We start from the raw sequence: 131,940 nt of genomic DNA, 5'->3' as shown, positions 1-131,940 counted from the left end.
TAGGTAATGGAGTGAAGAGTGTGCTTTTGAAAGCCTCCAGGAGGAGGCCCTATCTGCCTAATTTTTAAGTGCAAGTTAAAAAACTCAATTAGGGGCACTGTGGGTCATGTTCCATGATTCTCTGGACGCAGAGATGCGATATTGTTTAGGCCTGTACTTCCTCATCTTAAGACTACTAAAATTGAATTTTCTTTCTTCCTATCCCTCTTTTATGTTATTGTCATTGACATTTCAGATGTACTTTCAGTAACTCGGATTTCCAGCTGTGCAGTTCTCTGACCTGTCTCATGCTTCTTATGGGAAGCTTTACTTTTCTAACATCCTTCAAAATACATCCTTTTCTTTACATCTCCACCAGCAAAACATCATGGCATTTTTTTATTTTTTTTTTAGTTTTTCCAAGGTTACAGTATCCTCCTTGTACTCCAGTCCCTCTTGCTGAACATTTCCTTCTTACAATTGTTCAGCTTGCAACTTTCATTCAATTCTGCCCTAAATTACAACTGACATGAGTTCTGAGATCCTCAGTTGGTTCCTTACCTCTTGCAAGATAAAGCATTAACTCTCTCGTCTGCTGTCGACAGAACCCATGCTAAGCTACTGCGTAACTGTGGTTCTTCTCCGCATTTGACTGCCCTTCTGCCATTGTACTCCCTCTCTGCTTTTCTCTGTCCATTTTCCTATTTTGTTTCTTTCTTTGCCTTTTCTCCCTCTTTTGGGGTTTTTCATGTAGCTCTACCTTAAGGTGGTGGAGGTGGGGGTAATGCAGAAGACATGATGGTAGGTTCCTGTTCTTAGCTGGCCTGGAAGGATCCTTTTCCTCTCTCCATTGACTATGGCGAAGACAGCCAGCCTCTGTTGCGCCAGTCACCCACTGTGTCTTCTCCTACACTCTTTGCTCTGCTTAGTGATTTTCTTGTCGTGCATTAAGGAACATCTGTCCCCATAACTCCTTCCTATCCAAAACCTGTTTCTCTGTCTTCAGCCTTCCAATCCAACAATTGCATAGTGGATAGGGGCAACAGTATCTTCGAGTTGGATTGCTATGGAGAGTGGAGGAATTTATCCTTTTAAATCTGAAGGATATTGGTAATTGTGGCACTTGTACCAGATGCTGTCATGTGCAGGGAGTGCTTGCTTCAAATTGTATTTTTTGCATAGCTGTTATTTCTACAAGTAAGATTTATTTTTAATATCAAAGCATTCATGTCTGGAGATGGTTTTTAACCTTCCTTGGTTTTATGTTTAAACTGCACTGAGAGTAATATTTTCATTAAAATATTTGTCTTAGACTTGAATGACAGAGGAAATATTAATGAGAGATTCTGCACCACAAGTGCTGCAGAGAATGAAACAGTCTTTACAAAACACATTTTTTGTCCTTCTCACTTGAACAGTGGATGATTACACTACCTGCCTGTGAATTGCACTTTTTGTCCTAATTGTACTTTGAGTTCCCAGGAGAGGGTCACAAAGGACAGAAGACACCCATTCATTCCAGCATGTGTCAGTTTTAGCGGACTTCCACTCCATGTGAAACAGCATGAGCTGATCAGTCATCTTCCCACAGAAGTCCTTTGCACTTCCACACATATACTATCATGTCTCACTGACCAAAAATTCTGGCCTTATTGAATCTGTATTCTGTCTGGAACACTATTGACAGCAAAAGGCAATAGAAGACTTTAGTTACCTGTGCCTTCCTTTCCCTTCACCGCTCTCTCTTCACTGACAGGTATTACGAGCTCAGTATGGAGAGAGGGGTCAATCCTGTGTCTATATTCAAGGTTAAAGATGGGAAAAAAAAAGGACGAGAAGACTTGCTATATGATCTTTTTAGCTTGTTCCACTGCCACTGCAGAACTTTATTTCTGCCACACAAAACTCTTAAAGCTTGCCCTGTCTGACTTCATATGATGGATTACTTAAAGTGAAAAATTATTCAGAGATAACACCTCACATCACTCCAATGCAATCTCACATGAAGATAAATGCTAGAAGTGCTCTGAGCTGAGACTTGTAGAAAGAGGCTGAGGAAGTTCAACAAAAACAAAAGCCAACATGAATGGGCTTTCAACAGAAAGATGAGAGTGGAAGTGTGAAACAAGATGTTACAGCACTCTGATAGAGAGGACAAAGCCTCGTTTGTGTCTGGTCAGTGGTCCTTGCAGTCTAGGAATGAAAGGAGAAGAAACATGACTATAAGACTGTTTTGTTTGAGGACTGAGGTAAAGTAAAACTAAATACTAGATAGCCAGATCCCTGGCAAAGAGACTAACATACCTGACATGAAGCAGCTTCCTTAAGATCTTAGCACTGGAAGTTTCCTTTACATGGATAGCTTCAGATAGAGACTTCCAGTGTTTGTTCCACTGGGTTTATGGCATCCCCATCTAAAGCTGGTGTCAAAGGCCTTACAGCCAAGAAACTGAGCCTAGGATTTGTAACATCTCCTGCTGTTCCTTCCACTTCTCCTGCTGGTCTGGGACATCTCAGTGGTAGAGTTGGCACAGATAGTAGTTTTCCGCAGTGTTTCCACACTGGGTGATGGCCTAGAGGTATCTCTCAGAAACACAGCAACAAAAGTGGGAAGACAGTATGGTGCAGGAGCCAGGAAACTGTGTCCCAAAAAGGTGTCTGAGAGCTAATAGTCAGAAGTAGTTTTCCTTCTCCAACCGTCTCTTTGCACACAGAAGTTTCCTGGATGTAGCAGCTCGCATGTGCCTAAGAGAAATTGGAATTTGGCACAGGCTCTGAGCACTTACAGATACAGAGACATCTGTGGCCAGTAGGTCGAAGGAGGTCATTCTCCCCCTCTACTCTGCACTGGTGAGGCCACAACTGGAATACTGTGTCCAGTTTTGGGCTCCCCAGTTCAAGAGGGACAGGGAACTGCTGGAGCGAGTCCAGCGAAGGGCAACTAAGATGATTAAGGGATTGGAGCATCTCCCTTATGAGGAAAGGCTGAGAGAGCTGGGACTCTTTAGCCTGGAGAAGAGAAGGCTGAGGGGAGATTTTATTATGGCGTACAAGTATCTAAAGGGTGGGTTGAAGGAGGATGGAGCCAGGCTCTTTTCAATGGTTCCCAGTGACAGGACAAGGGGTAATGGGCACAAGTTAGAACATAGGAAGTTCCGTTCAAATACACGGAAAAACTTCTTTACGGTGAGGGTGACAGAGCACTGGCACAGGCTGCCCAGGGAGGTTGTGGAGTCCCCTTCTCTGGAGATTTTCAAGACCCGCCTGGATGCAGTCCTGAGTAATGTGCTCTAGGCAATCCTGCTTTAGCAGGGGAGTTGGGCTAGATGATCTCTAGAGGTCCCTTCCAACTCTGAAAACTCCGTGATTCCATGATTCCGTGATCTGAACACCCCATCAATAGGAGAGTTTCCTTGCAGAGACACCACTACTAACTCTGGAGGGGCCATGCATGAGACTACAACTCCTGGAAAGGTTTCACTCAGTTGTGAGTGAGGAGGTGAACAGGGCTTTGAAGACATCCTGGAAGGGTAGTGGGAAAACCTTTGGTAGCCAGTACGTAGATGTCCTGCTTCATAGTGCCATTCAGCCATGGGGTCACTCTGACCCCATATGAAGCACCTAACCCCCATGGAGCTTTCTCCACATGAAGAGAGTGAAGGTCTAGTTGTGTCCTGGGACTTGGACTTTGCAGGGCTTGAGGCACCTATGGAAGCTGGGATGTGGGGTCAGAGGGGCCTAGCAGAGATCTGGGTGTAATGTGGGCTGTCGAGGGGTTAGCACATGGTAGAATAAGGGAGCCTGAGAGTATCATGTGCTGACTGTCCCTGGTGGGGCCATTCTGTGTCATCTAGCCTGCTCTGAACAGTGTTTCTGACACATTTGACAGCATTGATCCTTTGTCAGGATTAGTGTCATTGTCATCTGGAACTTAATTCAGTTACCAACACATATGCATCTAGCACCATTCCTTATGCCTTGGAGTGTCCCACTTGGCCTCTAGTTACCACCCCAAGAAGGGCATGCATCCATGACAGTCGCTGCACTGCATCTGCCTCCCTTGTAGAGAAGTTTCAGACACCCGAGGGCAGCATAGGTGGCATTAACTGTCATTGTGTGAGCAACTGAACCCAGCCCCTGTGTCTGTGGTGACTCAGGTTAGATTTGGCTTGCTTGGCAATGTCTGTCATGGTATTTAGTCGTGATATTGAGGTCCCCTTTGTGGAGGGCAGGGCCACACTGGACTACCCTGGTGCTCTCCAGGCATTACGAGCCAAGCTCTGGCTGCCGTAGAGATGTGGATTGTCCAGCATCAAAATTTCTGTGCAGCAGGGAAGGGTAGGAGCCCCTCCTGGGAGTTACCCCTCTGATTATGGTTGCTAGCACACAGAGATGGAAAAGCTGCATCTTCCACTTTGAACCTGTTGAAAGAATTGCTGTGCATGAGGGTCTGGGCCCCAAGCTAGAGCATCACATCTTGAAAGGGCATTGGGACAGCCTGTGGGTGTGGTGAGCTCCATGATGTGAGGTTGTTGAGAGGACATGAAGGGAGGGCCAGAGACCAGATGCCCAACTGTACAAAATCAGCCACTCTTCAACATTCCTGCCTCCCCCCAAAACAGCTTCAAGGCCAACACGGGCTGCACATCTTCATGTCCTGAAGGTGTTTTTGGAAACTCTCCTACAAGATGTCATAGCCATAGCCCATACAGTCCAACTTCAGTATTTCACCTTTATGTAAGTGTCTTTCTCACCTGAAGTAAAATCTGGTAGCATGTAAATATTTTTAATTTTGATACTATGCCAATGTATCTATCCAAATGCTTTTTCCATACTTACAGATCATTTCCTAGAGGAAGATGCTCTCTATTCTCTCTGAGCAAAAGCACGTCTTTGTCTAAAGTCAAGCAAGAAAGAGGAAAAGAAATGCAATAAACAACTTCAGTTCCTGCCATGCAGGGTTGTTTCAGATGTCAACCAGTAATCAGTTACTGCTCTCCAGTTAGAGTACTTGTGGTCGAAAAAGTTTCAACCTTAGATTTTACAATTAAAAGAAATTAAAAGCCAATATTCCTACCCAAATTTTGTTTCAAACCAAGTAAGTTTCATAATATATAAACTGACAGTCAAGATTTGTTATATAGGGAACTGATGTCAGAACCAGCTATAGCCAAAACCTAAAACTGACAGAAAAGTTTGTTATACTTGTATTTTATGACATGCTAGAGTAAACAGGATTTTGACTGACAGCTTCTCAGGGAGATAACCTTTATATTGTGAAAAGTATGCTAGCAGTAGAGCACAGTAAGTGGTATATGTTCCAATATGCAACAAAACCTGTTCAGAATTTTTTGTGCTACCTGAAAACAGGTGACATAAAGACAGTTCAGCTTTTGTGTGTTTGATGGATTTACAAGAACATTAGAAAAATCAGATAAACCTATTTAAATTCTTTGAACTATAGTAGATTTTTTCTTGAAATGCTGTATTTTCTTCTTTTTTTCTGGTTTTCAGGTTAACAGATCTTTGATTTTGCAATGTTTTGTGTTGTACAAGCCTCATCTTTCTTCTGTTTTGTTGTCACTTTTTGTACAGTTTGTACTTTAGGTATGTCTAACATATCTGAGCTATAATAAGGAAGCTAGAATTCATCATGGTATTCATGTTATATACTACTATTCAATATGATGCATTTTTTTAATACATATTTTCCAGTCTTCTCTTACAGACCAGCCCTTATAGCTTTACACAGGCAAGTTAGGCTTTTCCCAGTACCGTACTTTGCAAGATGACAAATTGGCAGACCTCTCTATTCATCACCAAAGTGGCACCACTCTAATACATAAGTTCTGTAGTTGAATGTAATTAAGATATGCATTATTGATGTTTCTCTGCAAGAAAAGAAGCAGCAAAAATGTATCTTTGTCGTTCGGATCAATCTGAATATGATGGCATCTGTGGATGTCAGTCCTACCTACTATCTTACATGAGCAATTCTGTTTTAATTAACTATCTATCTGAGGTAGTTCTTTCCTCCATTTGTTTAACAGGCTTCTCTGGTTTCCCTAACAGGATTTCTGTGCTCACTTTTCTCATTAATCTCCCTCCACATAGTCTGAAAGTAACTTCACTTTCCTTCCCTGAATTACCCCAATCTTTTCTCTGTTCATTTAAACTTAGCTCTGCTCACTATTTCTTCCCCTTTCCTTTATCCATTCTTTACATATGAACTCTTAATTACTGTTTCCTTAAAACCTTGCCCCTCCTTTCCCAACTGCTACAACTTAGTTATTTCCAAAATTTCTTCCTTTTGAAACATCTGGAAAGTTAGGTCATTCTGTATTTGAGGACTCCCAGCTGTGAACACTTTGCTTTCTCAAGCACTTCAGGACTACCTAGAAGACTCTGCTGGGCTCAAGGCTCATTGCAATGCATGATTCTACATGTCACGGAAATGTCATGGTGCCGAAGACCATTGCCTCTCAATGAAGAACTGAGGTGCAGAGACGAGAGCCTGTCCCTGCAAGCTCGTGGCAGAACTTGGAGGTAGCAGGCAATTTAAGGCCTTTACCACCAAACCACCTCACCCTTGTAGCTGGTAATACTGAGTCATGGTTATCAGTCACAGAGGAATTACAGATGATTCAGAGGTTCGTTAATGAAACACTCTTTGACGTAGTCAGAGGCTATACTAATTAGGTTCAGCGATACAGCCAGATGATTCAAGAATCTTGGTTTTTTTCCTTTTGTTTGCTTGTAATTGCTGTTCAGCAGTACAGCAGTTTTCCATGCTAAAGAATTTATTTGTAGTTGCTACCGAGTATTACATTACCCTTTAATGTAACTCTCTGGTGACATTTTTAAATGATTCATACACATTTTATATGTATCAGCTTATTTTTTAAATGGAAGATGTAGAGGAAAATCTTAAAAGACACACATCTGTACCGGGAGCCTTGCTGAAGACATTGATTTGTGGAATCGGTGATCTTGGACAGGCCACATCTGCTCTGTTAGGGCTTGTACTTAGGGCTCAAGAAGTCCCTATGATATTAATATAATCTGCAGTTTACAATATAACTTTGGGAAAAGTAACCTCTACATGGATCAAGGGGTGGTATGTATTGATTCTGGCCAGGAGAGCGCTGCTTGTTGAAGAGGGAGTGAGCCACATCATGGTTAACCTCAGCAGGCACAGGCCAGTCCTGCGCTGGGCTGCACATCCAGTGTGGCCTTCAGGCCATGTCCAGCGTGGCCTTCAGGCCATGTTGTGCTGAACATGCCCCTTGGCTGCAGGATGAGCTCAGCCAGCTCGTTGTACCAGGGGACCCCGCAGGCAGTTCCCACCCGGTACTGGTGATCACACCACCTGCCTGGCCTTGACTTCGTCCCACCCGGTACTGGTGATCACACCACCTGCCTGGCCCTGACTTCATCTAGAAGGGTAGCAAGAAGTTCTTGTGTCAGCATCCTTTAGGAATAGAGTTGTTTTCTTGTACACAATACAAATACCTCAAATGATCAAAGAGGGAGAGCTTCTCTCCACAGACAGGATCTGCTCTGCGCAGCATGTTGGAGGAAAATCCATCTGGGCTAGGTCCAACGCTGCACGACCAAGGGTGCCCTGCATCTGAAGGGACATAACACTTACTATCTATATTCCTTTTCCTGTTCTGTCTTGTCAAAGCAGCTGTCTTATTAAGGCTTTTGTTGTCAGCCCTTTCATATTGAGATCCAGGAGAAGCCCTGCACTGGCTCGCCCTCTCTCTCAACCTCCCCCAGGACAACCTCCCCATCACTCCCTTTACTGCTCTTGCACATGCAAAGTCACTAAGGCTCTTAAACAAGCACTAACCTGATTTTTAAAAGATAGCTAAAGAGTGATAGCTGAAAGCAAAAAAAGAGGAGACTAAAACAGCTTTCAGTAGCTGAATTCAGGACCTCTCTCTGAATTATGTATAGATTTCTGTGGTCACTGCCTACAAAAAACAGTGTTTTCAGTCATACACCTTAGTAACAGGAGACAAAGCAACACAGAGGAGGAAACAAAATTGGTGGTATATCTATTGCTAAAATATTACTCTGAGCTTGGAAAACCAGCACTTGAGGACTCCTGATTATTAGGTAAGAAATTTGGTGGGGTGTCTATACACTTACAATAATACTTAGATTTCTCAGGCAGAAAGTCAGATGATGATATGATTAAATCATGGGAGCATAAATCAGGATTCTCATCCAGGTGACTTTCATGAGAAACTTTAATTAAACTTTGATTAGGTGTAGATTCAAGAGGAGAGGTATTTTTGTCTTGCCTATCCACCTCTGCGTTCACTTCTCCATTTGTTCGCTGTCTAATAATTTTTGAACCTACCAGCCGATTTCAATCAAATTTCACAGACTGGTCAAGGTGTTAAATATATCAGGCAGTAGGCAAAGCAGCAGCTGAGTAGAAAAGGGTCCCAACTAACACTGCCATGAAAGGAAAGGTAGTGATTTCTCAGCCTCTTATCAATCTCCAGGAGCTGTTTGCTGTCCCCTGGCAAACAGCAAGTGCCCGAAGGGCAGCCGGCCAGTGCACGACAGCCCTGAGCCCAACAGAACTCGGACTGAGCACCTGGGAGCTGGGAGCATGGTCTGCTGCACTGATGTCCCGATCCAGTATTGGGAAGGTTTCGTTATAGTCCCAAGGACGAGACTGAGACGCTGAAGTCAGTCGAATGTCATACAACCTTTTACTTAATTCTCTTAACAAACCGCAAAGGAATGGTAAAAAGGGAGGCAAAGGGGAGGCAAAGGGGAAAGGAAAGGGGGTAAGGAAGAAAACAAAGAAAGAGGGAGAAAGTTCACTACTACCACCCTGAGTGAAACAGTTTTCTGCTGATTCTGTCCGAAGTCTTCAATCGTTACATGTTTTGTATAGTCCGGTGTCCGGGGAGGCACGCTACCATTGCGCGGCCTCTGGCAAATGAGCATCATGGGCTGGGGAGTTAGGGCTGGGGCATATTGGGGGAAAGCAGATGAGGGGACAAAGGATACAGTAAATTGGTTGGATTACAGACAACTTGTTTCAGGGACTCCTGCTTGCGTAACAACAAAAAAACTACAAAATACTTACAATTTTGTCACTTCATCTTAGTTATTGTGGAAGAAAGGAAGAAAATGCTCCCTGGCACCGTGAGAAAGTTTGTACAGAATATTTGCAGGGAGTGACTCCATTGTACCAGCAGAAGCTTTAACCAAAATAATTGAAGTGTTTATGAATTTTTTAATCCGTGTAAACCAGAGTAGTTTAATTACATATAAAAAAGGATTGCATAACCTCCGTAAGGTGTTGAATATTTCATCTCAGCCTAAGGATGCTAGAGTGCTCCATTAGTTGAAAAAGCCCTTGAGGATGTGTGAAATTGGTGTGTGAGAGTGTCTGTCTGTATGTTAGGTCAGGAATGCATGCACACATATGTACGTATATGTGTGTATACATAGGGGAGGAGAGAATATAGCTATGGGCAATGCAATATTGTGAGGAGTAGGCTGTATCTTACTGAGAGGAAGCAGGTATTTATAGGGAAAGATACAATCAGCTTTCATTATAAAATCCTATTTTAATAGTATAATAATTTAGATGTGAAGCATTGCTGTGCCTTGAGTCTTCCCTTTGATTTCCTTTAAAGAGAAAAGGGAATGCTTATATAAAGTCTGAATAACATTCATAAACTCTTATCTGAGCATCAGGATGTTAAACAATACCCTGTTTGTAATATTTGGCATTTGCCTAAGATGTCTTTGTTTTTATGAAATCAGCTTACTGCTGAACGTTCAAACTCCTTGTGGCTATTTGAAGAAAACAAGATTTAATTTAGTAAGGTATTTATTGTTAATTTGTTAGATAATTTGGTCTCCACTGACATAAAGAGACTTTATTCATTTAGTCATTTATTTTGCTCCTGGATTTAGCAGAAGCACACTATAAAACCTATGACTTTTGCTAATTGAAGTTCATGGACAGCACATACCACGTTCCCTGTAGCTCAGGATTACAGGTCCACACCTTCTGAAAAGCAGGGACTTGATATGAGTTCAGTGCCCCTGTTGGGTTTACTGGTAAGAGGGCAGGCTGCATGATAAGGCTGGTCCTGTTTTCCCTGATAAGAAAAAAAGAAACTCATTCAGCTTTCACAGGTCTGGAGAGAAGTGCCACTAAAATCTAAAGTATTGGCTGATGTTAGAATTAACCTGAGTCTTTCTTTAGATAAAGAAGATTTAGGAATGGCTCCTGACCCATTCAATCATAGGGTTGGCTACAGCATGCCAGCTGTTGCGCTGGGTGGTCCATCAGCCCTTAACCAGTGTGTAAGTGAAGGAAAGTTCAGCTATCCAGCCACGCGTGGTTAAACAAGAACATCCCTCTCTCAGTAGGTACTGAAAACTGCTGCTAGTACATTAGTTTTATTCATCTGTCCGTGCCATGTCTCCTAGATTAACCCATTAATAGCATGTAAGAGTTTAATCATTTAAAGCTGTTCCATATTTAGCCCTTATAAAGAATAACACTCGGCTTTTCTCACCCATCACAGACCTGGAGTCAAGGTCAGCTCTGAGTTAGATGGCAGTATTTTAGTGAGGTCCAGAAACATGGGGAGGTGCCTGGTCCAGAAGATGAAGGCCACCTGCCCAGGCACAAGGATCGCTGCTGCGATGTGTCAGAGGAAGAAGTTCAGCAAGCACTGTTGTCGCTTACAAGACAAACTGCAGTTTTTCTCCTCTGTCCGATCTGCTAATAAACCCATCTCTCCTCCCATATATCTTCCCTAATAGACAGAGTCCCTTGTGGAGTGGGAGTCTGGGACAAGCTTCATGGTATAGGCAGTGAAAAATCTCTCTCCAGAAGCCATGTGGCCAAAAAAACCCCGTTTTATAAAATAAAAAGCATGTTTAACTAAAGGTCTGTAACTGCCCAGGGAAAGGCTTAAAGCAATAAATGGCTGGTCCTTGCCATTTCCCTGTGAATGTAATGAGGTTTGACAAGCAGCCACCCTTTTCCTCTGCTGGCAAACCAGACTGTCGCTTTCCTGTCTCCTCTTTGATTTAGTCTGAGCTGTCCACAGTGCTCCTTGGCCCACTTTTCATTCCAGTGCCATGAGATGGAGGTTGGCCTGAGCTCCTCCTCACCAGGAAGGCTGACCAGCCCACCCTGTGTCCGTGTGTGATGTTTCCTCCAGAAGTGGCAGACCCAGCTGAGCCCACCAAGCCCACCCCTTTTGTGCTGCAGTAAAGGCAAAGCCCATTTGAAGTGGCAGCAGAGGCCCAGGCTTTCCCCTTTAACATGTCCCAAAGCACCTCAAAACCCTGAGGCTTCACGTCATGTTGGGTTGGTGCAGGTGCAAGACAGGATCGGATCCAAAAGGACGCGGGCCCTTGCTGAAACACAGTGTCAGCTTAACCTTCTCATCTGGTATGAGCTCAGGGTTATATTTCATTTGACAAGTTTAAAGACATTTTTTAATGAACATTGGCATGGGACTCAATCACAGAGGCAAGCTTTTCTGAGGTAGCCCTGGGAAATGCCACCAGTGTACCTGTGCAGCAGAAACTCTTTTCCCTCTTGGTGTGGGGTTAGGAGTTGTAGGTCTCCAGGCCCCCAGTCAGCACCTGGTATATAAACACACTGGACATCTTCTCAGCAACAACTGCATCTCACTTGGCTTTAAGGGTTCATCTCCTGTGTTAGGGGTGGTCTCACAGACAGTTGACCTGGTATTATGGCTTGTCACCACCAAAAAGGAGAAGATTCACTGCTCTGTCCTGCTCCATTCCTGCAATGATAATTAAAAAAAAAAGAAAAACAACCAAACAAATAGAAAAAAAAACACCTGGTTGCTTTATGCTGCAATTGCAAACTGAATTCATTTTCAAAAGCTCAGCAGGAAGAGTATGCATGCAGGAGAAGGCAGCAAGGCAGACAGAAAAGGATGCAAGTACCTATCAGTCGGCAGTGGTAGATTTTTAAACCCGTTCACCCCATCCTGTGAAAACTAAGTTATGAATGTAGAGAGATGAGTGGCTTCTAGCCTAGCATCTTTAAAATGGATCTTACCTAACTACGGTCCAAGGCAGTTTAACCAACAACCCAGTGAGTTCATTTAAAAAGCTAATTGCAGACAGATACTCATTGAGATTGCTCAATGCTTTAGGATTGCTTTGTCAGTGCCTCACACTGTCCATACGAGGAGCGTACCCCAAACACCATTTCTCCAAAATGGCTGCTTTTAACTCTCATTTTTTGCCTTTGAAAAGATAGCTTTATCAGTCCTGGTTATCACCCGGAAGATATGTCACTCAATGGATTTCAGCTGTTCCCACAACTCCTCTAGGCAGTTTTTCAAGAGATATCTCATCTTTGCTCTGCTTACTGCCCTCTTTCTCCTAAGCCTTTTCTTTAATGCCGTGTAATCAGACAGAATACTATCAGTTAGTCAAATTACAGCACAGATGACACTCCATCAGCCAGAAGGAAGAAGAGGAATTACAGGGGCTGGTCCAGACACATGCCAATATCTAATTAGCTGACATCTTGTGAAATACTGGGAGATTTCTGGAGAGTGGGGGTAGGGAGTGAGAAGGGAAGGTGCTAATAGGTGTTGGTGATCATTTTTTCCATTAGTTTCCAAAGGAAGCAATTGATGCCCCTGTCTTTGAGCATTTTTAAAATTGTCATGGGTAGAGCATTTTTCTATCTCTAAGTATTTTCCATCTCTACTCTCTGTGATGCTGCCAGGAAGCACTTCAAAGTTAATTAGAGAATATTTGTAAAGCGCTTTGAATATTCAAGTGCTGTGTAAGTACCAAGGTATTATTAACTACGATCCCAACGAATTAGGGAGGAACTTTAGACTCCAAAAGCACTAAGCAGTCAGTGGTGCCTGACTGGCTTCAAGAAAAGAGGAGCTGGATGGGGAGAAGAGGGCTTCAGAGATGTATTGTGAATTCACCGGAGACTTGTGAGTAGCACCATGAGGAGCTGGCCATCCTAGCCATGCTAAATCAGCAGTCTCTGGAACGGCTCACAAGTATAATTCTCCGTTACGACAGGTTCCTAAACACAAATCTCTGCAGCACAGCATTAGCAGTTACCAGTTCCTAGCTGGGAGGAACAACCATCAGCTCCCTCTTTGCTATGCTGTTCCACTCCCTTTTCACACAGAGGATGAGGAACTCAGGTCTTTTGGTGTATGACCATTTTTATGTTGACTCTTTGATGTTACACATGGAGCACCTCACACATTCCCAACACGAAGGGATCGTCTCTTCTTCTGGGGCTCCTGCTGAGTTGAGCTTTTCAGATGGATCTTTTCTCTCACCTATCCATGAGCACAAGACTGGAAGTGATGAGGTCTGTGATGCTTTTGATGGTTTTTTTTGGTAACTTCCCATCACCCTGAGTTGTATGAATAAAACTCAGCAATGGGTTGCAGCTCACTGAAGGAAAGAGTCTGGAAGACTTCTAAGTGGATACATTCCCAATATTATTCCTCCCCAGTTGTGCTGCTAAGCTGGGCTACATAAGCTTGAGGGATCACAACTTGAGGCCAGGGGAAAAGCACCTTCTTATGGCAGTCTACTGCTCCATTAATGTTCACTCTTTCCCAAAGACACAGTTCATTTGAAATCCCTCCAGCCTTGTATGCTTTGGACCAGAGATCTGGTGGCCTGCAACATTAAATTTTGAAAAACACTTGATTTCTGTTGTTTCTTGGATCCACAGAAAGACAGGTAAGCCATTTTACTTACCTTCACTCTTTAGAGAACCATGGAGACCCTCATGGCATGGATTCTTCATTCTCTTGGAGTGAAAACGGTGATTGGTAGCTACAACCTGCCTGAGCAAATGTGTCTTACTGCACACACAACGGTCTCACGATCCATGGGAGCTTTGACTGGCTAGCAGTTTTTAAAATCGTGCCTTTTATGTTCAATGAACATAAAATATGTAGCTTTAGACACCCAATAAAAGTACTTAGAAATCTGTTTTAGTGCACAGCTTGTAATTTTCTAGCCTTTCTTATCCTCTGCCCTTGCTCTCAACAATTTCTGAAAAATTCAAGGGAGAAGGATAAGGTTAATCAAAAAAGAAAGGTAGCTTCTCTTCAAGACTGTTAAGGATTAGAGGTGATTGCATATTTTATATAAACAATGAGACAAGGTAAAGGTGATGAGCAGGCCTTTGAACATTGTTAACTTCAGGACAATTGCCACTGGTTTTAATGGTATGTGAAGTTACCTAGGCACTTGTTGGTGATGAGCATTGCCAAAATTTCTGTGCTTAATTTTAAAAGTCAAGAAATTGAATATTGCATATGCCAGAGTGACTGAAAAGGAATTGTACCTGAGGTTTTGGGGTTAGAAAATGTGCATTTAACATCTATTAATAAATTTTACATCTTTTCTCAGAGAATAGGCAAGCAGAACGCCCACACTGATCCCCGGCAGACTCCACTTGACTTAGGAGCATCATGCCAGCACGGTGCATGGGGTACAGTTGCCACATGCCCATGCTTTGGCTTGGAGTTGTGAGTCCGCAGGCTGAAAACTGAGCGTGTTTCTATGGGAAGGTCGTGGTCCTCAGCCTCTGCAATGCAGCCAGCTGGTGCCTTGCTTTTCTTCCCGAGCCACTCCGACCAACCAACCAAGTTTTACTGCTCCGGGTGATGAGCCCTGAATATTTTAGATGTCCAGCAGTGACTAAGTAATTCATTCAGGCCTTTTAACACTGTTCACAGATGGGAAGCTGCCCTGGGTGGTGAATCACTTCTGTTCCAGTAGGGCTTCAAAGGGTTTGGTCACAGGACTGAGAAATACTACGGGAAGTGCTGGGATTAGAGCTATTGCTCTAGCTGGCAGAAAAGAAAAAAATCCCAACCCGGTGACAGTGCAGACTTCACAACACACAAGGTTGGAAGATCCTCAATGGGATGTTTGGAAAAAAAATCAGGTTTAAGCAAGCTCATAAAACGGAGAAAGTAACTATTGATTTTATCAACGGGTAAATAACATCATTTCTTTTTGCCCACGCTTCTGAGCAGCAGTGAACACTGGAACCTACGTGATGTGGAAAGGAGTGACACTCCTGCCCCTTTTGCCTACTGCTGTTTCAAACTAAATACTTATCTCTTCTGTAGGACACTATTTAACCCTATGAACATCAGGGTTTCGTTTTCAAACATCTAAGAATATCAATGTAACAGTAGCTTAAGCTGCCAGCTACAATCCTGTCAGATCAAATTGTACCACCTGGGCAATAACTTGAATGAGTTTAAACAAAGGGTTTTGCATCAACAGTGCTTTCTTTGGGGAAGGTATGTGGGGAAAAGAAGGCTGGCAAACCGACTGTAGCACCAGCCTAGGAAACCCAACCATTACTAGTCTGTGGGACTGCTGCTCTCACCTCCTGACGGACAGCAGCAACCATCCCTCCTCTTCCACCCTTCCGTCATTGTAACTCGCTGTTGAGTCTCCAGGTATCACCCTTCTCCACGCTTATACTCAATGAAATCTGGACCCCAAATATCAGGAAGATCTGTCTCTCACCCATGTCGAATGGACAATGTGTTGGGGCCCCATCACCTTCCTGGGTAGCTCTGGTGTCTGTTGTGGCTCTGCCACACAGTAGGGATTCCCACCAGGAGGTTTCCTGCACTAAGTGGTTGTGGCCCCATTTAACAACCATTTCTGTCACCACCACTTCACTGCTGGTGGCTGCCTGTGCTCCTCCAATTGCCAGAACTCTCTTCTTTGACAGTGGCATCATCTACGAACACCACTACTTTCCAAATTCTTTCATTTATTTTATTTTAGAAAGAAATAAGTGCAGTACAGCTCCTGCCTGTACCTTTGCCACAAAAAGGGAGACAGCCTTTGATGGCCTGGTTTTGTTCCACTTCACTTTCAAGGCCACAGCAGCTAACTCCGGTGGCTCCTTCCCCTAGATATTTTTACCATAATTCTCTCATTCATATATTTTCAAATAACAATACAAATGTATGATTCTTCACTATATGCTTGTATGTGTGTATATATATATGAACTTGTATCTATAAATGGTGTGCATGTTTAAATGGTGTGTGTATATATATGGTGTGTGTGTACATATGTATAAAATGGTGTATGTATATGCAGAAAAGGTATGTGTATATAGGTATGTGTATATATGCGTATATATTTGAGGCATATTTTAGGAAAATGTCCTAAACTATAACTTAATTGCATGGCAAATAAGTCCTAGGTGGCCAGGTCAACAAAACTTCTCCAGTAAAGGCTGATTCCAGCTCCCTTCCCTACTTGAAGTTCATCAGGACTTTACAAGATCCACTGGACACCTCCCTGTCTTCCCAAAGGGAGGTGAACGGTAACCTCCTCGGCAAGGTGTCAGGCTACAGGCTTACATACACTTCAGAAACAGAGCCTGATATTTCTCTGCTTGAAGCCTAAAGTTTGCAACTTGTATTAAAACTGTACTGAAGTTGGCATTGAGAATGCTGATCTCCTGGAGCAGTGAGGAAAAATGAGATCTACTTTTTTTTTCATGTTTATCTCTCTGTTTTCATTAATACACTAACCTGTCTCAAGCCGATCACAGCAATCTTTACTTGGAGCAACAGTAACACATTGAGCCATATATATTTTTATTATATTATCAAAAACCTACCAATGACTCAAATATTTTCAGCATGCTAATAAGAGTTTTGCCATTTGATTGCACTCCATTCCATATCAAATAACATATTAGTGTAATTTTATAACAGGCATGAAATAACACACATATAGCTTAAAGCTGGGGCAAACATGAGTATTTCTCAAAATTAAACGTTCTATCAAAAATATACAAAAACTTTAATTGCAGTTAAAACACTGAAAGGGAGAGGAAAGAGAATTGGATCAAGCAGTCATTTCCAACTGATAGAGCAAAAAACTTATTTCTGAGGGAGAACCAGTAGAATTACCTATTTCCTTGCAAGGGGTCTTACAAATCATCTTGGCAGCTGCGTTCTAGTATGCAGTCTCCCAGTCTCCATCGCAATCTTCCAGTAATCATATGGCTACACAAATCTTAGTTCTAAGGCAGCTAGTTGTTCTGCATATAGTTTTTTAAAAATTAAGAAATAGCATTTATATTAAATTAGTAATTATTTGTCCTTATGATGCTATGTTACATCCTATTTTTAAAGCAAATTGGTATTGTACAATTTTGTTACAAATTTATTATTTTTTTCTTGTAATGCCTTTTAACAGGGCCTTCAATAGTCAGGTAAGCAATACACTTTTGAATTTGCCTGTGGTAGGGTTTATCTACAGAAGTCTCTCTTCATTCCTTCATATTATCTGTATTGGTTAAAATTATGAACTAAGAGTGGTCACACTGGCTCAGACTGGAGGTCCCTTCAGCCCAGTACGCTGTCCTTGGCAGTACCAGGGGAGGATGCTCAAGGAAGTATGGAAGAACAGGACAAATATGTAGAACGTTTCTCCTGTCCAATATACTCTTCAACTTTTTGTGGCCTGTAGACTCAGTGGTTTATAAGCATTTAATAACTGTTACTTGACTAAGAACCATGAGTTTTCTGAAACCATGTATTTTTAGTAGCCACGCATCCCATGAAAATGGATCCTACAGCTCAATTATACTGTGTGCAAAGATATACATCCAGTTTTGTTTGCTGCATGGTAGGTTTTGTACTGGGAGATACAGAGAGGAACTTATTCCTATTCACCTTCAGCAGGTTACTCATTCATTTACAGACTTCTGCCTCATGCCCCTCATTTCTCTCTTTTCCAGACTACTTCCAGCATCCCAGTTTAATGAGAAATCCATGAACTTGCTTATCTTTGTAGCTCTTCTCTGAACTTCTTCTAGTTCTGTTTTCTTGTTTCTCCTGTTTGGACATTTTTTGTATTCTTCCCTTTTTGAGATGAAGCAAGCAGAACTCCATGTAATAAACCATGGAGCTGTGACATAATGGTGTTCTGCTTTACTCTCTGTACCTTCTGCTAATAACTCTTAACATTTAATTTGTTTTTTATGACTGCTGTCAGGCACTGATTTGATATTTTCATCAAAGCATTGAGAAAAATCCAAAATGGCATTTCTGAGTACATGTACACATACACATATATATATGTATAATTATGTATCTTATATATAAGATACACTCTTCCTTTGCCCTCATTTCCCTGAATGATTTAGTGTTATCTGAAACCTCTTACCTTGCCACATCCCCTTCTCCAGGCACATGCACATGTCCCAGCACAGATCCACGCAGAACTCACTTATGACTTCCTCCCATTTAAAGAGCTGAAAACTTATTTCTGTGCTGTGTTTCCTATTCCAATCAATTACTTGAACACGAGGCACCAGCATCACCTGGCAGCAGACAGCCAACAGCATCCGGCGCTGCATCAGCAGGAGCACAGCCAGGAGATCGGGGAGGCATTGGTTATCCCCTTCTGCTCAGCGCTCACTAAACCATATCTAGATACTGTAGACATTTTGGGACCCCCTAATACATGAAAGTTGTTGCTAAACTGCACCGAGTTCAGTGATGGTCAGGGCTGGAGCAGTGTCCTTGAGGAGAGCCTTGGGCAGGGGGCTTGTCCAGCCTGGGGCAGAGATGGCTTTGGGGACACCTCACAGCCACCCTAGTGCCTAAGGGGAGGTCATCGAGGAGATGGAAGTCAGACTCTCCAATCTGGTGTGCAGTGGGAGGATGAGACAATAGGCATAAATTTAATCTTCCCTAAAGTCTCACCTTTTCTGCCAACCAAAAACATTTTAAAACCTGTGGACTGTCTGAGCTGACTTAAACCCCAGTATGTTATTACCCATGCCTCACAGTCTCTTAAAGCTCACAGAAAATAAGTCCTTTATTTTTGAGGATTCAAGAGTCTCGGAGTCCCATTCTGAACTGGTTTTCACCTCACAATGACTTGCAATTCCCCTTTGTGACTCCACTTTCCTGATTGTATTTGTATTCCTCGTGAATTCATGGACAAGGATAAGTAGAAGACTGACTACAGGAGACATTTTGGGCTACTTATCTGGACAGGACAAATAGGTGTTAGGCATCCCATTGGTGTGATATGGAAAAGGATCAATACATTTGTTGAACTTATTATTAATTAGGCCTAAGGGTTATTTTGGAGTTGGAGAAAATAAATTAGCCATTGAAAAGTCTTGTTTTCCAATTTCCAAATTCTATCTGAACTGTAAAATATTTTGAGCATCTAATCAAATCAAAGAATCAAAAAGCATCTAGCAGATCTTCCATACAAACATCTACTAATTTATTTTTCTACTACCAATTTATTTTTCTAGAAAGAATGTTTCTCTTCTAATACAAATATCTAATTGTTAAGACTTCAGAATAATGAAATAATGTATTTTCATTGCTTTACGACTTCTAAGGTGTAATTTTTAACAGAAATGCTTACTGTTCAATCTATAGAATTAAGGACACAGTACTAGAAAGCTATAGAGTTATCCCACAGGTTTTTTTTAAAGGAAGGACAATTTAGAGCAATGAATGATGCTTCAACTATGTTTACGTAGAGCAACAGTCACATCTAGTGGTCATAAAGTTAATTATTTCTATATACTTTGTATGGCTAATTTGAAAGGTGTTTTTTTTTTTTTTTATTCAGTATCATATGCTATTATTTTCTATTTACATCATGTGCATCTTAATGACATTTGAAATACCAATATAAGGAAGACATGTATCTGTGTACAAATATATACTTTCTAATTCTGAATTATGCTAGAGCAAAAAAATGCTACAACAGTAATGGAGGGAAGAAGGAGAAATTGTGAACGCATTTGAAGATACTCATATGGGTAAAGAAACCATTTTGATTTTTGGCACAGGAGGATGCCATTTGTGAATCCAGTCAAATGTAACATGTAAAATGGTAATATAGCCAGAATTATCAAGGAGCGGGGCTTTTTATACCCTTGAAAGCAGAAGGACCATCCTGAGGCTTGCCATATATGACAGCAAACAGCCATTTACAATGTTTTACTAAACCAATCCTTCAGGGCATGTTAGAGCATATGGACGAAAACCTTTCCTCTCTTGGCTAGCCCAGACAAGTTGCTCTTATGGTGGAAGAGAGATCTCCCTGGGAAAAGAAAAGGAAACCCTCCTGGAGATCAGGTGGGGGCTCCATGGCCACCACTCTGAAGGACTTCGGGGAAGCTATACTACTTTCCCCAGCTCCCCTAGCACAGCCACTTACCATAGCACTTGGCCTTCCTGACTGCTCCATGCTGGGCCACCAGTGCCTTAATTCCCAATGAGGACTAATCAGCAGCATCCAGGCCTTGAGTTCCCCAATCAAAAGATAGGATATGGCACTACGGATGGACACTTGGTGGATAAGAAAGTGGCTGAATGGTCACACTCAAAGATTTGTGGTTAATGGCTCGATGTCCAAGTGGCCAGCAGTGACAAGTGGCGCTCCTCAGGGGTCAGTACTGGAACTGGTGCTGTTTAACATCTTTGTTGGTGATATGGTCAGTGGGACTGAGTGTACCCTCAGCAAGTTTGCCGATGATACCAAGCTGTTTGGCAAGGTAGACACACTGGAGGGGAGGGATGCCATCCAGAGGGACCTGGACAGGCTGGAGAGGTGGGCCCAAGCCAACCTCATGCAGTTCAACAAGGCCAAGTGCAAGGTCCTGCACATAGGCCAGGGCAATCCCAAGCACAAATACAGGCTCGGTGGAGAATGGGTTGAGATCAGTCCTGAGGAGAGGGACTTGGGGGTGTTGGTTAATGAGAAGCTCTACACGAGCCGGCAATGTGCTCTCGCAGCCCAGAAACCCAACTGTATCCTGGGCTGCATCAAAAGAATTATGGCCAGCAGGTCGAGGGAGGTAATTCTACCCCTCTACTCCACTCTTGTGAGACCGCATCTGGAGTACTGCATCCAGCTTTGGAGTCCTCAGCACCAGAAGGACATGGACCTGTTGGAGGGGGTCCAGAAGAGGGCCACGAAGGTGATCAGAGGGATGGAGCACCTCTCCTATGAAGACAGGCTGGGAGAGTTGGGGTTGTTCAGCCTGGAGAAGAGAAGGCTCAGGGGAGATCTTATAGCAGCCTTCCAGTAACTAAAGGGGGCCTACAGGAAAGATGGAGAGGAACTCTATCAGGGAGTGTAGCGGTAGGATGAGGGGAAACAGTTTTAAACTGAAAGAGGGTAGATTTATATCAGATATTAGAAAGAAATTCTTTATTGTGAGGGTGGTGAGACACTGGAACATGTTCCCCAGGTAAGCTGTGCGTGTCCCATCCCTGGAAGTGTTCAAGGCCAGGCTGGATGGGGCCTTGAGCAACCTGGTCTAGTGGGAGGTGTCCCTGCCTATGGCAGGGGGGTTGGAACTAGATGATCTTTAAGGTCTTTTCCAACGTAAACCATTCTATGATTCTACAATGCTTCCTCCTATGCTGATCTTGTCCTCTAGCTTCTTCAAGGGATGATACAGGCAGAAGGGCGCTCCAGCAACAGGGTCTTACAGACAAGTGAGAAGCTGAAACAGCTGCTAACAAGAGTCAGCCATCCCAGAAAGTGATGGGAGTAAGTCCAGCCATACAGATAGATGGAGCATTGAATCATACGCTCTTTCACTAACCTGTAGTTAGTGTCGTTCATCCTGCATACCATACAGAACAACCCTGCAAGGTCAGGTCTCCTTCCTAAGCCTGAGGACAGCCCTTCCAGGAAAGACATGCAACATCCACTGCCTTTCAAATCAGCATGAGCTAAATTATTTTGGTCTACATTATATTGCTTGAAGATCCCTTCCTCAATTTTCCTCTGCCTTACAATGAACTGGTCAATATCACCACGAGTGAAGAATCTAAGTATACGTCAACTATTTGGGGATTTGAGGTATGGGATTTGGATAATGCATCCAGAGTATATGTTCTTGCTACGAGACTGCTAGTACTCCTGTAGAGTGTAGTTTGGTACAAACCAGCTACAATACCTTGAGAATGATATCCATCTTTCCTGGGAGCTGGAAATAAGCCACAGAACAAGCAGAGGACAATCAAACTCCTTCCATTGCTCCTGGGAGCTCTACGTCACTCTCCAAGTTCAAGGGCATTATGTTTTCTACTACATGAAGTAAATTCAAGGGGAGCAGGTCAGGCATACTTTCTGGGTCAAAAGCAAAGAGAAAAGTTCTCAAACACAGAGATTCTATTAGTAAGATCAATGTAACAGTAAAATGAGACATGCCAAGGTGCATTTGTAGCATTGGCAGCATGAAAGGTTACGCTAAGACTTCTCTGATTTACTCTTTTATCTAGCTTCATTCAAAGATTACACAGAAGTCACAGTTAGCTTCAGTAGTAAATATGGCACTAGTTCAAACTGTTCTTGGTAGCTCTTTTCTTAATTAGTGAAAGAGGAGGGAAAGATTGTTCCTTTTAGTCTTGCACTGAATTTGATAACCATAGTTAAGAGAGTTTACCCACCCTTGGTGCAGCACGTTGCACCGATACAAGAAGCAGCAACAGCAGGAGTTGCCTTGAGGTCCAGAAATACTTCCTGAAACCTGTCGCAGACCTGCAAATGACTGCAATCATTTGCATTTACTTGTTCTGCAGCATGAGACCGCACTGAAGAGTGAAGCCACATGGGAGACACACGAAAAATATACATGCAGACCCAGAGCATACACTAGTAGTTTTTGATATCTTGTTTGAAGTTTTTTCTCTGTTTGAAGGCATAGCACTACCTCCACGATAAAGACACAGCAGACAGCACATAGCCAGAGATGTCATTTGTCTTGGCTGGGCATGTGTGAATATGCTCATGAATCACCAGAACTATCCAAGGCACCCAAGCTTCTCACACAGCCTTTGGTTGAGCTCCATTATTATGAAGCCATATTTTAAAAGCTCATTTTAAACACGATCACACATGACTGGCATTAGCTGCAACAATCCACAGAAAAAAATCCTGCTTAATTTTTAGTGGATGTCCACATTTTTACACCTGACCTTACATCAGGGGAGAGATTATGAAGTGTAGGATATATTTCTACGTCTCAGTTACTCTGTTCTCGGTTGGTTTATAAGGTGAAGCCTTGGATTCATACACTGTATTTTTCACTTAAGCTTTCAGGCTTTGTCCTCTAGTATAAGAGCTGTAGAGCTTTAAGTAGAGCTGTACTCTGAACCATGAGGGCCAACCAGCAAGCTAACCCTGGCCTATCTCAAATTCAGGGTATTCTTTATCACACCATTAAGAAACACGAACAGCTTTTCGTTCTGAATGTTTGCTGCCCTCAAGAGGACAACTTTAACAAATATCTAATTCATTATATTACTCTACTAAAAGCAATGTCTGAGGAGTGGTGTTTTATGTTTTGCAAAACAAAAACACATCCCAGTCATTATATCTCCAGCTGACTGGAGTTTGCAGAGTCTGAAACACTTAACTTCAGAGTTATTCATATTTTTAAATCAGATAAAAAGAAATAACATACACTACATAGCTGTAACACCACGAACAACAACATATAGTTTCAAGGGGAGACTGAATATGTATTTGTAGACAGACTCATGTAAGGTTACTAACTAGACAAGACTCATCAGGTTGAGGAAGTCCCCAGAGCTGAAAATAGTAGAAGTTTTAGGAGATCACTCACAAACATCATTTATATTTGCCCAGACCTTACTCCTCCCTTGGTGTCTGCTAACGGGCTTCACTGGGAGACAGGATACTGGATCAGATGGACCCATCAGGCACTCTTAGGTTCTGATATACAGTCTTCAGGTATTGGTTAAGTAATCTAGGAAAATACTTTGAGGAGCCCGGTGTCCTCATTATCTGCAGAAGGAGCTCTGCAGCTCTTCAAAAAAGGTATTTCCTGGAAGCAGTCAAAAACTTTCCAGGAGATTCTCGGTGCTTTGTTCTTTTAGCAAAACTCTACCAATGGTTTTACAAATTTCTTTGAAATTCCTATTTATCCACATCTTTGTCTTTCTGGGAACATTGAAAAGTAACTAAAAATGGAATTAGAGAGCAACTTAAGAAAAACAAACAAGTAAAGGAATAGTTTGAGTATTTAAGTTAAAAAATAATCTGCTTATTTTGAGGTATCAGTCAAGCCTTCTTTTGTGAAATACTTTCCTTAATTGCTAGATATTCTTTTAGCCTTGTTCTCCTTAAGAAATTCCATTAAAGGCTTATATGTCATATACAGTTAGCACAGAGAATGTGCCTGTGATACTGTTTAGCTGCTGATGGGGATCTCAACAGCAAATGTTGTACCAGATTTCTGCACCTGCATATAAAACACTGGAGGTTGAGACAACAGTACCAAAAAAGTCAAGAAGAGGATAGGTTATTATGGTTTTTGTCACCCACTGGAAAACAGAAAATAAAAGACCATTACCTTGTACAGGACCTTGTAATTTTCTCCTGTGCTTCTTTTTCTCTTGTCAGTCCAGGTTGTCACATAACTACCTCTATGACTCTGAAGAAAGACAGCAATATCCCCATGGGGGGCTACTAATGTGTTCAAGTAGTCATTAAAAAAAAAAAAAAAAGGGAAATTACAATATGTAAAAAGTTGCTACATGCTATCACTAGTTGGTATGAGGTTTGTAGCTGCCTCTGTTTTAAAACAGAGGTAAACTTTCCCTGAGTATTTGTGCCACTGCATTGTGCACGACAACAAAGAAAGATTTAGCAGGGGATACAGACACCACTATCTTCAAGGAAAGAGCTGCTCCTGTTTGCAGAGATTTGTCACAAAAAGACACCCCTACATTAAAGGAAATTCACACCAACTTCTCTCACCTTGATGCAGAGTTCTTTTTCTTCTCTTTCAGGACAAGCTGGTACTTAAAGCACATTCCTTAACCTGGACTACTGGAATGTAATGGCTGCTGCCCATTTCTTATTCACGTAAGCTAAAGAAAGATCCTTTGGTGTTCAGGTTTGTCCCTTAGAGACAAGAGCTAGAATGGTAGAGCTCAGATCACATCTCTATTTTAGTTCAGGCTCATCAATAATAAAAAGCATTGCCAAATGATGTTGTAAAAGTGGTTACAGGAAAAACTGGAAATATTCCTAGTTTGCTTATTGTGTAGTTTCTAAGAAAATATATTCTCAAATGCCTCTTATATTTACTTCTAAATGAACAAAGCGTTTCTCAGACAGAAGCGTCTGAGTTCCATCACAGGGAATATGTAAATATTTCATATATGTACGCAGATACATGACACATATTTCAACATTTCTAAGGTGGAGCTTTAGAGTTTAAGCAGACATAAGAAATCTTCGGCAACAGCTTGTAAGGATGTATGATTTACATTCCATCATAAATAAGCATGAATTGCTGTACTTAAATCTGTAATAGCATGTATTGGTTTTGTTTGGGATAGGGTTCATTTTCTTCACAGTAGCTTCTACAGGCTATGTTTTGGATTTGTGATGAAAAGAGTGTTGCTAACACGGGGATGTTTTAGCTGTTGCTGAGCAGCGCTTGCACAGCATCAAGGCCTTTTCTGCTCCTCACACTGCCCCACCAGCGAGTGGGCTGGGGGTGCACAAGGAGCTGGGAGGGGACACAGCTGAGGCAGCTGAGCCCCACTGACCAAAGGGATATTCCGTACCATAAGACATCATACTCAGCATATAAAGCTGGGGGAAGAAGAAGGAAGAGAGGAACATTGAGAGTTATGGCATTTTGTCTTCCCAAGTAACCCTTAGGCCCTGCTTTCCTGGAGATGGCTGAACACCTGCCTGCCCAGGGGAAGCAGTGAATGAATTCCTTGTTTGGCTTTGCTTGCACGTGCAGCTTTTCCTGTACCTATTAAAGTGTCTTTATCTCAATCCATGAGTTTTCTCACTTTTATCCTTCTGATTCTCCCCCCCCCCCCCCCATCCCAGCAGGGCGAAATAAGCGAGCAACTATGTGGTGCTTAGTTGCTGTCTGGGGTTAAACCATAACACAGTGTAACTTGCACAAGAGTATTTGCATTCGTAAATTTAAAATGCATGAAAGCTGTGGTGTCTTACAAAATTCGACTAATTAAAAGCCTAAAAATCCTGAAGTGCCTTTCATGTAACAGAATAAACACTGTTGCAACGCTGACTGCTTTAGCAATCACCCTACTAACATAGTATTCCTGTGACTGCAGAAATTTAATACAACAAAAATCAGTGTGAAACCACCTGGATGAAGAAGGTGATTTCTATTTTAAAACCCATTTTGATCATCTGCATTCATTATCTCATAGATTGTTCTCCTGCACTCACACGTTCACCCGCAGCAACATGTGTGTTCCAGTGGTCTGGCCAGTTTCACTTATACTTGACACAAGGGACAAGGGACATCAGCTATCAACCCCTAACTAAACCTCTTGGATTTCTCTTGCTGACAATGGGGTTTAGACATAGGTTTTATTCAGTTTGCGAGTTAGTTACTATGGCATGAACTTTTGCCTCAGAATCTTGCTTAAAGATTTCTCCTCCATAAGCTAGGGAAGGTTGCTACCTGTGGTCTGTGTACCCTCACTGGGGCATCTATTTGGCTACAACCTTGGCTGCCATCGTCCTGTTATCAGAGTTCAAAACTTCTGCTTAAGTGTCATCATGCTGTGGCCCCATCAGAGCTCAGGCCTTATGGTCTTGCTGTAAACAACGCATTCCTTGGTGTTCCCCTCTTTGACTGATGTCAACCATGTCTGTGGTTATCAGTATATGATGGTCTTCAACCTTTGCTTGGTGTTGTTTCTTCTGGCACTTTTACATACACACATTTCCATCTGTAATTCATCCTACTAATCTTTGTATTTCTATTACAAATCTCTGCATGTTGTGCAAGGCCAAGTCTGGGAAAAAGGCTCAACTCTGTTTTGAGCTTCAGAGAGACCTGGAAGATGAATCTGCGTTCTCAGCTCTAGAAATAGCAAGTATATATTTATTTTCAGCAATTCCTTTGCTCATTTCTGCATCATAATTAAAGAAGACCCCACAGGCCTTCATGCATCTGTCCTCCACTGATGAAGGCATGGCTGTCTCAGTTTCATTCATGTTCTTAAACAGAACACATTACCTTGGTTTTGAATGCTCTCCAGCTGAAAAACAGATCACGGAGGCCACATTTGCTGTATCCTCATCATTTTGTGTTATACCATTCCAAACCTCAGCTGTAAGTTAACGAGAGAATTACGTTCTCTCATTCCATTAAATGACTGTCTCATCGCCCCCATGTGCAGCAAAAAATGCATGTCTAATTTTCTTAGGGAAGAAAAGTTTCTAGAGCATGTCACTCTGCAATTGGAACACAACCTCCAATGATTCAGGGGATTCTGAATTAGGAATTCAGGGGAGGAACGCTTCCGATACGGTCAACTGCCAGCTGTGCTGAGGGCCTGCGGTGGCCCTCAAGGTTCTTATGTCTGGGGATGTGTCAGAGCCCAGTACTCTCTAAACAGATTCTTTGAGAGATTGTACACAATGAGGGCTTCATGTTTAATACCAAATTTCCTTATTTGTAGATATTTGATGTTGCACAGGATTTTGATTTAGCAGAGTGATACACCAATGTGCTAAAATCACAAGTGCAACACAGCAATTGCAATACATGGTTGGATCACAGTACAAACCCGACTGCCATTACCAGTCCCTGTACACTCATCGTTATGACATTGGGCATCCCAGTCTCCAGGGAGGAACACATAAGTTGAAACCAGATCAAGTCAGTCACTGCCTTCAAAGTTCATTTTCTCGGTTGTTCAGCTTTTATACTTAGAGGTTTGGCTGAGTCACCTACACACTTCTCCACCCATGCTGTTTCTCTCCCCTAATTATTTCAGACAAGGCTGTTTACACAACTCAAAACTCCACTGGTACAGCTGGATATCTAAAGCAAAGGTCACCCTCAACACCCTTTGTGCTGAGACAAGTTCAGCTTTCCTTACAATAATTGGTGGCCATTCCTTATATTCTCCCTGGAGCCCATCATTCTTGCCCATCTCCTCTGAGCCTTCTTTCATTATAGGTGTTTGTTGTCACAGGGTATGATTCTCTTCTTTTTTTCTTTTTACTCCAAAAAAGCAAACTTGAAAAATATTCATTAACTACACTGAAGACAGAAAGTGAGTATGGCATTTGGTTTTGTGCCTCTGTTCTCAAGGAAATACGTTTTTTGAAAGCAACCCTACTAATAATTTTGCCACAGAAGACCACTAGATGTTTGAGGTTCTACTCGTACTGAACTTCAGCTGAAGCTTTTTGCTGAGGCCAGTGTCATGCTAAATGATCCTAGCTTCTTAAATTTTCAGCGCTAATCAGTTCTTTGAGCAGCATTATTGAGAAAGTGTTTAAAGCAATATATGAACAGCTCTCCGTATGGATATAATTTCAGACACTTTTTAACAAATTTGCAAATTACAATATAACCTAAAACCATTAGCTGGGCCTCAAGAGTCTGTGACAGAGAACAGAAAGAATTAATTTATTTTAGCTTCTACTAACTCTGACAGACATATTTGAAATACGATTATGTTGGAGAGTGACAGCCAGCTGTTGTTGACTAATAATCTCACTGTTTTATGTGTATACAATGATCTTTGTACTTTATATTTATCAAGGGACGAACATGGCAAACTGACCCAACCAGGTAAAAAACTTTGTGAAGACAAAGCTGAGGATACATTGTCCAGGAAGGAAGATTTGTTATCAAAATGAAAAGATGGGTATGTGTTTTTCTCTCCATGAAGAAAGAGTATCAAAGCGCACCCTGCCTAGATCTCATACCTTTGTCCACACTGAACTGTTCTGTACTAATCAAAGAAAAAAGTACTAGGATTAAACCTTCTCTGAAAATCTTTATGAAATAGATTCACCAAAAAACTTGTAGCAATCCAGGCACTTTGCGGAAGTCTCAGTACAGGGCCTAGTAAACAAAATCTAAATCCTGTAAATCCGGCTTCCCTGCTAGAGCGTGCTGCGGACCACACGCAGTGGCTGGGGCTCCCCATGCAGCGCCGTAGTCCCATGGCCCCGTTTAACCAGAGAGTGCCGTGCTGTGAAGGACCACCTCCAGTCTGCACCAGCACACGCATGACAAATGCGGCACAGGAGCCTGTCTCGGATAAATGCTCCCAACTGCTTTCGTGGGATAGTTTTCAGCCAGATTTATTCCTTGATCTGCTCCACCACAACGCCATGCCAGCACAAGTGGCTGGGGAAGGAGAATGAGAGTGAATGGCCACGGATCAGGCTGGGACGGAGTGGGAAACTGTTCCTTCAGGAGGATTTGTGTTGATTTATATTTACATGGGAATAAGGAGAGCCAGTGTGAAAGGAAGGGAGATAAAAGGCCACGGCAGAAATTAGGTACATCTTGACATCCACCTCATTCAATGGCTATCTATCCCTGTTATAACCTAGAAGTTAAATACTGAAGCTGACCCTCACTCAATGAGTGGGAATGAGGAGGGGTCTCTACTGAACACCTCAGTAGTTAATGAACTCATTCAGAACTCTGAAGTGCCTCCCTTGCCTAATGTGATTTGATCAAACACCTCCTCTCCCGGTCTAACTGGTAAGATCATTCCTCCTCTCAACATGTTGTAACTGAGGCAGGGTTGAAAGAAGACATGAGTAGGTGAAATCCGTAACCTGGTGACTAAGGTAATTGCTTGCAACTGAAATTTAAAGAGTTCTTGTGCTCAACTCCAATTGATACTTTGCATAGAATAATTCAGTGTTAATTAGAGACAGAATGAAAGCCCCAGTACTCTTCCATCCATGTCAATGCCTGCACTAGTAAGACATTAGGTCATGTTGTCTCCTGTTCACTTTGGGATGCTTCCATGCAAAACAGAAATGCCTGACTCGGAGGGAACCCTGCAGCAGCCTGAGCATTTAATTTGCAGAAAGACGCAAGCTCAGACAGAAGTGAGAGTTGAATCCCAGCATCCAACATCTGTGTGTAACGTCGGGCAGAAGACACAGTGAGTATCCTCAAGCCCTCTTATCTGAAGTGCATTAGGGCAGCACGTGAAATCAAAGGACATCGTGTGCTTGGCTCTGTGTCCTGATGGGCCCAACACGTGGGTGAGGTGGGGAATTGCTCAGGGCTGTCAAGACTGAAGCAGCTTTGCTGGTTCTCAGCAGACCAAGAAGCACCTCCCTATTGGCAGGATTTGGAGCTGAATCTGGATGGAGCATCACACCCCCATGGAATTCTAGTCACCTGTAGACATTTAGATGTCGCCAGGCCTAAAGCGTGTTTCACAGCAGAGGAATGATCGTTAGGGGAAATGAGCAGCCCTGGTTCTCACTGCTTTCAAAAGGATCTGCAAATCATGTGCACCTTTGAAAAGCGGAGTCCTGGGACATGGCAGCAGTCGCTTACTCCTTCACTTTGGCTCAGTCCCCAAATTTGGATACAAACAGCTGAAATGGTTCCTAATATGGAGATGTGAATCTATTTAATACAGCAAACCCAAATGAACTGCTGTACAAACTTAGATCCCAAGAGAGGCTAAATCATTACCGTAATGACCAAACCATATTGTCTCAGGGTTTTATGACAAACTCTTCTGAGTTTTCAACGTGGCAGCTCTACTTTTGCCTTTACTTTTGCAGAACAGCAACAGTATTACTCAGAGCAGAATAAATTTATTATTATTCAGAAGCTTAGATACAGTAAGGGGAATCAGCGATGAGTGTGCATACGATAATATAAATGTATTACAGAATTATTGTTAACAAGCTCTATAGGCAAACTAAACATCAGAAACCTGAGAAGCTCAGAATTAAATGTAAAATTCCAAAAATCTCAATACGATCAGATCTGCAAAGGCTCAGCAAGATGCACAACCTTAACACTGTGTCCTACCACAGCAATTGTACTCCTACAATTAATACAATACACTTATGTTTTAAAGACTGTAACCAAAATTAGGGGTTTTTTTCTTCTCTCATAGTATTGCTTTACAGTCTGTTAAAAGATCTTTGGCACACCTTCCTCAAATCCTGATTTTTCCTGCAGAACCTGCCCTGCTACTTGGCAGTGCACATCACTGAGTTGTACGTATCTGTACAATTAATGTACCTGCTAATTAGATGAGTTGTTTGTGGTATAACTCTAAGAACAAAGGAACAGAACAGAGAAAAAAATTACAGGGTTAGTAATAAATGTTTCCAAATTGTAGCATACAGCTTGTTATTGAATGGGATATGAAACATTTTGAGAATCTGATATAGTTTAATGTCTCAAAATATGCTAGGAATAGGATATATTAGACTTCTGTTGATCTGAACATGCTGTCAGAAATACAAGCATCTCCCATTGATATGCATTAGCAACGATACACAGAAGGAAAGCCAAACTCAAACGGGCAGTGAATTAGGTATTAAACAAGTGAATAACCACCTCATAAGAGTAATTCTCTCCCTTGAAGTCAGATCAGTCAAGGTTTTATGTAATTCTAAAAAATCTGAATATGGCTGTCAGATACCAGCAATATTCTAAGAAAGTTGAGCACATGGTACCCAGACATCAAAATACAAAATTTTGATTTATGATCGAAAGCCAAAGACAGAAGTGAAGCAGATTGAGTTAAACAGTACGTACACATGGTATAGCTTTGACTTTTTTTTTTATAATACTTATTTTTAAGGCAGTGCTCTTCAGGTTTATTTTAGTACTTTACTTGCATAAAAAATTCTGTATATCTCTAAAGCCACTGATAAGCTGGAAGACTTTGCCAATGGTAACCCAATAAAATCAGGAAAATGCATAATGTACCACTATTTGCTAGCAAACCCCCCCATTTCTGCTAAGAACAAATGCCAGATTTAGTTCAATGAAGATCAATGCGTGACAAACATTCAGTAATAATCTCATCAGACCCATGAAACAGAAAAATTACACAAACAGAAAAATTCTCAAAAGCCAAAATCCCCTTTGCTTTACAGTAAACACATTAATGTATCCAGTCAAATTTCACCTTTTCCACCCCAATGTAACTCTGAACAGAAACTTGCCTGAAGAAAGCAAAGTGATCCTCAAGTAACCAACCAGTTTGTACCCTCACTGCCGGTTAAAATGTCAAAAAAGGCACATGTCAGACTCTACAAATAAGATACCTTTTTAAAGTAAGTCCTCTGTGTATTTGGTTTCAGATACTCATCAGTTCAGCTTTCTTTGCAAGTTTATATGTGACCATGAAAGAACTTTAAAACTTCTCTTCACAGCTGAGATTTTCCCTTAACTACTGCACCAAAAATTTTATTTGGAGCTCACCAGGGCCTTTAGGGACTCTTTACAGTTCTTTGCTGAACAGTTGCACAGGCATCAAACGGCCATGCAACACATTGCAAAAGCCGTGCCAACCCAGGCAATGGAAATACAGAGCTACTGCAGGCACTGCTGCCACGGAACGTGATTTTATCCCGGACAATGAATCAGAAAAGAAAAAAAAAAAAAAATAATCAGAGGTACATGTTTGCACATCGGCTCTGTTTCCGATTCGGGGGATTTCGCGCCGCCGTCCCCCCTCCTCAGCACGAACACGTCCCCTCAGCGGTGCCTGAGGGAGGGAAGCAGAGATGTCACCCGCTACCGCCGCAGGCCACGGCCCTGAGACGGGACCGACCCCCCGAGGAAGGCCGCAGCCGTCCCGCCCGCCGGGAAGCGGGGCCCGCAGGTACCCGAAGGTGCCCTGGGCCGGTGACGACCGTCCCTGCAGGGTCGTTCCCCCTCCTCCTCCGCTGCCGCCGTACGGGGCCGTACGGGGCCGCCTGGGGCCACCTGTAGCCGCCCGCCGCCGCCGCGAGTTCCAGCGCGTGGAGCACGTCGCGCCCCCGATTGGCTGCCTCAGGCATAGGCCCCGCCAGCTGCAGGCGCGAGCACTGAGCGCACCGCATGGCCGCATTGGGCGGTTTAGGCCCCGGCGCCCTCGCGCCGCGGGCCGCGGCAGACTGCACCTCCCCGCGGCTTGAGTGGGGCGGCACGGCGCATGCGCCTCCACGTGACCACGCCCATCCTCCTGCCCCCGCAGCTGCCGCTGCCGGCCGCGCTCTGGTCTCGCGCGGCCCCGTTCCCCCCCACCCCCCCCCATCCTACCCCCTCCCGCCATGGCGGCTGCCGCGGAGGAGCCGTTCCCCTTCCACGGCCTCCTGCCCAAGAAAGAGACCGGCGCCGCCGCCTTCCTCGCCCGCTTCCCCGACTTCGACGGGCGGGGGGTGCTGCTGGCTGTGCTGGACACCGGCGTGGACCCGGGAGCGCCGGGCATGCAGGTAACGAGCGGTGGCGGCGGCCCTGAGTCACGGCCGCGGGGAGCGGCGGCGGCGGGCGGCCCTCAGGGGGCGGCGGGGGCACCGGGGCCCTGCCGGACTGCCGCCGTGGCGTTGTGGCGGGAGGCGGCCGCTCTCCCCGGGGGACGGGGACGAGTGCGGGGCCGGTGTGTTCGCCCGGGAGCGGCCATGGCCCCTTGGCGGCCCAGGGCGGCGGCGGCCCTTGAAGGGTGGCCCGTCCTGGGGACTTGTCGTTGTCTGTTTGTTTGTTTGTTTACAGTTCCCGCTAAGCATTCGTTCGCGTGAGCGTGGGCTGTGGTACGGGAGGGCGGGGAGAGCCCTGTAGACAGGGGCTCCGCACCGGTCACTTGGCGTGTTTGTGTAAGGATTCTCCTTTTAAGCCATTTACAGACGGTTTGTGGTACTTAAATCTCCTTGGCTGTCTTCTTTCACGTAGCACGCGTTGTAAAAGAACACTTTGTGTTTTTGTTAAACCTTACCGTTACTGAAACAGTAGGTAGCTGGAGGCTACAAACAGCTTCTCAGATCTTTTACATGAAAAGTGTATTTCTGGCAAAATTTGTTTACCTCCCTTTCTTAGTGTATTTTTTTCTTGCCTTGTATTGCAATAACAATCTGTATCAAATTTGGTTCTGCCAGCTTTTTTTTTGATCTGCTAGCTTTGTAGCTCAGATCGCACAGTGATTGCTATTATGATCTAGATCTCAGTTTTGTAGATTTTCTGTGTATGTGATTTTAATTTTGGCATTTCTCAGCACTTCCGTATTTCTTTAAACTCTTGTCTCTTAATATGTCTTTATTGTGTAAACTTGTACGTGGTGTTTTATGTCACTACTGCTTCTAGTTTCTTGTCAACATGTTTTCTCCGAGATGTGGCAAAGGAAGCCTTGAGAAGAGATTCAGAGACAGTTGTATGCGACTCGCTTGGATACTGCAATTTTATTTTTTTTTTAACTAATCAGGGCCTGTGTTGATTTCTGCCCTTTCTTTAGCACAGGCACAGATTTTACTCCTAAGTGACCTAGTTCAGGGGTCTAAACCTGGCAGATCTTTAGTTTGGTGTCCTGAAATGACCCCTTATGGGGTTCAGGTAAGTGAAAGCATGACTGAAGAGGACAGGCAGGGTGGAAGAAAGGACTGGACAGCTGTAACTTCAATTGATTTAAGCTGGAATGAAACATGATTTTGGCAAAACGTTGTGGGTAAGTGGAATAGTAATTAGGAAGCTTAAAGAAAGTTAGCCAAAAAGCAAACAAGGTAATGCCATGGGCAGACCAGGAAGTAGTAAAAGACAGTTAGGAAGATGTGAACGTAAATGGGATGTGAATAGTTAAGAAGTTTCACATATGAAAGTGCAAACCCTAAATCTCTAGAGGTTATAAAGGAGGAGTGGTCAACAACAACAAAAGCATGAGTTTATGGGCGGTTGAGGGAAGCTTTGTTCTGAGATAGGTAACCCAAGGCTCATAAGGGGTAATAAGGGATACTTATGAACCCTCATGATCTCAGTGTTGACCATACCAATTTTCTTCAACGTTTTTTCTCTATGTGGAGGATAAAATTTCAGGTAGTGAAATAAAAGATTTGTAGAGAACTTCGGGGAGGTTGAAATTCATCTTGCAATGTGTGAGGGTGAGTTTGTTAGAGAAACATGTAAAGAAGCTGTGTGTTCTTCCCACATTGCCCACTTAATACACCTGACTTAGGCTACTTGCTAAACTACAGAAGGGGAAGGCTTATTGCACAGGATCCAGGGAATTCTAAAGGAGATGTCGGCAGTGCACGGTCTGTAGAATAGCTTTGTAAGTGTTTTTTCAGCAAGAGGATGTCTTCAGTCTGTGGAGTATTGGACAGTTTACATTTTGCCTCCACAGCATAAGGCAGTGTTCTGTGCACAGACAGTGAGACAGCATGGCTGTACTATGACAAGTAGTTTCTAACCTTGGGACATTTTAGTTTTTCTATGCCCTGTCTTCTCTGCTGCTGCTTTTTCTTACTGTCAATTCTTGTCCTGGTGTGGAGTTAGAACTATGAGAATTGAGTCAGTTACTTAGAGGGAAGAGAAGGCATTAAATGTAGCAAGGTTAATAGGTATTAGAACTTTGAGTTCAAGTTAATGTCAGTAATGATTACAGGCCAAAGTGAGCTACCCTGTTTTGAATACAGCGGGGGGTTTTAGTCAACACAAAACAGTTCATGTTTTGCTGCTCCCTAATGTCTCATTCCTGGGTAGGGTTCCTTTGCTTGTTGATGTTGTACTTGGGTTTGTAAACACTGATACCATAAATGTATGGTATATGGTCACTTGCTGAGGGACAAAAATATTTGGGGACAGAGTATATCAAGGAAGTACCATTATGTTTACACTCTTTCCTGGACATTTGCTGCTATAACGAGAATAGTTATTGGGCTTACCAAACCTTCTTACATCGATTTCATTTTTCTGTTCGTTGGCTTGCTTTGCCACACAAAATGTTAACCTGACTCGTACTGACTTTCCTTTTCTTTCTGAATCTTTTGTAGTCCGTGCCCTCTAGGGTACTCTTTTCACCTCCTTTTCCATTGCTTTACACTCCACCTGTTGATGCCCACTGTAAAGTTCAGTTTGTCTGCTTCTTTCATTACAGTTTTTTTACCCTCTTAGCCGTCTTGGTAGAACCTATTTCCTATTGTTATCTGCCAAGTCATGGCTTGTAATTCCTCATTAAGGCACAGCAACTGATGAAATTTTAGGTGGGCAGATAAGGTGTGTGTAATGGAGCGCTGTGGTTGTATATATATAGTCTTTGTTCAGCCCCACCCTGTCCTTTCCCTGTTGCTGTTGTCACTTCTAGTTACATTTCATGATAAATAAGTCAGTTCATCTGCTTCTTGCAATTTTGCTTATTTTGTGAAGCGCCTGTTGGAATTATTATTTACTAAAATTAGCGTGTATTTTTATGAGACAACCTTTTAGCAGTAGCAGTTAGTTTGATTTGACTTGCTTTTCAGCGCTGACTTAAAGAAAAAATTGCTTGAAAATTACTTTATTTATGATGATGATCAGCTGTCCCATGACCAAGGTGCTGAAGAATTTGTTCATACCTTGTTGCTGCAATAGCTGTCAGTTGGAATCAGTAACATTGTATGGTCTGGCAAAAATGTATTCAAATGCATCTGGCTTTGCCTTTTAAATTTGAGGTTGTCACAGATACAGGTACTCTTCTATGATACTGATTGGATGTCAGGATTATGCAGATAGATTATTTTTAATGTGCTCAACTTACTAATTTATTTTTTTTACAAAGTCAGAGCTAATATGAAAGTATGTTTTTGAAACTTCAGATTAAAATGTATAAACAAAAAAATCATATAAACTAGTATGTTTATTTTATTTATTTTTTCAAATGGTTGTAGGCAAACCATGATATTAAAGGTGGGATTGGGGATTTTATTATAAATATGCTCTGAAATATATTTAATTGTATAAAAGTTCTTCAATTTTTGAATTTTAATGAGAAAGGTACATTCTGTTTGTAATAAATTCATTACTTCAGGATTTTTCTGTTCACACAAGAGTTGATCAAGGTCACTTGATTTTTTTATTATTATTATTTTTCCTCAGAATTGCAAGACTTGAAAAGGAAACCAAGTTGAACTCTGAGTTTCACTGTAGCATTATTACAGGTGGGCAATATGCCAAACAATGGTTCACGTCAGCAGAAGAAGCCGTATCAGTTACTTGCACTAAATGACCATGAACCTGTCTGGACCACTGCCGTTAGGAATTGAACCTTAGACCTTTGCAGCTGAAACTCTGAGTTTCTTATGTCTCACTGAAAGACTCTGATTTGTTGATTCTAATTGTACAAGCTCACGTGTGCATGTGGACCTGCTATTCGGTTAGGAGGCAAAGAGACGTATAGTGTAGGACTTGCACATTGTCTTCCTGGCTAGGAAACAGCTTTTAAAACTACCCAAGCTTGCTACAGCATAAATCTGTGTTCTGGCCACCTGTTGCAGTATAACTTGTCGTCTTCAAACAGGTCACCGTGGATTATATTTTCATTCTTGTTTTCTTGTGCTTTGATCACTGGATAATTCACTTTGATTAGAGGCATATTGAAAAATGTCCAATGCTGATAATCTCAGGTTTGATTTGTGGTTGCTTTATTATTGGAGCAGCTCTTGACTTTTCTGTGAGTGGAGACTGGCATTTGAAGGCATTAATTACAAACACTAGAAAATTATATGGTTTGAGTCCCTACGCACTATGTTTCTCAAGTAAATTTTCACTACAGTGTAACTGTTGTTCAGTAGATGTTTTACCAGGTTAACATGCTTTAACAATTTTCTTAACTGAACATGAATTTCTGTGAACAGATTAACAGTGTTAGTTTCTGTCATGGAAGTTCTGCTGAGGTAAGCCTCTTCAAAAGCAGTATTTGTTACATTCTGGGAAGTGAAATGAATGCCCTTTTTATGGGTGCTATGGGTTTGGGATTTTGGGGTTTGGTTCTTTTTTTTCAGCTGTTTAAACCTGCTTTTATTTGGTGGGGGGTGTTGCTTGTTATTTTTCTGTTTGTTTGGGGGAGGTTTTTTTAAGTTTTTTGGTTTTGGGGGTGAGGGTGGAAAGTTGGGTTATGTCTTATTTCTTTTCAAATTATGAAAATTTGAGACCTTGGAAGTACTTATCCTTATTTGTTGAGGTGTGATAAAAGCTTGACCCTTGTTGTCTTTTCAACAGCAACAGAGTGACCTTAATAAAACAGCTCGATCATGTTGTTGACTTCCAGCTGCCAAATTTACAATTCCAGAGCATGATTTGAGCAAGACTACCCACCATATATGTTATGTCTAGCATCAAAATTATTGGTAGAGAATAAAGGCAACAATACCACATATTTAAATGGTAGAAAACAGCAAATATTGCTGCTGGTCTGAACAAGAAGCTTATTTCACTCTCAGTGTAGTTAGCGTATAGGAGATGTTGGGAAGATTATTGATTTCTTTTGTCTTTTTTTAAATCAATCTTTAATGTAGAACTGTAAAAATAGGTGCATATGGTCAATCCATAGAATTGTAGAATGGTTTGGGTTGGAAGGGACATTTAAAGGTCACTTAGTCCAACCCCTCCTGCAACGAGCAGAGACATCTTCAACTAGATCAGGTTGCTCAGAGCCCTGTCCAGCCTGACCCTGAATGTTTCCAGGGATGGGGCATCCACCACCTCTCTGGGCAGCCTGTTCCACTGTTTCATCACCCTTGTGAAAAATTTCTTCCTTATATGTAGTCTGAATCTACCCTCTTTGAGTTTAAAACTATTACCTCTTGTGCTATTGCTACAGGGCCTATTAAAAAGTCTGTCCCCATCTTTCTTTTAAGCCCTCTTTAAGTATTGGAAGACTGCAATAAGATCTCCCCTGGAGCCTTTTCTTCTTCAGGCTGAACAGCCCCAGGGGAGATGGTCTGTCCCTCTGAGTTGATATGCCCTTCAAGCAAATACTACTGTATGTGGAGTATAGTTTATTTGCTGTATAAACTCATATAATACTTACTAGATGACGTATGTTATTACAAGAAGATAACAATGAAGATTTTTGCTAAATGTTTTAAAAAAAAAATCTTAATTATACTCTTGGTAATTGTGTAGAAGGTTCTTGTAGGTGAAAGGAACTTTAGCTTAGTGGATTTTTATTTTTTTTTATGTTTAGTTGCCTGCAACTACTGTAAATCCATCAGTGCTAGTTTCATTTAATTTGAGGAGGCTTTAAGTTTATGCTTGTACACTCTTTTTCGCTAGTCAGCTCTCTCCTCCTGGTAAAAAACACTGCTTATACAGTATTAAGTGTATATAGCCATAGCTTCTAACGCTTCAGATTGATTAAAACATGAGGCAGAATCCTTGAAACAGGAAAAATAAGATGACGGTAACTTGTGTTCCTTTTAGGTTTAAGCTCAGTTGAGAGACTCAAGCCTTTAAGTGCATGTACTTCAGCACCTTTCATTCTCTTAGAGTTGTGCACTCATTACTATAAAATTTGGCCAGAATGGTGGGATGGAAACAATGCAGCAAATCGTTTAAACACAAATAGTTTTTGCAAATGGATTTGCAAATTTAGTCTTGGTTTTAAATTGATACAATGTGCTTACTTGTTTCTTTCCTAAATCCTTTTTAAAAACAAGTGAGTGAATTTGTGTAAACCAGAAAGATGGACACATTGCTCTTAGCTCATTGAAAATTTGACTAATTTCAAGTTGGTGTTATGACCTTCAGTTAAAGGTTGGGTGCTTAAGAAAGTTGGTATTTTTATTAATAAAAATGAAAAATTTCCTGGTTTGTATGCTAAAGGGTAATCAACTACGTTTTCAATTTTTCTGTGCTTGTGTTTTCAGATTACAACTGATGGGAAACCCAAGATAATTGATATAATTGATACAACAGGCAGTGGTGATGTAACTACATGTACCATCGTAGAACCTAAAGATGGGGAAATTACCGGTCTTTCTGGAAGAACTTTAAAGGTGAGTATTTGGTGGTACAGAGACACTGCTGGGCATCTTTTTCTTTCTTTCTTGTTTAACGACAAAGTTAGCACCTATTTTGATCTCTGCAGAACTTAATTCCTTTTATCTAGATCTTATCCAAAACTAGTACTACATTTAATCATCCCATGACCAACCAAGGGATGTTGTATCAAGGATAGAGGAACAGGGTGCTGGTGAGGGCCTGCAGCCATTCACTCCAATATGTGCTGGCTAAGCTGCAGCATTCTCAAAGACTTACATAGAAAAGCCAGGAGCTCCTGGACCAACAGGAGCCAATGGGGAGGCACCATTAATACATGGCATAGGAATGCCGCCTGGAGAGCAGCGCAAAGTAATTACAGCTGCTCCAGCAAGTCAGCCTCAATGAAGACATGGCTGAAGTGCCTCTATGCAAACGGACGGAGCATGGGGAACAAACAGGAGGAGCTAGAGATGTGTGCACGCCTCCAAGGCTACAATCTTATTGTCATTGTAGAAACTTGGTGGGATGACTCCTATGACTGGAGTGTTGCCATGGAGGGCTACAGGCTCTTCAGGAGAGACAGGCAAGGGAAACAGGAGGTGGTGTTGCCTTATATGTGAAGGAGCAGCTGGAATGCATGGAGCTCAGCCTAGGGATGGATAGAGCCAACTGAGAGCCTATGAGTCAGGATTAAAGGGAAATCGGGAGCAGGGGACATTACAGTGGGGCTCTGCTACAGGCCACCTGACCAAGAAGACCAAGTGGATGAAGCCCTCTATAGACAGATAGGGACAGCATCACGCTCACAGACCCTGATTCTCAAGAGTGACTTCAACCACCCTGACATCTGTTGGAAGGGTAACACAGCCAGGCATAGGCAATCCAGGAGGTTCTTGGATTGCACTGAGGACAACTTCATTCTCCAAGTCGTTGAGGAGCCAATGAGGAGAGGAGCTATGCTGGACCTTGATCTTACCAACAAGGAGGGGCTGGTAGACAGTGTCAAACTCAAGAGTAGCCTGGGCCGTAGTGACCATGAAATGGTCGAGTTTGAGATCCTCGAGGCAGTGAGGAGGGTGCGCAGCAGGCTGATCACCCTTGACTCTGGGAGAGCTGACTTTGGCCTCTTGAAGAATCTGCCTGGTTTGGTGCCATGGGATGAAGTGCTGGAAGGAAGGGGGTCCAAGAAAGTTGGTTAATATTCAAGGACCGCCTCCTCCAAGCTCAGGAACAATGCATCCCTACAAAGAGGAAGGTAGGCGGAAAAGCCAGGAGACCTGCATGGATGAGCAAGGAGCTCCTGGACATGACCAAAAGGAAAAAGGAGGCCTATAGGGAGTGGAAACAGGGGCAGGTATCCTGGGAGGTATACAGAGGAATAGTTCGAGCAGCCAGGGATCGGGTTAGACAAGCTAAAGCCCAGATAGAACTAAATCTGGCCAGGGACATTAAGACAAACAAAAAATCCTTCTTTAAGTATGTCAGCGAGAAAAGAAAGACTAGGGAAACTGTGGGCCCTCTCCAGAAGGAAACGCAAGAACTGGTTACCCGGAACAGAGACAGAGCTGAGGTACTCAATGACTTTTTTGCCTCAGTCTTCACTGGCAAGGACAAAAGATGCAGCCACACTACCCTTGATGCAGAATGCAAAGACAAGGATTGGGAAAATGGAGAACCGCCCACTGTAGGTGAAGATCAAGTACAAGACCACCCGAGGAATCTGAAGGTGCGCAAGTCCATGGTACCTGATGAGATGCATCCACGGGTCCTGAGGGAGCTAGCAGTTGAGGTCGCTATGCCACTAGCCATCATATTTGAGAAGTTGTGGCGGTCTGGCGAGGTTCCTGCCGACTGGAAAAGGGGAAACGTAACTCCTATTTTCAAAAAGGGAAACAAGGAAGACCCAGGGAACTACAGGTGAGTCAGTCTCACCTCTGTTCCTGGCAAGATCATGGAGTAGATCCTCCAGGAAACTCTGCTGAGGCACGTAGAGAACAAGGAGGTGATTGGTGACAGCCAGCATGGCTTCACCAAGGGCAAGTCATGCCTGACAAATTTGGTGGCCTTCTACAAAGGGGTTATAGTGGCAGTGGACAAGTGAAGACCAACTGATGTCATCTACTTGGATTTGTGCAAAGCATTTGACGCTGTCCCACAAGATATCCTGGTCTCTAAATTGAAGAGACATGGATTCGACAAATGGACCGCTTGGTGGATAAAGAACTGGCTGGACGGTCGCACTCAAAGAGTTGCGGTCAGCGGCTCGATGTCCAAGTGGCAAGCAGTGACGAGTGGCGCTCTTCAGGGGTCAGTACTGGAACTGGTGCTGTTTAACATCTTTGTTGGTGATATGGTCAGTGGGACTGAGTGCACCCTCAGCAAGTTTGCCGATGATACCAAGCTGTTTGGCAAGGTAGACACGCTGGAGGGGAGGGATGCCATCCAGAGGGACCTGGACAGGCTGGAGAGGTGGGCCCAAGCCAACCTCATGCAGTTCAACAAGGCCAAGTGCAAGGTCCTACATCTGGGTCGGGGCAATCCCAAGCACAAATACAGGCTCAGTGGGGAATGGCTGGAGAGCAGCCCTGAGGAGAAGGACCTGGGGGTGCTGATTGACAAGAAGCTCAACATGAGCCAGCAGTATGTGATCACAGCCCAGAAGGCCAACCGTATTGTGGGCTGCATCAAAAGAAGTGTGGCCAGCAGGTCAAAGGAGGTGATTCTACCCTTCTACTCCACTCTTGAGACCCCACCTGGAGTACTGCATCCAGCTCTGGAGTCCCCAACAGAAGAAGGACATGGACCTGCTGGAGCATGTCCAGAGGAGAGCCACGAGGATGATGCGAGGGCTGGAGCACCTCTCCTATGAGGAGCGGCTGAAAGAGTTGGGGCTGTTCAGCCTGGAGAAGAGAAGGCTCCAGGGAGATCTTATTGCAGCCTTCCAGTCCCTAAAGGGGGCCTACAGGAGAGCTGGGGAAGGACTTTTTACTAGGGCATGTAGCAATAGGACAAGGGGCAATGGCTTTAAACTGGAAGAGGGCAGGTTCAGATTGAACATTAGGAAGAAATTTTTCACTTTGAGGGTAGTAAGGCTCTGGAAGAGGCTGCCCAGAGAGGTTGTTGAGGCCCCATCCCTGGAGGTGTTCAAGGCCAGGCTGGACATGGGCAGCCTGGTCTAGTCAGAGGTGTCCCTGCCTATGTCAGGGGGGTTGGAACTCGATGATCTTCAAGGTCTTTTCCAACCTAAGCCATTCTATGATTCTGTGATTCTATGATCTTCATAGGGGTTGCTTTACATTTTCTTTCCTTTTCATATGTCTTTATGTTGAATATCCTCTAAAGCCAAATAGGGGTGTGTACAGAGTTTTGTTTGGAGCTTGATAATCCTTTAATTACTCTTTGTTCAAATCAGTATTTGATATAGTTTTGGACGTTGGCTGAAGAAAACATGCTAATATGCTTTAAAAATATCAGTGGTTCTGTCTTTAAAAGTCGTAGTATTTTCCACAGTCGTATAAACTCCAAGAGGAATCATGTTAAGGTGGTGGTAAATAGTTCTAGAGACTGAAAAGTCTGTGAGGACTTAGTTGTAGGCTCATTGCATTCTCACTGTGAATAGAACAGAAATGATGTGGGGATTTCAGAAAGGATAAGGTAAGATCTAGAAGAGGTCTCAGCTATGTAGAACTGCTCATGTTCCTGTCATGTTCTTGTTTGGCTGGTTAGATGATCTGGGGGCATCAAAGCTTTGGATCTCTCCATGATATCAGCTTTCTTCTGAATTTGGCACAGAATATGCTTGTAAAGGTGAATCTGTTGCTCTCTTTTGCTGTTACTAGGAATAGTGGATCTGATCCACTGAGAGTCTAAACTGCAGTAAGATATGAAATTAGACATCCATATGTTTGTCGTGACATCTAACCATAATATCCCTTTATGCCAGGATGCTTCTTTTCATTTATATTGCTATTATTTCCATAGACCCCTACCCAATAAAGTCACGGCTGGGGCTATAAGTTTTAAAAGTAAAGTATCAGGGCAGATGGTACTTAAAGATGTTCAGTGGGAGTGTCTCATTAATCGATACCGATTCCTTTGGAATTGGAGTGAAATTGCTATGTCATGTTGTTGAAACTTAGCACAGTAGTTACTGTCATAGAGACAGGGAATTAAATTGGCAATATTTGCAAGTCTGTTCTGCTAAGCTTTCTTACACGGTGTTGATTTATTTTTAATTTTTTTGACGCCATTAGTTAACCTATTTCTGAATATATTTTTCTGTAGATTCCAGCAAACTGGGTAAATCCTTCAGGCAAATATCACATTGGCATAAAAAATGGTTATGATATCTATCCTAAAGCTCTTAAGGAGAGGATTCAGGTAAGGAATTACATTTTGCTTCTGGTGTATTTCACTGTTCTGATTCTTAAGTTCTTCTAGGAGACTACAGTATGCGACTTATTAACACACACAGGCTGCTAGCCAGCTCTTGGCAGCTATTCTGTTTGTTTGGTTTTGACATGATCCATTTCTTCTGTGATTTTTCAGAACAACAGGAGGTAGTCCAGTGGTCCTCCTCACAATGGTCCATTGAGGCAAAAAGTCTATAAATTACTGATACCTGTTTCTTTTTTCAGTGTAGCAACTGATGCTTATTTATAGTATTGTATTGAACTTTTTCAGCCTTTGTGTCTCAAATCAGAATTTTAAAATAATTTTTATAGTCTTCATACATTGACAGGTGGATTTGACAATATATTGAGGAACCTGGTTTTATTTTACAGAAAGAACGCAAGGAAAAGCTCTGGGATCCTGTTCACAGACTGGCTCTAGCAGAAGCCTGTAGAAAACAAGAAGAATTTGATGCTGCTCATAGCTCTCCCTCCCAGGTTTGTGTAAGTCTAAATAAATTTGTAAACCTGTTGTTTGCAACAATTTGTTACTGGTTGAGAGGGCTAAAATACTGTATTAGGCGAGTGAATGAAAGATACCTGTGATTATTTTGGCAGATAATGTACCGGTGTATCTTCTGGTTAATTTCAAACATCTGTATATGAATGGTTGTTTTGACTTGCTCAGTGTTGTTTACTTTCTAAACTTGTTGTCAAATATGAAAAGGGTATTACTTTAAATACTTTGTAGCATATTTTTTGTAAATTTTAATTTAATACGTTATTTTTGAGGACGTCATCCTTGATATATTCAAAGTTGGAATCTTCTAAACATGTCCTTTCTTTTGTAAACTAGGTACTATTTCAGTGAAATATCAGAAATGCCTCAGGCCACTTCTGTATCATTTAACAATCTGTAAAAAACATTAGGGCTTTAAATGTTGAAAATAGTTGTACATAATAGGCCAAAAATACACAGTTCACTGTTGAAGACCATTGAACTTCTAGATGTTTGTGACTCCTAGGGTATTCTTACATTCTTGATGAAATAACAGAACAAATGTGTAGCATCAGAAAGGAATATAGGATTGCCTGTCTTGTAATAATTTTAGAAATACTCTAACTGTATTTTTCTTGCCTTACTAGGTAAATAAGCTAATAAAGGAAGAACTTCAAAATCAAGTGGAACTGTTGAATTCTTTTGAGAAAAAATATAGTGACCCTGGCCCAGTATATGATTGTCTGGTATGGAATGATGGTGAGACCTGGAGGTAAATGCCTAAACTTCTGTAAAATGGCTGCTTCTACACATAAAACAACAGCTTGTATTGAAGACTATTAACTTTCAAATCTACCTTCTTTATGGAGGTCTTAAATATTATTTGCTTTAAAATAATCCTGCTGTATCACTTGAGTTTCATGACAAAGTTCGGATCCCAAATGAAGATGGGGTAGAATGAAGTGTTATTAAAGACAGCATGATATAAGGTGTAAACTTGTGGGATTTTCCTCTGAGGCAGAGTAAAATTGCTATGAATATGCATTTGTGGTAGGAAAAAACAAAACAAAACACAAAACCAGGAGGCTTTGCACAAACTTCAGGATGTATTATGGCACTGTTCTTGACTGATAATGTGCATCGTACAAAACAGTGGGTAAGACTTCAAATGTTTGTGTACCAGCTAGTTCTAGTAAAATTTATTCTGTGAAGAAATTGCCTGAATTTCCATATGCTTGCGTTTCAAAGACAGATTGATTTGAATATAGTAGCATTTGAAAATCAATTTATTTAGAGATCTTTGTAGTTTCTGGATCTAAGTGTAAACAACCACATTTAAAAATACTGGCTTAAAGAAGTAAGATCCCATAAACACAGAACCAGGCTTCTTGAAGTGTTTGTGGTACTCTTTGCTGGGAGAGGGCAGATAACCAAAAGTTTACAGCAGCTGGAAAATTGCCTTTTTTTTGTTTTTTGTCAACAGAGCCTGCATAGATACAAGTGAGAGTGGTGACTTAACTAGCTGTACAGTGCTGAGAACCTACAAAGAGGCTCAGGAATATGGATCTTTTGGAACATCTGAGATGTTGAATTATTCTGTGAATATATATGATGATGGAAACCTTCTTTCCATTGTGACAAGTGGAGGTATGTGAAAGTAATCTTAATAAAATTTTGCTGCTGAGTAGGTATGAGAAGTAGCAATTTGTATTGTGTCCTGATTCTGAACCTAGCGCTGCTAAGTCTGCCACTAAACCATGTCCCTCAGCACTACACCTATACATCTTCTAAATACCTCCAGGGATGGCGATTCAACCACTTCCCTGGGCAGCCTGTTCCAATGCTTGATAACCCTTTCAGTGAAGAAATTTTTCCTGATATCCATCCTAAACCTCCCCTGGCACAACTTGAGGCCATTTCCTCTTGTCCTGTCAGTTGTTACTTGGGAGAAGAGATCGACCCCTGCCTCTCTACAATCTCCTTTCAGGTAGTTGTAGAGAGCGATGAAGTCTCCCTTCAGCCTCCTTTTCTCCAGACTAAACAGCTCCAGTTCCCTCAGCTGCTCCCCATAAGACTTGTGCTTCAGACCCCTCACCAGCTTCGTTGCCCTTCTCTGAACACACTCCAGCGCCTCAGTGTCTTTCTTGTAGTGAGGGGCCTAAAACTGAACACAGTATTTGAGGTGGGGCCTCACCAGGGCTGATTACAGGGGGATGATCACTTCCCTAGTCCTGCTGGCCACACTATTCCTGATAACAGCCAGGATGCTGTTGGCCTTCTTGGCCACCTGGGCACACTGCTGGCTCATATTCAGCCGGCTGTCCACCAACACCCCCAGGTCCTTTTCTGTCAGGCAGCTTTCCAGCCACTCTTCCCCAACCCTGTAGCATCTCGGGGTTGTTGTTACCCAAGTGCAGGATCCAGCACTTGGCCTTGTTGAATCTCATACCACTGGCCTCAGGCCACTGATCTAGCCTGTCCGGATCCCTCTGTAGGGCTTTTCTACCCTAAAGCAGATCGACACTCCTGCCCAACTTGGTGTCATCTGCAAACTTACTGACTGTGCACTTGATCCCCTCATCCAGATAATTTATAAAAATGTTAAACAGAACTGGCCTCAATACAGAGCCCTGGGGAACAACACCATTTGTGACTGGCCGTCAATTTGATTTATGTACTTACAGCTCAATAGGTGAAGATTAATTGAGCTGTAGGGTATTAAGTTGGTATAAATGAAGTTCACTAAACATACAGTGATGCTGCTTTTCATTTCCTCAGGAGCACATGGAACACATGTGGCTAGTATTGCAGCCGGATACTTTCCAGAAGAACCAGAACGAAATGGTGTGGCTCCTGGAGCTCAGATTCTTGCAATCAAAATTGGCGATACGAGACTAAGTACAATGGAAACTGGCACGGGTCTAATAAGAGCTGTGGGTATTTCATTGAATAAATGATTGATCTCAGCAGTGTGACTTAATTGTAGAATATTGTGGAACACTTTCTGCTCTATTTGCTTATAGGCCGTGTTTTTGTGGTTCTAGAATGTTTCCAACAAAAAAACCCCAACCAAATGCCCCCTCCCCCCAAAAAAAGAAAATCCAAACCAAAAATAACCCAATGAAAAAAATGCACAAAATCAACCAGCACACATTTGAAAACATATCTTAAGACTCTTAAGACTAATGTTTTAATATGGAACAAGACTTGTGTTGCATCAAGCACTTCCAGGGTTTTTCAGATTGATTGACTTGCCGTGTGTCTGGCTAGCCTGACACATGGCCTAACTTATATGATTATTTAAAGTTCCTTAATCTGTGTTGTGAGTATGGGCTTTTTATGTTCATAGTTGCTTAGATAACCATAGAATATTTAAATACTTCAATAAATCTATAATAGGCACTAGTATCTACCCATGTGGCTGAGTTTGTTTTAACTCCGTTTCTTAAGAGTGAGGAAAAATATCATTCATCTTAATGATGAAAGGCCCACGGCCTTTTCCATATAGTGAGTTGATGGGGAAAAATTTTACACAGGAGAAAGAACTGAAAATAGAAATTATATTTGTGGCCCATAGAATATTTTGCTGTAGCAACATGAAGATGTACAACGAAGTTTTTGTGACTTTTTGGAATTTAACTAAACTGCACAGGAAAGAATTTTATGTTATTGAGGACAGACATTTGAGACAATACTAATGATGTCTGCAGTTTTCTTTTAGGCTAATGTATTACTTTATAGTTTGGAACATGTCAAGAATAAGACGGCTCAGGAAGTGAAGTGTTTTATTCTGTTTATTCGCTTGGAAAATACCACTTAAATAACGGATTCAAGTAACTTAAAGTATTTTCTTTTGTAGAGTCAAAAGAAATTTATCCCTTTTTCTTAGATTTGTAGCAGATCAGTTTAAGCAGGTGGTTTTTGCCATTCTTTAAGTGACTTATTCTATGACTAGTATGTAATTTGGCTTTTATTTTTACTTTATCAGATGATAGAAGCAATAAGATACAAATGTGATCTTGTCAACTATAGCTATGGAGAGGCAACACATTGGCCAAATTCTGGGTAAGTACTACTGTGTTAATATAGGATATTTTAATATCACAGAAGTGGAATTATGTTTGAGCTTTGTGTAAATGAACTGTCATTAAGAATGAATTGTCCAGGTCCGAATGATTCATATACATTAGACTTTTGCAGTTTAAATTTTTAAACATCTTTGAAAGTTAAGTAAACCTATTGAAAGTGCTATTGATTTATAATACAATGTATAGAATATAGTATATAGTAATGTATAGAATAGTAAAGAATTTTTGTAGTTAGAACATGACATAATCTGTGGGGTTTTTTTGAAGATGTAATATTGTTACATAACTGTTACTTCTCTTTAAAACCAGAAGGTATTTTTTGTGGTTAGCCTCTGTAGTGGGACCGCCTCTGCTAGGTTTGGGAAGTAGGCTGCATAATATTCCTTTTTCTGTGACTGGTCACAGAGATCCTGCTAGAAGTGGGAGTTTTGCCCTGTGGGAAAAAAGCAATATTGTTGGTTAAATGACTTTATTTTTTTCTCTTACGTCAGGAGAATTTGCGAAGTAATTAATGAAGCAGTGTGGAAACACAACATAATCTATGTTTCAAGTGCAGGAAATAATGGCCCTTGCCTTTCTACAGTAGGATGTCCTGGTGGAACTACATCTAGTGTAATAGGTAAATAATTTGTTTTTAAAAAAAAATTACATTATTCAGCTTCTGTCTTTTCAAGCTGTGTACTTGTGCTACATGTTTGAGATCATCAGTTGATTGCTGAACTAAATCTAAAAAAGTATCAAAGACTGCAGGGCTACAAGATTAATTCTGAGGGAAGTACTTGCTGTATGCTTAGGTGTAAAAATTTTAGATTGTTATCTTCTTACAATTCAAGACCGTACTTATGTAGAAAACAGAGGTAGGAAGCATGTGGTCTTGATTTGATGTGGCTTTGTATAAAATTTGCAAAAAAAGTCTTTGTGGTCTGACATATTTGAAGATTTCAAGATTATTTTTTAACCGTAACCGTCTGAGCAGACCACTTCATTCACATTATTAGCTACTGTTAAATGCAACTTGTAAAAAATATAAGCAAGTTGGATTCTAATTAATCTTCTGGAAAGTTTTGTAATGTGTTCTGAATTGTCAGAACCACAGTTTTAGATCATCTGTCTTCATCAGATACTCTAATTGCTATTTGTAGTGAAAGCAAGCTTTTAAACTTGGCTATAAAATAATCCCATGACGTGCCCTAGACAAGCCCTTCTAGGAGAAAATTCTTTCAGCTGCAGTGCCACTTCTGTGCAAGTATATTACTGGCATAAGAATTGTTTTTTCTGATGGGTTAGTGTATGTTTTTGATATTTCGGTGATAGATTAAGGTGTAAGACTTAGCAACATGTCTAGCATTCGGGGTTAACTTCCCTAGTCTTAAGTTTTTTATAAATCCTTTGATGCTGCATTACTGCGTTACACAAGATGCTTGTTAAATCTCAGAATTCTCATGCAAGGAGACTAGCATGTAGACTTGAAAGTTGGAGAGACAGTATTCAGGACAGCTAGTAGAATTAATGCAGATTACTTTCTAAAAGGTAATCTGCAATTACTCCACTACTGAGACTGAGGCTTGGAACTGGAACTAACAAGCCATTTTCAGGTCTGGGTTGACTTTGCTCCTACAGTGCATCTACTTGGTCAATTCAACCTACTTGTTGTATCGCTCTAGAGACTGGGCGATCATTCACTCTGCATGCAAAGTAGCTTGCTCCATGTCCTCCATCTGGAGTGAACCAGATAGGGTGATGGTTTTTTGTTGTTTTTTGAGGATAAAGCAAAATACAGTTAACAGGTTGGCTTACTTCACACAGGCAGGATGGACGCGGACCTTGCCAGATTTGTTAATCAGTTTGGTATGGTAGTTTTATACCATCCTGGTAGTGCTTGTGCCATAAAGAAAACGGAGCGTGCACTTTAGAATAGGTACATGGCATGGATGCAATGTGCATTCTTGCATTGTATTCTAAAAATACAACTTTTGCAGGCTTTGATGTAGTCAGTTACATGCTCTGGGCACTTTGGACTGATACACAGGAAAGTAATGACTGTCTCATTACTATGTTTGGGCTGTGTGGATGTGGCCATCTGCTCCAGGTGGTGTAGCTGTGAGCCATGTAGACATGAACCAATTCACTTTGAGGTATGGGGGGGTGTAGTTTGTAGCAGTGTAAACACAGCCAAAGGGGTGTGGGAGAGAATGGAGACATGTATAAGTGATCTGTTTTGAAATAAATATAGAGAGTGAATACATTCTATTCCAGTTGTATAAAAATGAAATTTTGAACTTTACATAATGTTTTAATATTATACAGTTGACCATCAGCATTGTTACTGCATAGCATGCTGCTTTACACTTCCTTGTAAAAATATCTGGATGTAATGAGATGGAAAATGTGTTTCCATTTTTAAATGTAAAGCAAAAATTCTTCTCATAATGAATTTAAAACACAGAAATATTTCATTTTTGTTTTTAATAAAAATTCATTGTACATCTAAAACGCTTCAATGTTTTTTACAGGTGTTGGTGCCTATGTATCACCTGACATGATGGTTGCTGAATACTCTTTAAGAGAAAAACTGCCAGCAAATCAATATACTTGGTCATCCAGAGGGCCTAGGTACGTTATACTAAAAGAACAAATTTGTTCCTTTGGGGTTCAGATTATATAATTTAAAATCTAAAAGTGCGTCGTTAATACCAGAATAAAAGTATTTATTTCCTATGGGAAGAGCATAGGTAGCCTGCTGTTCTTGGAAGGCCATTGTATGTCGATCTGTAGAACTCCTGGTGGAGGGGGAAGACCGCTGAACTGCCTCGTCAGAACCTGTTTGTTTCAGGAAGGTGTATTTGATGAGCACAAACCTATTCAGAGAGGATAAAAATTGTTGAGAAGTTGTTTGGAAATTTGTTCTTCTGAAATTCATTTTTTCAGAAGATTTTTTCCATAGCATTTATTTCAGTAAGTTAATGTAGTGTAGTGAACTGTTCTGTTAGCATTGAAATACTGTCACTACATACTACACCACTGTTACTGCAGTGATGTTACGTCTGGCTTTAGTGACATTGCTGTGATGGCACAACTTACTCTAGAGTTTTGCTTGAGTCCACTAGAGGTGTGGGTAGGCAGAAAAAAATACTGTTCTACCCCACGTTATAGAAAATTATCTCAAAGATCTATAAGAAAAAATTGTGGCAATGAAAACTTCAATTTTTATTTCATGTCTCAGAAACATTTGATAGTAATGTGGTAACCAAAAGAAGAAAAAAAAAATAGCGTCTCTTCCTGAGTTCTTGCCTGTGTTTAGTCTTTGGAATTGTTCTTGTGAGTTGTCGATTTACTGTATATTGTCTTTTGTAGTTTAGCCTACATTAGTATTGGGTGAAGGAAAAAATAAAAAGCATAGCTTGAGGTTGATCCTTGGTTTATTTGCTGGTTATGTAGCAAATGCTTCTCTATTAATATTGGTCTTTAAAGTTAGCTGTCATGGTGTTTGTATATTTACAGGCAAGTATATTGTTACAAGAACCTGATTATGTAGAATTGTCATGTTTCATGAAGGGGAAAAAAGAGAAATGTGGTCTCTGCCTTCAGCTGACAAAGGGAAAAAGATTTATAATTAATATTGGTATACATGCACGCTCACATATATAGATATGTGAAAACTACACTTTGTGTGCTTTGTCGCTTTGCATTGTAAAATAGTCAGAATGAGCATATTTCAGCTGAAAGGTGCAAGTCTGGCCAAAGGAGCATTCCCCTTGTGTAGAGTGCAACAAGCAGGTGACTGGAGGGTTCCTAAAGCTTTGCTGGAGCAGGCTCGGGGTAGGGGATCAGTATATCCGAATAGCAGTAGAGGTTTTCAGGCAGATACGCTGTACACTGCTTAGCCAGAAGTGTCACGATACAGAACCTGTTATTTATAAAGGGTGGTCATGAAATATGTCTGAACATAACATTATGGTATCATACTGAGAGTACTCTGATTTGAGACAGATTTTAGACATATGAAGCTGTTAGTGTGGGATATAACTACCCTAAAATACCCCACCTCTCCACAAAATTTAATAGCTCAGGCCTAGTGCTGTCCTTATTCAAGTGGTACAGTTTTGTCTATCCACGCCAAGGAAGATGGAGTATATCTGACTCATACAGTTGAAAACCAGATGCTGCTTTAACTGTGCCATAGGTACTTGCTCCTTTCTTGAATATGCTTGGGCAACAAAGAAAGGTGGCTTAGGCGCAGCTGATCCTGATCCACACAACAACATTCTGTTTTTTGTCTTCTCCCCTTGCTCTCCTTGTCGCAGGTTCTGTACTGTAATTCAGAAATTGACCTGGTAGTGAAGTGTCAACATGCAAGATTAGAGATCTGGATTTTTGATCTTTTCTAGTCTTCCTCTCCCTTTTACTGTTTTTCTTTAAAAATACTAACTCTTAAATAGGCTATGTGGAATACTAATTTATGTATTAAAGTGTTTAATAGGTTTATTTGCATGCATTTTCTGATTGAAATCCCAGAAGATACTCTGCTGACTAAACTGAAACCTGATGAGGAGTATTGAAGGAGTAAAAGCTTAGAAAACTTTCACTATAAACCAGGCATAGCTGATGATTAATGTGACATTTTAAATTGCTACTTAGTGGCATGCTTTTTCTTGGGTAATATATTTGTGAATGTTCCCTAAAGCCAAAATTATTTTTTAAGTGCATGGATAACTTCAAGATAAAGTGTGCAGAAAAAAATGTTTTTCAACCATTCTGTTTTAACACTAGCACTGATGGAGCCCTTGGAGTAAGTATCAGTGCCCCAGGAGGTGCTATTGCTTCTGTTCCAAACTGGACTCTGCGAGGAACACAACTCATGAATGGCACATCCATGTCTTCTCCCAATGCATGTGGAGGCATTGCATTAGTATTGTCAGGTAATGTGCTACAATGTTAATATAGATGCGTAGTCTGAGAGAGATCAGATATTTTTTCCTCTAAAAAAAAATGCGGGAACTTTCAGATTTATTTTTTTTTATACAGTAATACCCTTATTTTTAATTTCAGGACTCAAAGCTAATGATATCCATTACACTGTTCATTCTGTCAGAAGAGCGTTAGAAAATACTGCAGTGAAAGCTGACAACATAGAAGTATTTGCACAAGGACATGGTATTATTCAGGTACTTGCAAAAACCCCAGCATAATATAAATAACTGCCTGTGGAAAACTAACCCACAAAAAAAGAGCAGTTTTCTAGATGCGCTTACTCATTTTGCTCCCATGCAACTCGATTTTCAGATCTGATTGAGAGAGAAGAAGGGAGTGTAGTGGGAGGGGAGGAGGAAGACGACGGTTCTTTCAGTTTCAGCAGTTACTGTAGAATAAATGTGTTAATTAGGCACATTCTTAGACTGATCAAAAGGTATGTAGACATAAAAGTAGGATGTGGGGTTTTATCACCCACATGTGGATTTAGATGCCCACAGTCCAAAAATTTTTTTATGCTATTGTCAGAGAGATCTAAACTCATTCTGTGCCGACAAAAGCTTGAACTGTAGATTCTGGGCAGTGAAAATACAGAGATACCCACGCTGGCTCACAAAGCAATACAGCTTGCAGTTGTGTGGTGACTTTGTTCTGGGCCTGCACTGAAAAGTCTGAGTGTTCGTTGTATCCTGTGGACTTCTAAGTAGCTTGGAAATCTGTGATATGATCCTTTGTATGATGAAGGCACAGGGAATGACAGTCTCCCTATGCATAAGCTTAGGTTCTTAAAGACCTGCTGCTGTTTTTTGCCGACAGTCACTCCTATCCTCGCCAAACAGAGGAACTGTGATTTCGCTCTCACGCTTAAAGATGCTAGATATTAAATGCTTAGCCCTAAAATCATGTTCTGGAGATGCTAGAACCTAGTACGTAACATTCGCTAAGTACATCTGTAACACTGAGTTTGATACAGAAGGCAACAATAGTGGTAGCCATATTGAATAAAAAACATTGCCACAGAAAAATTGAATGCACCAGTTATATCTTATTATTTAGTAGTCTGTGATTAAAGCATGTGTTAAAACACGTAGTTAAAACTCTTACCTGGGAGACTGAGGCTGTTTCACATGCACTCATGTCAAAGGAGAGTGCCCTGATCTCTGCTGGTGAAGGTAGCTCACTGTGAAGTAGAAGAGAATGTTAAGATTTTTGGAGGCAGTAGAATAAAAAGAGAGATAGAAGGGTGTCTTTTTGAAACAAAAAGGTGAACTTGTCATTCGAGTTTACTGTGACAGCTCATTTACTTAAATTCAGGGCTGGATTTCATGACCCGATTCTCTTATTTCTTATCATTATGAAACTTATATTGGCATCAGATATTGCTTGTCTCTTTTAAACTGCTTAATTTCTTGTATTGTATAAAAGGTTTAAACACTTAACTAGTCTCGCTCCACATTTGAGAAAGGCACCTAAATTAGTATAGTAGGTCTGGGCCTTTGAAGTCATCTCTGCATCTTTTGATGGATTTATAGGAAAGGGGATTTGTCTTTTTGGTTGTTGGCTTTTTTTTATGTTCTTGACTTGCTGTGCTCTGTGTGGCTGTTGCAGACTGAAAGTGTCTGATTTCTATACTGAGTATCATAACATGTAAGGGGCAATCAGTGTAGTGCAGGTAGCACGTGAGTTACTTCACTTTTGTTGCTGGGCTTGCTGAACACTTCATATTGAAGATAATATTCATGAATTACTATTAAGTTGAAATTTGTTTATTTAGAATGTGTTCTTTCTAACAGGTTGATAAAGCCTATGACTACCTCATTCAGAATTCATCATTCACAAGTAACATAGGCTTTACAGTTACTGTCGGCAGCAACCGTGGAATCTACCTCAGAGATCCTGCACAGATAGCTGCACCTTCTGATCATGGGGTTGGCATAGAACCTGTCTTTCCTGAGAATACAGGTAGAAGGAGGTTTTGGGGTGGGGGGGGGAAGAGGGGAATGGGAAAAAAGTGTAATCTTAAACAAAAAAGCTGCGATAATGAGGAGTGATAGGAATCTGTACCGTAAAAGGACTAAGTGCAATTCTAAATTTCATGGTAAACGAAGGCCTGCAGCTAAACAGCTTTTCCATTCTAACCTCCGACTTACAACTGCAGTGCTTCCATGCTTGTTGCTTCATGCTTCCTCTCACTGAAAAAAGGGATTTAACTTTGCTTTATATTTCTTCAAAACAAAGAGATGGGGCCAGGGAAGAATCCAGAAAAATTATCAAATATCCCTAATGTTTCATGAAATCGTAGAACTTCAAGATTTTTGTTGTAGATAACTCTTAACAAAGAATGATTACTGTTCTAAAGATGAAAGAGCTTACCCAGAAATTAGTTTCTCAGTTATTTAAAGACTATAAATTCTAGATTTGGACTTTATCTAAGTTTCTACAACCTGAGAAAAATCTTAGTTTAACAAACTAGACTTGCATTCAGTATGTAATAATGGATAAATATAAATATTTCTAAAGGCAAAACAGGAATTGGTACAGGTTTTAGTTACTTACTGTCAGGGTAAAAGTAACTTGTGCAAATCAAAATAAGGTTTGACATCTTTTCTCCATATACCATTTTGTCCTGCTTCATTAAGTACAAAGTGGAACTCACTGAGAGACTGTATTACATTATATTCAAACAATGAACCATGTGAGAGCTTGTTACTGATACTAACTCCTTTCCGAAAACCACTGATCCCCAAGAAAGTTGCCATGTGACAAAGGGATGAGTTTATTTAGGGGAAGAAAAGGTATGAGTCAGGACAGGTTACTGACTCAGAGAAACTTAGTTGTTTGACAAGTTACATTACAGTTGGTGCTTTTAAAATTTACTGTATGACATAGAGAAATAAAATCGTTGTATGATAGACTTTTCTGCAGGAAGCAAACAACCTGAAAACAGGTGGACATTTGTAACGGATGACTGGCTTGTAGCATGATATTGTTTCCCTAGTACCTGTCCAATTGTTATTTCTGTGCAATGTCTGTTGTCTTCAACAGGACTGAGTTTGAGAAACTGTAGTAAGAGGTTAAGGGAGGCTGATCTGATCAGTCTTTCTGTTGAAGTTCTCTTTGAGCTTTTATTGCTTCTCGTGTACCTATGAGGGAATAACATCTGATAAGAATGCTCTTTTCTCTACCAAACAAAGATGTAATGAAATGTCTGAAAATTAAGCTAAGCTTGTGTTATTGAACTGTTTTTTTAAATTTATTTCCTGACAGAAAACACTGAAAGAATATCTCTCCAGCTTCATTTAGCATTAACTTCAAATTCACCATGGGTCCAGTGTCCTAGTCATTTAGAGCTTATGAACCAGTGTCGACACATAAATGTTCGTGTGGATCCACGTGGCCTGAGAGAAGGACTACATTATACAGAGGTATTGAAATATTGGTGTTCTAAGCAAGATTGTGTGATCTTGTGGTCTCTATCAGCTTTTTATAGAAGTAATTTTTAAGGAAATAAAAGCTGTGTGCTGTACAGACCAGAAAATACCGCCACACTGTTTCACTATAGAGGCTGAATCTAGGGTTCGGCAATAGTTATGCTATATAGTGTTGTATAGCACATGCGAGTGTGACTTTAAATATTTGTGTTTAAAAAATAAAATCATATAGAAAATACAAACCAAATAAATAACCATTCATTAAGGTTTTTTTTCTCTGATTGTATTTTCACCTTTGACTGTATGACTCAGTCCTGTATTATTTTTGAGGATAGAGAGTTGTGTTTTTATGAGGTCTTAGATATTTTTGGCTCTCAGTGCCAAAAATATCTATCCTTATTCCTTAAGGACTTAAGGAATTAGCTTTTGTGGTGTTGCCATGCAGTCTTATATGAACCCAAGATTTTGCTTTACCTTGAAGAGTTGCTTGAGTACAGTGATGCAACCTATTTTCTTGTTTCCTCACCTCTACCCTGTCCCATTTTGGAAGGTGAAGGAGAAAAATGTGTGATAATGGCTGTGTACAGCAGAAGCATTTTGCTGACTTTGAGCAGCTATGTTCAAATTTGAACAAATTTAATACAAAAGCCATTCAATTTCTCATTTTCTTTCCCAACCATCCTCTTTCACTGCTGCGAAAGAAACCTGCCAACAAAAATATTTTTCAGCCCCCTTCACCCTCATCCCAAACATTATATTGACATTGAAATGTTTCCATTGCACTATAGTTGATCATAATGAAGATGATATCAGCTTGTTTTTTAGAAGTGACTTGCTTAAGATGCTTAGTGTTGCAAGTTTTCTATGGTATTACTGAGAACATTTTAGCGAAGTGATGATGGAACAAATTTTCAGAGATAATATTTAAAGCTTGGCCATGAAAGACATGGTAGATCAAACTATTTTCTCAAACATAATCCTGAAAAACATGGATTAAAATATTTTTAAATACAAAAAAAAAAATAGCTGAAAGAACATAACAAGGCTGGGACAAATTTTGAGTTGAAACTAAGTTGAGCTTTTCACATAGGGACTATCAAAAGTGGGTTGAAAACCTGAAAACTTCTGGGGAAAGACTGAAATGAGTAAAACAGCAACATTCACCAAGAAAAAAAAAAAGAGTATACTATTTCTAGGGTGACAGTGGTCAAATGAAGATCTCTTTTTCTCAGTGATAACTACAGAGATTCAAAATACTCTGCAACTGGTTTAAGTTTACTGTTGTCATCTATAATTTCATTTTGGCCAAAGATTTTTAAGTGGCTTTATTTTATTTTGTTAGGTGTGTGGATATGATATAGCAATGCCAAATGCAGGCCCTCTGTTCAGAGTTCCGATAACTGTTGTTATACCAACAAGGTCAGTAAACCCAGGCTTTATCTGCATTTTTGAAGTTTAATTTAGTTTTCTGTACCCACTTTACTTGTTGTAATTTATTTCACCACCTTCTTTCTCTGGGATTTCTTGAACTTACTACTAACATTGAAAAGGGAGCAGAGATCCGAAAAGATTCTCGCAGCAGACTTATACAGCAGTGGATTTTTTTGTCGTTTTTAAAAGGTCCTGGCAGGCAGAAAGCAGTGTGTTCTGGTGGGCTTAGCCACAGCGGCAGCAGCTTTCTAGTCCATCAGAATACAGATGACTTCTGGCTAGTTGACCCAAGTATCAGTCAATATACTCATAGGTATAGGTCAACTGGAGGTTGTTTTTTCATTTCTAACTGGTGGACTAGAGTACATAAAGGCAGGGGACGTTATTTGGCAGGTGAACTTTGGGATAAATTTCCATCATGACCTTAACACAGTGACTTTGGAGAATTAGTATTATGCCCATCATTGGTTTAAACACATGACGTCAGTGACATTTATAAGGAAGGAGGGTATCTTATTAAACCTATTCAGTGGACAATCTGGCCTGAGAAAAAAAAATTGTAACTTTTTTCTAACTCATTCATAGAAATATTACTTCTTACATACCTTAGCTCACTTTAGTGGAAAGTTACTCATCCAGGAAAAGCAGATCCACTGAAAACTAGGATTCTTTGATACTTATGGTTAAGCACAGTAACTTTGGGGAGGGAGGGAGGGTATAATGTGGTGGAGCTGATGTTTTAAACCTTTTAGATACATTGCTCTGTCAGATTCTGTACTAGTACAGATTAAAATAATTGGTGCCAAGGACTAAATATCCTCATTCTGCCCTTTTTTTGAGAGTAATTTCACATTTAAAAATACTTCTAATTAAAAAAAAAAGAGTTTCACAGCTTGTTTGATTACTGTTTGTGTTTTCTTTTTGTTATACAGAGTAGATGAATCATCAAGCTATGACCTGACATATACAGATGTTCATTTTAAACCTGGTCAAATCCGAAGGCACTTCATTGATGTTCCACAGGGAGCTACATGGGCTGGTAGGGAAAATGACCACCTCAATTAAATAAAAAAGCGCATCTGTTAAACTTGATAAAGTTGTTTTGAAATCCTTTTGAGTTCTGCCTGAGTAAGAACTGGAGGATTTGACCCATGAATACATAAAATATTTAGTTGATTTTAAGCTCTTAGAGGAGTGGCTTTGAGTTATCTCGTGGTTTCTGGTATAGTAGAATCCTGATTCTTAGTCTTCTAGAAACGAGCAAATACAATCTGAAGTGATTGCCTGTAACTGGAGGAATACCCCATGTTTATGGAAAAGTGTACTGTCTGGGGTTTTCCTAGTTTTTAAGGTGTATGGATGTAGTGTCGAAAGATGTCTCAACTGAAGAAAATGTGATTTTCATAATAGGCAGCAAGGAAGAAAAAAAGTTGTGTTTTTTTTTCATCTTCCTGTGTGAGGCTGGTAAATAATAATCCTTTCAAGAATCTTTCATACTTGTGAAACTAGTGTTTTTCTGGTGAATCTCTGCTTTCCTTCTGAAATTCTTGGCTCTTGAAACTAATCTTATTTTCTTTCTTTAATCTAGAAGTGACAGTGTGTTCATGTTCAGCTGATGTGACTGCCAAGTTTGTGCTTCATGCCGTTCAGCTAGTGAAACAAAAAGCATACAGAAGTCATGAGTTCTACAAATTTTCATCCTTACCAGAAAAAGGATCAGTAACTGAAGCATTTCCTGTCTTAGTAAGTTACCTTAGGGTGGTGTGGGGGAAGAAAGAGAAAGTAATATATCAGTGCAGTCCAACATAACTCATTCTAGATTTTTTTTTTCCAAAGAAAAACCCCCAAACCAAGAAATCATGTTTGTTACAGTAGTGAATGTGTCTGGTTTTCAGTTTTGAAAAGATCTTTTAATGGCTTGCTAGTGTTTCTCATATATTATAAGCACATTACCAAATAAATGTTAGTCTCTTCAATTTGTCAGTACTTGTTTATACAAACCAGTTTGTTTCCCTTTCAAATAGGGATTGGATTGGTGTAGTTCAGCATATTTTGCCTTTATTGCTTAATGTGGTAATCTGGGACATCTCCTTGATGTTGAAGCCAGGTGATAACTGACTGGTTTACATTCATACTGCTCAGATACAGCAGGCTTAGCTTGAATAATGCTACCTCAGGAGTCCAAAACAGAACCAGGGAGTGAGCTAACAGTTCAGGGGTGTGGATGATAGAGTTGTTTTCTTAAGTTTGTCCCCCTGCCTTGCTTAATTTAGTTGTATAGCTCTAAAGCTGAAGAGTAGTTTTGATTTCTGTGCTGTTTAGTCTCTTAACCTCTGTGAAAATGTCAGGTGGGGAAACCCTAAGCTAAATTTGTCCCACTGACACCTTGTTAATTTTATCACATTAGTTAAAAAAAAAAAAAAAAAAACAACAAAACCTCAATCAAGCAACAACAAAAAAACCCTAAAGCTCCCAAGCTTCATGTCATCTTACTCGGGCAGAGAGTGGGATCTCTTTTTCTGATACGTGTTTTCTATGGCACACATATTAAACTCATCTATGAACTAACCTGTTTGCCTAGTTTGAAGGATAGGAAAGGAAGACGTAACATTTAAAAGCTGTACCTTTCTCAGTACGGTATACCCCTGGCACTCTGTTTTTTTTGATGTGGTCATCAGTCGTCCTGTTTTGTTGGAGCTGTCTTGTGTTTTCTGGACCAAGTGTAATGTCTTATTTGGTACTGTACAAACCCATAAAACTGGAGTAAAATGGACATAACAGGGTCTTTTTTGAGCTATACTTCATTTTTTTTGGCTTGGGATGAGGGAAGCTGGGGTGAATAGAAGGAGAAGATGGGAGCCTGAGTCTAACTTTGTGATTTTGTTACACAGGCTGGAAAAACCATTGAATTTTGTGTTGCTCGGTGGTGGGCAAGCCTTAGTGATGTTAGCATTAATTATACAATATCTTTCCATGGTGTGCTTTGTGCTACTCCTCAGCTAAACATGGTAAGTTTTCCAGAGTGTTTATTTTCTTGCTGTATTTAAAAAGACCAGAAGAGTCTTTATACATAAGATGTTCATGTTTTCTCTTAAAAAGAGGTAAATAGGAGTTCAGTCTCACAGACATGCCCATAACCGTTATTTATGATTTTTTTTCTATGCCTTTTCATTATAAATCAGTATGGGGAAAAAAAGATAGAAAGGAAAAGGCTTTGTCATGAGGTACTGCTAGAAAAAAACTTTTCAAATGATTTTGCCTGTCACTAGCGTGTGTATGTAGTATTTTTCTTTTTTCAAAGTTAAACTATTCTCCAATAATAATCCTAAGCAGAGGCACCATAAAATACTTGTTTTAAGATCCTAGATGAAAAATACTTGTATTTACTGAATTCCATATTCAAAGGAAATAGTCACAAATGCACAAACAAAACCCATCCCTGCCTGAAGTGTGACTTACGCAGTTCTGTACAAAGTACTCATTAAGTGTTGGGAGGGGGATAAATAAGAGCGTAGCTGCAATTGCTAAAGTTTTGGAAGTCCCAGTGTATCTGCTGTTGTAAAATAGATATAAGCTTGTGATACTTTCCAACTCACAAGGTATTACTTCTTATAACGTAGATAAATACAGCTTGTGTTGTGTTTTTGATAGACATATCAGGTGGTCCACATCTGATGTTATAAGTGCACCAAAGCGTAATTGTTATATACTTTTTCTTTAGCATGCTTCAGAAGGCATCGTACGATTTGATGTTCAGTCCCTGTTGAAGTACGAAGATATTGCTCCATGCATAAATCTGAAAAGCTGGGTTCAAACGCTCAGGTAGAGTTTCTGGGGAACTGTATTGAAAAAGTGGGAAAACTATTCATATGTAGTTAAAACAGTAACAATTTAACAGTGAAATTTAGGTTAACAATATTTTTGTCAAATTTTAAGTAGGTTTGGAAGCATAAATTAATAAAACTTCTCAGCATACTTTTTTTTGTTTCCTTTTAACTTCGACAAAATTTGAGAATTATGGTGACTTTTTCCATGCAAATTATTTTCCTTAAGCTAATTAAAAAAAAAAAAGTTTACAAAAATATTCCATTGCTTCTGAAGGAGACATTTAGAGGTAAAAGGCACTTTAATATCTAAAGAAACAAATTGTAAGGTTATTTGGTGCTTCTGTTTGTTCCTTTGGGTTTTTTTTAAGCAGCTGCTTCAGATCCTGCCCAGTTTTGACCTGGGAAGTCTGTCTTCTCTCTATTGCTTGATTGGGAGTGTTTTTATACGATCTGGTGCAGAGTTTTGTGTGGAAAGTTGTGTATATCTTCTTGTCAGGTTGACACATGCTGGTTTGGAGGAAAAGTTTTGTTGGAAAATTCCTAATCAGGTTAGCAATTACTACAGTTGGTCACTTCAGGAGGAAAAAGAAATGCCATACAGTTTAAGCAGTACTTTTAAGACTTAGAATCATAGAATGGGTTAAGTTGAAAGGACCTTGAAGATTGTCAAGACTTGGGCCAGACAATTTCACAGTGGTCAATAATCCGAAGTTTTGCATTATTTGGGCCTCTCACTGTCTTGGGGCTTTTGGATACTTGTAACTGGAATTGAGGTCACTAGGAGTTTATTGTTTAATGAACATGCCACCTAATGTTACCCAAGTACCCAATTTGATATGCCTCAGTTGAGGAAATAAAACAATTCCCTAATATATCTTTGCCTTATTCTTGGTTTGTAAAACGGAGATGTTCTTATGTCCTTGTAATAGTTAAAGTGCTTACCTGACAGTAAACGCACTGCAGTTAAGTAAACTAATGAGAAATATTTATTTATTTAAATTAAGGCATGAATAGCGCCTCTTGAATGAAGTAATGAGTCATAACACAGAGGAAAGAAAGTACTGAATGGCTTCTCATTCAGTCTCTTGAGTTTCAAATGCTTGCAGGCAGGGTGAGCATTAGGGAGACGTCTCATGTGTGGTATTCCTCAGTTCTTAAGTCTTCTGTGAGCAGTCTGCTGTCTGCCAGAGTAGGAAACCTGGGTTAAATGGACCTGTGGTCTGACTCAGCGCACATATTTTGCTGCGTGACTAGTCTGTGCTCTTGACAATGAAAGAGCTGACAGAATTTTAAAGAAAAAATTTTGTCATGTAATTAAAGGTTGTCAGAATGAATGAATGAATGAAATGTAAACTTGAATGATGCCAGGCCACCCTTATTCTGCTATTTATTTCCAAAGCTCTGATTTTCCTATCTCGTTATTATTTAGCCTTGTATTCTTTGATGCTTAAGGTCTAAAGTCTTAAGGTCTGAACAATAGCTTGTCCTAACTATCTCTGAGTTAACATGCACTATCGATGTCAGAGTAGTAACACAGAGCCTGGTCTAGTGGAAGGTGTCCCTGCCCATGGCAGGGGGGTTGGAACTAGATTATCTTTAAGGTCCCTTCCAACTAACCATTCTGTGATTCTATGTTGATGTATGCTACCTATGTAGTGTAAGTTAACATTCTTCTGTTACTACTCCGATTTCTGTAAGGCCTTTTACAGATTCTCTCCTGATACAACCTTCTATAACAAGCAATTATCAACTATTTATTCTGTCCTCTAATTACTGTGCCATTAGTCTTTCAATCTATGAATAAAAGTGCTGATTGCAGCATGGATACTAAAGTAACCTGATTATTTTTTTTTTTTTTTTTTCAATCCTGAGGTCTGTTGGTTTTCCCATTTTTTATGTGTGGATTTTTTTATGTCCTTTAATTTTGAGCATTTAATTGTGCTTGCTAAGTTCTGTTGGCTTCTTTTGCAGTGTCTGTAATATCACTAAACCTTGTTTTTGAACTGACATTCATTTTAAATGAGGAATTTATGCTGCCTGGCTAGTTACAATATTGTAAGAGATGTTACTGCATATGATGAATTCACTTGTACTTCAGAATATGCTTTTGCTTAAGCAAGACAAATTTTGATAGAGGATACGTGTTTCTTAAAAGTACCTTTTTTGTTTTTTGTTGTTTAACTGCAGACCAGTGAGTGCAAAAATAAAACCTTTGGGCTCCAGAGATATTTTACCAAATAATCGTCAACTGTATGAGATGATTTTGACTTATAACTTTCATCAGGTAAGGGTGTTGGGTGGTTGGTTTTATTAAAAATCGTTAATAAATACAGCACGTTTTCTGAAATCAGATTTTAACTTTAACTAGCTTTCTGTCAGAAACAAGGTCTAGATTCATACTCTAGACTCTCTACAGTCAAAATTCTGGTTTTGTCATCTTTAGGAGCTACTGTTCCTTGAAATGGGCTTTAGTTCAGGTATCCTTTGGAATACATGTGTAAGGATTATACTTGTTTTATTCAACAGTGGATTAAATATTTTGACCTTTCTTTTAATAGCCTAAGAGTGGAGAAGTAACTCCAAGCTGTCCACTTCTTTGTGAATTGTTGTATGAATCTGAATTTGATAGTCAACTGTGGATTATTTTCGACCAGAACAAAAGACAAATGGGTTCAGGAGATGCCTATCCACACCAGGTACAGAGTAATATGTTTGTTACATTCTGTTTTCTGCACAGTGTGAAAATTTTCATTTTTTTCACTTCCCAGGCTGGCTGTTAGCTCCTAACATTTCCGGCTCCTAACATTTCCCGATGCATAGGTATAATGTTCTTGTCACAAGCAGACAGGTACAGTGGTGATGTATTTGTATGAAAAAAGGTAGTGACAGTTTTTTGTCCATGAAATAGAACATTTTTTTCCTCTTCGAAGGACGGAGAAGGAGCTACGGTGTATTTTATTTCTACAAAAAGCTGTTAACTTGTAATTTCTTGTGATTTTGACTGGTGCTTCTCAAGAAGTTAGTTCATGTTTTTGTTGTCTTTATGTTTGGGGTTTTACAGAGATGTTACCTTGAACTTCTCTATTTAAGGTGAAAAGCATCATTATTTTTCCCTTGGTCTGATTTGTCCGCTGATAGATCAGAGGATTCTGTATCCATGAAGGCTGTCTTCTGTGCTGTTGATGCCTTCAAACAGCCTTTTAAATACTACAGCTTGGTTTACTTCCTGTTGCTGTCTTTCAATGGGAGTTTTTTGCACAAGACTTGTAGATACTGTACCCTCTGTGGGAATCTCTTTCTGCTGGAACAGATGGTGTGCCTGGATCGTGGCGGGGGAAGAGAGGGGGGATAAAAATGAAGGGAAAAAAAAAAAAAAGAAACATTTTCCATAGTTTTTTATTTTGAAACTATTTTTTACAAATACAAAGTCACAGTTGAACTTCATCAATGTAATGTTTATCTTGATAGATTGATCATGCTGGAAGTGTACAAAAGATCAACTTTAAAGCATGTCTTTTGAATCTTACAGATGAATTTCAGAAATTTAAACTTCTGTTCCTTAACCTGCATTTTTAAAGTGCTATAAAATCTAAAAATCAGCGAAGTAGTCTGTTACTTATACCTGATGGATGACCACGCTATAAATCTCTGGTGTTGTGCATCATAGAACAATTCTAAAGCAATTCAGAATTATTTAATCTAGGAAGAAATACCAACATGAAGCATGACTCCCTGACCCAGGAGAGGGAGATTCTGGGAGTGGGGTAGTTCTGAATTATTGCCCCTTTCTACTTAGGGCTGCCTTTTGTATTATGGTAGCAGCAGCAGAAAGGAAACTTAGCATGCTACTGCTTAAAACATCCACATGGTGCCCTTTTAGGTTGATAGAAACAAAAGAATGTTTTCAAAATTAAGCATTTGAGTCTGGGGTTTTTGTTTGGAGGAGGGGTGAGGTTGGGTGGTGATGTTTGGTTTTTTTTCATGAATGGAGGTGGTGTTATCTGCACATTCCTAACAATATAAAATCTCAGGGCAAATAGTCTGTCAGTTCTTTAAATTGCAGCCTTAAATCTTACAGGAGTACTGGGTCCCTTAATGTGGAAGCTGGTACAATGTTTGAGACAGTAGATGATGTCCTGTGATCTAAACCACAGAGCACCCAAAGTTACATAGCGAACTGAACCTTCTAGAGGTTTTGAACTGAATGTTTAGCAAGAATTCTGATTATTATTTGGGCAGTTAATACAATGTTAGAATAGGAAAAATGAAGTCAGCCTATTTTGTGGTCTGAAAACTTTTTTTCAGTCAATCCAAAATGTGTTTTTGCTGCTATCAAGTTTTGAAAGCACTCTGTTTTCAGGAGATTCCAAAACTAAGCAATGTATCGTATTTTAAATGGCTAGAGCTATATGGGTTAAGAAGAACATGATGGTGTTATTTGGGTTTCTTTGTGAATGGTGAAGTATTAAATCTTGACATTTATGAGAACTTCTTTCTTTCAGTATTCTGTGAAACTGGAAAAAGGAGATTACACTATTCGGTTACAAATTCGTCACGAACAGAACAGTGAGCTGGATCGCATCAAAGACCTTCCATTTATTGTTTCTCACAGGTTGTCTAGTACCTTAAGCTTAGATATTTATGAAAACCATAGCCTTGCTCTCTTAGGGAAGAAGAAATCCAACAGTTTGACATTACCACCAAAACACAGTCAGCCGTTCTTTGTTACATCTCTGCCTGATGACAAGTAAGTTACTGAAGTCCTGTTTTTCTCATATAGATCTAACCAAGCTGCATCTGCACCTAACTAAAATGATACTTTCATAGTGGCTTGGTAATTCCTCTTGTGTTGCTTTTTCACTGTTTGGGCTGTTTATTGTAGTCCCCATGGAATATTAATGAACCTGGTTTTAACACTGAACTTTCTTTGTTTGACTAGAATACCTAAAGGAGCAGGACCAGGATGTTATCTTGCAGGAGCTCTTACACTGTCTAAAACAGAACTTGGAAAGAAAGCTGTGAGTATTTGAAATGGATGACGGCTTCTTTTTCTGAAACTTCTGAAGCGGGTAAATGGCATGCCAGGAAGTGCTGTCTTTAATGGTTTTAGCACCTTAAAAGAGCAGTAGATTTAGTAATATAACACATTTTAGTAGCAGTTGTTTCATTGTAAACTCAGAGTAAGTTCTAAGTAGTTCTATTTTTATTTTCATCGTATAATTTCAACTTCAATTACATTTTCTAAATTTTGAATTCTAATTTTTTCTGCTCTGAATCCTTGTATTTATAGAAGCGACTGCTTTTTTTGTTGGAGTGGAGCCTTTAAAAGTGATTTTGTGTAGTTGCATAGCTTAGTATAATTTTTGAATGAAAAATATGTGCATATATATTGGGTTTTGTGCATGTTGGTTCTCTAATAAACAGCTAGACTATTCCTTGCATGCATACAATTTTCAGCAAAATGTGTGCTTTCTTAACACCTACATGTTACTGTTACAAAATAGTAGGAATTTTGCTGACTCAAATGCATAAGCAGATATGCTTATGCACTCTGATGTGCTGCACACTGATGTTGTCAACCACTAATATGACTGTATGCTCCAACAGAATGATGGAAGATCTCTGTATGCGATGCTAGAAAAAAGCTGTAGGGTTTTTTTGTTCATAATGCAGCATCCTGTAAAAGCTGGTTTCTAAGTTTTATGAATCTGTAGTGCAACAACAATTATAGTAACCAGTTAACTCTTGTGTGTATCTGGTGCTAAGGTATGTAGAAGATTCCTTTACTATTTTTAAATAGAAGGCAAAGCTGAGAATAAATTTGAATAAATCCTGGTGAGTGTTAGTATTTAGAGATCTATGTCCATATATCACTAGATGTGGCTGAAGAACATGTATAAAACTAGAGTATGTTTTCCTAGAAAGTAAGTTTCTGTGAGTAGGTGGGCATATACCTTTAGATCTTGTTGAGTAGAAAAGTTAGTTCATTCAGTCTGATTTTGGTGTAGGTAGCATTTTTGGGGCATATTACATATAACTGCAGATTAGATAATGTCTGTCAGGAGAATTTATGTATCAATGAGGAAAAGCCCAGTAACTAAGAACTCTAAAATACTTAGTTTTGTGTTTCTTTGCGATTCCTGCAAGGTTGCAAGTATACTTTTATGAAATCCACGGTAAATCCATTACAGTAGTGTAGTATAGTTTCCCTAACTTCTGCACTTCCTTGAACTATTGGTTGTAATTCTCATCTATCTTATTTTAAAGCCAGACTAAGTGGTTATATACAGTGATTTCTGGAATGGGAAGTAGGAAATGGGTAGGTATTGCCTGTCAAATTTCATGTGATAAAGAATACTGAAGAACTTACACATAGAGAAATTCTAGCTGAGGCGTGTCTCATGTCATAGTCTAAGGCATAACTGTTACGGTCATATTTCACTGGAAAAAGGATGGTATCAGATAGCATTGGATACTTTCTGCTGCCTTCAGTGAACCTCAGTATGTACCAGGAGGCAAAAAAGGACTGGGCAGCAAAGTTGTCTCTAGGTCAGCAAGTGGATGCAACGTGAGGGGAAAATGTATCAAATTTCTGTATATTTATTATGAAATTGAAATATGACGCTAAACAGTCAAAATCTAAAATTACACTTTTGAGGCTGAATTTCTGTAACTTATTAATTTAAGCTAAGTGGTTAACAACACTTGCTTGTCTTACAGGAATAACAGACTGTATATGCAATAACACATTGTTTCGTTAATTTTAAAAACCTGAAAAGCGTGCTTTAAGAGCATGTTTGATCATAGATACGATTCTCTCAAAGTTTAAAAATCTGTAGGTTGAAAGTATAACCATAATTGTACAGAGAAGGTGTCTCCATCCTGTGTGGTGTGTGCATGTTTTCTTACGGTGTGTTATTCTAACTCCCAGGGGCAGTCTGCAGCAAAGCGACAAGGAAAATTTAAAAAGGTACTGAATGTTAGTTTTTGAAAAAGATATACTTAAGTCTTTTTGCATATGACTTAAAGAATTTGTCTACCAGTATTGGTTTTTAATTTGTCTCCTTCATCTACCTCCTTAGTCCTGAGTTATTTTACTTCAGCATCTTAAGTATGTCTACTGGTAGAATGACAAAACACTACTGTAATACAAAGCTGAGAGGCACCTGAGCATCCGGATACTTCTGCAATAAGTGCTGTAAAAATGCATGTGGTGATTAGTGGTCTGTAATTTTTCTTGTTATGAAATACTCAGGAATCTTCAGTGTTTGTGGTCAAGATTTTCTGTGGCAAATGTTTCTGCCTATTCTATTCTGTCTGCAAATTGAGAACTGAATATGAACCTAACACTGATGTAGAATTGAGTATCTAACTGTATAACGAGTCTACTGAATTGAGAGCTGGCTTCATTACAGTTGTAAAAAACATACTGTAGGAAGCATTTTTTTCTTATGAGGGATGGACTGGATTGAAAAGTCTCTCAATTCATGATTCTACTTAAATTGAGTATAACTCGTTATAGGCTAGGTTTATACAGTGATGTAGCAGGTAGTAGACTTCACAGAAATAATTTTGAAGCATGTGTAAGATGTTTTGGATGGGGAATGAGTGACTTTTAACATGGCAGTGTTTAATATTGTCCTTTCTCATTTTTATATTAGTTAATACAATATTCTGCCAGCAGTCAGAGACTGAAACAGTGTTTATAAAAAAATAAAACAAAAAACTACTTGAATAGGCTACCTTTATAAGGCTATTGTTTTTTGGTTTTTTTTTCCTGCTTTGTTCTTAACTTGTAAGGCTATTTACATTCTTTTGTTTTCAAGGTATGGTGTCCTGGAGTGACATGCAAATTAGTCAGGATTCTTGTTAGAAATAAGGCATGAAAATCATGAATAACACAGTTTCTTGCTGTAATCTGTTATTTTGTTAATAGTGAGCTGGTAACTGAGCCTGCTAACTTACTCTGGCCTTGGTGTAATAACTGTGGAAATGTGATTAGGCTTTACAAGAAGGATTTTAATGTATGTTACCGCAATTTTATTTTCATACTGCATCTCAAAATTATGCAGATCACTTTTAGAAGGATGATTTAAAATCCCATGTGAATGCATGGCTTCCTGATGAATAGGGTATAAAATCTTCACTAAATGAATCTCTAACAAGGGAGTTAAACTCTAATCATAATTTAATTTGCATAACAAATCCTGTTTAACAGATCCAAGAGATTGCACGTTGTTTTTGCTTTTGTTTTTAGAGCAGAGTTCAGATCTGAGCAGTATACCCACCCAAGCCAAAATAAATACTGTTCTTGATATTTCTACCTATTATTCATAGGAGGCATCAGTGTACTAGGAGCAAATAAATAAAACATAAGTGCATTTCAGAGCATTGATCCATAAGGGCTTCATTAATGAACACATTTTTCTGAGAATCCAACTCTGAGGGGTTCCTAGTTTACAAGTTTTGAATATTTATCCTGCCCTGTCATAAGTTTACATGCTGTTAAGTTTTCCAGCATGGGAAACATGCTTCTACTTTTCTTTTGTGATTCAGTCAGTCAAAAAGGTATGTGTAGGTTTTTCATATTTTTCACAGAGAAGTCCAGGCCCCCTTGTAGGATTAGGAGTGTGAATTTACAAGTCCCATGATTATTTTATGTGTGGTTTTGCTCTTATGCTGCTGACTAGTCTGTGGAACGCTTTTTTTTTTTTTTTTTAAACAAAAAAAAAAATTTTAGTCAAGGAGGGAGAAAACTTATTAGTTTGCGTCTATGTGCATGACGATGGCAGAAATCCAGGGTGGGCATTTCTGGCTGTTTGAAAGTACTTTTATGTTCACACAATGGCTGAGGCTGGAAGGGACCTCTCAAGGTCATCTGGTCTAACCCCACTGCTTGAGTAGGGCCTCCTAGAGCTAGTTCCCCAGGACCATGCCCCCAGGCAGCTTTTGAATATCTCCAAGGGTGGAGACTACACAACCTGTCTGGGCAACCTGTGCCCAGTGTTCAGTCTCCCCTGCTGTGAAAAAGTGTTTCCTGACATCCAGGGGGAATCTCTTGTGTTTGTGGCCATTGTCTCTTGTCCTGTCCTGGTTTGACACGACATCCTGTCACTGTGCACCACTGAAATGAGCCTGGATTTCTCTTTGCACCCTCCTTACAGGTATTTACACAGATTGATGAGATTCCCCCTCCACCCTCCAAATGCCTTCGCTTCTCTAGGCTGAACAGTTCCAGCTTTCTCAACCTTTCCTCATAGGAGAGATGCTCCAGTCCATTATCTTCGTGGACCTTGACTGGTACTTCCAGTACGTCCACATCTCTCTTGTACTGGGGACCTCAGAAATGGCTACAGTACTCGAGGTGTGGCCTCACCAGTGCAGAGTAAAGGAGAAGGATCACCTCTGCAACCTGATGGTAGTATGTCTAATGCAGCTCAGGATACCATTGGCCCTCTTTGTGGCAAGGGCACATTGCTGGCTTACATTCAAGCTGGTGTCCACCAGGACCTCTAGGTCCTTTCCTGCCAAACTGCTTTCCAGCTGGGTGACCCCCAGCATGTACTGGTGCATGAGTTTATTCTTCTCTGGTTGCAAGACTTTGCAGTTCTCCTTGATGAACTTCGTGAGGTTCCCGACAGCCCATTTCTGCAGTCTGTTAAGGTCCCTCTGGATGGCAGCACAAACCTCTGCTTGTATCAGCCACTCCTCCCAGTTTGGTGTCATCAGCAAACTTGCTGAGGGTGCACTCTACCCCATCATCCAGATCATTAATGATGTTAACACCACTAGTTACCGGCCTCCAACTGTGTGCTGCTGATCACCACCCTCTAGGCCCGGCCATTCAAAAGATTTCAATCCATCTGACTGCTCTTCCAGTCCATATTTCAACAGCTTCTTTGTTCTGCTTGACAGCAGTTTGAGGTTATGTCAGGAAATAGCAGCCTAATTTCCCAAAGAAGGTAGTTAATTTTTTTATAACTGGACAAAAATGTCAATGGGATCTTTCTACAGAATAAGCAGGTATCTTCGTTTTGCTAGACGCATACAGCAGAATCATATGCCTAATCCATAATTTTCTGCTCGAATAGCTATTCTGCGGAACTTTTTAAAAAAAAAAAAAAAAAAAATCCCCAAACTCACAACAAACCCCAAAACAGTCGTTGGGCATGAGTTTTTACTTAATGTCTTCCTCTCTTCAGTGAGTCTGGACTTAGGAGACAAAAAAAAAAAAAAAAAAAAAAAAAAACAACAAAAAAACCCCACTTTCTCTCTCACTTTCTCTCTGACTACTGAACCTGTGATATGTGTGAAGCTCAGAATTCAGTGATGTTTGTCCTTTGAATTGATCCCACTGAAGCAGAGAGTGCCATACTGTCGTGGCTCAGGAAGCTGATGTACCCTTAGAAGTGTCCTTGGTCCCTAATGGGGAGGCACGTGCTAAATAACCATGTGAAAAACAAATTGGTTCTATACACCTTTCTTCTTTCACAACCTAACTTTTGTAATGCAGTTACAATTTGATTATTTTTTCCCCCTTGTTTCCAAGTTTTGTTCTGAACATGGTTAGAATGAAAGCATTGACTTTTTCTGGTCTGTAAGAAGTATTTTTTGTTGGTTTACATAACACAGCTTTTGAACAGCAGTATGTAACAACTAGCTAAGGGATAGAAAATTTCTACGTTTTTCTCCCTACTCTGCCATCCTTTCCTCCAATTTGAAGCAAGAAATGCATTATGCAAATACTGATAACTACTAGTGGAAGACTAAAAAATACTATTGTGAAGTCAAATGTGAAAGGATTACTTCCTTTGAGCATCAAGACACTATCGCTGTTTAACCATGAGGCCTGCAAAAATAGGATGAAGTCCATGTCTGATTTAGTTTGGTGTAAGCCTAGCTGGTGACTTCAAGAAACTTCATTCGTTTTCAATTAAATAAGATTATTGCCATTAAAATAAGCAATGTTGCACAGATTGTATGGATCTTAAAATAGATACAGATTACATATGCACATTCAACGGTGTGTGTATGCAGATGTACATGGTCTTTATTAAATAGAAAACAAGACCAGGGATCTGTTCCTTTGAGGAGCTTTTTCCTGTGGTTAGTTTTGCTGTGAATACTTTAAAATACAAATAACAATAGTTCATATGTCTTTTTCTACATAAAGTACCAGATGTTGAATCATCAGACAAAAATCTAAATTTAAATCTTTAACCAAAATTAAGTTAACCGTTAATTAAGCTCTTTGAAAAGGTGACTGTTTTGAGGGTATTGTGCTTATTTATGTGTGCAGTTTTTAGTTAAAAGTATAAACTCACTGAGACGTACCAAACTGTGAACAGGGTGCACTGACCAAAGTGCATCTCCTATATGCTTCCAAAGTTTTGAATATTGTTTAATATTTTTAGAGGATAAACAAAGGGCAGCTTTCTCATTAATTTGAAAGTTTCCTTAAAGTCATTTTTCCAATGGATAATATGCTTTATCACTGCCTTTTTCTGTCTACAGCTCTGTATCTTTTCAGAGATATATATAGAATCAAGTCCAGTACACTTGTTAAAGGAGGAGCTGCTGCCTGAGCATTCACACACCATTCATGCTGTCACACACACGCTCTTGGGCGCGATTCCTCCTCCTTCAGGCTCTACCCTAGGTTTCCTGCAGCAGACTCTCAGGCATAAGATTTTATAAAATAATTAATTTAATTGAAAGATACAGCAGCAAGGACTGCCCAAGCTGGGTGCCCCCAAATAAAGGGATCCTGAACAAAGAAATCCCTGGGCTGTTAGACCTTTGCAATCTCTACTCCCACCCCTCACACACTGTCCATGCACTGTGCACGTGCCTTTCAGTCCAATTGTGATTTTTGGTCTGGGGTGTTCTAACTTCTTATTGGACTCTTTTTCTGTGTCCAGGCAGGCAGGCTCTCATCTTGTTGATTTGCAGTTTCAGCCGAGGGTTGGATCCTCCTTTTCTTCGGGTTTACACTCTTTGTGCACCTTGCTGGCAGAACATGGGGAACTGAACAGTCCCAGACTTGGGAAAAACACTACCAAAACATCAGTGTGATATCAACGTCTTCCCCATACTAAAAGACTAAACACAGCACTGTACCAGCTGCTGGGAAGATTGCCAAGAAAAAGAATTCTATCATGGCCTAAAGGCTTCAGCAAATCTAGCTACTCGTGCTAAGTTAAGCAAACAGCACAAATCACACGATATTATAATCCTAAGTAATTTATTCTAATTAAAACTTATTTATGCTAAACAACTAATATTGCTACTGTAGCAGTCCCGTTGCTGTGGAACAGTTAGAGTGAAATTTGAATAAGAAAACAGACTGAAGTGCTGAGTTGTGAAGAGTTGCTGTTCTCCTTAATCTCTAATGATGAATGTTTCTGTAATGGCAATGACAGTGTCATTTTGGGATCTTCTGGTATCTACAGGCTTGCCAAGTTTTATAAATAATGCTAGTGTTTATTGACACAGTAGAGAAAAGAAAGAAGCCTTCAGTCCATCTTATGGTTTTGTGATAGTTTAGTTCAATGTGATAAGCACCTAAACCTTAGTTATCCCATGAAATAAGTTTGATGTCTGTAGAGAAGAGTGTGCTTCTTTTTCTGTAAGCTCTTTTGAAAAAGGAAGGGTGCCTACATCTGAAGCTCCTTGTTTTCTTTCAGTGATCATAGCTTGTAATGCTTGCAGAATCTCATCAGCCAAAAAGTACCTGGGTGAGAGAATGGGGAGATGACTTTTTTTGTTGATGGCTTAGCTACATAGAATTAGTCTCTTAAATTAAGGTGTTCATCCACGATTTGTTAATCTAAGTATGCTTGGTTTGAAACTTAAACCATAGTAGAGCCTTCTCATATAGACAAGGCTTGAGAATGCAGAAGCCATTTAAATACATAACTCCAAATTTATGTTCGAAGTAAGATCAAAGAGGACTTTCAAGAAAGAAATCCTGAAATATTAGAAGGATATTTCTAGGAAGGCAGGTTTCTTTCTTAGGCAAATATTAGTCTTAATAGAGGACATCTTTTAAAAAAACACTGTAAACTACTGATTCAGATTTTTGTACTGAACTAACTTCTTAAGCATCTTAAAATGTTTGGTTTGCTTTAATGTACTATGTTGTTGTTTTCTACCATTCTAATTACCTTAGTCAGCCCTATACCATGTTCCTGACTTCTCTATCCTCCACTACGTGTGCTTGTCTCCATGACCTGTTTTGTCACGCTCTGGCCTAGGTCTTGCTGAAGTCTTATTTAGGTGTACTGCCTGGTCACGCGCTTCATAGTTGAAATGCACGTGTGCAGGATAGTTCCTGTGAAAGCTACACTTTAATGTAGATTAGTGATCTAAACTAGGTTTTAAAAAAAAAAAAAAAATACATAAATGTCAGTTTTGTAGTTCATCTGTGATTACATATTAAGTAGCTGGAAAAACTGTTTTAAGGCAATAGTGATGTGACTTTCTCTTACCAGTATTGTTTTCAGTAACCTATAGCAAGCTGCTAGTCTGTTTGAACTATCAGTTCGAATAAAATTCTTCTGCATCAATGTTCTTGAATAGTTTCAGAATTCTAGTGTTGAAGTCCATTATTTCAAGGTTATACATAGCAATTTCTAACAGTCACCTTTCTACTCACTGTTAAGTAACTTGAAATAACTCCATCTTGTGCACAAGATTTCATTTCATTATTGCAACACTGACTTGGTTTATGGGAAACATATTCCACAAATGTATTTTGGAATAAGTGGTATGAATAATTAAATTGCCACAGCAATTGAGCATACAACACAATATTTTGCACCATGTTGCAACAGAGTAATGGTGTCTAGAGGATATGAACTTAAGGGATCTCTGCAAAATATCCTTTATGTAAAATAACAGGACGTGCCCTCACTGTTTGGGGAGAGGCTTTTTAAAAAATTGCAACATTAAAACCAAACCCAGCAAAACAGCCTCCCCCAGAAATTGTGATGTTTTGGAAGCAGTGACTGAAATCTCATGCTGGCTTATTCGCAAATTTATGTAGAAATCATCTCGGGAAACAAACTTCAGAGCATGGTCTAAGATCAGTTAGGATTTTCCTTTTAAATAGCTGTAGCTGATTTTCTCTTGGTAAGTGTTGACTAGTGTAGCTTGAACTCAAACTATAGTAATATTTCTATGCTGGCTTACAGGGTTTAAAAAAAACTTGCTGTTGTGACTACTTAATTTTAGCACAGATACAGGTGAAACTGGAAATTCTGTAGCAGCAAACTGGAAAACAGTTGACTGTGGATACATCAACTAATTCAGTAGGCACGTGGATGAAATATTGTCTCAGGAGGAATTCGCTTGTGTATCCTATGGCATCATTCATGTTTATGCTACTGTGGTATTACTTTTTAGAATTCAGTCATCTTTATTCATTTGTATATTGCCAGATTTGTAGGATGGGATCTCTAACTGATTTTTTTTTTTTTTCCTTTTAACCAAGTTATTTGCTTTTTTATAAACAAACAAACAAAAAAACCCCATCCTTCTGATTCCCTAACTAATATTATATAAAATTATATGAATACAAAAATGTCAAACTTGCTAAGTTTTAGGGTTTCTTGTCTTATACCCAGTGTGCTGTTTTAATATTTACATCCTTGTATTGCTTAAAATAAAAAGTTAAAGCAGTCCCTGAATTCTTAATGACTAATACCTTTGCTCTCAGAATCCTTACTCAGTGTATGCGTAGCTCAGAGTAATTGGTTGCTATGATTTAGCTTTTATATAGCATCAGAAAAAAGTGTACTGTACCCCTCTCAGTATGTGTCTCTTTTCCCACCTCCAGGATGTCCTTACTGTTCACTATCATCTGATACCATCACCATCAAAGAGTAAAAATGGCAGCAAAGAGAAAGAAAGAGAACAGGAAAAAGAAAAAGATGTAAAAGAAGAATTTGCTGAAGCTTTAAGAGATCTAAAAATACAGTGGATGACCAAGTATGTCTGCTGTCATGACTACACAAACTATAAGCAACTGTGCCAAAAAATATCCAGAATCTGTATTTTCATGCTATGTCCTACTCTCTTCTAGGTTGGATACTACTGACATCTATAATGAGTTGAAAGAAGCATTTCCTAATCATCTTCCATTGTATGTTGCAAGACTTCATCAGCTGGATTCTGAAAAGGTTATTTAACGCTTTTTAAACTTGATTTGTCACAATACATCCATGCAGTCTAAATAACTGAATCTTTCTTTGTACGCATTTGGTCTTGAATTGACTGCCATAGCTATACCCAGTACTACAAAGCAGAAAGACCTAATTAGGTTGACAGTTGCTTCCCTGATTTACTTTATCCCATCGCAGAGTGAAAGAAAGTATGCCTGACTATAGTGTGTTTGCTTATCACTTACTCTTTGTAAGTTAAACACATTGTAAGTTTCCTTACTGGTTTAGGCTACAACAATATTATTCTTGAATGGTGTTTACTGAGACAAGCACACAACTCATTCTGCTACTCTACTGGATTGGTAATTTCTTCTAGCAGAATCACTCAAACAACTGAAGACAGTAACCCCTTGAAATAACACAGCTAAATCTACCATCTGCCATTGTCCTGAAAAATGAGAGCCATGAACAGAAAAGTTTACCTAGGTTTGCTTTTTTGTTTATCTTGAAGATAAACAGCTTTGTGTATATGTCTGTAACTTGAATATTTTTCTGTTTATTTGATTCTGACTTTATAATTATTTCTGAAATGAATAACTACTACCATTATTTAAGAGGATTAATTTGTCCTGAAAGGTGGTTTTCTTTCTGTAAATTGGATTTTGCATATACCCACCTCATATTTCACAGTCTGTTTTCAGTGAAATAGACTACATATCTGGGAAATCTTGATAATGTGGACTTCTTAACTTTTTTTTTTTAATAAAAAATTGGAGAAAGTGGAGAAAAGGACATGTTGAATTATTTAGTGTTATTTCTGCATACCTTTGCAATTATCCTAGTGTTAGTAGAATCAACAATCAAGTAATGTGATTTCATAGTGTTAAACACTTTTTTATTATTTTTTAGGAACGGATGAAAAGACTTGATGAAATTGTTGAAGCTGCAAATACTGTTATCTCTCATATTGATCAGACAGCATTAGCAGTATATTTTGCAATGAAGACTGATCCCAGGCCTGATGCAACTACTATAAAAAAGTACCTACCCAGTAAATAATTTTCTTGCATCCTATTTCTGTAATCTATGTATTTTGTCTCTGCTTCTGAGAAATTGAATTACTATAACCTTTTTGAATAACTTGTGTTATTTTGGGGGGCACAGGTAATTTCAAACTTGACTGCAAGATTATTTTCTTCCCTTATTATAGGAACACTTAAACCTGTGAATTTTTACTTAGAAACATTAAATAAAATAAACAAGGTTGCTTTCAGGGTTTAAATGTGTCAGAAAAATGGGGTCTTAAGTTTTTGTATCAAGCTTAATCTCAGATCAGAGGGAACACTAGAATCTCAATAGAGAGGTGTATGTTTTGAATGCTACCTCACTTTTCATAATACTTTGCAATTTTTTGGATCTGGATGTGAAGACAAATTGATAGCAGTCTAGGAAGTAACCGCTTGCAGGAGGTTTCATTCATGGAAGGCATGATGACCATACTTGTGCTTCAGAGTATTTTTCAGACCTGGGAGGGTTTTTTCTTTAGTTTTAGATTGTTCCTCTGAATTACCAGTATATGTCCTTAGGAAGACAGTATTTTGAAGGTGACACCCTAGTCTGGAGAATAACTGGTGGATTTCACAGTGTGTGGCATGGTGCTGTTTTAGTTGCAAATATAGCAGCAGATTTGAAGATAAGGCCCTTAAAAGGGGAGATGCATATTAGTTGATTACTTTAGATAAAATACTGCATTTCAGTTGTAAAACTAGTCTGTCTGTTCTAGCTGTCCCGAATATTTGTGTATAATTCTAGAATTGCTGATAGAAAAGCAAAGCTCTGACATAATAACCTTCATTCTAAGCATTTCTTGGTAAGTTGACCCATTAGGTCATGTGGTTGAATCTAACATCTGAAATTGAACACCAAATTCAGTGGTGCTTTAAATGGGTGCAGTTCCTTTGAAGTCAGCAGAATTGTATCTGCTTGTGTTAGTGGTGGATTTGTCTCTCTCTGTTTATAACGCCAAGGACTGTAAAGCTGTATTTTTAAATGCTGGCTTATTCAGTTTTAGAATCCTGAGTTGCCCTTGCCTTAAGACAGCAAAGGCATTTCAGACTTAGAAGAACGATTGAGCTTGTTTAATGCATGTTGTCTCTAGATAATTTTTTAGAATTAGTTTAATTTATAGTAAATAGCCATGCTTTAAAAATTATCTTTGTGTTTATTTTCATTTTGTATGTACTAACTGCTATAAACATTTTCGCTTAAACTCAGTACAGCACTGATTCTGTTCTTAATGAGGTACCTGCAAAATGTCTGTAATATTTTTCACGCTGTTTTTTTCTAGTGAAATGGAAAAACAGAAGACTACTTTAGTGGATGCACTTTGTCGAAAAGGAAGTGCACTGGCTGACCAGCTTCTTCATCTGCAGGCCCAAGAAGGGGCTGCTTCCAGTGATGCAGAAGGCAAAGATGAGGATCATGAGAGCTGCTCAGAAGCTTTGACCGAGACATTCTGGGAAACAACAAAATGGACTGATCTTTTTGACAGCAAGGTAAGAGAGCAGAGCAGATTTTTTTGTCTTTTGCATGTTGGGTTTTTTGGTAGTTTCTCCTGGAATTATGCACCGCCTTTGTGTGCACAGCCTCATACGTTCCTCCCTCCTACTTTTTCATGCTGTCCCCATATGTTGTGCTTCCTTAATGACCTTTTTCCACAGAGGTTTTGCCAAACCCTTCAAATCCATGGTAAGCCCATCTCTGTGCATGTGAATGTAGAGGTTAAGGGAAGGGTATAGAACAGTACCAGATTTCCATGGAAAAAAAAAAAGCTGCTTACTTTATTGAATTGCTTCTTTCTGTACCTTTCAGGGAACGTTTTTTGATTAACCTCTGCACTGTTCTAGCTGTACACAAAGTGTGCAGCATACTTACTCTGTTCAGTCCCGCATTCTGTAGCCTCTTCTACACTAAGGACAAGAGAAGTTTTGTGTTTTGCTGTCAATAATGTCTGTAGAGGTAAAGGAAGAAACCCTTGGAGATAATTACATATTTATTAGCGCAGATTTCAAGGTTCCTAATCCTGAGATTTAAGTTTTTAATTTTTTTTTTTAAGTTTTTCATTCAAAACTATTCCAGAAGAAAAAAAAGTATCAATTCTAGGTGGTTATGTAGCTTTTCATTTACATAGTTTATGACTTTGTATGTTTAACAGTTGAGTTACAGAGTATTAACTAGTTGCCACACTTAACTCTTGCATATGGCTGTGTTTTAGTGGAAGATGAAATGAACAGTGTATTTGTTTATAATTCAATTAAGTTGCCAAAGCACTTCAGCTAGTTAAAAAATTAATTTTAAAAATTGCTTAATTTCCTTGACAATAAATAATCTTCCCGGTAACAACTTGTGCTTTAGAGCATAACCTTCAGGAGACCTGAACAAGAAGGTTGATAGTGGTTACCCTCACTTCTGTTACGTATATATTCTTGTACGCCTAACTTCCACCCTGTTTATGCAGTATGTTTGTCTACTTTTCCCTCTTAGTTTTACTAATCAAATTGAAATCTAAACTGATTGACTGTCATGAGCCTTACACAGCTCGCTTCCCTGCATTGGGATGGGGAAGAGAATTGGCAATGTGAAAGTGAGACAACTCATGGGTTGAGATAGACAGTTCAATAGGTAAAGCAAAAGCTGCATATACAAGCAAAGCAAAACAAGGAATTCATTCACTAATTCCAGTCGGCCGGCAGGTGTTCAGCCATCTCCAGGAAAGCAGGGCTCCATCATGCATAACAGTTACTTGGGAAGACAAATGCCTTAACTCTGAACATTCTCCCCTTCTTCTTCCCCCATCTTTATATGCTGGGCGTGATGTCTTCTGGTATGGAATATCCCTTTGGTCAGTAGGGCTCAGCTGTCCCGGCTGTGTCCCCTCCCAGCTCCTTGTGCACCTGCAGCCCACTCGCTGGTGGGGCAGTGTGAGGAGCAGAAAAGGCCTTGATGCTGTGCAAGTGCTGCTCAGCAACAGCTAAAACATCCCCATGTTATCAACACTGTTTTCATCGCAAATCCAAAACATAGCCTGTAGGAGCTACTGTGAAGAAAATGAACTCTATCCCAACCAAAACCAGTACATTGAGGATACTTTTAGCGCAGAAACATTCTGGAGTGCTCTGGGTATTTTAAATGTGTGGCTTCTGAAAAGGGAGAAAACGAGCCTGGCATACTACATCCTAATGACCCCTGGGGTGCTTCTTTGTCCTGTGCCTTTCTGCAGCCTTTCTGTACTGTACCCATACCCTCACTTACCTAGCCCTGCCTGGCCCGCATGCAGTTTATCTTCGGTGTTCTCTTGCTGCTGGATGAATTGCCCTATATCAGTACAGTTACGATTACTAGTATAGGTAGTATTATGAGGGCCACAAAGATGATTAAGGGACTGGAGCATCTGTCGTATGAGGAGAGGCTGAGACTATTTACCCTGGAGAAGAGAAAGTTCAAGGAGTTTTTGTCTTTATGTATAGATATATGATGGGGGGAGTAAAGAAGATGGAGCCAGGCTCTTAATAGTGGTTCCCAGTGGCCCAACAAGATGCAGTGGGCACAAAGTAAAACACAGGAACTTCTACTTAAAAAGTTGGGGGTTTGTTTTTCTGTAGTTTTTTTTTCTGGGGGGGTGGGTTATTTGAGGTTTTTTACTGTGACAGTGATCAAACACTACAGTAGGTTGCCTGGAGAGGTGGTGAAGTCTCAGTCCTTGAAGGCAGTCAAAACCTAATCAGACATGATCCAGGGCAACCTGTTATAGGTGGCCCTGCTTTGAGCAGGGGTTTAGACTAAACCAGAGCTCCCTTCCTTCTCCAACCATTTTGTGCTTCAGAGACTGCTTGGCCAGTAATTTATGTAGCTGACTAGTTTCTGTGGGGGTTTTCTTCATGCTTTCTGTGATCTAGGAGCACGTATGTTGGTCAGTAATGATGTAGTGTTAGTTTTGCTAGCTATCAATTTAATATGATCACATGATGGATGTGTCCTGTCATCTCTCCCATAGTACTGTTCAGTAATTCTAATCCCAGCAGTACCTATAGATAAGGTTAAAAAAAAAAAAGTTTTGAAGAGAAACAAATACCTCCTGCTACTTAAACCTTTCATATGATTCTTGGAAGTGAGACTTGTAATTGTTTACATTTATACTTTTGAGGTTTTCTTTTTCTGGAAACTCTTTGAAAGGGATGAGGAGTGAGAATAATATGTCTTGGGCCTTGAAGAGATTTGGAATTTTGCTTTGAAAGGAGATAGTAGAGCACTTTAATGATTTTTCTTGATAACAGATTTGGAGAAGAGGACTCGGGCTAGTGTGAAGGGAGTTATTTTCAATTGAGAAAAAACTTTTTTGTTTTTTCTTTACTGCTTCCTAGAAGTTTTGTGCTTGCTGCTGTTCATATTCTTTCATTTCCTTTACTAACAGGTCTCATCTCCATCTAGTAGTTTTCTTAGGAACTGGCTGTAGTTACGTTGTTCAGACCAGCTGTTTCAGTTGTTAGCACTACAGTTTACAGCCAATGACTGAATGTTATTTGGTCATTTGAAATCATAAGCATATGATGAGGATCCAATTATGCTTTATTTGGCGTTTTTATAAGGGTCACTGTTAATGACTAAGACTACATAGGTATGATATGGCCTGACAAAAAAAGCATAAAAAAACAATTATATTCCTACTGTCTTTGTTGTAAACTGTGAGAATAGCTGTACACGTGTCATGGGCTGTAACTTTTCTTCAAAAATTAACTTAATACCTTACAGTACCTTCATTCAACCCACCTCTGCTAAACTGCATCTTATGTTCAAGCTGCCTGATCAGTATTCATTCATTTTTATTTATAACGGCGCACAAGTTTTGTAAGTGGGGTTGTGCTTAAAACTCTCTCATCTTCCTGTTTGAATAGAAATAACTGTCTTCTGCCCTAGAGATGGACCAATAGAACGTTTTAAATATCTGCAGTGGCCTTTGGTCTTCCTTCTTTGCAGTTTCTTCTGTCTATTTGGAAGAAAAAGTTGTATTAATCTCCACCTCAGTGTTGCATGCAATATGCTGTTGTACTTCTGGAATATTTTGCAATTTTAAAAACAAATTGAATAGCTTAGTGCAAATAATTTTATTTTGCAGACTGTTAGAGGAAAATCTGGAGTTTTGACCATTTAATGGGAACCATACTGTTCATGTAGCGTGCTTCTTTTGAGATGGGGAGTTTAGGAACTATGTTGAGGATTTAATTTTATAAAATAATGTTTAAGGCTTCAAAAGAGATGCTGTCAAAGAAACAAGTATTTTTGCTAGGGTAAGGGCAAAAGCATTGATTATGTTCTTCAGTCCAGATGACTTGTGCTTGGCAAAATTCACCTTGGTAGAAATTGAGTAATTATGGCATTGACGGCCTTTCTGTGATGCTACTCTGGACTGACTTAGACCGGACTGATAAAATGAAGTCTTGTGACTTGGCTCTATCACCTTACCTTGCATGACTTATTTGCCTTTTGGGGAATAGAAGAGGTTTGGAAGGAGGAAGGGTAAAGTGGAGTAGCGATATAGGATCAGGGATAGACCCTGTGTGAATGTCCTTCAAATGAGAGTCCTCAAGAGGCAGCCAGCTTATTCTAAAGCGCTGCATTGGAAATGAAAATCTGGAGCTGTTCCTGTGTGTGGACATGGCTTTGTGGCATTGGCATTTGAAAGATGAAACAACTGTGTGAGAAAGGATGGAAATAGGGCCTTTGACTACTGCCCTGATTTTTCAAGTGTATATATGGCTTTAAACAGAAACGTTTCTCTAAGTGTTTTTACTTCTAAGCTTCCCATAAGTCAAAGTTCCACCAGATGTCAACAATTGAAAGGCTAAGTAAATTTTTGAAAACAAAGAGACCATGTTTTCTTTTACGTTGGTTTTAAAGGTGAATCAGGAACATTATTACTTTTCTGTGTGTTTCTGCTCAGCCTCTAGTAAACCAAGCAGTATCACTTGTTTCGCCTCTTCTCTGCAGGTGTAGCACCTGTGTTGCCACAGTGCATTCCTGAGTTCCTTTGAATTGCCTGTTTTCCATTGAAGTATCATGCTTATCCCCATATTATAACAAGTATGTAGGGAAGCTGGTGCTGACTTTTGATAGTAAGTGCATTTGTTCGCACTTTCCGCTATTCTTGTTAGATCACTTGTCTCTGAAGGTTTATTTTAAATGAAATGTGAAAGAAAATATTTATGTCCCCAGTGTACACAAAAGCATTTCAAATAGTGCTTTAGGGGTTTTAGTAATGGAATATAAATTGTGCAATTTTTCTTTTACCTAGAACATAGCTTTCAAATTTGTAGGCCAAAACCCCAACTTTTAAACAAAACTGCTATAGGGACAGTAGTGGGATGTTACCTGTTTGTTACTAGGAGTGACTCATCTGTAGAATTTAATGCCCCTCAACCTTTAAAGTAGCTGTTGAGCATAAGCAAAAAGTCACGTTTAAAAACAAATAAAAGGCCCAGGCCTTTCCATCCTGTCTTTTAAACATCTTTAGCCTGGATTGTTCTTCATATTACTGTCTGCACTGGCAGATGCAGCTGTCTCTTCCAGCTGATCGTATTCAGTCACTGCCAAGAACTTGTTGCTGGATACTTGATTCGCTTAACTCCCCTCCCTCTCTTGAAAATATCATGAGTCAGGTTTTTTTATATGAATGTTGCTTTTATTTGTAATAGGCCAGTTGATAGAGCAGAGAGAAGTCAACAAGCATAGATAAGAAGCCTTAGGTTATTACCATAGATAGATGTACAGGAACCTGAAAACACTCATTTGCTGGTAATTATAAACACTACAACTTCAGTCTTGCTACAAGTGGTTGGAATATGTTATCTATAGGTTGTATCGCTTAACCTAGTATTTGTAAATGTAGATACATTTTAATCAACTGCTTAAATAATGAAGTAACTGATTATACAAGTCCGTTTTCCTTTTTATAGGTATCAGTATTAGGATATCAGAAAAGTTCAACTCGGTAGTTTAGTGTTGCTGGAGTCAAAAAGTGCGTTTTTTTTCAAGTGTGTTTTCAGGCTTTTAAATACTTCAGACCTGTAAATGTCTTGAGAGAGACTGTGTCGGCATTTTACTGTCCTAAATATGCATCTTTACATAGCCAGTGGGTATCTGTCTAACCATGATTGACCCCCCACACTATCCTAGAAGTACGCTTTGCCTTTTCTTATTACCCTTTGTTTGTCACTCTTTGGCCAATTTCTGGGCTATATCACTTGTTCTGTAAAAGCTAGCCTTAATTATATTTATTGAAATTATGAAATAATATCAAATACTTAGAATTCATTCCTATTCTTTCACCTAGCAACTGCTTTTAGATACTACAAATGGGTTTATTTGCTGTTTTTATACATTCAGATAGCAGCTGTTTTTTCTGTTACATTTTAATAGCACTCTGGTTTACATTTGGTTTATACATATCAAGGAATCATAATCTTCACTTCTATGGTATTGTAAAGCTTGCAATATTTTAATTATAAGGCTTAATTTGACCAATATGTGTACGAGTTATGAAGTTTTCTTACCTAACATTTTTAGCTTGTAAACCTATTCTGATTTTAAAGCATCTCATGCATTATTTTTAACTTCTGAAGTGCTAATGAACTTTTAGTAGTTATACTTAACTTGTATACAGTTGATCAGGGTTTTTTTCCAAGCACTAAGACAGAAATTATTGTCTTTTATCAAGAGCTCTTGGAGCATGGTTTTCAACCTTTTGGTCCAGCAGAGAACTTTTTTCTCATTTAGAAATACCCAAACTTTTATTTGGCCAGAGCAAGGGTGTTTCGTAAAATGCTTTGTTTTCTTGCCACAAAAACTCTAGGAAGCCCTGTTACGAAAGAAATGCTGTCAAGTGGCTTTCCTCCTGCCTTTATCACTGATGTTCAATAACCATTCAAAACTTACAGGGTCAGGTAAGAGCTTTCTTAATAGAGCAGTGACATTATTTCTGGTTAGCCTCCAATTTGTTATATTTGCTGAGAGTTCAAATGCATTTTTCATTTGATTTTTGTTTGGTTTTGGTTTTGTTTTGTGGTTCTATCATCTTTTACAGAAGGGATTTTTTTATTTATTTTTTTTTAAGTTTAACCAACTAAGTCTGCTAATGGATCCACTGAGCAGTTATTCAGAAGTGTTTGCTAATGTGTTTTGCTTTAGGAAAACATCCAAAATAATTGGATTGAGAATGCAGCATGCAAAGTATTTTTCCAATAGCAATATTTGGAAAATATATATGTGAATGGTGCTGTATGCTCATTGTTGCATATGTGTGTGTGTTTTGAGCTACAACAGCTTAAGTGAATACTGCAACACAACAAAATAAGTACTTGAAGACAGAAGAATGAGCAACTGAGTGCTTGGCATATACTTTAGAGCTTCAAAATTACACCTTTATTTGCTTCATAATTAAGCTTGTTATTTCTTTTTAATTTTTTTTTTTTAGCTCAGTCTTTTAAGTATTGAGCCTACAAAGACTTATGTGTGCAATTAACATTCAATGGAAGTTTCAGGCAGCTAAAATCAGGCAGGTTCTTCAGTCCTTGCAGGATTTGGATGTTGGATTCCTTAACGTTTATATTCTTAAAAGATACTCTTTTTTTTTTTTTGTTGCTATAATGCAAAATATTTATTTCTGAACGTTCTTGAAGTGTTTTTGTTAGCTTTCCTTAATGGGTTATTTTAAGTGGACACAGAGAAAATGTAGCTTTTGTTGAGGAGTCAACGGAAAGGAAGAATATGGTAATGAATGAGGGGAAATAAATAACAAACTCTAATATAAGATTTCACCAACTTTGCCAACAGCAGAAATACCACCATATTTCCTAACTTTGCTGCTATGTCTGCTTTGCTGCTTCAGTAAAAAAAAAAATTAAAGCCATTTACTATGAGTGTTTCAAGGGGAATATATGAAACAATGTCTTGATTGCACTAATTCTTAGTGCTGTAACTGGTAAAGTGGTATGACTGATCTTGCAAAAAACCCTGAACACTGTCAGTGTTTGGGTGTTTAGAACCTGATTTACTTTACATTAGCTCTTAAGTAGACACATCCATTTACATGTGTTAGTTACAGTATTGACAAGTATTGTAAGCTGTCTCTTTAGAATTAGTATTATTAAGAGGAAGCTTCTTTATAATCTCTTCTTAATAAATTACCAATTTTGAGGAGCTGACCCAAAACCTGAGGCTTGTCTTCATGCTTACCTGTCTTCATTGCTTGTTCATAATTATGGGCATTTATCTCTGTGTGTGTATGTTTATCATTCACTATGTATGTTCATACTTGTTTCTGCAGGAAGTTTGTGACTTCCTAGGAATCAAAACTCTCAATTGGGTCTTCATTTCTGTGGGTCAAAGATATACCTGCTTAGTTCTTGATTTATTTTTTTTTCCTATACCAGACAGTTGCCTTTTAGAGAATGAAAATCCAGAGAAGCTAGAAATGTGATGAATAAAAAATCAGAATAGTGACATCTGTGTTACATAAGATGTTCTGAAGTCAGATATGTTCATGAAGTCAGAAATAGTCTCTAGGAAGTTCATGTTTATAACTACTACTGTGAATCATCTCTTTTACTCCAAAGAAAAATGCAAGCTATCTTGTGTAAATGTTTTATTTTGTTTAAATAACCTCTGCTACCTGAACAGAATCTGCTCTTATTTTTTAAGCCTCGTAACATTCAAATATTAAATGATCTAATTTGCTTTTGTTTTCACATTGTAGGTTTTGACTTTTGCCTATAAACACGCATTGGTAAATAAAATGTATGGGAGAGGTCTCAAGTTTGCCACAAAACTTGCAGAAGAGAAGCCAACGAAGGACAACTTGAAAAACTGCATTCAGGTAAGGTGTATTTGGTAAAGTGATGGGCTATGTTCATGCTGAGTAAGCTCTTAAAAGTAAGATATAAGTATTTTTGAATTTTTGATACCTTTTACGTTGTAGAACTTGCTAAACTTAACATTTTAACTTTATCCAGGCTTTTGTGGCTTGGCCTCCATTTTTAGTAGTGATTTCTTCTTTCTTTTTCTAGAATAGCTAGTTTGTCATTAACTGTTATTTTTACCAGATTTACTTTCTGGAACTTACTCTGAGGCATAAAGAAAGTAGAGATAACTTAGCCAAAGATCTTTTGAATATTTAAAATCACGTGATGTTGCTGTTTAACCGCTGTTATTGTTACTATTATTAATCACAAATATTGCTAGTAGAATATAGGTGGAGAGTTAATGGGAATTACTGTAACTCCTAGAACCAAATTTTTATGCGTTGAATTGAAAGTCTGTAGACCATGTAGAATGGTTTTCTTTTTCCCCTTTCAGGACTAAGTATTTCAGAGATTGCCAGTTCTCCAATCTGTTATCTTTCTGATAGTAGACATCTTTAGTAAGATACTGATGTCAATGCAGTGTTTGCTGGAAGGATTCAGATTTTTTAAAGAATAAAACCCTAGATCTTCTGATGTTTTTTAATGTTTGCTTTTTTCTTCAGCTAATGAAGTTGCTTGGATGGACTCATTGTGCAACTTTTACTGAAAATTGGCTTCCTGTCATGTATCCACCCGATTATTGTGTATTCTAGAAAACCAACAATTGTAAACTTAAAGTGATTTTATATGGGGCAGGGTAGGAAAAGCTAAGTTTGACTTTTTATTGAAACGCATGTTTTCATTACTGAATGCTGATTATTAAATTGTGTGTATTTATCGGTAAAGGCACCTGGGTACAGCTTAATACCTGTTAACCGAACTCCTGTCATCAGGGAGTTTCTTTATTGTGCATCCCATTGCTGGCAATGGATGTGCCAGAACTGCCAACACCAAGGATTTGGAATTAGGCTGGAAAGGCTTACTGCATGCATGTTAGGTTCTTAACTGTTACTTTGAACTGCAAACCTGTAAAAGCTCTGTATTTTTTACAGTAAACTGAATTTTAACTTGTTTGATCTTAATTTCAATTGTATGAAGGCCTTAAAGCTACTTCAAGAGTAGCTAAAAATCTTATTTATTAGACTAAAGTAACAGGACATCATTACCTGTATTGTTGCAAGAGTTTACATTTCATTTTTTTTTAAGAAAAATTCAACCTCTCAAACTGTTACAATATGTAACTTGGAATTGCTGATGCACAGGTGCTCTTGTAAATCTTCATTTTGGAGTGATTTTTCAGGCAAACTCAAAAATCCACGTGAAGTTGAGTATCAGGACAGGCTGATACATGTATACAAGTGCCAGACAGTTAAATCTTGATCAGGTAATGTAAAGCTATACATATATGTTTAATAATGTTAAAAATGTAAAACACAGCAGAATAAACATGCAACGTTGAAGATCAAAAAACACCATGTGCACTCTGATACTTTAAAGGATTATTTTATAATGAATAAAAACAAATAATGAAGCTAAAAATTGTATTGGTTTCTGAAAGAGTACATAAATGAAACTTGCTGAAAGAAAACACCTCACAAACAACAGAAGTTCAGTGCAGCCCAAAAGATCAATGCTGTCTGTTAAAGCCTTTTTACTAACTATTGCTGCTAACGTTGTTCCTTCAGTGGAGTGAAATTGGTCTGTTTGAACAGGTCACATGTATCAACTGGAGACAAATTGCTGTATCATTTGTCTTGCCAGGTTTTTCATAACTTGTAATGCAAAACTCAGATACAACTGCAACTGTACAATTGTAAATGCACAGAAGGTGCGCAGTAATGCTGCAAAACATTCCAAACTGTAAGGTGCTGCCGTTAAATCAAAATCAGTAATAGTTTTCTCTTTAATTCTCTCTTACTGTGGCTTTAAGCAGCTTGACATTTGATTCTGGAAATTCTGCTAGAATGGTTGTGTTAAATATATTGCAAAGTTTTTCCAGAAATTCATAGTCTGTACTGAATCTGAATTTATTTGCCCATAGTAATACTGTTCCTGGCTTACAAAAATACGCCATTGTTGCTAGCAGGGGGTCCAAAGCTGCATGATGGTATACAACATCAGTTGCCAGTATGAAATCATAATGGTAAGTTGATACAGGGAAGTCTTCAGTGAGGCCTTCTCCCCATACCAGTTTTCTCACTTCGGGTTTGTGCATATTTGTGTTTTGCGTATTTCTTGAAATATTGAATGAGAGATTTTCAAGAACTTCAGGCAAATCAGTAGCTGTAACGTAAGCGCCTAAAGAAAACATGATTTTGTTTCAATTCATAGGTATGTAGTTGAACATATATATATATATAAAAGCCTTTATCTGCATAACTTCCCCAGCTTCCCCCTCACCAATAACTAGGGTAGTTGCTTCATTAATAAAACAGTATTTTACAATAATTATAATATTTAAAAAAGCAGTGACAAAGTTTACTTCAACTGTTGCTTCGTTGCCTTAAAGTGACAGTGGCAGATATATACCATCTTTCACAAGCAATCTAAAAGGAAATATGAATTTACTAACCTAAGATACAGGCCACAATGGAAACCAAACCTGTTCCAGCGCCAATTTCCAAAACTTTTTTGTCTTTGAGGTTGAATTGTTCTTGATTTGATTCCAGATATTGAGATAAAGCCAGTGCCTAAAATGGTTAGCACATATGCATAAGAGGGTAACAGGTAAGTTGCACAAAAAAATCATTAGACGCTTTTATACAGGTTTTGGGTTTTTTTTTATAAAATGAAAAACACTGAAGGCTGTACCATAAAAATGTAATATGGAAAGACTCATGATGTGTCCCGTTTTTTATATTAAAAAAAAATAAAGAACTTATTTTTAGTTTTAGGTTTATGGGATATGGATTTGGTACACACTTCTATGCCCTGTGAGTCCTTTGACAGCTCAAGATATGCAGTGTTTAGATGTGAACCATGCAGTCAGAACAGCAGAGAGGTTTGTTTTACATATTGTTCAAAGTAATGTTCTGGTTTATTATCATAAATGTTATGGTTTATTATCACTATCATAAACTAGATTCAGGCTTCAGCGGAGATTCTTTTGAGAACCAATTTTTTGGGTTGTTTTTTTATTTTACCAGAGAAATATTAAAAATCTGTTATTTACCAACTCAACACTTGTCTACTGATCATAGTAGAAACTTTTTTTAAAAAAATAAATAAACAACAGCAAAAACAACTGCATTGTATGGCTGTATGGAAGTATTGCTTATCAGACTTTTATAAAGGTCTTATCAATAGTATACAAATCGTCTGTTTATAAACAACATAAACCAATGCCAAAGAAACTTAACTTCCCCCTTTTGCTTCTCTTCTTTGGAGTTGTGTTACTGTTACTGTATTAACTCTTGTGCTTTTCATAATACACCACCGGCTACCTGCTCTGGGAAAACTGACAGCTAATGAATCACCTGTCCAATTTGTACCACCTCTCAATTTTCTTGGAAAGTTTTACCATCTGCATTCTGGCACCTGATTAATGGGAGAACTGATGATCTGACATTTCAAAATAAGATACTGTTTCACCCACCTATACGCTTACTTTTTTCTCTATTGTTTTGAAATTGTCTGCCATTTTCTGTGAGCTTTTTCAATAAATGTGGATCTGAAAAAAATTTGAAATCCTAATTTTCATGTCTTTATCAGTTGACCCTCTCTTCCCTCAAAGGCAGTTTTCTCAGTCCACATAAAATTCTGTTTTTAAGAGCAGGAGAAGCAAAGACTGAAGAACTGTTTGCAAGTACGGTTTTCCGTACTGCAATGGAGCTGTTCCAGCCTGTTCTTTAAAAGAAGCATATTTAATTGTTTCAGGCTCCTTTGTTTAATCTCTCACAATTTTCTTTTTCAAACTCCTTTTTGTACTGCTGATTACTTGCTTCCCAGCAGTGACTGATGGGAAATATGGAAGAAACTGAACACTTCTTCCCAAGTTCCCTTTCTTAATTTTATTTTCCAATATCTGCATCCAGTTTACAAATACTTAGGTGCCACAGTTCTTTTGGCCTGAGCCGTCAAATTAGCACAAGGCAGAGCTTTCTGCTGAAGTACTTTACAACTTTGTTCTGCACAGGGAAACCTCCGTTGTCAGAAGTGTCATCTAAGAAAGCTTCCTTACTATTTGTGTGCTACTGTCATGACTTGCTCTCTTGTCATGTCAGCTTCCTGGGTGCCACGTCACATACTTACCCCCGGCCACACCACGGCTCCAAAGTGTTCTATGGACTCCTGAATGACAATCTGGTGGCCTACGTACGTGTAGTGCTCTTTGTCAAAGTAGTGCGAAACTCTAGGAACCCAATTCTGTAGTATTTTAAGAGTTACCGGTGAATCTGAGAGAGAAAAGAGACAATGAATATTTTTATATGCAAGTGTTTATATGTAACTTGTTAAAGGGTAAAAAGTATTTTGTGAAGATAGTACGTAGGCACGTGGACTAGAAAAGCTGTCAGGCCGCTGGCCTTGACTCAGGTGGCTGTCCAGAAGTGGAGGGTCTGGCTGGGCAGGGAGTGAAAGGAGCAATGGTCCTTTCCTGCCATTCTGAGAGTTCGCGTGAGCAATTTACAGATAGAAGTGAGCCTTTTAGAAAAATCTAGTAATTCAAATATGGAACTCTGTTAATAACAGCTGGAAGACTTTCAGGACCAAATTAGCTTGGATTTTGGGGTATGCTGTAGTTCACACTATGCCAGAGTGGGCCATGTAGGGGTGTGTGCTGTAGTTTTCATTTGTGGGGCCAACAGATCTAGAACATTAAGCTGCTTTTTACAAACGAAGGATTTGGGATTTATCTCTTACATTGAAGAAAACCTAGCTCTTTTTAGTGGCTGTTTTTTAACCATTCTTCCACAAAAGGAGGGTTGTAAGATATTCTTTAAGTATATGTTGACATATACAGTGCTGTTCAGTGAGTCAGTACTACAGTTGTGTTAGCGTGTCTCTCAAGTAGTGAGTAGGCTTGTAGGTGAGATTTTTCAGGAAGGCTCTGCTGAACTGCTCCATCTGATCTCACCGAAAACAAGGACACTCTTCTGAATGACTGTACCGCTGTTGGAAGCCTGTTAGCAGAATATGCATAGATGATACAAAACTGACTTTAACTGCAAAGAAAAATTTTGCTTTGGCTTGCATGGGTTTTAATTGATGCCTGCCTGGAATCCTTGGTAGGTGTTTGAGCAATTTAGCCTGTTGAAATTTGTAATACAACGGCTTCAGCAGTGCCAGCCTATCTAATGCATGTTATAATCATATCTCTGATTGCAATTGAGAAATAATTCTTACATGTCTAAAAAAAAATCCATAGACCTTTTTAAATGAACATCATAATTATAGAGTGAGTCCTTTTTGTAGATTTGGTCTGATAATAAATAAGGGGAAACGGTGGGGAAAAAAATAGAGATCAAAAGGAAGTGACATGTGGACATCTACTACCTGAAGACTGAGAAAAGTGAAAGTATGAAACGCTAGCATGCCATGGCAATTGTGGTATTTAAATTGGATTAAACCTGAGTCAGATTCTGCTGTTGATGATGCACACTTGGAGCTGCAAGTGCAGTTTTCAGGGTCGTACTGCTCTTCACAGGTTTCTTCTTCCTCAGTTTGGCAGTCCATTACTCTTTGAATATTGTTGGGGAACTGTGGCTGCTCTGCAGAGATCATGGCAAAGAGCTGAAATGGAAAGGGAAGAATAACATTGTAAAAGCTTGGGGGCGCTCTCTTTGTGTGAGATATGACTGGAAGAAGACAGTGAGTAGTTTGGGTGGACTTTAGTTTGGGGTTTTTTCCAATGACTGGTTGAAGGGACAGAAAGCCTTGATGAGAGGGGTGACATCCCCGCTCCACTGGGCATTGCTGCAAGCACTTTCTGGTAATGTAATAATACTATAAGAGCTTTTATTTTATCACGTTTATCATATTTATTTTTTTATCATTTATGCAAAACCTTAGCATTATGTCACTAAATTGATGCCAGTAATCAGTCTGAAAAGTGAGCTACTTGCATGGTACTCCTATCGGGTGAAGCAACAGCTGAGAAAAATTAACTGTCTTTTAATGTCCATGACTTTTTATCTGTTTAATTTACTGTTTCCCAAAGAACTCTGGACTTGGCACTCCTGTGATAAAACTGGTTAATCTGCTGCTGCCAGTGCTCTTGATTTTGTCTCCTATTATATACAGTTGCCTTCCCTTCTCTGCCTTTTCCTGCAGAACAGCTAACTGAATTACCCTGAAACGTAGCAAGCTGCAGAGTATGCAGATTGGGGTCAGGAAATAATTGCAGTGAGAATTTTGGATCGGTAAGCTTTTTTGGAGAGCTCAGTGTCTGTTGTGAATGATCTTCAGGGTACAGGGCAGCACCCAACATCAGAAGGAACCGCTTGATAGCAGCTAACAAGCGCCAAAAGCAGGAGGGGGACTGGATCTAAACTTCTTTGGGGAGAAACGTGCCAGTGACACATTTTGCTTAACTAGAGTTTTCTTTAGTGATGGCACCTTTGTGTGTGTGTGTGTGTGTATGTATGTATATACACACATATATATGTATAAAGAGAAAATGGTTCATAACTTGCTCTGGTCAGAGGCTGTCCAAGTTCACCCTTCCATGGGTGGGGTGTGCTATACGTTTATCCATGATTGACCTTAATTCTGTTCATTTTTGAGAATGCATATTGGTTTGCTCTCTCCGACCACATGCACTGCAGAGAAAGTGTTGTATAATTTGGGTTGCATCATACTGCCGGAGGCTGTTCTAGATATCCTGGCTAGAAGGAGGAGAGGTTTGGCAGTGGCTGGGAGGTTCAGCAGTGCCTCCAGGTAGATTTTTAAGGAGCAGCGTGACTGCTGACTTGTGTGTGTGGTTTATTTGCACACGTGATGATGACACCATTGCAGTTTTACTGATACCTGATATATTCCTTATTGCTACTCTGTTTATTTACAAGGACAGGGTTTGTGTTCTAAATCCTCTAGCACTGCATTTGTTCAGTCATGGCAGTGATTTTTTACTGTTTCAGAAAAGAGAGTGCTTTAAAGTAAACTGAATTCTGCAGATGTATTTTTTACTTTTTTTTTTTTTTTCCTCAGAGGGCCTCCCTCTATCTAGTAACAGGTTCAACTATGCACCTTTTGTCTATAATTGGAGATACAATGATGGTAGGTAAGAGACTGATGATAACGCTGCAGTTAGAGCATTCTCTGGCATATGAGTGAATGTATCCATGCTCACGTTTCACACGTGAAAGTGTGCCTTCTTACAATAGCAATGGTTGCTATGCAATCTTGTGTAATCAAAAGTATATTTCCAGTCTTCAGCAATGCCTCTTATTCATATCTTGAGCTAGAATAAAATCTGGTCATGTTTTAATGTTTCGGGAAATCGCTGGGAAAATATATTAAGACTTGTGTAACTGGCAACGTGTGTAATGAAAAGAGAAGAATGTCAGAACTGGTGATGGCTACAGCCAGGAAATACTTACTTGAAGACCCAGTCTTCTGAACATTTCATGTTTAAACATGCAAAGCGCTACATTTTCAAAGTTTGTTTGGGGCTTTTGGCTTTTTTTTTTTTTTAATTTATTTGTTAAGGCTCTTGTAGCATGAGTTTTGTACTATTTAAATGAAAGGCCAGCCTGAAATTACAAAGCAAGGGGAAACTCTGCATTGTCCAGTACCCTTTTATGTAAAAAACAGAAAGGCTTGTTTAATGAGTAAACTGTTAAACTTGTCAGTTTGGGTAGAAAGTGATCCTTTTTTCTTTGCTTAAATAAGTTCTTACTGCAACAGGTCAAAATTTCAGGTGGCTGTACATAGTAGTGAATCCCACAAAACTGCTTGGAAACAAGCTTAGTAAATATATATTTGTTGGTCCATTGTTAAGTACTTGCAGTAAATACAATTGAATCTCTGATCATGATAGATATATACCCTATTATCACTCATTCAGTACAGACTGAATTTTAAATTAAATTAGACATGTTATGTTACATTTTCAGAATAAGAATTGCTATGCTTTCTCCTGTTTTGTCCTTTGAGCTCCTCTGAAAGAGGAGTCTGTGTAAATATTGAGAAAGGTCCTTTGTTGTTTTTATTAAATCCCTTCTTAAAATGATCAGGAGGTCTAAAAGACACCTAGTGGTTACTCTGGTACCGTGGTGAAACTGCTGTGGTCCTTAGGTCCATTAGTTGCCCCAGTTCTTAGATGGTAAACTGGGGGGATAAAGATAATGCACTTCGCATTTGTATGTCACCTAACACTCTGGGCTGTGGTTTGTGGCTGAGGCGTCTAGATGCTATAATAATTTCTTCTCAAAGGTGTAGTTTTTGCAAAATAGAAAGGTAGTGTTGTTGGTTTGGTTTGGTTTGTTTTTTTATATCGCCTGCTGCCATAACTATTAATGATATATTTCCTAAAATGGAGTAAAAAAGTAGGGCATTTTTTAGCTGCAAACTCCAGGTCAGGTTTAGTCTTACAATTTCAAGAATTCAAGTGTGTTAGCGTCTTGGCCTTAATGATTCACAGCTTTATTTTATCATTTTAAGTGATAAACTGTACCTGAAGACTACAGACACAAATGAGCATTGAGTAAACTATTTGCAGATAGGTGGTGTTTGCATTATTACATACCCTATGTGTAATATGTTCGAGTTGCTGTTGTGCTTCTAGAATTGTAAATACTGACACTTGTTACTATTTTGACATTTTTCTGATCCGTATTTCACTGAAAACGGTGTATCTCTAAAAGCATTTTGGTTTAATACCATAATATTGCAACCAAAATCTGTTCCATTTGAAAATGTTGTCTCTTTCTGAATGTTGATTTCTTAGTGAAATGATCCTGAAAGGAAATCATCATCTAAATTCTGTGCTTTTCAAAGTTTTTTTAAACCCGTATTGACTTCATTAATAGTCTTAAACTGTTGCGAACAAAACGACTTACAAAATAAGGTTTGATTTCTTCAGAACCTAAAGAAGAAAGAATAATTCACAAAATTATGTCTATTTGACAATGCCACATAAAATTAACAAGGTAGTTAAACACTGAAGGGCAAATTGTAAGTTGATGATAAACCTTAAGGTAACAGTTTATCCCCTATAAGAATAAACTTTGTGCCTCTTATACGTCCAAAAAAAAACCCCATTGCTTGGAAAGAGCTTTTCAAATCTAGCTACATGGCCAAAAAATAAAAGTAGGTTAGGGAGCAGTACTGTGTCACTGGGTCTTCAGCTGTAAACACACCTTTGCTGAAATGTGTTTCTCTCACCTCTGCACAAAGTTACACAGCACAGTCTGGTTTAGTCTGAATTATCGGGGAAAAAGCCAGTTCCATTTGCTCACATGACAAATGTAGTTGCGGTGTGTTTTTTGCAAGATAGGACTTGGCTATATGTTCATACCATGCACAAACATCTGTATTTCTTAGAGCTCATGCGATTTTATCATGTGCTCCTGCACTAAATTAAAAAAAAAAAAAAAAAGGTATTATAAAAACATGAATATAAATGCTAAGAAATAAAGGAAATGTCAGTGGTAGGAACATCACTATATTAAACTTATGATATTTGAGTCCACAAGGTAAATGCATCCCAATACTGAAAACCAGCAATGATAGCCACTCCTTGCAAAGCAGCAGAGGTTAGGTAAGCTGGGTTTCATTGGCAAACACAGCTGACCTGAAATACGAGAATTCAGACAAACATATTCCTTTGTTAGTTAGTGGAGAACACAAAAGCACACGAGAGGAGGTTAGCCGGACAGCTGTGTGGGTACCTGCTGTGCCAGAGGGTGCTGGAAGTTCCTGTGGGCGGATGCATGCTCCAGAGGTTTTTTATATAGCCGTGCCACCTGGAAGGAGTAACGCTCTGCGCCGACCAGTGGGATTGCAGGCTATTTCGGGTAGCATTACCCGGCAGTGCTTGAAGAACTTACTATGTTACACTGAACTCTTTCACATTTGCCATACAAAACAAAAACACTCTGAAGCTGTGAAGTCCCAAGCAGACCAACCTTCAGAAATAAAATCTCGGCTTCCTCCAACCTCTTCTTCTGTTTTTGCGGATTACCGGTTCCCTGCCTTCACCTTACGGTCTGCAGTACGCACCCAAACAAGCTCACCGTGGGCAAACTAGCACGTAAATAACGTGTGCGGCCACCTGGCAGTAGCCCAAAGGCAGAGAAATGTTCACGGAGCTCCTACTGCCAGGAAAAGGTCAAGTCTTCCCCTGCCCCAATCATGGGGAGTATGGGGAAATAACAGCTTTCCTGTTGTCTTTAGTGCAGGTTGTAACCATCGGAAATATTGTATCTACTGAAAGAGAGAATGCAAACATGCAAATCACACTGTTTTAAAACAGATGGGTATTACGAGTGTTGGAGATAAACCAAGTATGTATTTCTTACACATTTCAAGAATTTGAGAGTTGTATAATGCGTTTACCACTTTGCTGCCTTTCTGCCCTCCCCTCTCCTTCTTGGAAAAGATTCTCTAGGAAGAAGTTCAGCTAGAGGGTAGAGAACTTTGAAAGTCGTAAAGCTAGAAAAAAAACCCTGGCTAATTAATGAACAACTGAAGGTTGGCAGTAGAAATAAGGAGGAGGGATTGGGAATGTAGTTTTTTAACTCAATTTATAGGCACTTGCATCTTTGGATGAACAGCTTGTGAATTTGGGTAATGCTGTCTTGAAGAGTGGCAAAGCTAAAAATGAGTCTTTCTGTCACCATGGCCATGTTTTTATCATGTTAGCCACTGCGTGTCTCTCGTGGTCACACCGAGTATAGGAGACGCTTGGCTGCTCCTCCAAATGCTCAGCAGTTGCCAGTTTCTTTCCTCTGAAATTTGATAGTTAAGACACCTTTTCTTTTTTTTTTTTTATATACTTGAGATCTAGTGTTACAATATTAACTGTATTAAGTTGATATCGTAAAAATTGCATTTCACAGACCTGCCTGACTTACACGAGTGCAAACAAGCCGTGCCGAGCTAGGTCAGAAGCTGTTATTAGAAAGAAAAAGGCAGATACGCTGTTGCTGGAATGACTGCCATACCTTTTTTAAAGACGTGGTTTTTTTAGCAGGCACGTTCCTGCTGTCATATTTATTATATTTGTCACCGGGGGTGAATGCAGCTTGGACCGGTGCTCCTGTTAAAAGTTGCGTCCTAAGCTTTGGCAATGGGATTGATGTTGAGCATAAATAGTTTATTTTGTTTTTTAAATCAAATCAGAGGAACTGGATTACTTTATATTCTGTCTCTTGTGTAAGCCACTAAAAAGTATGATAACTAGAAACAGTTTTACAGCTTATTTATAAATCCACGTAGGTATGACTTAATTTCTTAAGTGTTACAGGAAGCAGTGCTCATACTCTGAAATGTAGCTGCTGTTGACATATATTTACCATATAATTTCTATAAATGCTTCTTGTGCTGCCATCTGTCTCCAAGCACTTCTTGTTTAACATTGAAAATTAATGTTATCTGGACGTGGAGCCCCATGGAATTAAAATTTCTCCAGCCTTCTGTGAAGAGGCAGGCTGAGCGGAGTACAGCACCTCAGTTCTACGTGTAAAAGGGCGATTTTCAGTTATTAACTCAACATCCAATTCCACAGAGCTCTGAATTATTCTATTAGCTTTTCTCTTTCTGTAAACACCCATGGGAATTTGCCATCTAGACCATTTGTGGGAGACAAAATGCAGCAGGTGCCAAACAGGATGAAGTAAATCAAATCCTTTGAATATTTTTGGAATGTATTTCTTTTTAATGTGAATTGTGTGGCTTGGGTCTGGGGGGTTTTAAGTCTGGTTATATTACACCTAACCAGTGGTGTAGGTCTTTTTCCTTTTTAGTGTTATCAAACTACCAGGAAAACTGGGAAGAGTATTCTTCCTAATTCTGCCTCTCTCTGAACTCAGCAGTAGCATCCCCTTTAATGTACAGGCAGAGTAGAACTATATTAGTTTTAATGGATTATGGAGTCATTCAAATTTAAAACATATCTAAAAGTTCCTCTGCTGTTAATAGTAACAAGTTCAGTGTAAAATGGAAGCTAGATGTGAAATTAAAACCTTAATTAAAAGATTGTGAGAAATAGGTATGAAAATGTTAGTCTTCTCTGAACCCATGAGGAGCAAGAAGCCGGCCAGATTTGTGCCAAAAAAAGACAGAGTTAAAGCAGACGAGTTAAAGATAAAAATTATCTATTAAATTAACAGGCACCAATCACCAGGACCACACAGTAATTACCCAGAACTCTACCGTGAAATTACCAGCCCCGAAGCAGAGTGTGGTACCTGCTGCTTACAGTAGACTTTGTACCAAAGCACAGGGAAGCGTACAAATGTGAGGTGAATTTCTAAGGGGGTCTTGGAGGGATGTAGGGAACAGCAGTCCAGTGAGTGACATCTGCGCTAGGCAAACTGAGAGGAATGGTAGCGTTGGTGTTAGCTGACAAATAATAAGGCATGGTGTGGAAAAGCAAGAAGGTTCTGTATGTTCTTTGAAAGTGTGGACAAGCGTGTAGTGCAGGGTCCTCCCGTGCGCGTGGGTTCCCACGAGCTTTTGATAAGGTCACTCACTAAAGATCCTTACAGAAATTATGCTTTGCTGGGATAAAAAGAGGGAGTTATCTTTTGTTTTAATAACTTGTTACCAGCAAGGAGGCAATCAACGGTCAAGTTTACCATGTCTCGTGGGCAGCTGTGCCACTGAGTATTCCTGAAAACTAACAGGAAAGGAAGAAAATAGCATGATGACAATAAGGTAGAATTATTCAAGATAGTGAAAGCAAAAATAAGCTGGAGAATTCCAAAAGGATCTCTGACACATTATGAGAGGTGATAATATGATAAATGAAATTCGCTGCTGACAAGTATAATGTAATACACAGGGACAGCCTCTAACTCCATACCACCTAGGAAAGAGATCTTAATGACACCAGAGACAGCGATATAGAAATATCTTTGCAAACCATATCAGTAATCAAAACCATAAAAGGACTGTTGCTTTACTGTAAGAAAAAAAAAAAAGAAAAAAAAGAAAAAAAAACCCACCCCAAAACAATGAAGAAGGAACATTGTTTTTCCACTCTAGGAATTCAGAGTTTGTCTCACACGTTCAGTGTTTGACTCAAGTCTTCAGTTAAAACTTTCAGGGTCTCAGAGCTCCTGCAGGATTTGCAGAGGTCCTGGGTGGTCTGGTGATGGACCAAGAACGGCAGACTCCCAGTTCTAGAGCAGATTCTTCTCCTTATTGCTTTCGGCATCTGCTGAATCTCCTATTCCATATGGTTGTGGCAGGAACACCCAGCTTGAAGTCACTAATACCCAAAGGTAATACTGGTGGCCTTCCTGGTTAGTGGCAGCCGAAGGTGTAGAGGAGCACTGAATATAATCCTCAAACCAAACCTGCTGCTTTCATTATTTTTAAAATGAGAAATCCTTTCTCCTTGGTACAGACCTTCTTTTGCTCACCTCGCTGAGGTGACCCAGGGATGGTGACTCAACCACTTCCCTGGGCAGCCTGTTCCAATGCTTGACAAAAGCATTCTTTATTATTATTTCATTGATGTAATGTTGCATGTAAAGTTAATCAGGCTTAACTTTATCTGCGCACACAGTGAGGTGACACGCATCTCAAAGAAAGGGAGCAAAGCAGAGTGTTGACAGAGAAGTAATTATTTAAAATCATGCTACCACGTAGGGCATCTTCCTGTTCAGAAGCACGGAAGAATGAAGACATGCTCCAAGGTTTTATGCTGAGAAGAGGGACACCAGGCTGTGCCCGCCGTACCAGCAGCTTCTGGCTGCCATTAGCCGTGTGTGGTGCATTTGACGCCTGCTGTGTCCTCCCCTGGCGCTGCGGGTCGGTAGCAAAGCTGTTGGGGAAACCAGTGCTGCATCACTTGGGCTCACCACCAAGGACCAAGATGCTGAGGGAACGAGACCACAAACAGTGTTTGCTTCTATCATCCGACCATCCTCTGTGGCTGAGGCTGCTCTGGATTAGGCTAAAGAGCCTCGTTTATGTGAGAATAGATGTGTTCTGTACTTTCTGTGTCCGTCTGTGTGATCTGTTGGGGCAAGCATTCTTCCTGCCTTACAGGAGAAGCAAGAAGACGGGGGAGTCAAGTCATGGCTTTGGGTGGTCTGAGTAGGACCTCCCTTTGCTTGAAGGGAAGAGCCCTGGAGTGTTGTTGAAATATGTGCTCTGGACTTCTAGAAGTAACACAGTTTGATTTTTCTAGTGATTTCCTTGCTGTAGAGGTTTTTGTCCAGCTTCTGCATGTCTCTTTTATCCTAGCAAAGACCCGTTACAGAAATGAACACTGGTCATTTAGAGACCACTCACTTGCACGAGGACATTGGTGCAGCTGCAGAGGGAAGGCAGTGGAGGGAAGAGGGAGGTACAACATCTGGCACAGCTGGATGTGAAAAGTCTGTCTGACTACATGGAGTCACTGGTGAACCAGATCTTTTGCCCTGCTATTCACATACAGCAGAGACGATACAACACTCCCATGGATTATTTTGCAGCTCATTAATTCCTGCTTCATTATAGCGCTTCTGCTCCCATCAGCAATGCGTTACAGGGATGTCTCCAAACCTTCTATAGTTAATTTTTCAAAGTCTGATGCTATTTGCTTTGAAGGGTTTGTTTTAGTCCTTATTGATCTTAGTCCTTCCATGTGCCTCCTCTGTATTTGGATGGCACTGGTTTTAATAGGGATCAAGGTTTTTCCCTTCGTGCCATCTCTTTCTCATCTGCTCATTCACCCCGTCTGGAGATCAGCTGCTCCTTGGGGACAGAAGTCATTAAAGCTGAACTTTCATCTGAACTCTCTCAAAGCTTGGGAAGAATTTTGCCTCTTCGTGAAGGAGCCCTCTGCCCTGCCGCGGGGTGTTGTCTTACCTCCCGCGGTCCCTCTGCCATTTCTCAGCTGGTTGCTCCGAGAGGGACTCGATGCCATCTGCTATTTTTTCCTTATGGCAAGGAAAGAGATCTTGAACTAATTCCATGGGGCTTTTTATAGAGCAAAGATTGTGATGGTCTTAATTTACCGAATTGGAAGTTTTACAGCAGGGCTGCCTTTACCCAGTCTGTTTGGGGCTGGTTACTATATACACAAACGAAGGACCAACTTAGGCTGCCCGCGTTAAGGATGAGCACACCACCCTCAGTGCCACAGGCTTTGGTGGACTACAGTTAACACTATACAGAGATAAAACTGGTTTTAACAGCTTTTTTTTCTTTTTTTTTTTTTTGGTGAGCGCTTAGTTACTCCCTGTTGTAATAGTGTTTGCCTAGGATGAAATTCTGTGAGTTCTTATTCAGGTAAAGCTGCTGAAGCCAGGGGGAGTTTTTTGTCGTGGTGAGGGATGATTAAATGGGCGAATAACAAGAATGCAAGATCTGGTTAATGGTATCCGACTGAGGAGACTCCTTGCTTCTCTTCCACTTGTGGAAAATCTGGTGCTTCTCTGGAAGGAAGATAAAAATGGATTTAAAGGAACTCCAAATAAATCACTAATGAGTAGCTTAAGCAATATTACAATTAAGCAATTAGTTGTGCAACAGGAATTTAGTATTTAGAAATTAGTCTTTGCAGGCTATTATTAGAAGTAATTTGACCTTATTAAAAACATCAGATGGAAGAATCTCTATTGACTTGGCAGCCACCTTAGAATCACAAACTCATTTAGGCTGAAAAAGACCCTTAAGATCATCAGGTCCAACTGCAAACCAAACACTGCCAAGTCCACCACTACACCATATGGGTTTTAACAAATCTGGCCTTGCATGAGCTTAACTGTACAAATCAAAGCAAAGCAGGTCTATGCCTGAATTAGCCCACAGACTCTTGATTACATTGTTGATACCATAGTTAAAATGTCAGATGGTGACCACAACGTAAATTTCTATGTCATTGCAGTAGTGGGATTTTTGCCTCGGACTGCGAGAAATATAATATTTCATCATTTGGCTGGAATTCAGGGGGGAAAAAAGTTTATGAGCTTTGGAAGAAGGAGCCGGCAACTCAGGAGGACTACAAGGATGTCATGAAGTCATGCAGGGAGAAAATTAGAAGGACCAAAGACCAACTAGAACTTAATTTGGCCACTGCCATAGAAGACAATAATTTTTGTTTGTTTCTCTAAATACATTAGCAACAAAAGGAGGGCTAAGGAAAATCTCCATCCTTTATTGGATGTGGGGGGAAACATAGTGACAAGGATGAGGAAAAGGCCAAGGTTCTTAATGCCTTCTTTGCCTCAGTCTTTAATAGTAAGACCAGTTGTTCTCGGGGTACCCAGCCCCCTGAGCTGGACGACAGCAGAATGAAGCCCCCATAATCCAAGGGGAAATGGTGAGTGACCTGCTACACCACTTGCACACACACAAGTCTATGGGGCACTATGGGATCCACCCAAGGGTATTGAGGGAGCTGACAGAAGTGCTCATCATCTACTTCCCGTCATTTCTCAGCAGCCCTCGCTAACTGGAGAGGTCCCAGTTGACTGGAGGTTAGCAAATGTGATGCCTATCCACAAGAAGGGCCGGAAGGAGGATCCAGAGAACCACAGGCCTGTCATTGTGACCTCGGTGCCTGGGTAGGCTATGAAGCAGATTATCTTGTGTGCCATCACACTGCACATAAAGGACAACCAGACAATCAGGCTGAGTCGGCATGGGTTTATGAAAGGCTAGTCCTGCTTGACTAACCTGATCTCCTTCCATGACAAGCTGACCCGCTTAGTGGATGAGGCAAAGGCTGTGGATGTTGTCTACCTAGACTTTAGTAAAGCCTTTGACACTGTTCATGGTGTGGACAGGTGTACTCTTTGCTGGGTGAAAAACTGGCTGGATGGCCAGGCCCCAAAAGTTGTGGTGAATGAACTTAAATCCAGTTGGCAGCTGGTCACAAGGGGTGTTCCCCAGGGCTCAGGGTTGGGGCCTGTTCTGTTTAATATCTCTATCAATGATCTGGACGAGGGGATTGAGTGCACCCTTCGTAAGTTTGCACATGATACCAAGTTGTGTGGGAGTGTTGATCTGCTTGAGGGTGGAAAGGCCCTACAGAGGGATCTGGACAGGCTGGACCGATGGGCCAATGGTATGAGGTTCAACAAAGCCAAGTGCTGGATCCTGCACTTGGGTAACAACAACCCCGAGATGCTACAGGGTTGGGGAAGAGTGGCTGGAAAGCTGCCCGACAGAAAAGGACCTGGGGGTGTTGGTGGACAGCCGGCTGAATATGAGCCAGCAGTGTGCCCAGGTGGCCAAGAAGGCCAACAGCATCCTGGCTGTTACCAGGAATAGTGTGGCCAGCAGGACTAGGGAAGTGATCATCCCCCTGTAATCAGCCCTGGTGAGGCCCCACCTCAAATACTGTGCTCAGTTTTGGGCCCCTCACTACAAGAAAGACATTGAGGCGCTGGAGTGTGTTCAGAGAAGGGCAACGAAGCTGGTGAGGGGTCTGAAGCACAAGTCTTATGGGGAGCAGCTGAGGGAACTGGAGCTGTTTAGTCTGGAGAAAAGGAGGCTGAGGGGAGACCTTATCGCTCTCTACAACTGTCTGAAAGAAGGTTGTATAGAGGTGGGGGTTGATCTCTTCTCCCAGGTTAACAACTGACAGGACAAGAAGAAATGGCCTCAAGTGCCAGGGGAGGTTTAGGATGGATATCAGGAAAAATTTCCCCACCGAAAGGGTAATCAAGCATTGGAACAGGCTGCCCAGGGAAGTGGTGGAGTCACCATCCCTGGAGGTATTTAAAAGACCTGTAGGTGTGGTGCTGAGGGACGTGGTTTGGTGGTGGACTTGGCAGTCTAATGGTTGGACTCAATGATCTTCAAGGTCATTTCCAGCCTAATCGATTCTATGATTCATTTCCTCAGGTTTAGCTGTAGGAGGGCTCTTGTGGATTTGGTATTGTGGTTTTTCTTTCTTTTTTTTTTTTTTGTTTGCATTTATAGAATGAGTTTGGGTGCAAAAGGGATAGTTTGAAGCCTCCAGTTTCACTTGGATTTAATAAACGTCTGCATGCTGCAGTATGCAATGTTTGAAAGCTCAGAATGTTCGTCTAAGCAAGAACTGCAGAATTTAATCCTGAGTCACTACTAATACTTAGTTTTTAAAAAGTCTGTTAAGGTCCTACATCTATCATCACATCTTGTAACTGCTGTCCAGAGCTATATATGGGCTTTAAATCCAGTATGGACTTAGCTGCTATATCTTGCTGTGTACCTGCTTCACAGACAACCCTGTGCTGGCTGGCTTTTAAGTAAGAATTAGGATGCTGACTTTGCTCTATAAAAGCCTAAAAGATCACAGTCTGGATGTTTAAGAAACCGCTTTCTTCCTATGACAATCAGAAGCCATCGTGAAGCCCTTCTGAGCTCACTAAAGAGGGAGCTGCTGGCGATGTACCCCCACTCGAGATTCCTTTAGGACGTCAAAACCAGTTTGTGGGTTTGAACTGCAGAAGCACAGCTTGGGCTTTGCTGCCTTTGGGGGATATAAAGCAGAGTTTGACTGCTTGAAGGGGGAGTTTTGGCTTTTTTTTTATTTTTTTTTTTAATCAGAGGGACACTTGGATCTTGGCACGTTTCCTCCGCTTCGCCCACCGTACCAGTGTGTTTCGTGGAGGTGAGAGGCGAGGAGTCGCAGGAGCTGGGCTCCAGGGAGGTAGTCGGTCTTGGCAAACCTTTTGTTGTCCTGCTGCCCGTGCAGTCACGCCGCGCACGTGTAATGTGTCAGGAATGGCCCAGAGAAAGCAGAATTACGTTATCTGGAAAGTACCGGTAATACTTAAAGCTATGAAAGATTTGCCTGGCAGCTTTTTTAAGGCTGTTCAGAAAGGATATTTCGGACTGACTGTTAGGGCAAGGTTAAAACTACTCCTCGCCAGCCCCGCCAAAAAGACGAGGGGTCGCTTCATGCATTTGAAGCCAGCAGTGGGCCCCGCAAATATTCTGTTGTCCCGCTCCTCTCCAAAGACGCGGTCCCAGGCAGAGAGCCGGGGGGGGTCTCAGTATTGCAGCCTGCTTGGGGAAAACCAGCAATTATTTTAAAAGCTGTTTAAGGACCATGATCGCAGCATTTCAGCGCAGGCAGAACCTCCGAGGAGGAGTGGCTGTGCTGTGTAGGAAACTATCATCAAGTGAAATGTATGTCATGGGTAACTGTATCCCGCCACCGAGCACGGGCTAATCCAGCGCTACCACAGCAGCAATCCCGGGCAATTACATCTGGTGGTACAAGCCTGTTTTTGTGTCCCTTACTCCTCCTCTCCCGTGTCCCAGAGCTCCAACCTGCCTGTCTGTAAGCTCGCTGTCGCTGGCAGGCACCCTGCCTTCCTTCCCCCCCCCCCCCCCGGCTTGGGTGGTGGAGAGGGATGCTCACGCCTGCGTGAATGGAGGTGACCTGCTCTACTGTCACTGCTCTGAGTGATGCTGTTCTGCAGGGAAAATACTATTCGCATATCTCCATGACACCACCGTGCCGCTCTATGGATGCTTTTATGTTATTTCTTTTTCTGGTCAAATACTGTATTGCTTTTTTTTTTTTTTTTTTTGCTATTTTACTGTATTGCTAAGATTGCAAGGAGCCCTCTCCAGCTGTTTCAGATGGAAACAGTTATTGTGGATGCTACATAGTAAATGCTTTCCTACGCAGTTATCCATGCACAAGTTACTAAATTAATTTAGAAGTATAATAGTCTTATTTTGGTTTTAATTATCACCTGTTTTGCAATGAAGCTCTTCTCAAGAATGTGATTAGTGGTAGTACCGTGTGAGCTGAGCAGGTTTTCCCCGCAACAGCTCCTCCTACAAAGACTTCAAAAAATAACTAAACAAGAACCGAGCTTTGCAGTATTAGGCTTGTTTATAACAACATGTGTTCTTTGGCCCGGGTCCTTGATCTAACATTTCAGTCACTCCACACTGTCATCTTGGTTCAGTGGGTAGCAGCTCAACCTTCAGCAAAGTCTGTCTAAAACACGACGTAGCCACAAGGAACAGACAGGAGCAGAGACGAGAAACGCTGTCTACTGTGAACTACGAGACTGTGTTGTAATTGATATGGCTCCGCTTTCTTCAAAATGTGGAGCTGTAACTCGCATAACTCTGTGTGGCACCACCGCCTTTTAAATACGTTATTTTTGTAATATTAACTACTGTGGGTATATCCAGCACCTGCGTGAGTTAGGGCAGCTGTACTCTCTTTGACCACAGTCTCCTGTTCCCGCACTGAGATGTTTGTGGGCATCACTGCTTCATCACTTGCATTTGAACATAGTCAGTGCTGGACCCTGCCATGTCCTCATCAGCAAAGCTCCTCTGCTGCTGGAAGCCGAGGCTTCCCTCCTGCGTCTGCGAATTTTGGGAGGCGGCGAGCAGCCTGCTGTGCCTGCCCGTCGCTGATGGACCTAATTCTCACCCGGCTGTTGGTCCTTCTGCTGTGCACTTGCAGAGGTATCTATATTGCAAAGGCACTTGCGACATTTTTTTATTTTTTTTTCAGTCCTTGCTGACCAGATCCTGCACTGTCACGCAGGCGCTGGGGGAACGTGAGAGCACAGTGAAATTCACACCTTGCTAATTCTGTGCCAGGTTCGCAGGCTGGCGACAGGAGTGGCTGCTCATGCCCCCCTACTCTGCCCCTCCAAGGCTTTTTTTAGGCATTTGTTGGTAAATCACAGTGACAGGAGGAACTGGATTCTTGTCAGGGACCACCCCACCTGGCCTCAGGGCAAAACATGGTGCTCTCATTTCTTAAACCTATATTTAAGCACCACCACCAAAGAAATTCAATATATTAACACTCTGAGCAGACTCATCCCGCTGGAAGTCAACTATGTGCTGAACATGGATAGTTCCATGTTGGAGAGTAGCTGAGAGCACCAGGGAATGAGGATGGTCAGGACTGTGCCCAGGGCTCTGGAGGCATCCGTACCCTTACGCTGTCTGTGCATCAGCCCTTCTGTCCCCATCTCCTTTCTACAAACCAAAGGGGGAGGGAGCTGTTCACAAGAATCTCGCTATAGCTATAGAAGTTTCTGAAACACCAAATGTAAGGGGTTTCTTTTGTCTAAAGCAGTTGCTACTTCTTTCTTCCTCAGCTAGTGACAGCCTGTGAATTGGTATAACTGAATCAAGTACTAGGAAAAGACAATTTGCTGTCCCAGAAACCTGCACATAAGCAGGGTGTTTCTGTGCTTTTAGCCTCCTGGTTTCCACTGAAACTGCTTTTGTTTGTTGGTTGGTTTTTGTTTTGTTTTGTTTTTTTAAATGATGCTTCTGAATTTTGATGCCAGGGTATCCCCTGGCTTATATACAGTGAGTTGAGTTTGAAAGCTGGCTAAAGGTGAGAAGAATTTATCCCCTTAAGTTAAATGGTTATTTTAGTGAGAGAAGAAGGTAAATTCACATTTATCCACAAATATAAAAACTCTCTAGATGTTTATTGCCTGTCCCTGTGCAAACTGCTAAAGTAATGCTTCCATTTTTGAAACAGCTGGGATGGGGTTCGGGGATCTCAAATAACAGGTTTCCCCAACCCCACCTGAGTTGGGGTGTTGTCTTTGCTCTCCTGCATCGCTCATGTGGTTGTGACTGGAGCCGACAATGGAAACCTCTCATCTCAGCACCGAAGTTTCCTTTTATCCCCGCTACTCCTCACCTGACACGAAATGGCAATGTGGCATTAGGGTTTTGTTGGAAGGGAGTTTATTATCCTTACACCAGCTCACTAAGATAAAATAAGTGATCGAAACTACGTGAATTGCTGTCTCATGCTAGAAAGACACGTTCACAAGCAAGAGTATCTCAGAGTACTTACACGCAAAGACAATTCCGTATATTCGCCAAGTGAATCTCTTTGCATGTTGTAAACAAATATGTCAAGACATTCACTCCCTCCTTCTGTGCCTGCGGATGATCCTCATTAATTTCGTTAGTTTAGCCCCTCCTGTAATGGCTCCAGTGCATGTACAATTTCTCTTGCTGTCTGCTGTCCCTACACCTTTACTACTGTGCGCAGAGGCTAAAGTTTGTTCTTGCCCAAAAAGGCAGGCAGACGAAGCCCGTGCACTCCAATGGTAAATTCTATCTATCTGAATTATTCAGACTCTCAGTGCCCATGGTGCCACTCTGCAAAGTCTGCGCTGATACCAAAAAAGAATTTCAAACCACTGAATATTGAAGTAAAATTCACAAATCTGTCCTGGAGCGACTGAAATTGGCAGTAAAAATACGAAAACCTAGCACTGCAGCTGTAACTAGTTGGAAAGCGCTGGGAGATCCATGACGGGCACTGTGAGTGCCCGAGGGCACAGCTTGCATTACTTTGCTGGGGTCACCAGCTCAGAGAACTGTAGCATCAAAAATGGAAATTTCAACATCAGCCTCCAATATGATTCTCAAGTCAGAAAGCAGTACGTAGCACAAAATCAGCATGGAGCGAATCGGTGCTGCCCCTGTGAGCCGGTGGTGAAGCCACCACAGCCAGCAGATGTGGCAAAAGCCTTGTGAACAACGTTGGTGCGGACTTTGGCTCAGCCCTTTCCAGAGACATCAGTGCCCCCGGCGCTGACCATACTGACACCATCCTCCCACCCATCTTCAAGACACTATGGGCAGGATGCAGTGGCCTAAATACAGGTGCCCAAAGTCCTCGGAGACACCTCGGTGTGTCCAGAGTAATTGCGTGGGGCTGACGGAGAAGACACGGCACTGCTGGGAGACCCTCACCCTCCTGCAGCAGCAGCTGGAGTCCAGATGGGGTATTGGAGATTGTGCTAGACACCCGTATTTAGGGCACTTAATCTTGCTGGGGGAGGAGATTCGATTCCAGGTGAGGAAATTCTATTCTGGGTGAGAACACCTAAATTCAGGCATCAACGTGGGAGTTCAGTTCACTCCAATCCACAGAGATATATTCTGTATAATTGATGAATATAGAAATAATTAATCTCTCTAAATCCAGGATTCAGTTGACTAAAAGCAGGTGTCTAATGCTATTTTAGGTGTTGTGGAGTATCCCAGTTGGCATCCCATTGCTGCACCAAAAAGAACACGGGCTTCCTCTGTCTTGCGTCATGTCTGCCAGCCCCGTGCAGATGTGTCATCTGCCCTGGAGTATCAAATGGCAGGAGGAGCCAATATTAAGGGAACTGAAGACCATCCATGCTGGCAGGGCATCTGAATCACCCTCCAGGGCTCCCTTGACTGCATCAGTCAGATCTCTGCTGATTATAGTAGGAGCAAAGATACTAAATTTTAAGAGAAGATATAAGCCTGACTCCCCACATTAAAGCTATCTCACTGACAAAATCACAAGAGTTGGGACACTGAAAACCCTTTTTTATTCATAGTTAGATGATTTATGGGTGTAGTTCTGTCTGTACCACCCTTCTCTTACCTCCCAAAACAGCAGTCCAGCTTACAGGCTGATGGTTATTTTTGTCAGTTTTTCACGGTCCGTCCTGTTGTAACTGTATCCCCGGTGTGAAAAGGGCTTGAGCCATCCCTTATTACCTAGAGAAGGGCGCCACAGCACGCGTCCAACCAGGCAGTCAGCAGCAAAGTATGATGTGAAGCAAAGGGCTGGGCTTAAACTTAGGTCTTCCCCTTGCAAGGTGAAACAGATGGGGAAGCGTCTCTCTGGGAAATCCACCAGGTCTTGTGCTTGGACAACAGCACTTGGATTTGGCTAATTGTCACTATGGCCAGCAGCTGACGAGATGGAGATTTTACCATGGAAACAGAGCTACAGGGTAGATTTCGCCAGAGCCAAGCGGCAGCTTAGGGTGGAATTCACAAGATACACATTTCGAGCTTAGCTGCCCAAGCGGGGCTTACGATTGCCATTTGTGATTTAGACTTTTTGCTGTCTGTGTCAACCCTTGGGAGAAGTAAGAGGTAAAATGGGATGGAAAGTATGTCCTCTCAATCAGTAAGCTGAAAAGGATCCTCTTCCCAACAGGGAAACATTCTCTTTCCTCCAATTTCTCTTCTTGGGGAAGATATCTAAGTAAGCTTAGAAAGGTTTAAGAGCTACAGCAAAATCTGTGTAATGAATACAATTGTTTTTAATTTTGACTACTAATTATGAGCTGTACTTGCCATCCATGTAATAGTCTGACCATCACGTAGCATAATTTCATAAAAGTCTCAGAAAACTGGGTTGCAATTTCTTGTAGAAGGCCATTCTTCCCACCCAAGTCAGGAGCAACTATAGCTGAAGTATCCCTGGCAGATGTTTGTTTGCTCTTCAAGACCACCAAAGAGATGCAGTTTTCATTTTACTGAGGTCGGTGATGAGCGGTGGATTGCAGGTGCAGGTGCAAGGGTGAGAGGAGGTTTGCATGGTTTGTTTTCGTACAGCCTCTGGTTGAAGCTCCAAGTCAGAAGATCGCTCAGTCATTAAGGACATTCCAAATCCCATTAAATCCAGTAAGATTAAATTGAAAAACAGATGTAAGCACTTTGCTGAATGACATCTGCACATATGTTTGACCATGAGCTGGGATTGCTTGCCACCTTATTGTATGAGGTGACTCGCTAGTCTGAGATTTACAGAGCAAGAAGTCACTCCAGCCCCTTATGAGCCAACAATTTTCACAGGGAACAGTAAGCGTTGAGTGTCCTCTGAGTTACAGTGCTTCTTAGGGAGTTTACAGGAAAAATGCTAATTTAAAGAGAATTAATAGCATAGGTAGGCAGATACACTACTCTACTCCTCCCCCCGCTAAATTTCAAAACTTTTTCTAAACTGGAAAGTTGGTGTGTCACCCACTGGTGCAGACATCTGTGCTGACAGAGGACCACATGGAAGGAAACTTGGCTTTGGCACGTTGTTTTTTTCCAAACTGCATCAGTCTGAAGACCGGACAAGAATGTACTCACTCTGCAAACCTGGAATGAGATCCTGCAAACGGAGCTATATCCAGCAAAGTTTTATAGACTCAGAATTATCTCCAGCATCTATGCAGGAAACATGAGAAAGGACATTCTCTCTCTGTGGTTTATGATGTTGCTAATGAGGTTAAGGTTGCCTCCACCCCTTCTTGTCAGCTCCCCCACACACACTCAAGCTATTCCACCATTTCAAGCCCTCCCCTTCAACACTGAGTTGCTAAATAGTCTTTTCTAAAGGCTACCACCTAACAACAGGTTAGACATAGTGTAGGACGCTTGTAAATGCAAGAAGACTTGTCCAAGAGCATTCTCTGTGGCATCTGCTACTCTTCTTCTGTATAAAACCGTATCACTGGTTTGTGTGTTGTCTCACTATAAAACCATTTCTCAAACATTTCTCTGCTGCTTGACCGATGGGAGAATTTGGGACTAGTTACTCATTGCCTGAGTCCTTGGTGATAAAATGCATCTTCACAAAGCAGCGCTGGCGTGACTCTCTCAAGCATTGTAGCACAGCTCTTTTCAGCCTGCTGCTATTCATGACCAGGACAGCAATAGCCAAAGCCACCAGAATCAACTGGAAGTACACAAAGCAGCATAAAAATCCCTTAAAAAAAACCACTTTATTTTGGTTTTTTTTTTAATGTTTTACAAAACAATTATATCCTCAGTTGAAGAGGACAGCTTTTGCAAACATACTATTTAACTCACAGTGTTTTAAAGGTTTACCTCTGCCCTTCTAATTTAACATCTGTCTATGCTGCTCTGAATAGAAGACGACCTGCTTCTATGCTCAGAAGCTCCTTTCATAAGGATCTTCAATTTGTTGGTTTTAAATTATAGCTCACAAAACATCAACATTCTTATTTGCCACTAAGCAATCTGTAATAAACAATAATGAAAAACATGCATACGGCTAAGCTTGTCATGTGTAATACTTATCTTTTTTGTTTAAATTCACCAGTGAGCAATTGTGCCCTATTATTTAGGAGAATGCCTTGCCAGTGTTTGCTAATCACTTTTCCTAACAGTAACAGATACCCTGGATGGTCCAACAAATTGTAAGTCAATCTTCAGGTTCAGTGCAAGGCAATATCCTGAAAGAAAAACGACTTGGACAGTTTGTGATCAGCAACTTGAATTACAGCCTTGGTGCTCTAAGCATCACACCCGTTCATTTAAGAAGCATGACCACATGTTTGCAAAGTGAGGACTGGTCTCTTATTTCATCACAGAAGCCAAGTTAGAAATCATAAAGATAGCATGATAGCAACAGCCTGCCTGATCCAGGGGAGGAAGAATCGGAAACTCACTGTTAAGTATGAGAGGAAAATAATTATATATATGTATATTTTTTTATATAATAACTATAATACTAATTATAACATTGGGCTGATGATTGTTTAATAAGAGAGCTTCTGTGCTTGTTCCATTGCTCCAATCTCTGAATACAAATGTATTTGTTTTTTCCATTGTGAGTACCAGTTCTTACCAATTTGTTGGAAACTTATTTAAATAAATTTAATATTGAGTAATCAACATTTAAATAAATGACTGGTGTCCCCTGTGTCCAGAAAGGTCCCTTTGATGTAATTTGGGCTCTGCAGCATTGCTGAAAGGTGGTGCAGAAGAGAAGCAGAGGCCAGGGGCAGCCTCCCTTTGCGTCCCCGTTGGTGATACGAAGGGTGATGCCAGGACCCCGCAGGCTCTGCCCTTCCCGCCAGAGCTGACCTTGGCCGAGCACATGGGTGTTATGGTTTGAGAAACCCATAACCATTTATTGTTTAGACAATCATACTATCACCCAGTGACCCCTCCCCACTCAGGAAAGGGAATCGGGGAAAAAACAAGGAAAGCCGGGACTTGAAGTATAACCAGATTTAATAGAGTAAGATTATATAATTAACACTAATAGTACTAAAGAACCAATATTGATCCCGATACCAGTATAAATTATACAAGGATTATACTCAACCAATTGCGTCAGTGGGAAGCTGTGCATTCCCAGCAGTGGACAGCAAATGTTGGACACCGAGAGCGCTATGGCTCCAGGAGGAAGGGAAGGGCTCAGGGGTCCGGCACCAGGGCATGACGTTCTCAGGATGGCAGCCATCAAGGGAGAGAGAACTTCACAGCAAACTTCCTAATTTACAGTGAATGTGATGTTGATGGTATGAAATAATCCTGTTGGCCAGCTTGAGTCAAGTGCTGAGGTCTCGCTCCTCCTCATCCCTGCACCCGGCGAGCTCGAAAACACTGAGATCTTGAAACCCACACACTGTAGCTGGCTGTAAAGTAAATATTTTCACAAATTCAGACACTGGAGTCTTCTAAAAGTGCAGTCTTCCCAAGTATTAGAAGAGAAATTAGTCCTGTGTTGCTCAAACCAGGACAGTGGGGTTAACCCAAACAGTGCCCAGGCTGTGCAGGGAGAACTTGCTCCCGTTATTACTCTGGAGGAACGATGATGGGAGACAAACACAAAGCACCAGGCCTTTTGGCAGAACCAAAATAAATGAGGAAAAAGCACTCAGAAAATCCTTCCTCCGTCACCCCCTCAGCAGACAAGGCAAGTTTGGGCAGGGGGACACCCAGATGGGGTTTGAGTCGGCTAACACAAACCTCGCGGCAGGTGCCAGGCGAGGAGCTGCCCAAGTGCAGCAGAGGGAGAGAAGAACTGTCCTTGTCCTGGTCTCCAGCCATGCCCATCCAGAGCCAGACTGGATATTTCTGACCTTCTGTCTTCAAGGCCTAATTAGGTCAGGCTTCATTTCCAGTGAGCCCTGAGACCCTCCTGAGTCAAGCATCACAACATCGATCACTCGGTCTTAGAGCTGACCTCCTCAATCCTCCATGGGGTGGGAGGGGACAGCTGGCACGGGCACCTGAGCTGGTTCCCAGGAGCTCTCCAGGAAAGGGACAACCAGCAAGCAGGGCTCATGGGGAGCTTGGCAGCATAGAGCCCACCTGCTCACCCACCTCCACATCAAGAAGTAGACACCATTGGTACAGCCAGATGGCAGCTCCCACTCACTGGAAGCAGGATGTTTTGTGGTGAAGGGGGAAGAACAGGAACCACATTCTTGCTTCCATGCACCGTCCTGTGCTGGCATGGAGGCTCCCACCCTGCCAAGAGTCTTGCAGCTGACTCGTTTAAATCAATCCAATGGGGTACTTGCACACCAGCAACGAAGCCTGCATTTTGAGGGCTGGTCCTCTGCAGGAGTGCCGCGGCTGCCCCTTCTTCAGCCAGATTCAGGAGTACCCGGATCCAGTACATTCGCATTGCATGTGGGCAGCAATACAGAAGCTGAGAAGTCACCTCTCTCACCCATTTTTGCCCCATGCTCCTCCCTACCCTGCTGGGTTTCCAGGACATTCTCCTCAATTCTTGGCTAGAAAAGGCCACCAGCACAGTTTCACATGAGCAAAGACTCCTTTCACAGAAATGGGAGCTCTTCTAATCTTGTCCTCTCACTGCTTTAAAGACATTTAAAATGCACGTAGACCTCTGACCAGGTGCCTAATTAGTTGTTGTGGCTATTACAGCATTTCTAGTTCAAGAGGACAGCGAGTAACTCAGGCCGTCTTTTCTGGGCTTTTGGACCATGGAGAGAAGCAGTCACATCACCCCACCCACGCACCTCTGCCAGGTGGCTTGAGAATCCAGGCACCAGGATTATTGGTTCCCTATGGAAAGGGAGCCGTGGTTCCCTGTGATGGAAAGCTATGACCAAGAACTAGTCAAAATGTAATTTAAACACAGCTGAGAAGTGCCCAAGTGAACTACTTACTGCATCCACAATGTAATCTGGCCTCAGCAGACCGGGGACTCTGGCCCTTCCAAGCCTGCTGAATTGGTACCAAAGCAATTGCATTATTTATTTTCACTTTTCTACTGTCAGTTACTTTCTCTTATTGACTCAAGTAGTGTTGAGTCCTCTAGAGTGGGGACCATGTCTGCTTGCCTGTAAATCACTCAGCAGAGTGATCTTTCCACAGCTGGGTGTTCTCTCATCTCATGCAGTTGCAGATGTCCCACCTGGACAAGGATTTCACCTCCTCCTTCAGACACAGGGAAGGAGAATAGGGAGGCGATAAATCCTTTGAATTACAGACTTTAATATACATGCGTTGTAACGTCTCTGATTCAAAGCCACCTAGTCCAATGGCACACGTTTGTGCTGGAATGGAAACAGAGTCCTGTGAGAATAAATTTCACTGCTACACAAACTGGGCCTCCTAATTCAATGATTTTATTTCAGTAAGCCAGCACCCCAAATTCTAATTCAATGAAATTCACAGTGGCACAGATTTGGCTTATCACTTGGGTACGGATAGCTCTAAGCATCAAGTAATGCACGCCACGCTCAAGTTATGGGTGTGCTTAAGAGCTTATGTTTGACCTTGGTCCCCAGCAGCAAAGTCCTTTGGATCTGATGTGGATGTGATGTAGCTGCAAATAATCTCTCCTTCAGTTAAATATGGTCTGGAAAGCAGCTGTTTAATAAGCTGCAGATGCATTTAGGGGTGTTCATATTTAAGATTGTTTCTTATTTTAAAAGAGCCTGGGAGTGTTTATTTCTATCAGCGGGTGCAAATCTTCACAAGTAATTATTCTTATACCCTGGAGCTTCCCAGCCTCCCTCAGCAATTTCTCCTAAAATCCTTTGACTTTACTATATAGAAGGATCCTGAAAGTGTTGAGAATAAACTGTTCCTCATCCCAATGCAGTTAAGATGTATGACCCTCCTGGAATGGCCTCCCTACCCCGTTCAACACTCCTGACTATACACACACCAAAGAGAAATTAAGTTTAGGTTGAAATACGTATATCCATATATGTGTACACAGGCTATACACCCACACAGGCATACACATTTCTTTAAAAAAAAGACCTCACAAAGCCTTTGACATACACCTATTTAGAAACACACAGAGAGCTTGTTGAACCCAGGTGAACACATCTCCCTTCAAGCAACCCCAAACTCATCGGGGTCTTTAACTCCGCAGCTGGATCCCTGCGGCACCGGGAAATAGGCTGAAGCCGGACACCTGGCACGGCCAGGCACGGCCAGCCCAGCGCTCCCAATTCTGCTCCCCACACCTCCGAGGAAAGAAGGAATACCCTGGCTTGGTCATTCCCTGGGAAACTGAAACCTAAAGTCAGGAGCAGACGTTACAGCCCTGCCGCTGCCTCTACTACCGGGATGGTGCCAGAGTGTCGCCTCTGGTATCTGTCATAGTGTCAAAGCTGTTAACGTCCAGTTACAGGAAAAAATGAGCTCTGCAACCCAGGGAAAAACCGATGCTGCCTTTCTGTGAGATTTTTATTCCTGGGAGAGAGGGGATTTTTGTCACCTATGAAATAAATAAAATTACTGTGAGATGTGTTTCCATTAAATTGAAAACAAGGGCTCCTTTTAACGTATAGCTATTCTTCCAAAGTACAAGGGACATTATGTACAGAAAGATTTTGCTAATGTATGAGTGGGGAAATTAAACTGTCTAAACCTATCGAAGACTAAAGGTATCTCGATCAACATCTGAGACCTCACCAAGTTTTGGAAACACAATTTACCTGTCTCCCTTTTTATTCTGTTCATTTTACACATCCATTGGCATGGGGTTTAATGCTTGCCGTTTCCAGGGTCCGCGGCAAGCTGTTATGTGAGTTAAAAGGGCTGATGCAGAGAATGGCACCAGACATTACCCTCTGCACATCAGTATTTAGGATCCCCCTGCCTCTGTGGGGATTGGGTTACTGGTGAGAGAGAAGGCCTTCATGGTCAAAAATACCCTGGGGGACAGTCCACTTTCCAACTTTCCAAAATAAGCAGCAAAGAAAGAAAATCTGCCTCATGTACCCACAGACATGGGCTGCTCCCTTCACCCTCTCACACAGGTTTGGGGTGTCTCCACCCCGGTGAGCTGCAGTTCCTTCCCTCACCCCAGGAGGAGGAACTGGGAGATGCTCTGCCTCGAGATGTGCCCCCACGTGCCACCCAAGGGGTGACAGAGGCTGTGCTGTCCCTTCGCAGCTACAGCAGCGAGACAGCGATGTGCCACCTGCGGGGCCAGGCTGCTCCCACGGCTCCCTGCCGCCCCTGTCACCCCACAGCGAGCTGATGTGGGAAACTAACAGTATAGGGGCAAAACATGGAATAATTTTCTCTAGCTTTTTGCCCATTCAGTTCCCAAGGAGCCAAGTTAAAGCGAGTAAAACCTCACATGCCCATCTTGCCGTGGGATGCGGACAACTTGTCTCATAGCGGGGGTTGAACCACATGCTTGTGAATTCTGGCAGTCAGAGCAAAATGGAAAGAAGATGAACCTTCAAAGACTTGCTTCAGCAGCTGGAAGTCCAGCTCTCCTCACGGCCCCTCTCGCTGCCCGGTCCCCAGGAGGGCGCAGGCGGAGCATCCTTCCCCTCCAGCGACTGAAACAAAGAGAAAATCAGCCATCACCTCTTCCCCCACAGCCCATCCTGGAGGCCTCTGGGCACCAAGAGGTTTGTTGCCTCTCCTGACCGACCGGTAATGGCACTTCAGGCTGCTGAGGACAAGACAGTGATGCTCACTTGCCCAGAAAAGGAGGGTCCATCCAGGGAACAAGAGCTTTTGGCAATCATCTCCTCCACAACCGTTCCCAGCACTCCCTTCCTTGCCCTCCCTGCAGGCACCTGGCAATTTATTGGTCATAGCCTGGTATCATTTTGAAGTCTACCACTCTGCTGGGCCAGGCAGCCTGAAACTACTGTTTGGGACATGGTGACAGCAGGGTGGGAGGCTCCTCCAGAGCTAGACTTTGCAAGCCGCTAGGGAAGCAGGCCCTGGGAAGAGCTTTGTGCTACACTCAGACCACTTCTGTCTCAAATATGGCTTCAGACAGTCTCATACCAGCAGAGTGAACTCCCTGCCCTGCCTGCTTCTTGCCAACAGACAAATGCTACGTATGGTCTGAGAAGCATATCTAAAAAATCGTGTTCCCCAGAGGACATTGATCTTGCAGCGTCTGTATGCTGAAAGCGAGGAGGACACTCTGCCGCCGACCCACGCAGCCCTGCCCAGATGCAGGCGTTTTCCCAGGTTACCCGTAAGCCCTGCGGCGCATGCGGGGAGGTGCTGCCCTCACCTCCGTGGCATTAGCCATGCACATTCTGCCGAAGCCTCACACCAGATGCCTTTCCCTTGCACAGACATGTATTTTTATATTGCTGACTGATGCCAAAGGACTGGGATGCCAGGGAGATACTCAGTAAGTGTTTCTGCCCCATGGATGCACCTTAGAATCATAGAATAATAGAATTATTGAGGTTGGAAGGGACCTTTAAGATCATCAAGTCCAACCATTAACCTAACCTGACAAAACCACTTCTAAACCATGTCCCCAAGTACCACATCTACCCTTTTTTTAAACACCTCCAGGGATGGCGAATCCACCACCTCCCTGGGCAGCCTATTCCAATGTTTAATAACCCTTTCAGTGAAAAAAATTTTCCTAATATCCAATCTAAACCTCGCCTGGCATAAATTGAACACATTTCCTCTCGTCCTAGCACTTGTCACTAGGGAGAAGTCAGCCCCTACCTCTCTACAACCTCCTTTCAGGTAGTTGTAGAGAGTGATAAGGTCTCCCCTCAGCCTCCTCTTCTCCAGGCTAAACAACCCCAGTTCCTTCAATGAGCCTTCAAGCCCATTACCCTAATCACTGGTGGCCAGCTTCCCACAGCAGCACGGGGCTCAGTCTAGGCTTCAAATCCTACTCCACCTATGAGCAAAAAACCAAAATGAACAAAATAACAAAATGAACACAAAATCAAAATGAACACGAAATCAGAATGAACAGCCCAAGCTGCGCTCCATGCCGCAACGCTTTACTGCATTGATGCTGTCGACCCAGAAGCATTGCTGGCGGGCTTATCTGAAATGAGGGCACTACAGACATACCTCAGGCTGTTTTCACAGCACCGCTGCTCTTTCCCTTCTGACAGGCATTTTGATGGGGATTTCTGCCATCGGGGGAATATCTGAAGAAGAATTTTCTGAAGAGAGCAGCTGACCGGCAAGGGATCCAGCCGCTCTCAAAGGCGTCATGTGAGATTTTTCACAGGATGCCAGAGAGGGCACCGAAATCAGCAAGATCACAGGTTTTCCAGGCATAGATTCCCAGTCACCCTACCTGTAACTATTAACACAAGCATTACTTCACAGTGAATGAACTCTACCCATGCCCCTTGCAGAGATGTGGCATGAGGCTCCTGCAACATTTAATACTATTTAAGCTCTCAAAATAGGGCTTTAACGAGGCTTAAATGCTAAGTTTGTGCTAGACCTTCCAGAGGGAAAGTTCATTTCAGCCTGCTGGCCTAATATTCATGAACTGGAAAGCAACTCTGGTATAAATAAAAAAAAAAAAAAAGTGCTGTTTTACATGTGCATAAGCATACCTGCATGTTTTTGTGGGTATTCCCATGTGCTGGTATTTGAAAACACACCCCATGAAGTTTCTGGCCAAAGATTAAAAGGTATAAATGTAAACATGAGAAGAGCTGGTTGGTTTTTTCTGCTATGTTTTACTGTCTGTGATAAGCACAACATTAGTACTGCAAATGAAGAATGGGAAGCTCCAGGAATGTGAACATAGCCCACCGACGTATACATACTGCAAGTCTCCATTGCAAGTCTCCATCTGCACCCACAGTGCACTGGACAGAAAGTGTTACCAATGACCCCTGTGGTCCCTTCAGGCTCAAGATGCTCTAACCAGTCCTTGTGGCTTGAAAAATCCTTTTATTGATTGCCTGCAGGTTAGTCAAAAGACCTGCTGTCATATAATTGGTGTAATAATTGTATATGTATGTTCCAAAGATGCAGTTTTATTTTTACAGCTGCTTTGGGACTGGGAAAAGTAAACTGGGAAACGAAAGACCTTTTTTATTAATATTTCCGTCATTCTCTTCCTTCTCTTTTCTCGGCAGTTTCTCACCATCTCTAAGATGCAGAAGGAGGAAGCCTATGCTTACTACGCTCCTGGCTAAGACAGGAACTTAGTAGGCTCCAGGAGGACCATGTACTTCAGTGCGCAGAGCCAGCAACAAGCCATCCATATGGATGAGCACCTAACTTGCAACATATATTAGCTTTACCAGCACAACTACCACTTTGGTGGCCTCAGTGCTCCTGCTGCTGAACTAATATCCCGTGGTATGTGCAAGTACAGTGCAGGCCAACCTGCCTGCACTTAGTATGACAAACTGTTAGCACAAGTAACACATGACTAAACCTTCCTCAAGTTGATTAAAAAAAAAAAAAAAAAAAAAAGCAGCTGCTACTGGATGATTTAAGGTTCTCTAAGATGAACAGAAAGAAGGAAAGAAGGAAAAATTGAGGAAGTGACCTTGCTTGTAAAGGTAAAGAAAGGGATGTCACTGCTAGAGGAGAAAAAGCAACATATTTGAGGTATTATCAGCCTCAAACAATAAACTAGATATCTTGTGGCCAAAACAAGAACCCATAAGCAGGGGACCTTAAATGAGTCAATCTTCATGAAACTGTGAAGTCTCCATCTTCAGGTTCCCTGGAAACTCTTGGGAGTTTAGCCAGCAGGCTGGTGATGAGACCTCAGCAGGGTCTGCAACTCAGTGCTTGGTTTCACACAACTATGAGTGCGTCCAGTAGACCAGACTGGCAGAAGAGACAACTACCAGCTATCCAGTTTCACGACTTCGGTAATAAACAACTTTGGGACGTATCTGAGAGATGACAATGTGGCATTTCTGACCACTCTGCTACCCTGAAATGTGGGGGTGAGTCTCCTAAAGTCAAAGAACAGTAGAGCTGCAGAAAAGAAACTCTTCTCTAGAATTCTCCACTGAAGCAAATAATAAAGAGGACAGAGAGAAGGACAGAGAGAAATCAGTCCAGGAGAGAGAAGGCCCCAAAATGGCATGCAACATCCTTCGACTTCTTGATGGATTCACCTGTAGGTATCTGAGAGCTCTCCTTGGTCTCAAGTCATAGAATCATAGAATGGTTTAGGTTGGAAAGGACCTTGATCATCGAGTTCCAACCCCCCTGCCATAGGAAGGGACACCTCTCAATAGATCAGGTTGCCCAAGGCCACGTCCAGCCTGGCCTTGAACACCTCCAGGGATGGAGCTTCCACAACTTCTCTGGGAAACCTGTTCCAGTGCCTTAGCACCCTTAAAGCGAAAAATTTCTTCCTAATGTTCAATCTGAACCTGCCCTCTTCCAGTTTAAAGCCATTGCCCCTTGTCCTATCGCTACATGCCCTAGTAAAAAGTCCTTCCCCAGCTCTCCTGTAGGCCCCCTTTAGGTACTGGAAGGCCGCAATAAGATCTCCCTGGAGCCTTCTCTTCTCCAGGCTGAACAGCCCCAACTCTTTCAGCCTCTCCTCATAGGAGAGGTGCTCCAGCCCTCGGATCATCCTCGTGGCTCTCCTCTGGACACACTCCAGCGGGTCCATGTCCTTCTTACGTTGGGGACTCCAGAGCCGGATGCAGTACTCCAGGTGGGGTCTCACGAGAGCGGAGTAGAGGGGCAGAATCACCTCCTTTGACCTGCTGGCCACACTTCTTTTGATGCAGCCCACGATACAGTTGGCCTTCTGGGCTGCGATCGCACACTGCTGGCTCATGTTGAGCTTCTCATCAATCAGCACCCCCAGGTCCTTCTCCTCAGGGCTGCTCTCCAGCCATTCCCCACCGAGCCTGTATTTGTGTTTGGGATTGCCCCGACCCAGATGTAGGACCTTGCACTTGGCCTTGTTGAACTGCATGAGGTTGGCTTGGGCCCACCTCTCCAGCCTGTCCAGGTCCCTCTGGATGGCATCCCTCCCCTCCAGCGTGTCTACCTTGCCAAACAGCTTGGTATCATCAGGAAACTTGCTGAGGGTGCACTCGACCCCACTGTCCATATCGTCGACAAAGATGTTGAACAGTACAGGCCCCAGTACCGATCCCTGAGGAATGCCACTCGTCACTGCTCTCCACTTGGACATCGAGCCGTTGACCGCAACTCTTTGAGTGCGACCATCCAGCCAGTTCTTTATCCACCGAGCGGTCCATTGGTCGAATCCATGTCTCTTCAATTTAGAGACCAGGATATCGTGTGGGACAGTGTCAAACACTTTGCACAAATCCAAGTAGATGACAAGTCAGCACAATCTACTCAGACCAAGCCACTTGGGGTGCCCACAAACTGCCAGTCTGAAGAAAATTTGCCTGCCCTGCCAAAAGAAAGGAGAAACATTCTTGGGAGTAGTTGAATAAACACAGTATGAAACTGTAAGTGCAGTTCAGTATTAAATATTATGAGACAGTATCCAGTATTATACTGGCAAGCCCTGAGACTAGGACTTTGCACATAAATACTCTGTCATATGAATGTTAAAATAAATACACACTAACCTGCACGGTGTGTGCAAACAGAAAACAAGCAATTTGGTTCAAAAGAAGATACACAGTTAGTTGCACACTTCTCCTAGGCAGAGGGTGAGTGGACAAACATCTGGTGCTAATGATATTCTTTAATATAGGTATAAACTTACTGGGATTGAGAGGGCTGAAGGGACTAAAAAGATTATGTGCCGTGTTTGTACTGGCAGAGTCTCTTCCCTCTCCTCTTCAGGGCTGTGTCAATGCAAATGCAATGACTGCTACCAGAATGTCATCTTGAAAGTTCTCAACAGCTACCAGACCACATGTCATACAACATTGCACTGGCAGGGATAGGACTAGATGACACAGCTGGCTTCCGATTCTCTGTTTTCTATGGTCCTAGGAAAATGCCCTATCACTTACAAGATACTTAACTGCAGTCATGTCAAAGCATGTACTGAGATACATTTCTGTTGCATCTCCTTCTGTGAGATCCCACCAATATATTTAAAGGAAGATTTTAAAAATTTGAATAGATTGATGCATTAATGCAAAATTGATGCAAGACCATTATTTTCTTCCAACTCTTATTTGAAAAATCAACTGACCCGACCTCCTTCGTTGCTGATACAAATTCATACCTGACTTCTGGTTTAGATAGAGTACAGAACATGTGAGGGCCTATAATCTCAGCCCAGCATTTAGACAAGGCCAAGAGCTCAAAGCGAACTGAGCATCCAAGATAACAAGTTAATAAACACAGTTGGCCACCTAAGACTGATTTGGCCACAGTACAAGACTGGGCTAAATCTGGTCTTGATCCAAACTGAGGGTTGATAAATCTCCCTTAATCTGGGAGTGATTAATTCTCCTAAAGGTCAAAACTCTAAACTCACTGCCTAGAAACCCTGCAATCATTCCCCTTGGAAAATGAGGTGAAAAAAAGCATCAATCCACATAACCAAACCAAACCCACAAGGAGCAAATGTTCCCTTCGTAGTGTATAAAATCACTGCTTTCAGCCCTTCCAATTAAACCACAAAACAAATAGCACCATAAATTCCATCCTGCAGATGATCTTCCCTGAGGTCCCCCTTTCATCGCCCCTTTCATTAGCTCTGCCCTTGTCCATCACACCATAGAGCACAAGGCTGAAACCTCGCTGTGTGCACCGGCACAAGCTGGCACAGGCGTGATGCAGTTTGCCAAGCCTGTCTCCTTCTGACTTTATCACCAACTTGCCTCTTGACTCCCAGGATGATGTGCCTGATGTCATTGCTCAGTCATCTTCAGTCTGATTTGCTGCCATTGGCAAAGACCTACGAATTCCCTATGGAAACGAGTCCTCCAGCTTCTGAGTGTAATGTTACTATCCTTAGCGTTTTCCACGAAGGATAAAGTGCAATGAATGTGGGGTTTTTTTGTGGTTGTTTTTCAGCTAATGGGATTAACTGCGGAACAGACATGTGAGAGACCAATCTTCAAAGTAAACAGTTGAGCTTTCCTTGCTGAAGTAATCAGGTGATCAAGGCAAGGCTACATGTCCCAAAGTTCAAAGGTGAAAACTGGGATGACCAGTCCCACATAAATAAAAGTCGTGTGATGCTACAGGATCTTTGAAGTGCCCACCGTGGATGGAGTCCTGTGCTTCATCTTTCTTCTAAACTTATGCATGTCATATAATCCATTGATTGACAAGTGCTGAGGAAAAGAAGTGCCAAACACGCCTGGGCCTAAAAGCTGTCATGTGGACTCCAGTAATTTGTTGCCCCTGCAGCATCTCACACAAGATTTTCTACTTGGCACTAAATAAGTCCTTGTAAAAGGAAGGCAGATTTTGTGACATGCAGCCATAACTTCAAGTGGACATCAGGATACCTATCATGGTTAACTTCACGCAGTAAGAAGCTCAGAGAAGAAACAGGTCAGGACACATTTAATGGTGTATCAGAGAAGCTTTTATGAGGCTCAGCTTTATTTAAAATCTGGATTTTAAATAAGCCACATCTACAATGTGAGTGTTACTACCTGCACCATTCCCAAATCTTCTCTTCCAGCCTATGAAAGTCTTTGCAATGGCTGTAAGAGCCATTCCCGTACAATTTTATTACAGCTTTGATCCATTAATTTCAGCTGAGTTCCAGCTGACTGACCCCAGCATGAGAAAAAAAAAACAAAACTGTGTAGCCAGAGCTGGTCTTTCAGCCTTATTCAAAAAGCGTTCTTAGTTTGATAATCGAGCACAACTAGGTCATGTCTGAACTGTCCTTTGGGCACGCCAAGAGCTACGAGACATCTCTGAGCAGTACCAGTACTTTTAAAAATTCTGCCTGGGGCCAACCATAGCCACATCTGTCAGTTTTCAGACATTTACAGACTTGTTTCCTTGCTTGCTAACACTTTTAGTGTGCATGTGTGTATGGATGTTCATACTCAAAGTATGAATAGCTGGTAGCAAACTGGATCCTGTTACATATGTCCATTCATGACAATGTGTAAGTTAAAAGAGGAAAATAAGGAGAAGCCAATAATTAGACCTTTCAGTTTAACTTCAGTTCCTAGGCACTATTAAAGCAAACGCATACTCTTTGTGTACACTGAAATCTACTTAAAGATGAACAGTATCCAGAGTGGATTTGCTAAGTTGTGTCAAGCTAAATTATTTTTCCTCCTACCCCAGTGTTGCAGATTTTGTTGAAGAGCAGTAAATGTTGACTTTAGTAAACTTTGCCACTGCTTCTTTCTATCAGACTAGAGAATAATATCAATTAAACTTTCAATAGCACATGTGCAAAGCCAGAAAACACTTCTCAGTGATGCGAGCGATATTCTATCAGAACAGAAGAATAAATCAAAGAGTTCCATGCGCTCCTTTCTGGAACTCGCTATGTTTAGAAATATCTTGGATTACAGAGTAGATAACGTACTTCTTAAATGTACAAGTGGTACGAAGCTGAGAGGGATTGCTGGAACACTTTGGAGAACAGGGTTAGAAGGCAAATATCTGCATAAATGAAAGAAATTAACCTGGAGGAATGACAACTAAGAAAGGTACGACAGGTATCTGCAGAGCCTAAGGGTTACTCTCCAGTTGCCCATGCTCTGACAACACATGGATAAACAAAGGACTTCATTTTCTAATTTGTGTGAACCTGTGTGAGTTAGAGGTAAAGAAAGGTGTAATGTCATTTTCTGCATCTTAGAATGAATCAATTTATAATGGAAGTGAAAACGGCCTAGAAGCTCGCAACAAGATGCAAAATGTACCGACTTCCCATATTTAGGGGCTGTAACACTGTGTTTATAATTATAAATAGCAATAATCTCCAGATAAGTAACTCAGTTGGATGACTGATGACGTGACTGCACAGGGTATCAGTTTTTTGGACAGAATTAGATGTTAAAGGGTCTCAGATCTTAACGGAATGTTCACAATAAAGGTAATCTTAGCAGTGGCAATAATGTTCTTTACTATCCCTAACCATGCTAATCTCTTGAAGAAGCAACAGATAGAGTGAAACTTCAGAGCGGAAACATACATGGAATTGAGTTCAGCATTCAAAGACTGTACGAACATGCCAAAACTATTAATTCTTCCCTTGCAGCAGCGGGAGCAGAAAGGTTTGTTCCACTGGCTCCTGGCCAGGTCAGTTCCCCGTCAGCCAAAGGGAGAGAATAGCCAACGCGACCTCCTGCCAGCAGTCCTTCGTGGAGTCCCAGCACACAAATGAATTGTAACAGCTGCCACCAGAAAACAAAGTGGTTGCGTTCATCAAGAACAATGAGGGAATACAAAATCCCTACCAAAGACTCTGAGAAATGTATAGCACCTAAAAGTTGCTGTCCAGGAGCACGCGTTATGATGACACCTTCCTCAATTAAAGTAAGGACCTACCTTCCATTTAGCACAATTACAAAGCCAGAAATGTTGCCAGGGTCTCGTGTAGTTCAAAAGGGAGAGAAAGTTTTTACGCATTGCGTATTTGATGTTAACTGTGCTCTCACAGTTCGTGACCAATATAACGCTACAAAAGACACCAGTTCTCTGTACGTGTCATGGTTTCATAAAAATCAATATCTAACAAATACACATTACAGTGTGTTACATGATATATTACAGTCTGTAGAGGCTAATTAATGACAGACCGACACAAGAAAGCTGAGATGACAGCAAAAACTAGGATAACAAAACAATGGTATTGTTATGAATGTCAAATGAACAAATCACCTACTAAATACATTTTATGAGACTGAATTACAGAATTACCACCAATAGAAATGGTTTCAGTTTGGTTTGAGTAATCTACCTTCTGACTAGCCTAAGGTCCCAAAGGAAGTTACAGCCAAGACAGTTTCTGACCTTTCTGGTGGCTGATGTCCGTATCTGCAGAATGTGAGCATCTGGCTTGCTCCTTCACCCTTCCCAAAGAAAGTTGTCCAATGCAGATGGCCAAGTTCTCCAGCTCATCATAAAGACATGGGGATTTACACGCTAAAATCCTGAATTTTCCTGCCCATCACTTCCTCTTTCATAGAGGACCTCAAAATCTTTTCAGACCCTCAAGAAGTATGATACAATAGTTAAAAATTAGTCAGTTATGGGTATCACTACTTTTTAACTCAGGAAAACTACACTGTCTAATCAAATAATAGCTTACTGATCACTTTCAGAAAATTATGAAAGGTGCTTTTGACACCTGCACATGCAGCATGTGCATGTGTTGCTGTGTACCTACATGCTCAGGTAAAGAAAAAATGAAGGGTCTTGGTCAAAAATCAAGTTTCTAAATTAGAGTGAGAGTTGAACTTTTAAAGCAAATACGTATGTCTCCAGCCTAAAACCAAACAAAAATTTTGATGGTCTTTTATGAAGAAGTTTAAGAAGAGAAAAAAAAAATAATCTGTTTCTGATCCCTATGTCCTTCAGCCTTTAGTTATTTCGCACTGAAATACAGGGAAAAAACACCTCATACTATTTTATACTTTCATATTTATTTTTATACATTTTTCTAAACAAATCTATTCTGACACAAGATTAGTGGGAAAGGTCATCTCTGTTGTTCCTGTTGCGTATAAATCTAAGTCTCTGGTATGTAAAGCTGTATTTGTAATCCAAGGAAAAGAACAGGGATTGTCTGATGCGCTACCGAAAGTTAACAGGTCCCAAGTTTAGATAGGGGATAATGTCATTCTTTGATAAACAGCCACTGTTTCTTCAAACCCAGCTGCCTTTGGCATATCAAAGCTGTCAGAGGTGCTTATAGCAGCGTGTATGTTATTATAACACACAACATATATTCCCACTGAGACATGTCAAATCACATACCTTTCATAATTTTCACACTTGATGACAAATTTAGATTACTATGCACCGTATAATGTTTTCCAAATAAAATACTATTTCCAGGAGTGATGTAAAGTTAAAGTTACAAAATGATGCCATCTATCTAAGAAACCATGTTTTCTTAGATGTTTAATTAAAAATATTAATTCAGAAGTTCAGAAGATTTATAATCAGTATTTTCAAAGGTAGGAGCTTACACTTAAGACTCTTAACTCATATTCAAGGATGTAAAGAAAAGCGTTACGATTTTCAATGACTCCTGGCAGTGAATACTTCTGGATTTCAGAAGAGTTAGTCAGCACACTTGAAAATCAACTAGAATGTACTTAAACGCCTCGCTAAAACCACAGAAACCTAATTTTGAGAAGCTAGATGCGAGAGTCATGTTGCAGAATTAAAAAACAATTCTTTCACATTTAAATAATCAGATTTCATTACATATGCAGAAGTTTATAAAAACAGAATTTATCCATCATAAAATATATACCCATGAATTGGAATCTAATGTATATAAATATATCTCAAGTTCCTAGCCTTTGGCATTTAGGAATACTTGGGGCACTATAAAGGACCCTTATCTTCCAGAAAGCAAGCTACTGCAGGAAAAGTGTGGCAAAAATAAGACCATATTCCCATGGACCAGAAGACTAAAGAACGACAGTCTCTCTCCTTCCTCCACACATTCCTGAGTTCATTTGCATTGCTCAAGACTCTACTGGGCACTAGCTACCCTACCTCCAACACCGTGCTTATGCAGAGAAGAGTTTTAAGTATTGAAAGGAGATTGGAGCTAGGGAAATGAACAGAGAAAATAGGAAGTAAACTGGTAGCAGCTTGCTGTACGCAGAAAGCATAAGAAAATAGTTTTCCAGTAGGAAGCAGTTACACACGGATAGATTTAATGGGATAAATGTTCCTGAAAGAACGCTCTGAAAACAGTACGTGAATACAGCAGGAGAAATACAGCAGGTGGACTTGAGAGGGAGGAAAAATTAAAAAAAAAAAAAAAAAAAAAGAGAGAGAATGCAAAAATCAGACCAAGAAAGAAGAAAAACACCACCAAAAAAATATAAACTATACCAGAGCACATAAGCATCCATTAAGTATAGGAAAGCAAGCAATGAAGAATGTGATAAACTCAGTATCGTTTGTTCACCAAACCTAAAAACTTACATTTCCACAAGAAGGCAACTGCTTAACAAGAGGTGGCAAGATGGCCAACATTTTACTGTGTAAACAAGATATGCATGATTGTGCAGGCAAGACTAAGCTGCAGAGTCAAGTTATGTAGACAAAGTATAATAAATTGTGAAAAGACTTGAAGGAAAGAAACCTTCACCCCAAGACCACTGGCAATACTAGTGTTTAAGATATTAATTTGTGTAATTTTAAAGGTGTTCGTTTAGTACTGCCAGAGTTTTAGAGATACCTATAGCACTTAGATAAATACTTTGAGAAAATGTTAGATGAAGAATCCTTATAGAATTTACTAACTATTTAGAAAAAGGAGGGGGACTAAGTCAAAGATATAGTACTAATTAACTAGTAGTAATTCATAACCTAAAAGACAGGCCTGATAAAAAATGGACGAAGCAAGAAGTCTTGAGGCATTGCCAAGGACAGCTCCTGATAACAAATAAAA

General features: G+C 40.7%; 2 protein-coding genes across 3 annotated transcripts; one reads left to right on the top strand and one right to left on the bottom strand.

Annotated features, from left to right (window-relative positions):
• Window positions 1-33,140: 33,140 nt before the first annotated feature.
• TPP2 (tripeptidyl peptidase 2) lies at window positions 33,141-89,818 on the top strand. Of its 2 annotated transcripts, XM_082481649.1 has the most exons (30): window positions 33,141-33,312; window positions 39,706-39,834; window positions 44,105-44,200; window positions 44,605-44,709; window positions 45,358-45,482; window positions 46,194-46,357; window positions 47,489-47,643; window positions 48,699-48,775; window positions 49,290-49,417; window positions 51,312-51,411; window positions 53,569-53,717; window positions 53,848-53,963; window positions 55,563-55,731; window positions 57,037-57,194; window positions 58,543-58,619; window positions 59,564-59,670; window positions 60,220-60,374; window positions 61,523-61,639; window positions 62,353-62,453; window positions 64,646-64,742; window positions 65,017-65,154; window positions 66,961-67,205; window positions 67,398-67,476; window positions 69,390-69,428; window positions 77,298-77,449; window positions 77,544-77,640; window positions 78,532-78,662; window positions 79,970-80,177; window positions 88,430-88,549; window positions 89,198-89,818. In XM_082481649.1, the coding sequence occupies exons 1-30, from the start codon at window positions 33,151-33,153 to the stop codon at window positions 89,285-89,287; spliced, it is 3,786 nt and encodes a 1,261-aa protein (XP_082337775.1). In that variant the 5' UTR covers window positions 33,141-33,150; the 3' UTR covers window positions 89,288-89,818. The 2 variants fall into 2 exon arrangements, with proteins under 2 accessions (XP_082337775.1, XP_082337776.1); XM_082481650.1 differs by lacking the exon at window positions 69,390-69,428.
• Window positions 89,819-89,964: 146 nt separating this feature from the next.
• METTL21C (methyltransferase 21C, AARS1 lysine) lies at window positions 89,965-98,531 on the bottom strand. Its single transcript, XM_082481704.1, has 5 exons — window positions 98,405-98,531; window positions 94,142-94,304; window positions 92,826-92,968; window positions 91,147-91,264; window positions 89,965-90,872 (listed from the first exon to the last, which is right to left on the bottom strand). Exons 2-5 carry the CDS (start codon window positions 94,293-94,295, stop codon window positions 90,478-90,480), a joined length of 810 nt encoding a protein of 269 aa, XP_082337830.1. The 5' UTR covers window positions 94,296-94,304; window positions 98,405-98,531; the 3' UTR covers window positions 89,965-90,477.
• Window positions 98,532-131,940: the final 33,409 nt, after the last annotated feature.

Source organism: Vanellus vanellus (genome assembly GCF_965231255.1).
Source record: "Vanellus vanellus genome assembly, chromosome: 1".
Classification (NCBI taxonomy): Eukaryota; Metazoa; Chordata; class Aves; order Charadriiformes; family Charadriidae; genus Vanellus; species Vanellus vanellus.
Note: the sequence above shows the minus strand (reverse complement) of the source record. Positions and strands in the feature narration are given on the sequence as shown.

Bases quoted from the DNA above. Each gene is read 5' to 3' on its own strand.
- TPP2 (XM_082481649.1), top strand. From the start codon at position 33,151: ATGGCGGCTGCCGCGGAGGAGCCGTTCCCCTTCCACGGCCTCCTGCCC. The intron at 57,195-58,542 runs GTATTGAAATAT...TTATTTTGTTAG, and splicing joins AAGGACTACATTATACAGAG to GTGTGTGGATATGATATAGC. The intron at 59,671-60,219 runs GTAGGGAAAATG...TCTTTAATCTAG, and splicing joins ACAGGGAGCTACATGGGCTG to AAGTGACAGTGTGTTCATGT.
- METTL21C (XM_082481704.1), bottom strand. From the start codon at position 94,295: ATGATCTCTGCAGAGCAGCCACAGTTCCCCAACAATATTCAAAGAGTA. The intron at 92,969-94,141 runs GTTTAATCCAAT...TTTCTCTCTCAG, and splicing joins AACAGCAGAATCTGACTCAG to ATTCACCGGTAACTCTTAAA. The intron at 90,873-91,146 runs GTTAGTAAATTC...TGTTTTCTTTAG, and splicing joins CATTGTGGCCTGTATCTTAG to GCGCTTACGTTACAGCTACT.